General features: G+C 33.3%; 1 protein-coding gene across 5 annotated transcripts; it reads left to right on the top strand.

The window, feature by feature from the left end:
* The first annotated feature begins 27653 nt into the window (after positions 1–27653).
* LOC126856438 (cyclic nucleotide-gated cation channel alpha-3) lies at positions 27654–143175 on the top strand. Of its 5 annotated transcripts, none has more exons than XM_050604920.1 (14): positions 27654–28023; positions 70256–70530; positions 71848–72068; positions 72711–72925; positions 73771–74026; positions 75583–75837; positions 77321–77451; positions 121957–122097; positions 126522–126674; positions 128339–128488; positions 133668–133835; positions 139296–139601; positions 142361–142709; positions 143037–143175. In XM_050604920.1, exons 1-13 carry the CDS (start codon positions 27687–27689, stop codon positions 142627–142629), a joined length of 2877 nt encoding a protein of 958 aa, XP_050460877.1. In that variant the 5' UTR covers positions 27654–27686; the 3' UTR covers positions 142630–142709; positions 143037–143175. The 5 variants fall into 5 exon arrangements, with proteins under 5 accessions (XP_050460877.1, XP_050460875.1, XP_050460876.1 ...); XM_050604918.1 differs by having other exon boundaries at positions 71830–72068; positions 128339–128476; XM_050604919.1 differs by having other exon boundaries at positions 71830–72068; positions 133683–133835.
* The last annotated feature ends 1004 nt before the right edge of the window (positions 143176–144179 follow it).

Below are 144179 nucleotides of genomic sequence, written 5' to 3'. Positions count from 1 at the left end.
TTATTAAAACTGAAAATTATAATCCATGTTCATTTAAAACATTCTGCACAGTAAAAGCACAATGGTTGATTACACAAATGGTTGATCGAATAAAACTCGGTAACATCATGCACATTGCGTTCGCGTGAAACAGTGAGTTCTTGTACTTAATGTTCGAAACTGTCGTACCTGAATATTCGCGCGCTCTTGAATATAGGATGACGGTAAATTTGAGGTCGCCCAACTATAAAGCATAAATTCAGGCGTAACTTGCTTGTCAGACTCGCTCGTACGTACAAGAGACTAACGCGAAAAGTTCGATCGCATTGTATAAGGTCTTTTATTCGCATCAGAAATATAAAAGCGTATATTTTACTTCTTTCTTTTATTTCCTTGTCACCTGTTTCTGTTGACAGATAATCGATTCCCTTTCCGCCCTTATTTTTCTCGCCGGTCCTTTTTTCACCGCATCCGGAGTAATTATCGATCGTAATTAGCGGTTGGAAAGATCACTTATTATTAGTTAATTAATGAGAAATCAAACAATTCCTTGATTTGCGTCTTCGGTGCAAAATTATCAAGTGAATAGCTGCGTCAAATCCGCTTACAGCTATATAATGCCAGTGAAGTACGCGGAGAATGCTTTTGGGGTTAATTAAGTGTAACACTAATGAAGACGTGAAGCAGGATTTAAGCAGCTTTATATTTATGCGATTTATATGAACATTGAAATATTTGCCGTATCTTTCTTATTACGGTTTTATTAATAATTAATGATAAATAATAATTAATGGAAATTTTTTGAAGCTTGGAACTCATTTGTTGTTATGTGAATGTAATATTCTTGAATTCAATTATTTAAATATTAGCAAAATTAGTAATATTCTGAAATGCTCTTTTTCACAGAGCATAACTATATATATGTATGTACATATATATATATATATATATATATATATATATATATATATATAAAACTATCGCTATTACATATAAATGTGTGCGTGTGTGTGTGTGTATACTCTAAAAAAATAAAATATATAGTCATTGCGCGATACATTTGCACATAATAAATGTAATCACATTTTTTTCATTCTTTCTTTTTTTTGGGGGCTTTCGTGTTTCTTCTTGCTATTTAATTATAAGCCACGTGAGATCTGCAATGCCTCTAATTATATTCTTTTGATAACTAGTTGGTATATTTAATACTTCCCTGATTTAAGACGCAGTAGTTCCCGGCCTTTACCTGTCTTTTCTTTATTTCACTGGCCAGGTAAAGACAATTAACGTAAAACGGTCAAGTGGAAATGAAGCGGTAAAATATCGTGGCGTGTCACGCTAGAGGAGCGCGTTCCCACTTTAGCGAGTTTGTCGCTATAGACGGCAGCTAGGTGAAAACGTACCTAATGGCGCGTTTAATTAATCCGACCTTGGTTATTTTAATTATCGGCAGGCACTCCTTACGCGCGGCGACTTCATTCTCTCCGTTCTGACCGACGACGCAACGAGAGGCGAAACTTTTGAACGATCTCGGCCGAGAACAGCTATGCGATCGGCTTATAAACTTATCTAACCGTTGTTTTATCTTCTATTGCTAGGTGTTAAGTCCCATCCCCTCATTATGAGTGCCTTTAGTGTGCATCTTTGCCGCATATTTGAGCCCGAACAATATATCGTCGATCTTAAATCCCCGGGATAAAAATGATAAAATCTATTTTTAAGCCATTTTCTTCGATTTTTTTCCCAGCATTGTTATTAAATGGAAAAATAAAAAGCATTGCAAATAATTGTCGGTTACGCTTCGAGAAATTTCGGAATATTTCTAGTCGCATTTGAATTTAAGAATCGAAGCAAAAAAATGTGTGAGATTATAATAGAATTTTATTATAACTATTGAATATCTCATGCGTGCCTGTCTTTCGCTTAAAAAAATGATTTATGCAATTATACATGAGGAATATAGGATAACGAGAATAATTTAAGCCGCTTCAATCAATTGATGAAATATGATATTCATTGATGGGATTTAATTGAAGGGAACGTGATATTGAAAAGGCAAAGTTACTTTCAATTAAATATTTTATATCTCCCAAAGCACACACAAACGCAACATATCAAAGTTTCAGTCGCTTTCTGGTAAAGCAAATAAAGTTTGTAATATCACTGCGTGAACTATTGCAAGTTCTAGATATAAAAACCGCTCGACACGTTCCAAGCGACAAATGATTTTCTTTTTGCAGTTCTATTTGGAAGGATATCACTGGAGGGATAAAATAACTTTGCTAGTCGACTTATTGCAGAGTCCTAACAATTTGTGGAAAAATGATATTTAATTAAAAACAGCGGGCAACTTTCTTCTGTATTTCCACTTCGATATTTTCTGCCCATATCGAGAAACGGCAGATATTGGATATCATCAAGAATGGTATTTTTTCTTTATAAAGTATAAAAAGGATTATCGGAATATAAATTTTTCCGTGAAAGCCAAGGCAAAAGATTCATATAAGATTATAAAATTGCAGCTTAAAAATATATTTTAATATTTTTTTTTTATCTTCAGATAACATATTATATTAAATTAAGAGCAGTGAAAAAATGGGGATTAAAATATATAGAATTTAACTAAAGAAATTATACAAGAAGTAATCTTTAAAAGAGAAACAATATAAGAGACAATAATCATGTAGTATTCGGAAAGGAAAAGTCTTCATACAATGCTTAAAGATAAAATATATAATATTAAAGATAGAATATTTCTTCTAAGTTCTTATTAGTACAGCTCTTCCCATCAGATTTCATACAGCAGCAATTGCTTTTAAGACGACTTAATTTCATTGGTACAGTAATTTAAATGTCCCGTCAAACTTAACAGGCGAGTTAATTTGAACGAGCATTTCCCTGCGGTATTATAACTTATCGAGTCGTCTACTCTAAACTCTTTTCCATCGACGCTAATTTCAGTCGGAGAAATTATTTTGCTCGCCGGACCAAACTTTTCTCCTCTCTCGCCCGACAAAGTTTCTCATCCACGGTCGACGATGAACCCTGGAAAACGGTATCCGACGTGCCGAGTACTTGAAATCGTCTCTGTTACTTGATGCAGCCGTATTTACAAAAAGAAGAAATCCCGTATGTATCGTACGACGATGCTCATTAAGCATTTTTACATCATGTTTAATTCATTTAAACAGCTTCTAACTATTCGTGCTCTATTCGTGCTTACTTGTTACAATCGTGCGCATTATAAATTGAATTCCCCAATATAATCAAGAGATTGATTCAAATTATTACTTGATATATTTATCTGGGAATATATCCATAAATAGCTTTTATATAAACGAAGCGCCATCATTTTAAAAAGTATTTCCGATTTCTGTAAGACTATTAAGAAAAAATGTGGCATAAGAAGACCGTTCAACCTTGGAGTGGAAATTGGAAACGCCGCTTTTATCGATCAGTACTTATTGCTAGTGTGTCTTGTGTCGTGTTGGCAAGTTTTTATCTTTCGCAGCGCACTTTGACGGATAAAGCTCGTGTCAAAGGATAGGATCGCAAAACCACGCTGTTGTTTAATATTGAAGTTTTATCGTTTTGCAAACCGGCACTTGCATTGAATACTCCGTATCGAGTTAATATTAGTACAGTGCGGACCTACTAAATCATGTGTCGGGAACAAATGGAATTTAGCGGAATTGCATGGCCCATATGTATACACATGGGCGCGCGATATACGACGCGATACACCAAGTGATTTCATCTTTATCGTGGACAAATTCTAATTTATCTGCGTCAAAATTGCTATTTCGTCGAAAGAGAAATATAAATGTTTTACTGCAAGTATTTTTAATTATTTGCATATAATGTTAAATTATACTTCATTCAGAAATAATGACTCTTTTCTAAATAAAATTTTGAACAATTATCATTAATGAATATTTTATATAATTTTGATTTAAGAAAAACACTTTGCCAAATAAGTTAAGCCATTTTTTTTTCATAATTTCTATGTTACAGAAAAATTAAAGCAGTTAAACAAATATGTCGATATCAAAAGAGTGTGTATTGCTTAATCAGTAATAAGCAAATCAATAATGCACCGCAGAATGTAACAAACAATTATTTAATGAATTTAGTAAAAAAAAAAAACGCGAATCTCTCAAATAAAAGATGTGTAAACGACAGAGTGTTTTATCCTTCCTCATTATCTAAGGGAAACAGAATAAGCCGTTGCTCTGTTTTGCGGATAATACCGTTGTTTATTATCAGCTGAATAAAAAGTAACGAAGCAACCCCTATCTACGTTTTGCACGTGGTAGCGGGAAAACAATAAATGATGCTGTAAATTATAATTCCGCTAAATAGTAGCAATAGAAGTAAGTGTTTATCTTCTTGATATACCGAAATATTTCCAGTATATTTATAAAAGATTTAAAATGCACTTATTTAGTACAGCACTTGAAATGCTGACTAGTATAGCAAAACACGTAGCTAAAGTAAAATGATGTCAAAACATTATTGTATTTGTCAACATCTAGGATAGGTATGTTTATATATATATATATATATATATATATATATATATATATATATATATTTGTGTGTATGTGTGTGTGTGTGTGTGTGTACACAGTCACAGTTTTCAAATTAAAAACTCATTTCGCACCCACTGACTGATTATTTAATTCCCCGCTTACAGAGAACATGTAATTTTATTAATTTATTTGCTTTGTATAAAAGAGCAATCCGTATTTTATTTGTCTAAATATTATTAACGTCGCAATATTTTGCATAAAATGGGCCGTTTACCTAAACTTGTTAAATAAATCTGAACAAAAATATTAACTTTAAATTAATATATCATTTCTCTATCAAACTTTAAAAAATAATTAGAATAATATTTTTTTAGTTTTTACTATTATGTAGCACCGATTTTGACATTAAAATTTGTTTTAAAAGTATTGAACATGTTTCATATACTGTTCAATCAGTTCGTGATTCTATTAATTGTTATAAATTAATAAGGGTTTTTTTTTTGCCGAGTACTTGTAAACTAAACAATTTGTGTCAGCATAAATAACATATTAATTTTATATGGCATATCATTTTGTATCGATTATGATGCAAATAAATATGTAATTATGGAAAATCGATCGCGATACAACAGTTGATATTCTACAAATAATTGATAAAAGCAAAATATATTATACAAAAATGCATCACGTAATAATTTCTCTTTTCTCTCTCTTTTCTAACTGAAAATACATGAATGGAATTGACTTTGCTCAATCTGATTCTCATGTTTGATCAATAATCTGTTTTGATAATTTATAATGCGTCCATCTTTTTTTCTACTACTAACAATTCTTTTATTTTTTTTTTTTTACTAATTAAAGTAGTCATCAGTAAAAACTACTTGTTTGGGTATCCAATTAGAAACTGTGTGAACAAATTAAAATACAATTTTGTTACGAATATAATTTCTGCTATGCAAGACGATTTTGAAAAATCATGACTAAAAAGTTGTTTAGAGTAATGTTTAAAAATACGCAAATGCGGAAGCCTCGTCGTAATTTAAACAAATATCTTGCCAGTTTTTATAAAATCAATATTACGGATTCATTCCATCAATTTTTCATTTCTGTACTTTTTCATTAAACTTTAATATTTTTTTATGCAAATAAAATCAAAATAGAAAATTCAAATGTCACAGTCATTATTTTTATTACAAGGATTAAAAAGTATTCAGTATTAGATACAGAAGAAAATCTTGGAAAAAATAAAAATTAAATCTTATTTCTTTAATCTTTAATTATATTACTATTTAGATTTTGTAATATTAAATATTGTATAATTGTAATATTGTATAAAAAAACGAAATATACACAAGTATAATACTTAAAGCCAATTTTTGTGATTCTTTCATTTTAGTTTTACTTTTTTTTCTCAGAAAAGTCTCGAGGAAAACAATATACACAATACATTATCGATTTGTATGTTAGATAATGAAAAATTTATAATGTAATTTTGTTTGTGACGAGCTATTTAAAAGCTTTCATGTTAATTATATTTTGAAGACAAAACACAATCATGTGGACATATTTTAATTGAATATGTCGACATATTTTGATTGAAATATTTTATTATCTTTTTCATTATCTTTTTATAACGTATTTTTATTATTGAAATAAATTAGCCATTAAATGACCAATTGCAAACAAATATATTATTACAATTTAATAAAATTTAACAGACATTTTATTTTTTTACTAAAAATTGTTTTCAGATGCGCAGCCTTCAAAGATACGTTCGAATGCACTATATATAAATTGACACAATTATTTCCAAATTGATAGAAATATAAAATGCCTTTCGTGTATGCGAATATGAATTATATATATAACAGTTTAATAACGCAAAAAAGATATATTTTTGAAAAATGTCAAACTTTCTAATAATGTAACATTTCATGTAGAATTTCAGTGATAAATTTTTTTTCAAGTCAATTATATTTTAAATTTAATAGTTTGATAATCGCAAATTTTCAAAGTATATGAAATCTAAGAAAAATGTCTTTATTATAATTTATGAGTGTCAATTATTTTTAAAAATAACTTTATTTTTAAAATACGAATTAAATTAAAATCTGTTGTTATGCATATATTATCGAATAATTTTAATTAATTTATCATATATATTTTTATAGCGCAAGAAATTAATTTTTACGTTAATCATACGTCACATGGCTCGAATCTTTGCTCTATAGATTTTTAGATTGTCGAGATTGTATTCCAATATCCCGATTGGCTGGAATTTTAAGAACCGATTATCGATGGAAGACTCGCACAGTTTAACCTTTCAAGCACGACCTATGAAAAATCTGATATCTACCCACATGATGGAATTTAAATAGCCATCCTTTTAATAATTCCGCTTGTCGATTAATTGATGAAGAGTAATACGTTATATCACATACGCTTTTTGCAGTTAATATATACGTACAATGCGCGAATGTTAGTCTGAATGCGTAATTTTGTGTCAGATAAATTTCTAAGACAATTTCTACTAAATGAAAGCTATGAGCAAACACTATTTTTGGTAATAAAGATATATTTTTTTTATATCCTAAAAAAGTATAAATCAAATTTATACTTTTTTATCGCAAATGATACGAATACTGACGCACATGTGATACTCATACGCGAACGACATTTCTATAACTCATGTTAAGCAGCAATGACTTAAGTAACAACTATCGACGATTCAAGTATATAGGAATTTGTCGGAGCTGGCCGAAGAAGCAGTTCTTCGAACTGTCGTTTTCCTTTCCGCCGTCGATCGTACCAAATGTCTTCGCCATTCGAGCGCGAAGAGACACTTGCAAAGTGCAATTGCGATTGACGAGCACGCGAGGAGATCGACTCGAATACGCTCACCCTCGGAAAAATCATTTTAACCGCCGTTCTGGGAATCTCGCTGTTATGCAAATTCCGTGGTAATTCCGTGCATTTTTCATTCCCTCATCGCACTACGCGCACTACTACTCTTCTTCCCACCCTTTGCCCAGGCTTTAGCCTCTTCATTATGTGATTATATAAAACGCTCGATGCGACAAAGCCTACACCCTATAAAGGCTTGTTTTGAAAAAAACTAATTAATAAAACTGATTAATAAAATTAATAGTAATCAATCAAATTAATTTATATTATTAATAATATTAATATTTGTTATTAATATTATTATTAATTAACAAAGTTTATTGATTTTTATTTTTGCTCAAGAATATAAACTATTGCTTATATCATCCATCTATTTAGTAATATTATTTTTAGATTTTCAAATTTTCGGTATATGCGAATATTTTTATCGCAAAAATTAAAATTATAATATATATATATATATATATATATATATATATATATATATATATATATCGTATATCGTATATGCATATAATAATTAATATTACGTTCTTGTGGGAATAAAGAATGTTAAATTTCCGAAAAATTCAAATCACTGATATAAATTTTACATGCTCAATTTTTCTTCTTTTACATTAATTGAATAAATCCAGCTTCGCCGACATTATAACTATCCATTTTACGTATGTTCATAATGTAATATGATATGACAAAATGTAAATTCAATATAGTACATGGTAACAATATATATGCATGTATGTCGCTACAATATATATTGGAGCAATGTCAAAATAAGTCGAAATAGAAGAGTCTGAACGAGAATGGCGAGAGAGCAATGGCACGATGGACGGTTATAGTCAGAAGGAAAGTAAAAAAGATGCGTCTCCGCGAGACGCGCGCTTCAAGAGCTCCTCGAAATACATGAATATTTATCGGGACGAGAGAAAAATTCACTTCCTGCCGCCCGCAGCGTCTGTCCATTGAACTTTGAAGAATCGAAAAGAAGATCTAAAGTCTGTAGATGTCGGTGGATGTCCACTTATACGACGAAGGACGGGGTGACACGAGCAAATCGTACGTAACGACAGTTTCATACGAATGAAAGTTTATCCCTCCGAGCGCTATCCGAGGTTAAATCCATTTCGCACGATGCTTTTAAGACGAAGCTCTAATCATGCGATTTTCGCATATGTGAGGTTCGTCTATTATCGTCGTGTTGGACGAGAGAAGATTGCGTTTAATTATCTTTCGTAAAAAATTTGTAACTGTACTTTGAAACATCCATTACATTCGTTACAGTAAATGTTACTTCATGATGATACGTAGATACAGAATTTCGAGCATACAATGGTTACGTATTAAAGCAAAGTTAGGCCGCTGAGAGAGAGAGAGAGAGAGAGAGAGAGAGAGAGAGAGAGAGAGAGAGAGAAAGTGCTCGAACAAAGATGGGTATAATGAGAATTTGTAGCATACATGTTAGAGTTTCTCGCTAACTTTAATTGGTTTTCTGAGAAACGAGATCCTAGGTCCAAGTAAGAAGCAAGTAAGAAACATCCGGTAGTGTTTTATCGCTCTCGATGCAACAGAATGATGGCGTGATTCCTATGTACATCTTTATCTCGTCCATGTTTTACCATTGTACATTGTACACTTGTACATTGATACATCGCAGATCCGATAATATCTCATAGATCCGACAATCGACATTTATGCCTGACTTTAGGACATTTGTGTTTAGACTTCCATTGTTGATTCGACGCATGTGCATGACGCATGATATCGCGTGAGATGTGCTTAGGCACCAATAGCGAGAGCATTTCTGCGAATAATTCACTTTGATCGATATGATGGATTGTCTTTCGATTAGATACGGACACGTAGGAGATCCTCGCAAGATGAAACGCCCGCTCGAGCATATTCAACGCATATACATGAATACGAATAGCTTCTCGTGAGAGACAACTTCCGAGCTGAAAGAAACGTCATTTTCCTCACAGGAAAGAAGAATATTAAATGAAGAATAATAAATGCATCTCGTGATGTCGCGCTTTTTAGCATCCTTTATGTATGCGCAAACAATAAAAATCTCGTATATTTTATTAAACGTAATAACGAGAAACATACTTATGTTTTTCTATTTTACGCACGTATATTTTATTCAATAAATAAAAAAGTTGATGGTATATATTTTCATTTTTTCTTCAATTACACATTTTTCTGGAAGATGCACACGCGGAAGATACTCTGTGTGTAAATTTCAAAGTGATTTGTATGCAACCGTTAACAATGTATACCGAAAAAAGTACTTTGGCGAAAATTAATGTAAACGCGTAGAGTCAACCGTTTTAACATTATTTTGTGAGACGTGGTTTGCGCCGCGGTGCGCCGGTGGTCTCTATAATTTCACAAATTTGTTTTTCGCACATACTATAATATTTATTTCAAAGATATATACGCGTATCTATAAAATCATATAAAATATTGCATCGATATTTATCACACTCGTAACTCTTTAAAAGCCAGGTTTTACACGCAAGGGATTTTTGCGTTCGCGCGCAATCTTACGTCACAGAGTGATTGTAAAATAGGACGGGAATATCGATATTAGATTTGTTGCACGAAGGCCGCGCATCTGTGTGATATCGAGACAAAATCAAAGCTACATGCGTCGGGATAAACACGATTCACTGCGAAATAACGAATGCAAGTCGCGACTACGTCGCCGAGCCAGCGTGCGGAAATCGCAAAACGACATGATAGAGTTTGTCGCAATGCGTTGCGACAGCCTCCTCGCCTCCATATATCACGAATACTATATTCCACTCGCCATCGGTGCCTTACGAAGACCGAGATCGCGATATTACGGTGCCTCGTATTTTTGATTCAGCGACTTATCAGATGCGATCCGATCAAGAATATCTGACGACGAGTGGAATTATGTCGAATATGTCGTAACTGGGACAGTCGCCAGACTGATATCGCATTTCGGATTTCATATAAATAATTCGTTTTTTTATCCGTTCGTGATATTCTCTCTCTACTCAGGCGAGATACGAAAAAAGATGAGTGAGGTAATATTTTTTGAAAATCGTTAACAATAAAAGAGAGGATTGTAAAACTAACGGGCTGCGACAGCGTTATAAACGTCGATCGATTTTCTGCTAAAATGGATCTGAGGGATTGAGGAGAGATATTTCGGTGGAGAATAGCGATTTCGCGTCGCTCTGGTAACAATTTAAAATCACGACGACCTTATCAAGTTTGACAAAATGCAGAGCTATCTCTTTTTTTATGTCTACATTAATATCCCGTAAAGTTAAAAAAAAGTTATGAAATTTGGCTTACTGTGCCAATCATTATTCTCATTTGTAGCAATATCTTTTAAGCCAGCAAAACTTTATAGAAATTAACAAGCAATATAAAAACATCAAAAGCATTAAAAGTTTAATTAACGGAAAAAAAAAACTGTTCTTCTTGTCTCAAAATGATGGAATTTTAAAAACTTAAAGTTATTGGGAGGAAAATTATTGACCAAAATATTCGCGACGTTATTTAAGAGAAAATTAATGCGATCAATTATTCAGCATTTTAATCCTAAATCTCACAATATGTTCGTTGTAATTCGTGAAAATATATCGTGATATGTCATTTGATTTTCGTTTCTACTTAATTCAATGGACAGGAAACAAATGGCACATACACATCGTTATAAGCCGACTCGGGATCAACCCGCAACAACGTCGAACACATTGGCTTTTTCTATGTCATCTCAAGGGACACGACACGCACTAGTACAAGAAAGTAGAGACTTTAGCGCCAAGTCGCATCTTTTTGTTAGACATGGTTACATTCGCGGGAATATTCGTCGGGGTCATATTAGACCTGAAAACATCTTCAGACTCGTGTATCGTCCCAGCACAGTGTCACCGCAATAATGACATCCATGAGGATTCTAGATATAGCGGGATCAATACTCGTTTCCGCGCGAATAGTATCGAGCTAGCCATTCCACGACGTTTCCAATAACTTTTTTATTATTGTGAAAAAGCATAGGTATCTTATAATACTTGGTCACCGGCTTTGAAAAAACTGTCCTGTGATAAGAAGCAATACGTCGGAACAAAAGATCAGCTTATAACATATTTTATTCTTATTTGGATTTCCCTAGATATGCCAATCTCTTATAAAAAATATTCAAAAAATTGTTCTCAAGTTATTATTAACGTTTGATTTAATTTTTTGTAAAATAAATTTATTAATTTTGAATTTTATGTATTTTCTGTTCTATGTAAATAGAAATAATTATTTATATTAAAATTAAATTTTACCTTTAAAAATTCTCTTATATTTATTGAATATTTCTTCTATTCATAAGCTAGCGAATTCTCTTATATTCTCTCATTGAATCATTCTGCGAACATACATTTGCACAATAATAGTCTGATTTTCTATAACAACGTCATATGTGCATAATGATCAGGAATGTATTTTTATACAAAGCGTACGAATATATCCTGTACATGCCATAATATACATATAACAACGTCAATGGAATGGTCCACATTGCGTTTTACCAGAAATTGAATTCTCGTATTGATAGTGACGAAGAAAGCGCATTTTCCGCGGTATATTTTGCCAGCCCAATAATGATCGGTTCTCGATGGTTAAATGTGTCGGCGGCGACCTCTCCGACACTTCTCTCGAGCGTTTAATTTGTACGCAGTGTGTGCGTTTTCATTCATTTCCGCGTCCGTTGCAAAATGAACTTTCGGTTTACCCATCGCGCGCTGGTTTCCGCATGCGGATAAACTAATTATTCGCATACCGCACAACATATGCAATATGTAAAAAAACGAAATGCATATATATATAAAATATTGCACACATATCATGATTCGTGTATCCACTTTATCAAAGACAGACTATTGCCTAACAAAAAAAAAACGAGAAAAAAACATAAGCTCAAAACTAGTATATTTTAACGGCTTGATTTATCAGCATTGATGCAAAATGTGTTTTGATGTTTTTATATTGTAAAGAAAGATTTATAGCTAAAAGGGAGAGAGAGAGAGAGAGAGAGAGAGTATAATTCTAGTATATTCCGATGTATATTCTGATGTATTGGAATATTGAGTCTTCACAATCGATATGAAGATTTGCGAAGAGCAAACACCAATTATTATCAGGAAGTTATATTAGTTTCTGTACGTTATTGAATGTAACTATTATTAGAATCAATAATATTTGAGTAGATTATTAACTCTTGTTACACTAACAAAATTAGCTTATAAATATGCAAAATTTGATTAAAACGTTCAAGTATCGCGCAAAAATTGGTTAATCTTTGAAAAGAATAAGCAGAATAAGTGAATAAAATTGTAAAAAGAATCTAAATCATTAAATTTTCAATATTATATTATATATTTATAAAATTGAAATTGAAAGAAATATTACAAAAATAAATAAAATATTGATTTAATACAAAAAATGGATTTTAGATTTTATGTGTCTTTCTTCTTAAAAAAAACAATTACAAAATTCTATGAAAATTAGTCTGAACAAGTTAGTTTTACAATTAATTGGAAAAAGATTGCGAGCTTGCAATTTATTAACTGATTCATGAAATATCCTTTATTTTCTTGTCGTTGATATAAATCTCATCGATCAAAATCATACATTACTCACCACCTACATTCGCTTATTGAAAATAAATATCGAAAAAAATTCAGCGCACACACAAAACAACAAAGGCTATTTATAAAAACATCAAAAAGGAAATTAATTCATTTTCGTCTGGATTTGCAATCACGGCTACAGCGCTTTCGGCGAGGGCTTCAATCATAAAATGTTAAAAGCACGATTACGCTTGCATTTTAATTCGCAAAATTCGTGCGCTGGGAAATTTACGTGCTAATCGATCGCATTTCATGCGCGCACATAATACGTAGTATGATCAGGGAGATATCGTCGCGGATCCTCACTCTGATTAAATTTCGTGATTTATCGGCCGCGCGACAGTATTTCACGAGAAAGTGCTCGCATTTGCATAACACTGCGTTGCGCCGGTCGATACAGAAATACTGTCTTCTGGCTTCTGGCCTCGCTTTCGGAGAACAACATCGAACGTAAATGAGACGCCGACGAAAAATAATTTATCTTCGCGCGATAATATCGCATACACGGTGGAGCATCAAAATGCGTCAATAATTCCGAGCAAGTAGAAATGTTTTTTATTCAATCTGTCCCAGACAAATTGCTATTTATTTCAAAATTCTTCAATTTTATGCTGCATTATTGTTTTAAATCCTGTTTTTCTTTGCATCGAATTATATCGAATAACAAGAGATAAAGGAATAATATTTAAAATATTATAAAATACACATTTACAAGAAATTTGTTGAAACAATGTTTGTTGTTGACGAATAAAAAAAATACGTAGAAGGTATAAAAAGATAGTTTACAAAAAAATAAAATTTATAATAAACTTTAATATAATTGCATCTCGGTGCAAAAAGCAATATAATTAAAATTTTAATCGATATATATATGCAATATGTGAACTAGAAGTAAAAATCCTTTATTTAAATATATATATATATATATATATATATATATATATATATATATCTTTTTTTCTTTATTTATAAAAATCTCCTGCGTAGAAAAATAAATTCTGCCAAGCTCTTTCAACAAATGTAGATAAACAGTGACTTACATAAGTAAATATTTACGCTATGCATTTTAAAATATATTCTTTATACTCTTGATAATTTTACATATTTAGCGTAAACACAGTTAATACCCCTCTTGTGAAGATAATGTTTGACCGCAGCAAAACTTTTCTTTCTAATAGAAAAAAATTGCGTTACTATTGTAGTTATGTATGTATCAATGCATTAAGAGAAATGATATTATATAGAGCAGAATGGATTTCGTGTGCAACTCTCAATCTTTATAAATTTAAAATCTTAAACTGAGAACATTTAGAGAAATTATATAAATTACAGTAAAACTCTAGACTATTAAATAGTGTTGAAAACAAAACTCATAATTACTATTTAAATTAAATGCATTAAATAATGTAAAAGTAAATTACGCAAGTCTGATTTGCATTGTATCTATTTACACTGCAATGTAAAATGTGGAATTTTCGATTGCAAGTCAAAAACTTTAAATAAAATTCTTTATTTTCTGCATGATGGTTTGTTTTTGTTTATATGTGCACCTTATATGTGCATATTCACTTTTCTTGGAAAACTTGTCTCGCGTAACCTACTTTGAAATTCAATTTTCCCGAGATCTATATGTATACATATACTCTACATTTACTTGTTTTCGTATAGCAACGGATCATGATATTTTGTCGATTTTGTTTTATAGCATCTGTTTTGTAACATTAAAGTGGCAGATACTTTTGCCAATAATAAAAAAAAAAATAAATAAATAAATAAATAAAAAATTGCTCCTTTGTAAACACTTTGGCTGTTAAGTACTTGCTTTGAGCTTTAATTTGCTTTATCACCTGTCGACAATCTTTAACGAGAGTGTTATAACAATTTACTTTTTTTTTTGTGCAATCCTCGTGTTTTTTATCTCCTTCTGCATCGCTTGCATATTTAAGATACGCGTTGATTTTTACAAAAAAGGTAAATTTATTAAAAGGCGAAAAATATCTCAAATATATTTTTTATTTATTAATAGTAATTCTTCTTATACGCGTGTTAATGTTAAATTATTGTAGTGTATCTAACTCTTGATACGTATTCTATCAAAAATAAATAAGGAATTATATATTATAGATATTTATATTTTATATTAACGCACATTTACATAATGGCGACATAACTTGAAAGCTTTCGGAAATTGTGCGACGAAATTCTATTATGCAATATTCCTGACTTTCATCTTCTCGTCCTTTCAATTTCGCAAAGGCTCGACCGAATAATCCGGTGAATATTGTTTGGAATTTCGGCAACAATCGTTACTCTGTTTACGACATCTCTTGTCAGCATAGTAACTCCTGATTGCGAATCGAGTCCTGTTCACAGGAAAAGACCATGGAAATGGACCTCGCTCGCTACTAAATATCCTGAGCAACGAGGATTATTTTCTCGATCCATGCGCCGGGCGAATGGAGCTAGAGAGGAGCAAAAATACTGGGAATGCCATTTCAATTTCAATCTGGACGCGGAGGAACAAATTTAAACTAGCAAAATATAATCTTATTGCTAACTGCGGTTGCCTACGCGGTTCTCTGCTACCCAACTTTGTGTATTCACTCGTGAGTATAATTGAAACCCCGAGACAGTTTTGATAATCAATATAATTATATCATGTTTACATAGATTTGTTCACTTGCTCGTGAAAATCAAGTAATAATACGCGCGCGGATTCCACTCTCCTACTTATCGGAATTCACACTGATAATATATACGCAAATCTTTATGAGAAAAAACTACACGATTGCCAAGCTATTTAATATCGAGCATCAGCTGCTAACGGCCCCCCAATTCTTGTTAATTTCCTAAACTTTATATAGATTATAGATAATAGAGAGAGTAATGGAATCAACGGAACTTCATTCGCACAACACAGTTTCGAAGCGAGTTGCGAAGCATCTCTCGAACAATCCCAAGAGGTTGCTAAATACCCGAAACTCACTTACTACTATGTACAGCCATGGCGTTTTGCTATTTCTCAATACAACTCTCTAGAAATATATTATATTAAATTTATCTAAAACTTGCATAAGATTGATAAATATATTCAATTCATCATATCATCATATTTTGACAGTACAACACCGAAATGATCTCATTTATGTTATTATTATTATTTTATTAATACAGTTCTCTCTTCTATTTTTTATAAAGTTTTATTATTCAATTTGATAAAAATTAATTACGGGCCACACATATATTTTTACAAGGATTATTATCGTCTCACAACAACGATATTTTCTTCAGAGACGCCTCTTGTATTTCTCCCGTCATTTCCTTTTAGCATAAAGGGCTGATTTAAATGCGCAAAGTTACGTGAAACAGATATCCATAACTCATTCATCGTAACGTAGTTGCTGCATCGTCGACTTAACACGCTAAATAGGCAATATAACTTTAACATGACTATACATATGCCATCTTATATTTGCGAAATCTCTGTGAATTTGAGTTACAATTCGCAATTAATATAGATAACTTTAACATGACTATATATATGCCATCTTATATGTAAAATCTCTGTGAACTTGAGATACAATTTGTAATTAAATTTATATTTGATAATTGCGGTATAATTAGCACCATATGTACATCGGAGATATTACAATATCTCTGTATCTAATAGCCAAAAATTTAATGGTATTCAATTACTATCACACACGAGAATATTGATTATGAAAAAAGTTTTGAAAAATTTCAAAATTTGAAAATTATAAAAAAAGTTATAACTTGAATAAACAAGAGGATTTTTCTCTACTAAGCTTTTCTATTTTTTCAATAAATAACTTCATCAAAATTTCAAAAATATCAGAAAGTGAAATATAAACTTAAGCATTGAAATAATAAATCTATTATACGTCTATTTGTAAAATTAATTTAATATAGCAAAAGTGTATGCGATATGAAAATTTATAAATATGAAAACTTTTCAAGTTAATATATTAGAGAAATTGTAAATCTTAATTATTAATTAACAAGAAATAATATACATATGTATATTAATAACAATTTGTATACTGTTATGAAATATTACCCAAAATTTGTGTTTTACTCAAACTCATTGTCACTGTTGTATCTCTCAAACAAACATAAAACATAATATTTCAACTTTTCCATGTAACCGGTAGAGCTTCATTCTGCTTTATTCATCAAGCGTAAGTGAAAAAAAATGTGTAATTATACGTTGTTTTGTAATTAAATGTATCTCGCTATAAATCCTATGTGGCTTTCGTGCGTCGAAATGCATTTTCCCGTCGAAATGCAAAAGCACGCGAAACCGAGAGAGCATGGTTTCGTAGACGTTATCGTATTTCACTTACCGCAATTTGGATTTACTCGCGGACAAAAGTGCGCGAAATCTACTAGTAGCCTACACCGGCGATTATTGGGTCGCCTACGCGGCCAGGCTGTAAACTACTTCGTCGGCCATCCCTTTCCAATACGGTTTCTTGGCACCGGCAAGTACTTTATTTTCTCGTTCAGTGACCAAAAGTGCACGTCGTGAAATTAATGCACGTAAAAGTGCACGGCAGAACGACAATTTAAGGCACACACCAACCCCGGAAGCACCAGACGCGACTAGGACGATCCTACTTTCGTACTGGCCAACTCGTTTTGTCGCTTAAGCTCGTCGTATGTTTTGTTTCTCGTTTACTTGTACGTTATCTTTGCAAGTTGCAGTACATGGGATTATTTCGCGTGATGTGAAATGAGGGCTCGTCGTAAGTTTTCCACCACTAGCATGATGAGGATTTAATCATACAAACGTGCTTCTGTCGCGTGTTAAGCAGATTCCAACTTTTTTTAAATAAAATATACACACATAGTACAAAATATTATGTACTCTCTATCTTCCTTTTTCTCTGTGAGAGAAAGAATTTTCTGCGAAAATCTTTTTTTAATATAGCTCAATTTTTTTGTTGTAAAAAATTCTTGCAATTGCAACGGAAATATTTCAACGTTTTTTTTCGCTAAAATATAAGTTGATGGCATCGGACGGAAATAACTGTCGTAGAATAAATTGTCAATAATTTATTATTATTAGTATGTAATTAATATACATGTGTGACTATCATTAAGAAACTGTTTAAATTTAATAGAGTGACAACATTGCAAGAAGAGTTCAATTATATTGCTAATACGTTTTTAAACGTCATATTTATGCTTCATCTCAGCCGCGTAAACTACATGCTTCCGAAGCTTTACAGGTTAATCCGCTAAAGCTGGCCAATGGTTGACTACTTAGAACGCGATTCATATGACTAGTAATCTGCTCTGGGAAAGCCTTCACGCAAATTTGTGTATGCATATAAGACCCTGCATATATGCAATGGTATATATGATCCATATATAAAATGTTACTACTGCATTAAAATTTATCGTTATTATGCTTTTGTTGTCTCCAATTTAATTGCACTACTTTAACTTTCTTACTCGTTTCCCATAAAAAAAAGGGAAAAAATCATCAAGTTTTGCCAATTTATTTTGCCACAAATTAATTGCAATAACATTAGTAACCCAATTCATCATAATCTAATTTTCGAGAGAAAATTGTATGTACTTAAATTCTATAAAACTTGTCAAATTTATATTTTATTATCTTAAAATCGCTCAAATAATTTTAAATCATAGAAAAGTTATAAGTATATAAAAAGGCAGATACCAAAGGATAATAAAAAGTAGACAAAAACAGAAAATAAAGTTGAGAATTTAAAATACTGCATTTTACTTTACTCTTTGTCTTAATTTCAGACTTTGTATCTCTAGAGACCATTAGAGTTTACTTTTAAAAACATAAATGTAAGAGAAGAACAAAGTAGGGACACTAATTATCCTTTATAAGAAAAGCAATTTTTTCTCTTCAGGAAATTAACTTTGTCAGTGCAAAGTTACAAGCATGTTCGATGTGCAACGTGAAAAAAAAACTCAAGGGGCAATAAAATAAATTATAGGGAAACATCCTTAGCATTCTGCAGCGCAAAATGCGCTATTAATAATTATACTTCGTCGTTTGAAAATTGCGCTACGAAACATGCCTCGAAAACGAAAAATACACCAATATAATTTGGTAACTCTCTTCTTCTCTTCCTATATCGGACGATAAGTTCGTTTTAGTCGGTTTGTTGATGCCATATGGCACGTAAGCAACGATAATTCCTTTAGATTGTGTAAAGCCTCATGTACCACCTTGAACGATCCATCGGGCGTAAATCTTTTGAATAATGCAATGTGAGTTTAACACACACGCCTGTACAAGCATCCACCTGAATCTCGCTTCAAGCCTTCGCGCAATGAATTATCAATGTTTCGTTACTTAGTGTCGATCGAGAAGATTTATCAGACCCGACCCGTATCTATTTTTGAAGAGAACGACTAATCAGTTTGAATTTCGTGCCACATATCCCTGTGACAAGAGTAATTATACTTCGGTTCGATGTTCCGAGAACCTCGATTAGGATATTTCTTGTTTCGAAGGTTTGACATGAGAATCGCACGTTGAACTTTTAGCAGATCATAAATCTTGCGTGTCATTGAGGTTGACTTGCATTTTGTCTACTTCGCGGCATAGAAGCCTTTCGAAATTTTTAGCCTATCGATCGAAAAACATTAAAAGCAGCTTACGGTAAATAAGTTTAATAAACGAATAGATGTACTGTATATTAGGCTTTAAATTTATAATAAATAAAATGTACTTTTTTTCTTATTATTTTTCATATGGCAATAATATAATATAACAATATGTAAATTTTTTGTCGCCTTCTCTTATAATGGTTTTATTTATTTATTTTTACCGAAATTGCGAAAGTTGATAATTTTGCTGCATTTTTTCGTTTTGCAATAGCGCGGAAAAAGTCAGTGCGTTATTTCAAAGCCATTCTAGAGCACGCAAAAAGCTTTTTACCGAGCTTTTGCCCTTTTGCACGCAATAGCACAATAACCGACCAAGTATTTCGCATCACAACAAGACTGTTTCAAATTGAATTTTATAGATATAGTTTTATTAAATGAAAGATAGAGAAAGAAATAAAAATAACTGAAATAATTATAGATAAACTTTAACTCTTTAATCACTGCACATTAGATTACTTTCTTGAATTTATGTATCGTCGTCATTATACTAAAATCACAAATGTGCAATTTTGTAGTTCTGAGTTATTGCAATTTGAAAATTTAATTTGCTCCAATAAATTGTTTTTTTTTTGTTTTATAGATTATAACTCTTTCGGATTATTTAAACATCATGCATATTATATTACATTAATATTATATATAATTGATATTGAAGTAAATATTATGTACATTGATAATTATAGCATAAAATATTTACACATTTGCGATTTTGGCTTACGGTGATATAAGATAAAAATCTAATACAACATATTGTCTAAATTTCATATATTTTAATATAAAAAACATCATAAATTAATAACAAAAAGTTTTAATGTTCATTATACAGGATTGCATTGAATGAGTGAGATGAATTAGATAAAGTATGATACAAGATCATTGAAGATTAAATTTAATCCAAGTTTTAAAAAATCATGCAATAATTTATTCTTCTAATTCTTAAAATCAATTTTTTCGAAAACAAAAGCTTGTACAGAAAAACAAAATCTTGTACGGAAAATTTTCTTCATCTATTTGTAATTTGTTTTTATACAAAGAATCGTCTCTTTCCCGGTTCTATTATCATTTTTTCGTTACACGTATCCTATATATTAAAATTATATTTTTAATTACTAGGATATTTTTTATTTTAACGTAACGTGTATACATAGTATATGTTTGTATAAGTAAAGAGTTAAAGTTCTTGTTTCAACCAGCCGAGACTACGTTGAATGTATCGTATCAAAATAGTCGACATTCTTTTCACTTATGTTAGTCTATTGGCTGCTTCGATTTTTGCGGAATTCCATTCACGCGGTTTCTGTTTCTGCTTTTCCTCTCTCTCGCTCTTTTTTCAGATTTTTTTTTTCTTTTCGGTTGTTTTGTAATCCGTACCATACAACTTTTGATACGCGAGCTACTGTTGAATCCGATGCGTAAAAATGGACCTATGAGCAGCTTCGGCACTGTATGCCGAGTTTAATTTAACAAACTCGATCAATTCGACAAACGAAGTGTGCACGCAGAATGTGTCGTTAACGTTTGTAACCCGTATACGTGTTTCTGCATTTTTTCTTTTTTCTCTTTTTTCCTTTTTTTTTGTTTTAGAAAACCATCGGGCGACTCATCGAATTGTAAAACATTCGCGCCCATCATCGTTTATTTCAGGTTGGCTAACAGTTTTTTGCAGTTTTGAAATGTAATTTTCAAAGTAATTTGTCCCGAAAATATAATATTAGGATACGGCTTTTAATGAATATTTTTGACGCGCTCGGCAAATAAAAATAGGACAGTTTTTTTTTTTTTACGTGAGTTGGAATATTTTTAACATAATTTTCATCTCATTTTTATCTGCGTTTTTTAAAATACAATAATTTTCAAATTTTACGTGTTTGTCTCTTATCTGATTTTAATTTATTCTGTACACGTTCTTCTTTCGATCGTGAAAGCTATGTTTATGCATTCGAAAATACTATTTCGCGTCGAATTTCGAGATCAATTCGTGAATTATGCCCACTGCGGTGACACATTATTCAGTTTGAATGATTGAATGGATCATATCGATGATTCGACTTAATTGATATTTCCACAGCAAAATATCGCTTACACAATATCGCCGAAAAATGTAATACTTTTGTGTAATGCAAAAATTGCAAAACTGAAACTCTTCCTTTAACGATAAGCTCGATAGGTAAAAAATTCATTAAGTTTACACGTGCACGGGCAAATTCTCGCCATTTCCGTCTGCCTTGCACTCATCCATCGGAGATTTCCGTTTCAATTCATCGGTGTGCACGCGTGCAGATCACTAAGTTTAGCCAAACCGAGTCATTCGTCCTCTGTTGCAATGCTGCATCTCGTTGCAATCGGCCAACGCTGCGGCGCGCACGTAAACTCGCTAACATAGACCCATCGACCGTAAAGTGAAAGACTGCAGTATCTGCATTTATTGTCGCGACTTGTAGGACTCGACTATTTACAGCCACAGAGCGTATACGTGCCATCAATGTTGCAGAGCGCGACCCTTTCGCTCCGGTCGATGTACCTTCGAGATGCATGTTAAAATTTCCTCTATAAATCGTGATAATTCCGCGCAGCCATACAACAAAATTGTAGTAAAATTCACAGTACGAAATTTTGAGACTCAGAGAGTGTCCCTCTATAAAATGTATATGTATAAAATGCGTATGTTACTGCAGTTTATTTATTTAAAAGTTGAAAAATATTTTTCATTTATTTTTTATAATTTTAACTATGAAATACAAAATCCGCAAAAATTGGAATGGATTAAATGCGTGTATATGCATGTATGTAATTATCACAAACTCGTCATTACATAGTTTTCGTGCTTTTATCGAACGCTATGATGTAGAAAATCTCGCTGAACCGAATCTCGTTTCGATATTGATCAACTCACCGCGCTTCTGATCGCGCGAACACGATTGACAAAAAATATCAGTGAAATAGAGTCCCTCAGTATATGATGGCCGTTGCAAACGAATATTCCGTTTTCATTGTGAAATATTTTCAACGGAAATATGGAGCATACACGAGCTTTTTTATGTGAATTTCGACAAAAAATTTAAATAGATTTCAATCAGAAATTGTTGTATTGTATCGACTATACCTGATAAATATGAAATGATATAATAAGACAATAGAGTACCATTAAATTAATAATTTGAAAATTTGCCTTATTTTTCGTTAGAGGCGTTTATAAATGGTTATAAAACTATAAACAATAATATGGCGATTAAATAGAATATTTAATTTATGTTATATAATATTTTATTTATAGCTAATTAATAATTATTTTAATTAATAATTATTTTGATTAATTAATTTTATTTTATTTTAATTTTTGTTAACGATACACACCCACACACACGCACACTATGCAATTTAATTTGAGTTTTTTTAACATATCTTCTGAAATATTTTATAATTTAGAGTGTAGAAGAGTGTATAAATTGCATTGTTGAATCCATGACAGATGAGTCTCGTAAGCGTCGTTATGAAGCTATGAACACGAAAGCATTTCGGAGCGATACGCGAATATAACATTCTGATTAAGCTTATCCAGAACTGCGCATTAACTGAAACATTGTAGTAGTTTAAGATTAAGCGCTAATGAGATTGCCCCGTGAGTGCTACTGAGCATTTTAATTCATATACTCCAAATCAACTAAACAATGTAAAATATAAATACATATTTATTTCATTAATCTATATTAAGATACATTTTTTGCGTGCATCTGTTGCATATATCATAAATATCATATATCATAAATATAATTTCCACTTGAAATTCTATTCATTTTGGCAAACGGAAATGTCTGTTTCAATTTTCCAATTTCATGATTGAACTTGCATCCGTCTCGCATCAAACTAAACAATAAACTTAGCAAGCAAAGAAAAATATGATTCTTATATAATATTTAGCACGATCTGCTTAGATTATTTATCTGCGATTCTTGTCTTAATCTTTAAGAGATAAATTTTTCAAAGGACGAGAAATTTATATCACAGCGTGCTCGTACATCGTGACCTAGTAAATTTCTAAGCTTCCACACACAAGAGAACTGCCACTTGCCTGGAATAAGTACACTTGGAATCTCTATATCGGAATTTTTTAAGCTAAAACAAACGTACTGCCTGGTAACGTAGACCACCAATGGATATTTTTTTCCATATTATACTTTCAAGTTACAATTTCCATATGAGAGAGCCCGTCGAGTTTACGCCCGGATTGCAACGGCACGACGACCCCGCCGGCAATAAAACAAGACTCTCGTTGCCTACATAATTTATCCGATGCTGTGCAAGGGTTCCTAATATTCATCCCGTATGCGACAGCCATTGTTCTTCGTTATGCGAAATCAATTTGACGCGCTACTCGAAGATCGAGCATCGAGCGATGCTCCTGCTGGCTAATTATTTATCGATCGATTCCGCAAGAATGCGAAATAGTACAATGGATAATTCGAATTTGTTGTCCGTTGAGATGTATTTCAATATATATATACCGAATCTTTCTCTTATAATTTATAATAATCAAAGAACTGCAAATAAGAGAATATATCATACAATTCACATTACGATTATCCTAAAGCTCATACAGTTTACATGTATCTTCCTTCTTTATATTAATGCTTGAGAGAAAGTAAAAAAAAAAGAAAAAGAAAAAAAATTATCTCGATAAAATTTATGTGACGCACGATGAAAAAGTATGGCGTAAAAATCTTTTCCAAAAAATCGTCCCTTTACGTTGTTAATATGAAATATCGTGGGGACATTTTTTCGCATCGCGATGTCAAACGATCGAGCACACTGTATCAAAGTGTTCTTTTTGTGTGCAGCGCGAGAATAAAATGATAAAATAATACGTCAGCGGCGACTACGCACGACAGCTCAATATCCCTACATTCTGCTTGATTCATTCTCTCATTCGCAATCCTCTTTTCTCTTTTATCAACTGTGTTCCCCTGCTCATACATATATTTCCTATACAGTTGTGTGCTTGGTTATATAATGCGCGCATATGTAGCTAATACTATATGAGTCATCCATCACCTTGCCATTTGACAGCGTGTATGTATGTATCAACGAGCTAGTTAAACATTAATTAAAAAATTTTAACTTTGCTATTATATAGAATATCATATAAAAATCTCCGTTAATAGCTATAAAAAGTATAAATTTAATATTTGATAAACTTTTTCTACTTTTTCTACTTTTATGCTTCATCCAAAGTGAAGGCATTGTTTCATTTTAATAACTACTTGATGCTATTTAAGATATTTTTAAATTTTTTTTCAAAGTCCACGAAATGATCGATTAATTATTTGATATTTTGATTGCACTTTTGAGGCCTCCTCCCTTCCCATGTTATTAATATTTATAATCAACATATTGCTTCAATTATTAAAAATTGTGTGTATTATATTAATTATTATTTAAAATAATATAGAAACAATATAAGGAGAGATATTCTTCATATCTGGCCAAGGATAACTTAAATGTCGGCTTGAGATATGTCGAGTCATTACGGTCGATTAGCTATTCTAATTCCCTTGAGATTAATCCGAGTATAACGAACGTATGAAGTTCGGCCCAGCGCACTTGAGGTTCGACATAATCGATATTAGCAATTTCGACAGGGCCGCATCCTAATCTCCTGCTCATTACTTCTCCATCAACGCTGAATGTTTAAAGAGGTCTCTCACAAAGGGTTCGTGAAAATCCCATATGTCAGCTTCCACCAGGACTATAACTTCACACGCGCTCGTAAAACGCAACGATATATCTGTTTAAACGCTGATATATTGCCTGATACATTTTTCAATCGGCAACCGTCGTTGCGAATCACCGAATAACCGAGACTCTCTCTGTTCTTTCCAGGTACGTCACGCTGTACATCGTGTTTTGAGGACGAATCTATCGACGGATCGAAGGAAGAGGATCGCGTATATCGGCGAGAGTGGTTGAATCCGGAGTAAGGGTGAGAGAGCGAGGCGCAGCGGCGGCACGTGAGACCGGATGTCATCGCTCGAGACACTTGTTGCACGTCGGCACGTCCCTTAAAGAGGGTCTGTCCGCGTCAATATCGGACTATCGGGTGTTCTTCCGGGCTGCGAGAAAAAGAGTGTGCGTAGCAGTACGAGAAAGCCGAGCACGAGGCCCCCCTCCCATCCGTCGTCGTCGGTGCCTCGGCATTGCGGAAGGTGTAAAGGTGCGAAAGGCGAAATTGGATGGTCGTGAAATCGCGTGTAATCGACATCATTGGATCCAGCATGTCGCTCGACAGGAGGACGGTCGCGGACGATCGCGTGGCGAGCGACGTCTTTTCGCGGTGCCTCGTACGTCTGTCGATCACCGTTCGTAAAAAGTGCGCCGTCCGGATCGCCGCCGCCATCCTTGGTGATCGTTAGCGCGATCGAGCGTGCGATCGACCGGCGTCGAAAGCGACGCGCTCGACGAACGTTACGTGGCATGCCGCCGATCATCGCTCGACCTCCCACGGTGATCTGTCGACGGATCTGTCATCGGTGCGTGACAACGCTCAAGCGGCTCGATTGACAATCGCGAGGATAACGCGAAACATCGGAAGCGAGGCACCGGAAGGGGAGCATAATTGGCGTGTGAATCGCGCGCCGTATCGTACCGGGGATCAAGAGAGAGCGATCATGTGCTACGCTCGGTGACACCGGTCGCGATTGTGCGCGGCGTTACCGTTAACGGTAAACGTAGCCAGGAAAGAAAGAGAGAGCAGAGCTATCACTGCGCGGCGGCTATCACCACGTGGTAAGTACAATCAGTCGTGTATTTGTCAAACGCTAGTGTCTCCCCTATTATACTTCAGCCGCCACCCGGCTTATCCGGTTCTCGTTGTGTAGGGACAGGCTAGTGAGGCGCAAACCCTTAACCCTTTGGACTCTCGTAATCCTCTCTCAACTTTAAAAGTCATTATCGTACTATTTTGCTGTGTACGAATATCATGTACACGATATATCAAATCAGTGATTTGTTAATAGTATTTATTATATTATATTAAGTAAGTATTATATTTCGTCTCATATCTTGTTACTTTTTTGTGTCTACATCATTTATCTATTTATTTTTAACAATGTAACAATATTAGAACTTTTTTCAATATATTGTGCATGAAATATTTTATCGTTTAAAAGTGTTTTCTTTATCAAAGTATAAGCCCAAAAGTGAGAAAACAGTCTATCAGTATTATGAAAAGTTATCGTCCTTCTAAACATCGCATTTTACTTTTTCATAGTCAAGATCGATAAAGCAGACAAGTAGAGACTAAAGGAGATGTATGCATCAGCCTCTGCCTGATCATTTATCATAAATGTCTGCCGAAATTGAAAATAGCTAAACTCTTATGTCATACAAGCCAAATTGTTATATAGCCTCAGGCAAAATGGTATATTTCAATTTTATGAGTGATTTGTCAGAAGTGTTATTTATATCTTTGATGCGATAAGTAGATAAGTAGAAATTTCTTTATATAGTCAGCCAAGATTCAGTAATCGGAATTAATCACCATTTAAATCGCTTATCAACAAATCCCCGATTAGATTGCTGCATAAATTTTGTGTGTTCGAAAAAGATTATATATATTTGCACATTACTGACACATTATAAAATTTTATATTGGAGATGAATCTTGTGTAGAAAAAAATTCAGAGAAAAATCGTGAGAAACTATCAAAAAATAATGCTGATAATATTAGCATATGAATATAAATCATTATTGGAAGTTGCATTAATCTCTTATCTTTATTCCAACAGACGGAATCTGTGCAGCGATCTATAATATTATTACACGGCAAGTAAAAAAAAACGGACGCACGCGATCTTTCAGGTGGATATCCCCGGGCGTGTACTCGGGCGGTTTCGGCTAAGGGCAAGAGGAAACAAAGACCGGAAGGCTGGATCATCTCCGTGGAATGTCTTCGGGCGCCAAGCGGCTGGTGCAGTCGCTTAGGGGCCGAAGCGGGGGTGGCAGGGGCACCGGTGGCGATCGTGCCGACGCCGGTGCTGGGGACGACAGCTGCGTCGGCGTCAGCGGGGCCAGCACAAGCGCGACCAGGCTATGGCACTACGACAGCGGACACGAACTCGATGAGATCTCAGTGATCGGGGCTGCCAGGGGTAACGAGGGGCTGACGACGCCCACCACACCGTGTCATTGCAGAAGCATCAAGTACGGCAGCGGACAGACGCTTTGTAGCATCGCCGGATTGCCACCCGCCCCCGCTTTACCCGCGCACAGAGCACAATCCGGTGAGTACGACACAACGCTATCTCTTTAATCTTTATATGATATCGCCGCTTCTATCAAAGCAGTCGATATATTCATGCATACTATATAGATATGATCATCATTATTTTTGTTTCTGATAGAAATAGATGAAAAGAATTATTTGTAACGCGTCGTCAAAAAATATTTTTATATAATATATATTTTTGGTTAAGAGATTATATTAATTTTCTTACAAAATTTCTCGAAAATACGGGAGATTTATAAATCGGCTTCGTATTTTGCATTTTCGCATTTTATTCTTGAAGTCATATTTTTACCTGCTACTTGGATGGCTTTCGTTGCGAGAGAATAGTATTAGTTGTTGACTACAGGCTACAGCAATGCAGCAAGGAGGAATTATGTAACGATGCGCGCAGAATGAATGCAAACGGCAAAAAAATGTAGATAAACTGACCGGAGGAGCGCATTAATTTTTATTACTGCGCGTTGCTCTCACGTTTCTTCGTGCAATCGCGCTGTTGATTCGCACAAGCACGTAATCTGTAGGCTTGGACAACTGCAATATAATCCGCATCGTTGCAACGGACTATTTATCGGTATGACACACACATCTACATACGGTATTTTGTTAAACACATACCGTAAACTGGAATGCCGGACATTTCCATAAAAAGCGTAACGCATCCTCCCTCCCTCCCTCCCACGTTCGTACTTTTCAATCTTCGCGCGTAGCACTCCATAAACCATAAATTCTCGTTCGCGTCTCTAAGAAGCGAGGGTTTCCACTTAGAAAACGTACACCACCGCTTCATATCTATTCTCGCTTTACAGTTTTTTTTTAATTTTTGCGCTTTTACGAGACGCGACGGCACACCGGTCGGGCTTTTCTCGAGCTTTTTTCCGTTTCTTTTCGGCGCCTTTTATCGCGATTTTATGTCTATAAACCCGACACGAGAGAATGCCGTGCCAAGATTCTCACACAGATGCATAACGACGATTGTAAAAATATTTTTTGTTTGGTGACATTTATAGGAAGATTGCTTTTTGTACTTCCCAATCTAATTAACACGATTCCAATTTCTCGATCACGAGATATGCTAAAATATTAAATGACAAATGTATTTTCCGCTCTGTCTAGCTGTGACTATAAATTTTGCTCGAAGAGCAAAGAGATATATATAATTGTCATTTATTATCGCTGAACACATATCAGGATAAAATAATATAAAAGAGGATAAAACAATAAAAAAATTTACCTAAGAATAGGTAAAAACATACGCGCCAAGTATATAAACAAGTACACAAACTTGTGTAACAAATAAAAGTTTAAAAAAATAAAAAATTGAGATATATGTACTTATTTGATTAAATATACATAAAGATATATATATTTATTTAATACTTGGTTGTTTAGCATAAAATAAAAGTTTATCGACTCACCGATCGATGCGCAATAGCGGAACTAATACTTGAAACTCTATGTTGATCTGTAACATATATAGACCTAGATTATAGCAGCGTCCTGAAAATAATTTCAAGACATTAATATTGCACACAACAAAAATAAAATTCAATGTACAATGAACAAAGAGAGAGAGATATTTTATAGAATGATTATATATAATTTCTGTGAAAAAGATTATTCTCAAATATCGGTTTTTATTAAAAGGTAAAGTTTTTAATTTACGTTTAAATCATCTAAAGAAGCGAATTAAACAAACTGAAATAGACGCGTGGGATTAATAAAAGATGATATGTTATCTAATAAAATAATGCATGAATAAAAAATAATAAATTATTCATCCCAAAGTTGTTCCGCCAAAGTCGCATCATATCCCAGTTTCTTCTCTCAAATTATCACAGATTGTCATAATCTTTTTTCTTTTTAGGTTCGTTAAACTCGCGCACTGTACTTGAAAAAATTAACAGTTAATGACGAACGTGAAACTTTATGGCACTCTCGAATTAATTAAAACATGACAAAATATTTGCGACGTAATAAAAATGAACGCGCGACACTTTGCACATGGCACTCCCGAATTTTGCAATTACGAAAGGATATTTCATTTTGCGCGAGAATCGCACTTTTAATCAACGATTTAAGATAACAATGGTAACTTTGAAAATGCGATCATTGGCGACAATTAAAAATGCGCAGAGATATTAATAAAAGAAACTTTATAAGGCTTAAAACATGTTAATCGCGCGTTTGGATACTTGGCTTCCCCTTCAGATTCTAGGATAAATCCTCCAGGTACTGAACTTTCCCACCAACGTCAAGGTATGTACCTATTAGGAGAGTTTTATCGCCAGAAAAATGCTCCACAAAACGAGCATCAAGCAGCGGCCAATTTATTTTGTCTCTATAAAATACTTTCTTAATACTCTGTAAATACTTTCTAAATTGTAATACTATAGAAATGTAAAAAAAAAAATAGATAGGGCAAACAAAAAGAAAATAAGTTTATCCTGATACAAAAAAATAGATTACTACAAATAAAAATACTCGAGGTTTTGCAAAACGCAACATTTTAAAGTAACTTAAAACATTAATGAAAAACATTAATAAAGAAATTAAGAAAGAGAACAATGTATATAAGTGTATGTATATAACAATATGTATAATAATGTATATAATTATTTATTCTGTCTGTTGAGTAAGAGCAGAGAGATTTTTGTTATACTCTTAGAGTTTTGAAGCTTTATAATAAGGTCCCAGAACTTAATGGAGCGGAAAATCAACGTTTCAGAACTTTAATCTTACGACACAGCCAGAAGGGTTTCGAACAACTTTGACGCCATTAACGGGAATAACTGCTAGTATCTTTCGAGGGTTCAACGTGTACTTTGACTTATCTTTGAAAGCGCTCTTAAGAAGCTATAATTCGAAATTCGTTATCCATCATTTCAATTCTAACGTTAAGGTTTAAATTTCATAAAAATGGTTAAAAATATTAACGGTGATCTCCGGGAATGACGATATTGTGAGAGGCGATTCTCTCATATTTTTACAGGACATTATAGACGGGATCGACATAAAATTAAACGATCACGACGATATACGTAACTGTTGATGATGCGATCTGAGCGAACTTTGGCACAATATCTTCGATCGTAAACACAAGGACCTTTACCTTGCCTCGAGTCCTGTTACGCCAATGATAATACGACGAAGGAAGATAATACTAATCCGCTAATCGACAGTCGTCGGTCCTGGCATCAGTAGCAGTGCTGATGATATCACTAGAAATTTACGAGCAACGGATTTCGATAATGGCCGATCCGATTCGTAGACATCTCCATTCTCTTGACCTAATTACGGACACGCGAAAAATCGATAAGAGAATCTTTGTCGGGGAAAAATACTTTTCCGATCATTCTTTGTGTTAAGCACTGCGAACAGATCGTGAGAACTTAAAGCGCAAAAAATTGGGACATGGGTCAAGTGCTGACATCGACGGAAACGTATGCTTTAAATTATTGTGAAGAACATTCGAATTAAAACCCATCGAAGAGCTTAAATATCTCAATATCGTCGATATCGTAATATTTTAATTTATGAGAATAGGATTGCATAAAGAAGAATACGAGATTCCATTCATTAGCTTTTTCACTTTAATAAACGTCTTTATTACCATATTTGCTTGAAAAATTATTTTATATGAAAATTTTTATATTAATGATTTTTCAAACAATAATTTTACTTTATTACTTAAAAAAAAATTAAAATTTTTAATAATATATGTACTTACTTTATTTTATGGAAAAATATTTTATCAAAAGAAGAACACATATACTTATACCTGATACCTGGTTCTAAATATCAAAATCGAGAAAAAACTAATAGTTTGATTGTAACCTTTCCATTCTTTCCCTCTCCATAAAACTGTAAAATAGGATAGGAAGTTGCCAACACGCAAGCTTCATTAACCCAAAAGTTGCCGGCACTCATGATGGAGTTATACCTTTCATAGCTTTTTCCGTCGATTTTCCACGCTGTGTCATTCAAATCACGCGTAGCTCGTGTCTGAAAATCTCGTTGCTTGCAAAAAACGCGTAACCCCTTCGCGATCGCGAAAGTTCGCGTGGACGGATGTTACTGTCGCGGGTAAGCGAGTGCATGAAAAGAGCTCTTTCCATTCCTGCTCAAGCGAAAAATTCTCGAATGCATGTGCACACGACTATCACACGCACATACGCGCGGAAATGTAAGCGATAACAATTCTCCGACGAAGAGAACGGAGTTATGTGTTTGCGACGGGTGTCTACCGGCAACAAAGATGAAACGGACAAGTTCAGTTTTGTTCAGAGATGTAATTCGCGAGAATGAAAACACACGGACACGATATTGCATCAGTGACATTGAAAACTGGCCCACCTACAAAAAATATCACTGTTCACCTCGCCATTTGGCCGTTTCGTCTCTGGGATGGTTGCCGATATATGCCGAGGTGAACGGAATGTGATCGAATAATTTTGGTTAATAGAATTTGCAATTTTGGAAGATAGAAGATTTGAATCTTGTGGCTCGAAATGATTTCTACAATTATTGATATCCAACATTAATTATGACAATCTCAATTCCAGTTTCACAAAATTATAAAATTGTGTCATATTGATTCCGCGATATATGATATTAGAGAAAGAATTGATCTCGCACTATTACCAAAGACTTAATTATTTGGTTATAATTATATAATTATATTAATAATTAAAATAATTATATTCGTTGATTACAATTAACGAAGTTATTTGATTATATATAACAAACTGAAAACAACTGAAAAAAATGAAACTGTTTTGAACTGAATTACAATTGCATTTTCCTACGATTGATTCCGCACGTTCTTTTGCGGCGCAGGAAATTTTCATCGCACATATATTTGTGAAACCTGATAAAACTTGCGTGTAGGGCAGAGTATGCTCTCGCTTTATCATACTTTTATTATACACATACGTGTAGCAGCATGTGGCATTTTGTGAAAGTGGCGAGTTTAAGTTTGACCTTCCGCGCTATCGGAAAAAAGTACAGTTTATGTGCGGATGCACAGTCTGAATGTATATATGCATAACAGAATGCGTCTCGCGAGAGTCATCGTAACGATTCTGATAGGGGATATAGGAACACTTTTCTCTGCAATTTGCAATACGTTTATTATACGTTGCTACGAGAATTGCAAAACTCCCCCTCTCCCTATGCGACATTTTATTAATATCTTCCTATCACTAATAGCGTTATACATTTAGTTTGTTTCTATTTTCAATATTATTTAACTTAATAATATATAATTGTTAAATTTATCAGATTTTATAAAAAAATGTATAATTTGGAGCACAGCAATTGATAATTAAATATACAAAAATTAAAAATATGCAATATACATACTTTCAATAACGTCGCACATGATCGTAATTGCGTAGTATCATTATCATCACATAACAGGAGATTGCAGAGAAGCCGTGCAAATTGGTGGATTAAGGCGCGTACGCGCAACGCGAATAAAAGTGTCGAAGAAAGTTGCGATAACTTTCGTCCGGTTCTTCCGGCGGTTTCTACACAATGCAGTCAACATCGTTGTTTTTATTCGGCGGTGAAAAATTCAGTGAAAAGTTCGTGTGGCCAAGACGAAAGTTGCTCGAGGGAGAAAGGAAGAGAGAGAGCGCGGAGGCACGACAGTCTCTGCCTCCCTCGGTAGGAGAGTAAAATAGAAACGAGTGTACGATAGAAAACGTCCGACTTAGCGCTGAATGGAAAATCTCGAGAGATACAACTCGAGATACAACCGTCAGGAAAAAGTTTCGTTCACTACAATCTCCCGTCCCGTTTACACAAGCAATATATCTACGTCTTTTCATTATAGAGATTAATTTCCGTCGCTGCCGGCGCTTCCGGTGACGGTTACAAAGAGAGTCGCTTGAGGTGACTTTAAAAAACGCCCAGAGCTTCGTTACCTTTGGATTTGATCGCTATCGAAGATATATCCCGCACGACTTTTGCGATATTATTTCAGTGATATTAAGTAGAAATTCATTTCGCGCTCATTGAAAATCGAATCGAAAAAGTAGAGAAAAATTCTTTCTAACGAAAACATAATGTTTTCCTGTTTTCAATTCTCTAGCAGTTCTTAATCAGTATTATCTTCTCGAGTGTATAATTTTCCTAAAAATAATATTATTAAAAATTATAAAAATTCTTGACATCAATTAAAGTGTCATAAACAAATTGTCCATCTTCGAGTGATTCAGAGTTACAAATTAGTTACACCCTGTTTCCTCACAAAAATTCTTTTTTTATCTTCGATAAAAAAATCTCTTTTCTCTCAAATCCCCCAAATGTTTTAAAGGCGATTTAATGTCAGTAATTCCCCTGATTGAAGGACGCACTTAAACTTTGAGTCGCAAACTCCTAAACAAGTATTTAATGGCCGGTAAACTTTTGAAACGATTAAACGTGTCCGAAAACTAAAGCGATTAACTTGCGACGGATACTGCAGATTTAATCCATGATGCTGAGCACCGCTTTTAGCGGAAAACTTGATCTTGTAATTTTATGACTTTACGCCTTGGCGATTTGTGTGATGCGTTGGAAGCGCGAAAATCGCTGCCTCCCTTCGTACTGATAAGAAATGAGAAATAATGTAGGAAACTCGAGCGGAATCTTGTAATAAAAATATATATATATATATATATTTAAAAAAATAATAGTAATGCAAGATCTCTACTCCTTGATACATATGTGATTTTGACTTATCTCGACGCAAATAAGTCTCGATTGTCTTCCTTTTATCTTTTGCGGTCTCTCTCCTCTCTTTCCCTCTCTCCCTTTTCCTTTCTCGTATGTACTCCTTCACTTCAAAATAGCTTTCTCGCTAGGTGCTATTGATATCGCGTCAGCGTTATACAGATGGCGAGAGATCAATACTTCGGTACTGCCAATATCTCGGGAGGCTGAATGCAACCGTGAAAATTCCTTTGTAATAAATACGCGGGATCTTTGATGAACGAGGAGGGGGAGGAGGGGGAGGAGGGGGTCATCTGTTATCAAACTTTTTACTTCCTTTACTTCGTTTTCATTGCCGAGAGCGAATTTCCTGCGATGCGACAGCGTTTGCAATTACGAGGTAATTACAGTACAGGATGTTCTAAACGAACTCGGACTTACGACTTTCAAAACTCGACCATCTCCTTTAAAGCCTCGTTATTAATTCGTTCGTTAGATGGAACTTCGCCGGATCTCTTCCGTGTTGCGATAACAGAATCTGTGTTTGTTAATATTTAACAGTGGAACTTTTTCTCATCGACGTTCACGTATACTAATTTAAGAAATGTCCATAAGACACATATAGTGTATATATACACACACACACACAAACTTTTTTTACCCTAGTTTGAACGTGAAAGAAAAATGTCACGGCAATAGTATTATATATAATATTGAATTTTTTAATTATAAAACTTGTTTTACGCCAATCCATGTAAACGCCGTTAAATATATTAAATCAAGAAAAAATTGCGAAGATTGTTAAATATATTACATTTAATCTTGTAAAAGACTTCAACAGAATTTCCATTATTTTGTAATTAAATCTTCTCTTCGAGTGTGAAATGTGGAGTCTTGAAATATATGTATAACAAGCCTACATATATTTCTAATTGCGTTTGTGTTCTTGTTATCGCCAATGACATCAACAATGCTCGACTGCGTGTCAACAGAGGCGACGTACAACGAATCGACGTTAAATAGATGAAGACATATATCGTGTTCAGAAACAGGATAACGAATCCATGTGTATGCCACGAATTCTAGGTTTATGTTGGTCCAGAATGATGCGACGTTTGATAACGCAAACAGACACAATACGAGGTTCCGTACTCTGGCCCTGGGCCAAAACACTTCTGCGGCTCATGCACATTAGAGATTTAAGCTTCGTGCGCACGACACAGTGTTCATGAATCGCCACCAAGGCTCGTTGTTATGTTGACGCTATGCAAAGGCTGTCGGGTCAACACGAGCGAGTAAACAGATTCCCAATAACGTGAATAGCCTTTACGAGATTAAATGCAATAACAATTAACGCCCTTTAAAATTTTTTCTTGATTTAGAATTTTTAATAGCACATTTTTAATAAAATTTGTATAAATCCCAATGTAAAATTTCAAATCTTCATCGTAGTCGTTCTATATCTTGCTTAAAGAACAAAGGACTAAGTAAAAAAATAGCGTGCTACTTTAACTTTCGCTATAATTCGTGTTAATGATCAGCATTCAAAAATCAAAAGTAATAAAAATTATTGGAGGAACGCTTTTATACGAAGTTTTTTGTGCGTTTTTGATAACAAATGTTTTGATGTCATCAAATTTTGATTATTCGCGAGAGAGCGCATTGCGTCGATACAGACTGGATCGATATGATCAACTAACAATAAGTATATACTGGGTATTCCATCGTATTGAAATTTTCATCAATCCTGCCAATACCCTCGAAAGGAAACGTAGCTCGCGGCAATAAAATCGGAGAGAAGAGGAAGCGAACAATAACATAACTGTGTTGATAATAATTTGAGGTTGCTCTTCATATAATCTTGTGGCGGTCCCGTGACTTTTGTTGCGGAGTTATCGGCGAGGTGCACGTTAGTTTCCCAACTTCCATCACCCATACTACCTTTATCCAAACTACATTCTCACTTTTCAATACAATCGTGTTTCTGCGATTTAGCATATCTTTCGATAATTTACAATTTAGATAGATATGACGTTGCATAAACTTTGATGCTTGTTTTATAGAACTAAAATCAATATTTAACCGCGTTAATTGCACTGTATTGACGAGAGCAGCTTTCGAGATTAAACTAAGCTAGCACGTAACATTTTGGCAATAAAATAACAATATTATTTTCCGCAGTATTTTCAATGTTTTCATAATTTTTTACTTGTACAAGCTAAAATAATACTAGTTATTCTAGAGTATCAAAGTAAGGATAGATATCGATAATCTTAAGCCTTTATGCTTAATTTGATATTCACCCCCTTGTATCCAATATTTGATTTAAACATTTTAAAAATATCGCACTTTTATAAAAGAACTGCGCCGCAATAATTAAATATTAAATATAGCAGATAAGTTGTAACAAGAGTAAACAACGTAAACACGATATAGCCTTCATGTTCTATCCTTCATGGTCTATCCTTTGATGAAGTTTGTTCCCGTGTTATAATCAGCTGTATCGTTAGCGTGGTGCGAGTGATTGGAAAGATTTGCATAGAAAAGAGCCAAAATACCGTACTTGTTATTAGGGAAGAAAAGAGCGAGGGTGGCTTGAATAATTTGAATGTAATCAATTTGCATAATTCCGAAGATTATCTTTAGGCTTAAAATTAAGATTTAATATAACATCAACGTATTCACTCGCCCTTTTCGGTGCATACGAGAAAATTCCGCCATTTGTTCGTAAGATATATGATTTCTCGACATGACATTGTTAGAAATTCATCGCGCAAAACTCTGGCGCAATTTCATATTTAAGAAACTAAATTATCGTACATTTAATTCCCTCGCAATTCAACGATCTCGTCTAAAAATTATTAAAACGTGCTAGTCGTTGCGGCGATTAAATGTTCTTAATACACATGGATAATGATTTTCGTGAAAAACTACCGAGGTAAAATCCTTCAACATCGATTTTTTGCGCGGATTATAAAATGGCTAACAAACTTGCGGCTCGTGAACTTAAAACATCCCGGATGCGTAAGTCACACTCTGCGCATGATGCTTACGTAACGGGCAAGAGCATATAAGAATAAAAAGGAACACGAATGTGGGATAACTCTCTCTCTCTCTCTCTCTCTCTCTCTCTCTCTATGATGAGATAGTCTCCGGTCTGACTGAAATCCTCGAGAAAACGCGCACATGAAGATGAAGACAGGGTAGCTAGTTTTACGACGACGGGGTGGTATCGAGGTCAGCAAATGAACTTCACGGGTGTGTGTGTGTGTGTTATGACGTCTCGCATCGTTCTCTCCGACAAGAGAATCCACGTGGTCGCGATTTCCTCGGTCAGATAAATGTTCTAGAATGATTAACTTTTAACTTTTTTAGGTGAGTCAATGTTTTTTTCTAAGTTACAAATTTTCGCAAATATTTATAATTATATTCTAAATAAAATAAGACAAGTAAAATAATAATTAATTTTTTTTTTTAATAACAAAGAAAGAGAAAATTTTTGATAATATTTTCGACAAGGCGTGATGAATCGTCGAGAATATGCATCTATGCTTTTAAATTTGATATGCTTGAGGGTCGTGAGAATTGAATACTACATCAATTTTATTCATCGCTCATGTCGCACGTTTTATTAATCCGACGCGCGTTCAATCGAGCGATCAAAATAAAAAATCACTTTATCCATATTTTATACAAACGTCCCTTTATTCATATTTATGATATATCGCATAATTTAGCTGATATATTCATAAAGAAAAAATATTGCGTGATGTTCCATGACTCAATTAATCCAAATCAATTCGATAGCGACTGCGATAGTAATTCGGACGACCGGGATAATATCACTCGAGTTGTATTTGTCGAAGGATAAATCACACGCATCTAATGGAATTATTCTGTCGCTTCTCATAGTGTACCGGTTTCTAAGCTAAACGTCAGCTCTACACATCTTTTGCGCCAAGTATCGCTTTACTGGTCAAACCATTGCTGTAATACGAATCCGCGGCCAATATCCTGCGATTGTTTTTCGAACCAGGAAGTCGAGTGTCGCGTTCCATCGCGTTTACCCTTCCTGTATTACGCTCGATATGGCGGCAGCCGGTTGTTGTTTATCGGCGATATTTTCGAGTAATGCGCGAGATGGATGACTAGGTTGTCTATATCGAGAAGAACGATGTTACTTCTCAAGCGAAGGATTTCACTTGTATTCACGTGTATATACGGAAAATACATATTGAATTTAATCATGACTACACTCACTCGCGCGCGTGAACCGCTTCATTTTATAAAATAATATATACTCTTTTATCTTTCAAATAATCGTACTAGTTCTAAATAACAGTTATTAATAGATCTGCCATCGTATTTTTCAAACTCGCAATATTTTTCTTAGAGCGCGCGATTCGATTAACTCTCGAGTATACAAAAATATATATTTTTGAACATAGTTAAACTTACAATATTTATATTTTGTATCTACAAAAAATAAATGTACTCTCAGATATTAATTCTTGCAATTTTTCAATTCTTCACTTCTATCACATTCTATTTGCGCAGCTTGCTGAAATTTTCAGCGGTTCTGAAAAACAGAACGATATTTATCAACCCGTATATGCATTCTGACTCACACAGTTCTGATCGAAAGTGACACGCTGTGAAATGAACGCTTTTTAAATGTGTGTGCGTCCGTATCCGGCTGGTCCATCATCGATCGATTCCCCGGCGTATTTTATATCCGAGTGATTTGACGCTCGCATTCACGCTTTGACAATGTAAGACGGAGAGCGTTCGTTCCGTGAGCATCGCTAATGTATTACGTTCGCAGCACCACTTCATTTTAGCATCAAATCGAATTGACACGTAGCAGGTGTCTACTTGACGAAGCAATTTCCCCGAGTTCCCTAAATAGAGCCTACAAAGTTTTGGAGCCTAAAGTCTCGTAAAAATTCACGCTACGTGTTTCCCAAGACAAAGAGGAAATCTATAGAATAACGTATTCCTTTACTTTTATATTACGGCATAGATTTATCAAGATAAAATTAATATTTGTATAAAATAAATGTTATGTCGACAAAATTAAAAGAAAAATTATTTAAATTAATTAAAAAACAAATATAATTATTAAATTTAATTATTGAATTAAGATGGTTGCTCTCTTGACTTTTCCACTTTTTTTTTTTTTTTTTTGAAAAGTTTAACTATTTTTAATATGCGATAAAACGTGCAGCTAGCACATAAGTAGGAAGCACATTTATCATTCAGAATTTTTACGCCAATCGAGAATTTCTAGTAATATCAAAAGCTTAAACGAGATGGAGCGATCGAGTCAGCAGAACGAAGCGAAGTGCTTACGTGCTGTGCAAGTAGCTTCGTGATAGACGTAGCTTCAGAGATTGACTCACAAAAGCCGAAGAAAATTGGGTGTCAATCATCACAGTCTACAAAAGAGGCATTTTGTCACGCGTCAATCGTTCGAAGACGTCTATTTATACGATGGAAAAAAATTATGTGTATTATCGATCAAACACACTCCTCTCGTACATAGCTTATTTTCAAATCTGTGTTTTATATATAAAATTTTATTATCTCTGGCAATAAATTACATTTATATAAAGATTGTTTTTTACGTATTATTTCACATTTTCATAATTAGACACCTTCAGAAATGTATTCATGTTTTAATTAAGAAATTTAAAATAAAAGGATTTAATTATTAAAAGGATATTAGACATTTTAAGAATTAAACTTGTAATTGTAAAGTTGTAATTATAATTTTACATTAATATGCACATACATATGCTTTAGTAATAAATGTGCTTTCGTAATATTATTTTATTTTTCGATTATATTCAACTTTAGAGTACCGATATCTAATTTAAAAATAAATTAACAAGATACATCTTACATTTATTATATCTTACATTTATTATTAAAAATTTCAAATAAATATAATAAATAGATTTTTATTCAAATTTTCACAAAAGTTTCGATAATTGATGCTGATATTCTGCGAAATATTTTACACACAAATGTTATACACTGACAATATGACGATTTTACCATCGTTAAAATACACGATGTAAAAATTCCCTTCCTAACATAAATTCTCAAAGAGATATTCAATTTTTGGCTGATATTTATGAAGGATGTTTATATTGCGAACAGTGATACAAATTGCAATGCTCGTCACTAAAATGCTAGTTATAGCAAGCCTGTTGGATCAGATAGATCTCAAGCCTGAGTTGACTTTCTTCCAAGATATCGCACGAGATACAGCCGGATTATACAAGTTTTCAACTCCACTTTTTCGCTTTCTTTACGAGCGAGTACTCCGAGGAGTAGCATACTTCATTGCTACTATATGTATACAGGAATGGGAAGCTCTCAGTTTCTCTTTTTTATCCGCGATCTCAACATTATACGTACATCCGCCGATCGAGTGAGACAAAGAGATGCAAGTGTATCAATTTTATGTGATTATTTTTTTACAATGCATGCGAGAAAAGAACAACGCTATTATCGATCAAAAGTACAAGATGATAATACAAGTTTCTGTTTGTTCCAAAAGTAATTTATAAGAATAATGTCTTGATGACGATTTAACGCGCGTTCAGTGATAAATGAATACGATTGAATTCTTGCGCGCATCAACATTATTCCCGTAGAAGCTCGCCTCTCCGTTTGCTCTCAAGAATGCGTGCATCGCGAATGAACCGTAGCTTCATTCGGCCTTTGTATTTAAAAGAAACCGAGGTTTCTCTTACAGATAGATTGACGGTAAAAAATAGTTCACGTGCGATTAAGCATCGCCCGGTAAATACCGGCCGACGACGACCGATATCGCGTTTTGTATTCTGTATGATTAACGTGCAAGTATGCGGGTGCTTCTCTTATCCCGCGCTAACAAATGCCCATAATTCTCCGCAACGTCACCGCTCTTTGTGATTAATGCGGGCTATTAATTGCAGCCGCGCCTTGAAAATCGGACGGATTTATATTCCGCACAAGGCATGCCTCTACCTCTTTCCGTACATGAGGTATAGAACGTACATATAAGTCTTGAGTTTATGTACACAATCGCATAAATAGTCAGACTCATGCTTCATTAGAGATTAATAAATTAATACAGATCAAACTATTGCTCGCGTAAATCGGCATAAAATTTCCGAATAAATTATATACAGTACAGATTAATTTAAATATTATTACGTCATATATAATCCATGCGATTTGCGTCTAGCGAGAAGTAGTAAAAATATTATTTGGATAAAATTTATATGGAAAATAGCGTGTTTTGTATGATTGATTAATCAACTCGTTATCATTATTTACAATTTGCAATTAAAATATACATGTATAAAAATTCATTTATGCAGATATTATATATTCGTTATTATATAATCAATTCAAAAACAATAATAAAATTGGATCTCTTTAATATGTGTGTTTCGATATGCAATAATATCTGTTCAATATAAGATTCACATACGCGAATAAAAGTTTTCTGTGAATCAACAATCACTGCACAATACGATAGTCGTATTGAGTATCAGCACACAAATTATTCTCGCATACTTCTCTATGATATCAGATTTTTATCCGTAAAACTGAGCAAAGTTACAATGAAATTGTGCGAACATGTCGGAAACTAACCATGTAAATGTAGAAGAAGTTTTACGCGGCAACTTTTCAAAAAATCTCATTTGGTCAAAGTTTCGCACTTCAAACTTCCCTACATATAATATAATGAAAAATTTTGCGTCGACGAATATTGACGAACAAGCGATGTAATTAAAATTAATCTAACAACTTGAAAGGGTACATATGCATTTGTCCTATATTTAAATTAAAATTTTTTAATCGCGTTAACAACGCGATATCAAAGTAAGCTCGAGAAAAGTCTTAAACGAATTAATGAAATGCGGATAAAAATTTTATTATCTCTAAATGAGATAACGTTATTTTAATTAATCCAAGATTTATTGATAGATTACAAATAATTAACACAGCGAGATGATAGATGTCATAATCTGAAATAAACATGACGTACACATGTCTGTTAAGAATTATAATGGTAATTTACATGTTTAATTATTAATAAAAATAAAACATGCATTATATCAAATAACGCTGCAGCTCAATTGTTTTGACAGTATTCAATCGAAAATTAGACAAATGGTAAACTCGTTTATCTACATGTAATATGCATGTTGTGAGTGTGTGTGTGTGTGTGTGTGTGTGTGTGTGAATGTGAGAAATAATATATATCCACTGTTATACATATATATTATCTCATCCATCGAGTTACAACCGCAAAGCCTATTACCGTACTTTACGCATCGCTCGTCAAATGTGGCAGATTAACAATTGGGCCGGGCCATTTAGAGATAGTCGAAAACGGAGATGAGAACTAAGAGGGATCGAGGCCGCGATAGTTTGAGGAAGGGTAGATTGCGGTGTGCGGCACAAACAGGAATTAACCTCAACAATTATGCGGCCCTTTGCGGCTAGCAAGGTCAATATCACTCCCTTACTACCTCGTCTCCGCTCATCCATAAGCTGGCATTATCGTTTGGTTGATCCATCAAAGTACATGGACCGCGAGGTGTGTTAAGATGATCGATTTCGCATACAGCAGTAACGTAATCGCGTTTGTTCATATATATATATATATATATATATATATATATATATATATATATATATATTAGCATATTTCCAGATGCTGCAGATGGTTTCGACGATTCCGTTTAACAAAGAAAATAGACGATGATTTATGTGGTAACCGAATTATAACACACATAATAGAGATCGTTGCTATTTACTCCATCAACTATTATAGTTGAATATATATGTGCAAGATTACTTTTATCTCAATAAAAGTGATAATAATTCTCATAATAGAACAATTAAAAATCAAGATTAATTATATTTTTAATTACATTTACTATACTATATTTTTAATTACATTTATGTTAAATTAAATGATTGTCAAGAAATTACAGATTTTATTTTCAATGTTTTGTAAAATATTACACTGTGTGTAAAGCTGTATATAATTTCTCCGGAGGCAGAATTTATACGCTATTATAATACTCAATTAACGCAACCAAACTGCAGCGAATCCATGTTAATTTTACTACGTTTACTGACGTAACATGCAAAGTACCATTATATGCGAGCCAACTTACTCAACTATTGTAGACGCATTTGTATATGCGAACCAACGCGGAAATTTGACGCAACGGTGCGTCAAGACATTCTGCTTATTGTGCCGTATATATTTCTTCTCGACTCTCGGGTACCACAAATGTTTGTCTCCATCAGGCAAGCAAGGGATCGTTTATACAGCTGGGTACATGGTATGTTAGATAACGTCACGGAAATAAATGTCACTAGTGAATCTGTTGTGGTGTGAACATTTCAGGCTATACTCGCGACGGCGTTTCTCGCGTCTACGTGCTCATTCATCTTTTATTTCGTAGTATTAAAAGTAAACTCTCCGAGAATTGCGCATACAATGCGTAGTCTCCTGATTTTTATGGTCCTTTTTATTTCTTATTTTTATTTAAAGTTAATTTTTATTTTTATTTGAATCATCTGTTGTTATTTTTTTTTTCCTCATATTTTTTTAATGATTTTTTGACAAAATAATAAATATCTAATATTATAAGCAAGCTTTAATCTAGATGTAATCGAACATATAAAAATAATTATTGATTAACAAGAAACGTATCGCTTAATTTTTATTTAATTAAGAATATAGATTTTATTTGAAGCGTTAAAAAAGGTTCTAAGGGTGGATGGATCATCTTAAAATTTATGTATCGTAAGATTTTGCAATGTTCCTCATTAGAATTTTATGAATCGTTGTACAAGACGTTCCTTTAAATCTATCCTATGACAATATGGTTTGTATCAGTTTATCTGATATCAATTTTATCTCTTTAATCTTTCAACTTTCTTTCTTATATGGATATTACTTATAATGAAAATATTATTCATTCTAACAAATATTACGCATTCACCGATTTGTGTTTGTAGCATCCAGCTTAAATAAGAGATCGACCGTCAGTTTGACGGCTATGGCGGTTAGTGGTTAACAACGTGATTGTTAAACGGTTCACGCTGCACAAGATTAATTGCCACAATCCGACAGCGACGATTAATCGTCACAATTTGCCTGAAATTTTCGAGAGCGCAATACGGAGGCGATTTGTACGTGAACAGCAGCTCAGAATATTCAATATCGAATCGCTATTATCGTAATTTATTGGTGTGACTTTGCCCTTTTTTATATTTGATAAGTTTCTCGCGCCATGATAAACTAACTGTTTATTCACAATGGTTAAGTAACATTGGTATACACCTAAATTTACACAAACTATTCGTATTTTTGTTTCATGCAAAAATTTAAACTGATTTTTGACAGAAATTAACTTTGTTTTTCTTAATTAAAGCCATAATTAAATCAAATTAATTAATTTGACATATTAAAAAAATTTAATTTAACTTTTTATTTAATTCAACTTGTTATTTAATGATATTATTTAATTCAACTTATATTTTTTAAATTTAAAAAAATTTTTTTTTACCAATTATATAGTAACGATCCGCAATTTTCAATCATGAAATGTTTTGAGCTTTAATAACATTATCTTCAATGAGATATACATTGAAGGGTTAATTATTACCTAAACGCGGGATATTCCGTTCGATGAAAATAAGATAATTAAACTTGAACGGTATTACTGATTACCAAATTCGTGTATTGATATCCAATAATTATGTACCTCTTTACAATTATATAATTATATTTGATATGAGAAATTTCCTGTATATATCGTATGCACGCGTGTGTATGCACGTACTTCATTTTGTAGCGTATGTTGGATATTCTACAATATAAATGTATTTTTGTGTTTAAATTAGTGATATTTCTAGCTCGAAACTGGAATAGCATTATGAATTTACTGCAATATTTTCTTAGTCTACATAGTATAACATTGGAATAATGTTTGTTTATATCTTGTGTTATATCTCGACAAACATAACAAATGATTATTATTTTCCCGAGATTTGTTTACCCCACAATATTCTTCAATAAAATAATTCTATTTATATCTGGATATCTTTAACATCTAATTGCTGAAAGTGCGTAAATTTGACACTTGCAAGTGTTGCGAATATCATTCTTAATTATGCAAATATAATGAAAAAAAAAAAACTAATTCTATACAAATTTTTTTTTTAAATTTTATAATAAAAAATTTTGCGACTGAACATATTTCTTAAAACAAATTGTTATCTCAGTCAGTATTTTAAAGCAATCAATATTGTTTCATAATTTGATAATAAGAAAGAGAAAAAATATTAAGCGTTCGTTTGGAGATACAAATTATTTGCTCTATCTTGTTTAAAATCACAAAAAGATCGACTCTATTATTATTCTAAGATATCAATGAAATTTTTTTTAATAAAGTATATATATTTATACGTGCGATATATGTCTCGAGAATTGAATTATAACGAGAATAAAACGATTAAAACAGTATCAAGAATCGATGTTTGGCAAGAGCAAGTTGCGATGGATAAGACACGACGATATTTTACTACTTTAATATTCTCTCATATTCTGATTCTGCGACGGACGTATATTTTACCCCAGGCCGGTACGAATTGCATTTCGCCTTTCAATGTTGAGCATATCCATCTTACGATAACATATTCCGGCGATATGGAGATTCTCATGCAAAACATCCCCTCGAACGTTCGTTACACGTTCCCACGCATTTGTCATTTGGGAGTAGCGTCATGAGGAGGGATGCGCACTCAAATAAAGATTGGCACGCAAATGAGATGAGCTATTGCAGGAAATAGTGCTATTAATAATATACGCGTTTCGAAAGACATTTCTGTTCACCGTCCTCGTATTCACTAGCGGCGTGAGAAATATGTCAATTTAAATCCATTACGAAGTCGAAATTAGACTAGATTAGAAAAATACTTTGTAAAATTCGAAAGGAAATATGGAAGATAATGTTATATAATATTATGTACTATATATCGTATCAAAAACACTAATATTATTATATGGTTTTGAATTAAAATGTTTTAACATACGAGATTGTAACGCTTGAGATTGTAACACTTTTACAATCATGAAATATATCTACTATCGATTATTATAATTTTGACATATTTTTGTGATATGTAATATATACATGACTATAATTATTTAATATTAATTATTTAGATATATGTGTATGTATAAATGTACATATTAATTTATTATTTGAAATTTTAAATTAATATTGATTTCGCAACATTGAATAATTATATCGCATCCCTTTTTCTCTTATAATTATTTAATAACAATATTTACCAAATACTGTGCATTGAAAAATGGTTACAAAATAATCTAAAATATATTCTAAAATATATAATATACTTATAATTTTTAATATATTAATAATTTATATATTTTAATAATTTTTATATTTATATATTTTATTTAATTTTTATATTTGTATATTTTAATAATTTTCAAACATTTCTTTTTATATTAAGTTTAAAAAATTAAATATATATTAGATGAGCTAAATTATATTTTTTTTCAAAAAAATTACAAAATTATAAATTCTCGAAGACATCAACTTTTTTTCAAGAAAAAAGCGTAATCGGTTATTCAAATCTTTTCGTCAGATTTTTTATGTGAGACTTCATAATGCACTCAAATCTTGGAAACCTCATCTCGTATGTGTTACATTCGCAATGCTGCGTTTGTACATATTCAAAGTGTTGTTCGGGATGCAGGTCAGTAGTAAAAGCACTTATACGCCGACAATATTGCAGCAACTCTAACATATGATGTTCTTTGCCATTCAACGACGATACAGTACATCTCATACAAAAGGGTATTCTAAGTCTTATTTTCCATTATCCGCGAAAATAGTTTGTGAATTACAAAATGAAGAACATTAGTTTTTTGGAAGTAAAATATGGAATAAAAATTTATAGATGTTGCAATAAGATGTGCCATTCAATTAATTTTTCATTACAAAAAAATTGATTTCAAATTAACCAACATTTTCATAAATGAAAGCTAACGATGTTATTCAAGAAGAAACACATTTTCCAAAATGAAAAACTTGATTTCCCGCGTAATCTAGTTACAATGGAAATGTAAAGCAACGGATAAAACGGAGAGATATTGAACATCGTTGTTTTCCGCGCGCGCAAAAATGCATAAAATGCATCTATTAATAGGAGCCGGTTTCACGGGTTGAACGAGTCACGCGGCTCTGCATCGTTGTTGCATAGCTGGGATATGATGCGCAGGATGGCGAGGGTTGAATACAGCGGGAAGGTGTAGTTTATTGCATGGGCGGAGGAATTCAAAACTACATCATTGTTCGCGAGGGTTCTCAACTTGGCCGTGCTACGCTTATAACTGCGATGGTATATACTGTGTGTGTGTGTGTGTGTGTGTGTGTGTGTGTGTGTGTGTGTGTGTGTGTGTGTGTGTGTGTGTGTGTGTGTGTGTGTATGTATGTATGTGTTTTTTATTAGAACTGTGTCATAATATATGTCACGCGCATCAAACGCGCATAGATCGATTTTTATCAAATTGCATTAAGTCAAATATTATTATTGCGCCAACAGAAATATAAAGTACATACTTCTCACATACAGCAAATTCTACATTTTATTATAATAAATGTAAAATATTTTATAATTTAAAATTTACATAAAAGCAATTATAATTATATCACATTTATATAAAATTTATATTATTTTATTAAATTTTATTTAAAAAAGCCGATAATTTTTTTTTCATTATCATTAAAAAACTTTTGGAATGTACTTTATCGCAATATGGATAAAATGTAATAAAATATTTGTTTTTTTATTTTAAATTGCATGTTGGATTTATTTTTTGTATCTTGAATGTTTGACACTGTTTATACATATAAGACCTGTATTGTGAAATATTGTTGAAGAGTAATTAATAATATTGAGTAATTTTTTGCGCGCTATATGTCTGCGCGTAGAATGATATATCGTTACAAGTTTTATATATTTTTTAGTGCATACCTTTTTATTTAAAAAAATTACTATACATGTATATTGATTCCTTTAATGACAGAAAAAAACAAGATAAATATATTTATAACTTATTTTGGAATATTTCAGTTTATACAATTTGCATCATTATAATTTAAGAAATTAGTAACGTTATATGTTATATCACTTACATTTATAATACTTTCCTCATTAAATTTTTTAAAAGCAATTGATTGATTGATTGATTGATTGCTTCATCATTAATCAATAAAATTGATACAGTATGTATTAGTAGTAAAAGATTAATTTGTAAAAAAAATTATTTTTAGCAATATTATCGTGCGGCATTATGACAATCAATAACATTTACATGATCATGAAGACTGTGATTTTTTTGTGATAACATCATAGAAGAGAATTTTTCATCTCTCCAATATCAAATTATTTTGAAATTTTTCGTAATTCTACTGTACTTAATTAATGCTTCATTACTGATTTTTTGTGCATTGTGTACACTCGTCTTTGTCTCTATCAAATTCCTTCCAATCTAATTCTGCTTTAGCTTTTTGGAATTGCGCCATTGTTTCCAGTGATTTTCTCAGCTCGCACTTTATCAATCTGCTGCTAATTTTATCAATTATTATCTCTTTGTGTCTTATTTTTATTTTTAATTTTATTTTCGTACATATATTTGTATATTACGATTAAAATATTCTATTGTTTAGCGCGAGCACATTCACATTTATATTTGTATTGTTTTTATTTTATATTTATCTTTTTATCATATTCAAAATTAAAAGTTAACGCTATTCAAATTATTAAGCAAAAAAAAAAAAATTTTATTTTATTAATTTTGCACCGATATTAATTGACGATTATTTATTATAAATTATGATTAGATTTATCGCACCTTTTCGGAAAGCACTCATACAGACACATGGCTATAAACACGTGAACGCGAACACGTGTGTGAATGGGGACCTGTGAAGGACATCTTGCCCGGAAATGGTCTCGGGCACAGCTTAAAGCCATTATCGCGGTATACCTCGTTCGTTCACGGTGACCATAACCGTCAACGGCAAACTCGGCGTATAACGGATGCGTGTCTGACGAGTGTGCATATATCTGCACATATTTGCAACTATCCGGAGCGATGTTACGCGAATTTCATTACGCGAACGTACGAATTACTCAGGCAGGCAGGTGTCAGATTGAAATGCACTGGTTGACCGAGTCGACCGACGGGCGCATCGCGACGACGATGATTGCTTTAATTGATTACGGTCCTGTTATCACAAGATGAGTTTCATCGATAAATCGCGAACGCTTCTACAAAGTTAATATTCCATTTTTAGAACTTTGATATTATTGATTTTGATATTATTGAGATCTTAATTCTTTCCCAACAAATTATAGAAATCTCGATATGTTTTAAGAGGAAATCTATTGATGAGACTTTAAGAAAATGTCAGATTCGTGAAAAAACTTTTAATTTGGAAAAAAAAAGAAAAAGATATCCAAGAACTGAAAAAAATTGCTCTAATTCTTAAGAAAAGAATTAAAACTTTATTAAATTGCATCAAAATTCTTAAGATAAACTGTTGCCTTTATAAAAGTTATGCTTCCATTTAAGGTTGCAAAACTCAAATATTAGACACAGATAAAATCTTTTTAAGTAATTAAAAAATATAGAATACTTTTTATATATACTATTTTTTATTAACATATTAACAAAGCTAGTTTTAGAAAATGATATTTCTTGTTATTTACAAGATTCAGCTATTTATGATAAGGTATATTGCATGTATGATAAGATATTTATAGATATGTCTTTTGAATCATTCCGGCATTAATTAGGCAAGCGTGAAAAATACATTGTCGAATGAATTATATATATATATATATATATATATATATATATATATATATATAATTAACGGCATAACTTTTAATCTTTATGAAATTTGCATCTCATTGTCAACGAAAATCGCCGAGAATTTCGTCCATGCAATGTTCCATGTTCTTCGATTTGTTGCGGTAAAGGATTTATTCTAGTGAGTCCTCATGGGACTTTGAATTCCCGAAATCTTTGGAAGGCAGACAACGGAATCTCACGAATTTTCTCAGGTTTTCTCAGGAGAAGGTAGCCGAAAAACGTACGGCACCATTATGAGCTTGTGCGCGCAACCCTCGTGCATTTTTTTCCTATCTCGTTTTTGTTCCTTTCGCCGACGAGGGTGAAGACGTTATTATGAATCTCCAAGGTCAAAATACCATTCATAGATATTCAAATAAAAATCAAAGCTATATACTATACAAATTCATATAATTTCATTAAAAATTACTATTACTAGAGGTTCATAAAGAAATACTATCTTGTATCATTCCCAAACATTTTGGAAAATAATATATCTTAAATTATTTTTTGCGTGACTTTTGGTTTTTTAAACAAAACTGTTATATAGAAAAAAGATTTAGAGAATATTTAAATTTTATATAAAATCTCCGATTAAAGATGGTGCTAAAAGCGAAACTCATTTACGATAATCCAAAATTACGCAATCCAAAAATATTATTTTTGTTTTTAGAAAAGAGTCTTGTTAGTAAAAATAATTATAATTAAATAAATAACTATATTTTTATAACGTAAAATAAAAATATGATGAAAGTTTACAATCATCGAGCATTCACAAGCATTGGCACATATATCCATAATGCTAGGAAGCATGGAGCAGAAATAGGCCAGGCGTAACGCGGTTTAACGCGAGATATGCGCTTGCCTGAAAAATCAATTCGCTGCGCTTTAAACGAAAACTCAAGCACTTTTCTATTGCGACACTCGGCGAGAAATTTCAACGAGTCTCAATGGGCATGATGGTAAAGCGCCGTGAATAATCCGGCGTAAACGCGCGAACTGTTTTTTCCTCCTATATACAGGACACGGTTTAGAATTTATTTAATAGTGAAGTTACAGGAAATGCCGCGGCAGAATATCTGTATAAAAACTAACAAAACTTAAGATTCAAGTCTCATCTGTTGATAAGTTGCCACAAATTATTTTTTTAGAAAAGAGAAAGAGAAAGAGAGTAAAAAATTTCTTATTTTTTAAATTACACGCAAGAAGAAGCTTGCTTATTTCCTTTTTAAAGTGTACTATAAAATAATTGGCTTCAAAAACTTGGCAAAATTATCCTAAATATTATATTATAGAGAAGATAAGATAAGATCGCAAAAAATGATGCGGTAAGAAGAAATCTCGTAATGAGACAAGTTATTTCGTTTGTATTTTACGAAAGTAAGCGCGAATCCGGATATATCGCCGGTAGCTATTGCATAATTCACACATTGGCTTCGCTCCAATAAGCGGATTGCGTTTTCAAGTCTCGAGAGTCGGTCATAGTAATAAAAAAAAAGAATGTATTAAAAAGCTAAGTAGAAATAAGAAATCTATTATTTAAGCTTGAGTCTCAAGAGAGAATTCTTTTTAAAGACTAAATATACTAAAACTTTGGACAGATTTAGTATGTCGCATTTATACATTACATTTTGCAATTTATATTAGTTTTCCTATATATATATATATATATATATATATATATATATATATATATATATATATATACTATTAACTGAGATAATGAAATCAACACAAAACAGCATTTTCAATTGGATCATAAATAAAAAAACAATTAAACGATGGTATTACTTATAAGAGTTTTTATATTTATTCAGTATGTATATGTGAAAGGAATGTGTGAAAACGCGGGATAGTTATATACTTGAGATAAAAGTATAACGCAAAGATTACTCTCTGGGATAATTTTATTATCTTATTTGGAGAAAAGAGGATTAATAAGAAGGATTAAAAGATATTATTGCGTAACATTTTTCTTGAATAGCTAATTTGAAAAAAATCTAAGAAATTGCATTTTTTAAGGCAGCTGAGGATAAGGATTTGTCTTTTCAATTTTCCATCAGACATTTAACGAGTTATTGATATGGGTTTATGAGCAATAAAGGTCATAAGAATAAAAAGGAAGATTTATTCTTTTTAATTTTCTACGCAATATTTTTCGTGCATGTCTGTAATAAAAGCAGTGTATTCAAGATATTAGTGATATTAAACTGTTCAAATTCACGTAATTCATAATTTTTAGAATAATATTCTGCTGCTATTGTAATCTCTGATTTAATTAGTTGGGCGAAAATTAAGTAATATCTACTCAAGAAATTACGACTCCTTTTTAAAATTTTGTTGTTTGTAAAAGTTTTATTACTCCTTTATAGAAGCTTCTTATTATTCTTTTGTATATCTAAGTACCTTTGCTATCATTCCTTGGCAGAGTTTAATATTCTTATCGTGTTTGTTTTCTATTTAAAATTGTATCATCTAACTAATCATTTTAATTTTAACTTAATTTTCTCCTATTTTGTAACTTCGACTATGTCCAACTTCTCCGATCGATTTCCTGGAGATAAAGAATTCAATCAAAATCTAATCTAGCTTACAGCGCGCCATAGGTTAATGCACTCGCTAATTCGATAAAAGCTGTGACAATTAACAAGGAACTGTGGCAGGTGGAAATCAAGTCTACACTGTGGCAATCTATCTAACGGGCTATCATTGCTGTGATATCGATCATGCTGATGGATAATGCTGTTGATATGCAATAGCTCAAACCTCAAGCGGGTTGTATACGATAGACAAAAAGCCCGAAAAATTCTTTCATTATATTATTTTATGTTATATTGAAATGATAAGTTAGTTAAAATGTAATTTTAAATAAAAAACAAACCTGCGATAAAAATATTAAATTGCCAAGGAATAATAACAAAGGTACTTGTTAGATATATATATAAATAATAAAGCTTTTATAAACAAAACTTTAAAAATAAAGACAATCCATAAAATCTCGTTTACGAGTTGATCCATGGCTATTATTATTGATATGTATTTTCCCCATCAAAATTATTCTTATTTATATTGATCACTAAAACTACAATAATCGCATCATAAAGTTTCTCTTTAAGAAACTTGAGAAAATCATGACATAATTCAAAAAAGAAAAACGAGGAAGAGAGGGGGGGGGGATTAAACTTTTACCTATTTTCAAACTTTTATATAATGGATAACTTTTACTCAAAACTTTTTCTGAAAACGCATTTAAATCTTATAGCGTCTCGGCAAATACTTGAAAAAGTTTTAGGATGAAAGCGAAGTTCATGAAAAGATATCAATGCCATGTGATATTTTGCCATTTTTCTGCACATAATTTTCTTTCACCTCAAAAAATGCATAGACAAGAAAGATAAGTTGGAAAGCAGAAAAATTAAAGAAAATTATATTGTTTCAACTGCTATAGTTTTTTTTTCTATACTTTGCAAATATTTTCTTTTTAAAGATAAAATTCTTTGTAAAAAGAATACATAATAAATAAAGATCAGTGCCATACATTAAATGTACATACAATTGGAATTATTTATTATCGTTATTCGCAAAAGTATAAATCGTAAAATCGATTCAAACGATTAACTGCGAATGTAATACGGATCAAAAGGATTGTATGTTATGGAGATTTCCATAGAAGCATCTCTGAACAGATATTGCCGCAATACGAGGCGAACAAATATTTGTTTGCACTCACGGGTGCTGCAAAGCTGGAATTTTCAGGGCGCGGGTACATTTGCGGGGGCAACTTGGTTACGTATCTATCGGTCACGCGTGCGCGCATTCGTGTCATGTATGTGTCAGCGGCTTACAGACTTTCAACGTGCTCTGTTGACAGGATCAACTGGCAGTGAAACCGATACACTCGTCTCTCTACTATTACAACTATTTCCAACCAGCAAAAAGTATTTTTTATCCGTCAAATTTGATCAGTTTTGCTGTGGTTGGTGTATGCATAAATTATAGTATATATAACGTTTGAGTATATTCAACATGTTGACAGATATTTGTCGAATAACTTTCATGCAAATATAAATGATTTGTTTCAATATAAAGTCGATAGGAGGGAATATATTTTACTTTATATTAGATTATATTGTCATCAATAATCTCATTAAACATTAATTTTTAAATCTCTTTCATATCTTATAAATGCAACTTAAAAATATTTGCTACATTGAGAATTTGGAATGGAATATTTCATTTTGATATAATTGCATTATTTCTCCTGAATTATAAATATTCACGATTCTAGAGAGTGCAAGATTATTTGAATATCAGAAAATAAACGAATTTTTTATATAAACTGGTAACTGGGAATTGCTAACTTGATACTATTCATTCATAAAAATTAATGAATAATTAATTGAACCGTATATCAAATTGATTAAAAGTAAAATTTTTGAGTGAATACAAATTAATTTTACATTATACAGAAGACTATTTATAGACTATTTATAGACTCGAAGCATATAATCGGGTATATGTAAAATCATCAATTTGTATTTTTATTATGATTAAACTGATTATTAAATTAATAATTATAATTAATAAAGCACTTCAATATTTTTTAGAGAAAAATTCATTAATTTTTAGCAATTTTCTGTTTTTTATTTAATAATATTTTATTGATATTATACTAAATATATTTAATGATACTAAAATTTTTTTTGCAGATCGTTTTAATATAAATTACGAGTTGGGAAACAAGAGAATTGAATGGAAAATATTTAAAAATGGTAATTTTTGTTGTTGTTATTGTTGACCGACACAGATGTATTTATAAAGAAGTAATATACTTTCTAGGTATATGATCGAAGAAATAAAGTTTTGTAAAGTTTTAGCAGTCTCAAAAACGCCATGCGGCAACATATGATATAACAGCTGGAAGTTTCTTCAGAAATTTGGAAGCTTCCATTGCAAAATGTCTTGCATTCATTGTAAAGAATTTAGGAGTACTTACGGATACATCTCAACTTAAAAGCAATTTTTAGTAAATATATTCTTTCGACACAAAAAGATTTTATAAATTAGATTTTTTTTTTTAAATATAATAACAAATTATTTTTACAAGTATTTACACAATATATATGATTAAACAATCCGTTGCAAAAAGATTATCAGATTATCACTATATAATTAAAAATTCTAAAAGTAAAAAAGAAATTTTTTACTTGATATTTGTTTGATTTAAAAAGAACATAATATAATTTAATTTTAGATCTTGAAACTTTCAAAAAGGAAAAGAATTAAGGACTAAATATCTTTGATATTGAACAGAATAATTATACATTAAAAAGTATGCCACGTAAATTTCAAATTGCATAATGCAAATCCGTTCAATGATCGACAAACGACTGAAATGTTACTTTTTTCTTATTTTTATGTAAATTTGAATTTTGTAGATATTATGATAACGAATTTACACAATGAATGTCGTGATCTGAAACTTGTCTCTCGAATAAATAAATTAAATTGAAGATCTTTTTGTATTATTTAAGCAAGCAGATTTTCCATAATTGCGTGCATTTTTAAAGAGAGAGAATAATATATAAATTGCAAAGCTGTATTTATTCACAATACGGTAATATTTATCGATCATTTTGCATGGGATCTTATCCTTCTGCATGGGACAAGCTTGCTTTACAAGACGATCGCGTAAGGTGCTGAAAAGATTTGCAAAAGCAGATACTCCCAACACTCACCGCTTGCATAGCAAAATTCCGTTCAACTCTTTTACGAAGAATGCATTTACGATTCTTCGAAAAGGAATTTCGAAAGATTACAATCTTTTTTTTAAATTCCACTCGCGTACTTTCGAAATAAACTCAATCATGATTAATAGTATAACCTATATTTTTCATTGTTTATTTAAACGCGATGAAAAATTTATTTATCTAAAAAACTTTATATTAAATATATTACATATTTAAATGTTCTATATATATATATATATATATATATATATATGTGAGTGTGTGAGTGTGTGTGAGTGTGTGCGTGCGTGTGTGTGTGTAACATTGTTTGATTGATTACCTTTTTATTGATTAATTTTAATAGTAGACTTTTCTCTAGTGCAAAATTCTGATGTTCGACTGCTGCAAACAGGCATCAAATGCCAACGATGCCAATCGAGATGCACTTACAAGGAGGACCGCGGAATTTCGAATAAACTGTTCACAAAAATATAATTGAGCGAGTTATCCAACCAAACGCGATACAATTCTATTGTAATTCCATGTCTCTTGTGTGCCGCCCAACTTTATAAAGAATTTTTATACATATATAGAAAATATATCGTCGCTTTTATTTTTCATATTCTTCTACTGCTAGAAAATTTTTTTTCGATTAACAATGTGACTGCGTGTTTTTATTTTATTTTATAGTTTTTTAGGTAATATCGTTGGAACAATTGAGAGAATTTTTATACCTTTTCTCTATATACATCATATATGAATATATAAATAAATTTTCTCACATTCTGGAACATTGTCACATGAATTTAACAATGTTTTATACATAGGTATAACTTTATTTGTGTCTTTTCTTAAATTCAGTCAAAAGTTCAGAAATTTTAACATTGTAACACATTTATAAAAGAAAAAAGAAAAGTCCAAAGAGAAAGATCCAAAGTTTGTTTCACTTTTGGATTCGGTACGCGTAATGTATGGTTTCGATTATTTGAATCAGGCGCGCACGAAGGATCGATCCCATCTTTCGTTTACGAGGGTTACAAAGTATCGTTGTCACTGCTGTGTGTCGTGTTTCACGGGTATCAGGAAGTATAAACCCGAGTATTAGCCCGGTAATTGCATAATTAGTTCCGAGTAGTTTACATCAATTACCGATAATACTGTCATCATTCAATATAATGGTATGCACTTGTTGTATATTTTCTTTTCTCTTTTTCTTTTTTGCAGATACGATATCTTGAAAAAAAAAAGATAAGAATTTATTTGCAGCCTTATTTATAAAACATTGTTAAATTCATGTGACGTTTGTGAGAATATCAAATTTACTCATATTTTATCTATAGAATATGTAGCTTCAAAAGAAATACAAATGTTTTTCATAGAGATAAAATGCTAATATATTATTAAAAATAAATTTCTTTTTTACTTTCTGAAAATCAATTAATACATCCGCGTTAAATCTATTTTTAGCAAACAAATGAATAATTCAAATTTTACTATCCAAATTAATTTTTTTTTTTATATGGCAAAATAATATTTTCTCTAATATTTTTGGAACAATATATGATAAAAATATTTGCATAATATATAACTAATTTATATATATGCACATTCATATAAATTTCAGTAGGAGATCAATCAATAAGAAAAACTAATATTTTTTTATATAAAATAAAAGCTTTTATACTTTACTAAACTTTTGTTCCATGAATTTAGTACTTTCGAAAAAATTCAGCATTTATTTATAAGAAAAGAATTAATTGATACTGTTTCTTTTAAGTCGAGAAGACGTAGAACTTCTTTTCCGCAAATTCAATTGCAATCAAAACAAAAAGAATAAAACTTAAAAAAAACTTCAAAAATGTTTGATTTCACTGTTCTGACGGAAGGATGCTATTAAAACCAATGGCAGTCTTCGTAGAATACTTCCGAGTGTATGTCTTGAAAAATCGTAACAAGAATATAAAAAAATAAATCTGGTTTTGCGTCAATGCAAATCCAAAATAAGAAACGCGATCGATATTATGACTATTGTGACTGCATAAATATTCCGAGAACCATGCAAAGAATCGACTTTAGAATTTTCCCTGTCAGATTCATCCGAAAATACCGTAAAATGCATCGGGCGATCAATAGCAAATATATTTTGCGATTATTGTAGTGCGCAATCTAATTCATAGAGTAACAATAGAAACGTATATCTGCAAACGTACATTAATAAAATATTCTAATGCTAATCTTTCAAATTGAATTTGTCTTAAAAAATATTTTTAAGAAACATTTTTTTAAATTATAAATAATTAAAAATTAATTAGTTTTGTAAATTAAACTTTTTTTATTAATTAAATTTTTAGAAAATTCAGCATAAAATTTTATTCTTTACTATAATTTTATGACTTTTCTCAAGTGAAATTTAACATTATAAATATTAATATTAAAAATATATTTAATATTTAATATTTAATAAAAATAAATTTATAGAAAACAAGATTTTTTCTCTATAAAATAAAAAAAAATAAAATAAAGAAGATGGAAAAATAAAAAATTTTATATTATTAAAATTTATATTAGTATTTTTATCTATTCTATATATATATATATATATATATATATATATATATATATATATATATATTTATATATCTATTTTTTTCTAAATATTTCAGTATTACATTTTTACTTGAGGTAAATTACAAAATTATAATTACAATATGGAGTTATGAAGCATGAAATTAATATAAATTAATATATAAAATATTAATATATAGAATTTTTAAAATAATATTTTAAAATATTCTATATATTAATATTTTTATATATTAATTTATATTAATTTCATGCTTCATAACTCCATATTGTAATTATAATTTTGTAATTTACCTCAAGTAAAAAATGTAATATTGACTACTGAAATATTTAGATCATTAAAAAGGAAAATTAAAAAAAAAAAATTTATGGAAAATAAATTTTATAGAAATTCTCTATAAAATAAAAGAAACAAAATAAAAAAATAAAGTACAGAAAATAATTCTAATTTCAAAAGAAAAATAAGTTTTAAATTTAACCAAAAAAATTTCAATAATATGTGCGAATTTATGGTCACCCTATATATACTATATATGAATCCCAAAGCAAAAATTTTCGAATAAAAATTCCCGGACATACGAGTCCAAGATGAGAAGTCGCTCGGAAGCACGAAACATATTTTGCGATTGCGAATATTGAACCAGAGTTAGATTTATCTCCAGAGATGCATGTGAGCGAGATATACTTCACTAGGCATCTTCATTCGTCTTCAATAACGACAACGACGACAAGATGTGAGATGCATGTTAAGACGCAACAATAACCCCCGAATTGTCACAAACGAAATAAGCACACGATTATACTTGCGCGAGCATTTATACATATAATAAATAACATTACTTACGGTCGATGCGTCGTGCCGTTTCTCTTTCGTTTGCTCCAAGTACAATGTGCTCGAATCATTCGCATGCGTGCAGATCCATCGAAGACACAGGGTCGATCCCGCGGACTAATTAACATAACACGATATCACATCGTCATTTATTACGGCACTCCCGACATGTATTATACTTGCGACGACACTCATCATGATTAAATAACGCGAAACGCGACGATCGCTTGTTCGTCGATTTATACAGGATCCGCCATATGCTTTAAGAGCGTGACTACTTTGAATAATTTGAACGCGTCGCTGCAACTTCACGCCAGTCGCGAAGAAGTGACGCGGCGGTGACGCTACGAGCGGCGAGAGTACGCAGTGCGAAGGAACAGGTAATCTATTATCAGATATGTACCTTGATCGATTCTAAAGTTTATTTCCGATGCTCAATCAACCCATCGAATCGCTCACTCAAGTCTCTCGAAAGGACTTTTTTCGCGCGTGCGATTTATTCTTAATGTGGTAGAAGACGCGAGAGATACGTACGTCGCGTTTGACATTCCAGAGTAGTGTGATGCCGCCGCGCCGGCACCGCGCCAGTCAAAACAAAGAGTGAGTTCACACTACGAACTTTGCTGTTTACAATATATATAGCCTTTATTAACGCACATTGAAATGTAATATTCTAGCAAAAACAAAATGTTTATAATGTTGATTATTTTAGCAGTATTTAGGATATCTCTGAATATCATGATAGAATTGTTGATAAACATAGAAAGAGATAGTCAACTTAAAAAAGTATTATATGATATAAAATAATATATTATAATATGTACTTTCTTATTACGTAGGAGCATTATATTTCGATAATGGAAATATTTACGACGGTAATCTTTTCGAAATATGCTCTTTCCATGACTCTCTAAAGCTGAACGTTATACATGTAACGTAAATTCAATCTTTCGAATATATGGACGATCCACTTGACGTTACAAATACTTCAAATGCCTTCTTTATCCTGATTGGTTAATCGGACACTTGCAGAACGAGGCAGCGAAATGTACTGCTATTTCACATCGATGCGCGACAACGAGTGGACGCGAACACGAGACCGTGAAGGATTATCAGGTAATTGCTATCGGAAAGTTCACCACCAAAGTTCGATTAATCGTTGCTCGATTCAACGGAATTTCGTTTATAGCAGCGTTCTTGATAAGACAAAAGATACAAATAATGTATATATGTCGCGCTTGAAACTTTACAGTAGTGTGAACGCGCGGTAAAAAAAGCCGCGCACGCATCGCCGTGATACATATATACTTGTGTGTGCTCGCGTATTAAAAATTCCGTACATCGAAATTCAATATTTTATTAAAGACTAAAGAAATATTTATATAATGTTGCAGATCTCTTAACGGTATTTTAAATATCTGAATAAATTGTGAGATGAAATTATTCGCGAAGAGACGAAGCAATCAACTTGATGTATTATGTATCGCATCTTATTATGACTGCACATTGCGTTTCGATAATTGAAATACGTATAATGACGGAATAACGAACGTTGTGTATCTACATATATCGGTGAGTATTCGGATTTGTGTAACTCTATAATATTTAATTCTAAAATACTGTTTCCCTGTCTGCTAAATCAATCATACATCCTTGTATGATAAATTTGATTTATACCAACAATGTTTATTTGATTATTTATTAATATATTCTTAGCTATTCGAAAAATGTATTTATTTATATTGCAAATTGTATATCTTTTGTCAGATATCGTGATTCAATGCAGTTTTTGAATTTCGCGTCGACTATATAATATATATCGCGCTTGAAATCTAACCAAACTTAACTCTACTCTGACCGGAATTTAATCTCATAAAAGGGGATTTGCGGGAAATGGATCGAGGTGAGGCAAGTTATGAAATCTATGGGATATAACATTGATTATTTCTGTGCGAATCGAATGCGCCGTCGGAAGCATTGCCGCTATCGGTCATATTCAATCCGCCGTCGTTTGTGACACGTATTTAATTAGAAAATTTTAATAGGAAACGTCGTTTTGAAAGGAAGAAAAATACCGCCAAAGTACCACCTGTCATCGCATAGATTATATCGATTGCATTTTAATTTTTGCGAATAAACGGACGGGGACGACGCGTCTTGACGAGAGTAGCGAATTCACGACCCTAGGGAAATGTTTTTCACTCCTCTTGCGAAAGGAAAGATGTTTGTTTGAAGAGAGTCCACTGTTCGAAGTTAATTTACATTAGCTTATTCAAGTTTAAATTCGCGACTAAAACGCATTCTCCTCTTCTCCCATCGCCTCACTGATTGAGTGAGTGAGAAATGAAGAATAAACAAAGAGAAATAGAACAGAATTGAGGGCTCCTGCACTTGTGAAGTACGCGCGTAGAACACCTATGTCCTTTGTAATTTAACTTTGCGCTACGATCAATTAATTGTTATCATTGGGAGGAGTTACAATAATACGTTAGCTGATACTGATGGAGGTAAGGAATATTGTCGCTCGGTAAATTTAGATACAGATTCTTGCATCTTACCAAAATTGCTAGCTAAAAATTTCAAAGAGATGTATTTTATTTTGACAAACAGCGCAATGGCAGTATTTGTCATTTGAGTGAAATTTATTTTGCGACATTGATTAAATTGCATCGACGATAATAAATTCTCTAACGAAAATGTTTTATTTTAGGTTAGAATAAATACGAACATGGGATTGCGAGTTAACGAATATTAACAAAATATAATAATATAATATTATATCGCAATTATATATTATCTTTATATATCATATCGAGATCGAATCACTTGCTCACGAATAATATCATTAATATCAATTTAATGAACATTTATGATATTCACTGAAAATATAGCTACAATAAAATTTGCAATTTTCCATCTCTTAATGATTATCATTAAAACTGATAGAAAATCACAAATTTTATTATAACTATATTTTCGTTGAATATAAATACCCATTAAATCGATATAGATGTTCCATTCAATTAACAAGCCGTTGTTCCTCGATTAATTTAGTTGACCAAATAAAGTTCCGCATCTAGATAAAATCTTGAAAAATATGGCATTTATAAATAATCTTGTATTTCGTTTAATACATCTTTTTTGTTGGCATTTTTGGCACCGTGCGAAACGCGATAAATGGGAGTTTTATAGAGCAATAAACGTAAATTATAGATGCGTTACAAACTTGGATGTGTCAATTTCGGGAAAATCTAAAGCTTTTTGGCATAAATACGTCCAATGCGAAAATAAATCTATCAGATATTATTTAAATATGTCCATTCAACACACACATACACAAACTGCTGATAATCGCAATCATATTTATAATCCTTATTTGCTGATATGTCGCGCGTGCTAATATTGATTGCAATTTCTGCGCAAGATACAAATAGCTGTTTCCTTACCTATGTACATATCGATTCATGAATGTATATACAATGCCAAAAGGATCGAAGGTATGTAAATAAGAATATAACAAGATTTGTTTGATAAATGATAAACAATTTCACAAATTTTTTTTCACAATTGCGAAGAAAGATAATTACAAACAATGCAACGCGCTGCAGCTATTCTATCTAAATGCTAAAAAAGTCATTACAATGACCGCACTCGTTGCAACTCAATTATAAGCAATTATGGTGAAATAGCATTTAGTAATTTCGTATAATATGGGATTAATTTGTTTTCGATCGACTTGAGCAATTTAAGTTACGAATGTATAACGTAGCATTTCTATTTGAATTTCTAATGTGAAATAACAAGCATCTTAAAAAGCATCTGGCTACTAACTATAATAACGTGTAATTTTCATGAATTTCCATGTTTGCGTATTAAACTAATTAAACAACATAAGCGAGATCTTGTGCAACACAAGTCCGTTGTTATCAAAATTTGCGTAGAGAGTCCGATAACATTAATAATAAAAGCTCAAATCACCAGATATCTTATTTTCATGCCTAAGTTAAATGAGATAAGAGAAATTTTAAATCATATTTGTATAAAGAATGAATGTATGAAAATTTTTTAATTACAATATAATTATTAAAAAATTAGAAAATGTCAAAATATTATTTAAAAAAAAAAAAAACGCAAAAGATGTTTTAATTAATTGTTAAAAAAATTCTTATTATATCTTGTCAAAGCAAAGTATTTTCAATAATAAATGCTTTTGATTTTTATTTCATTTTATGATCTTTATGCGATATAAAATTTTGCTAGACAGAACTTTTTTTTTTTAGAGAAAATTTGATATATATAAAGCATTTAAGTACCAATTACGTTTACATACAACTCTTTATTAGATAATAATTCAAACTTTTTGAAATTATAAAGTTTTCATGGATTTTTGCCGTTCAATATAACTTTATTTTTAATTATTTGCTATCAAATTACTTGCTTATGAAATAAAAGGTCTTGCAGGTTAATATTCTTAAAATAACTCTTTTTAAAATGCAAAATATTTATTGCAATATATTTAAATCTTATCTCAATAATCAATTTGATCGAAATATTTGATGTGAAAATTTTGAAAGAAATAGAAATTTTGTGAATTTAGACATTTTTTTTTTGTAACGCATTGCTCCAAATATCTTTTTGTAATCTTTTTGTAAAATTTTCATGTATATTACGCTGCATACAATTATCATGGAACTTTCTGTATTTATGTGATATTTATCATTTATTGTACTACTTAATTACATCTGGTTATACGCTGGTGTCTACTACTATCTCAGTGTACAAACTTCATTAGAAAGAATTAGTAGAATAACTCTTTTACTAATTCAAATTTGGAAAGAGAAAATCAATATAAATTTTAATCAATAAATTTTAATGGGACTTTCTAAATGTTTAGAATATGTTTCGATAATTAAATGCCTGATAATAACGCTACTTTAACAAACTTCACAATAGTGATGTAAGAAAAATATATTATAATTTACCTTCAATTAATTAAATTTTAAGACGAAAGGATTAGAATTAATAATAAGAAGACAAAAAATTAATATGTACAGATTTTCTTTTTTTATCTAAAAGAGACAAAAGAAATCCAATACTTTTACATCATGATTGCTTTGCGCGTTACAATTTTATTTAGCAGATGAAAAGTGTTCACTCGGAAATGATTCGCTATTTTGCCCATTTTTTTTCGCGTGCGCGTGCATTCACCTCGCGTTTTGCACGCTCGATAACGCGTAAAACTGATGCGTTCAGCACTCTTGCCGCTAAAGGGTACGCGATCCGACGGATATGTACTCTATATATACTGCTAACGATAGGTAGGTACTCTAAATAGAAACGATGCAAAAACGTGCCGCTCTCTCTCCAATTGATTCGTTGCGCACGAATTCATCTTCGCATATCCATATATCGAATATTAAAGTACTACGCGCGGCTTCAGCATTTCTTCCCCTCTAAATATTTCCGCACATTAAATCGCATGAGTTTCGAGTAGTCGACTTTTTTCAGAAAGCAACTTTAAAAGCTTACCAAATTTTTTATAATTGATAATCTAAACGCGCATCGCAACACGATATTGTTGTTGTTGTCGTCCCACCTGCCGCGCTCCTTTTTTCGAGTTTCATTTGTACTTGTCACGCAATGTCAAAAACATGTAGAGATGAAATTTCTGCCACGTTCTTTATTCCATTGCAAACAGACATCTGTTTTAATTTTATTTTGGTTTTCTCTTCCTTTTTTATTTATTTCCTCAATTTTGATCGTTCTTTCTCGAACGAGTATAGAAGTGCAAAAATTGTTTGCCGAGTTCTATGTCGACGTACGTGATTTTTAGAAAAAGCGATAAATAATGCAAAAATTAAAAAGATAGAATGCGTATTTATATTTTCCAAAATTATTTTTGATTTAGGACAATAGTTTTTCAAATATTGTAATAGTACTTATGCAGTTTTTATCAGTAATATAAACGGTAAATTGTCGATGATTCTCTAACAAAATGGTTTGTCATTATCGGCCGTTATAAGCGCATTATTCAGAAATACGCATCTTTCGATTTGCTACACGTATCTTGCGTGCTACGATATGTAATTTCGTGACAATTTCTCGTTTTCCTCTAGAATGAGCATCTTGATCGATACATCTATGATGATACGCTCCAATGGTCACACTGTATTCGAAATTATCTCAACGACAATATACAGTATTAGGCTTTATCCGCTTGACGGATTGGTATTTCCTTCCAGGTCACCGATTTGATCCGTGCTTAATGATAATATTTTCAGAGACATTTTCGAGGAGCCAATCATATCATAACAAATCTCTTAATATGACTCTAAATATGACTATACAATACGTCAAAAGAAAAAAATTATCGAATAATGACAATGAAAATTATTTATTTATTTTTTTTAATATTCCATAGTCAACAATATATCGTTATATGTATAATTATATTTAAAATATAAAATATTTATAAAAAATGGAAAAATATTATATCGTTTTACACGTGATATTGTTGTGCAATTTGCACTTATATACTAGAACTCCATTTCATTTATATCATTGCTATTTTTGTCGGACAGATACGATAAAAGACAATTAATTTTGTTGCTTCATTCATTCCTCGTTGCTCTTTCTCAATTTTCTCATTGCAAACATTTCCATTTAATCGTTTGGTGCGCGGCGTCATCATTAAACTTACTTTTCTTCTGCGAACGGCATAGCCGATGAGGAACTGCCGGTGGGAGACGGATATTGAAATCGGCATGTTTTCGTTTGAAAAAGTTCGAATGCGAATATATATCTTTTGCGAGGAGAAAAGTCATCCGTCCATAAGGCAGCGAGTTCCAGAAATAATATGGCGCGGCATAAAAACTTTGAATTTTTGGATCGCTGTCAGTAATATCCCGTGAAAGACTTTGCGCGTATTAAAACTTATTCGCATCTATAATATACTATCGTGTATATGTATATACGTGAATATTCATACATATATTATAACAGTTGTAGTACAACAATGTTTTTATATATCCCATATATAAAACGTGTTTGCCTTTTTCTTTTACCTGAGATACGCCAATAACGCACATAGGCCATAAAACATTTTTACTGCACCAATGAAATCCGTACTCAAAGTAAAAATTTTCGCTTTGTTTTGTGTCGCGCAATTTCGATCTCGCGATAAATCACGATTACGTATAACGCCCTTCGATACGAGATTTCTTCCGTTTTCTAGAATATCAAATGACACAGTCGCGAAATCGTCGAGAGATTCATAAAAGATTTTTTTTATTTTGAAAGTCGGAAAAAAGAGCTGAAAGGACTCGCGCACATAACGGTAATAAATTACGGTTTATGAGTTATATCCCCCGGCATTTCCCTTTTGTTTTTGATTAACGTTTTAAAATGCGCAACGCGCGCATCGCTTCGCAAATTGCCGTCCGAAAGGATCAACCGGGAAGTACGCCAAGCAGGCCAAGTCGATAAAATTGGACATAAAGAACGTGCCCAGCGCGAAGAATGTAAATTCGATTTGGAGGGATCGTACTCCCATTGTCGACACGGCCGTATCGCACTGCCATGTCTGTATGCCATGTGGTACGTTTACCCGAACACAATATTTACTTGTCGCTGGTCTTTGAGAGAACAGTACAATGGTCCAAAGGATTGACCGCACGACGTGCCCGCAACGCGAATAAACCCACTCGCGCCTCCAACTAGAATTAATTTGTCCTTTGCCATAATGTTCGCTAGACGTGCCGCGCATAATTCAGGACCTTTTGGTTCGGTTGATCTAAAATCATATTAGCCACTTATCTTGAATATATATATATATATATATATATATATATATATATATATATATGTATTAATTTAAATTAAATAATATATTAATTAAATTAAAATTTGATAAAATTTGACAACAAATTTTTCAGATTTCATTTAAATTATATTATTATTAAAAAACTTTAATAATATAAATTTGATAGATTTCCTAATAAAATTGAAATTGGCTTCTTCTTCGTGACTATGTCAAAGATGATCAATATTTAGCATAACTTTCCAGTGTTTTATATAACATGTCTTTACATTAAGTACTTAAAAAGAAACTTGTTTTACTTTTTTTTTACTTAAAAACTTATCTTATTAATTCTCTTGGGCGTTAGAAAGCAATTACTTTTATGTCCAGTTTTTCTAGGACGCGAGAGCTTAACGAGACACTCTTAACTTTAATTGGAATCGTCTGTGACTCATATTTACTCCCATTGTTATAATATATATATATATATATATATATATATATATATATATATATATATATAGTTGGGAAAATATTGTTTTAATACAAAAATAATAATAATATAAAGAACAACAGCGCAAAATAATATATTGTTATTCGTGATTCACAATGATGATTCACGATTTGAGTTTGACTATCAAATAAAAGTAAATAAATTAATTATAATCTACAGCAATATTTAATTCGTGTAAATAGTAATAATTACATTTTAATTAGAGTTGAGCAAATGCACTTTTTCCGGGCACTCAAAATAAAAGGCGTTATTGAATATAAATTTGTGAGTTTGGTCGTTGGTTCGACAAAATCTCTTGCTGCTTGTTTTGCACAGTGGCATTTTACATTGCATTAACGGGAAAATAACAGAGGAGAGAAATGAAGAGAACGCCGGCGCAGATTTTCTTGCGATCATTTTTCTTCGCCGCGCCTTAATGGAGGACGTCAGGCGCGCGCGCAAGATTATTTGCGAAATAGACTCGAAGAGCAGGAATCTTGTGGCATTTCTGGAGTAACACTTCGTTGTTTGTGTATAATCAGTCACGTATTTTTATTCGTTTCTATTTAATTATTATTTAATTATTTTTCTCCTTTTTCTTATTATTCTCCGCTTGAAACGGAGCCTCTTTATCATCGCTTATTTATAAGCCTCCATTGTGCTATTCGATTTGTAATAATATTATTTAAAACTAAAGCTTTGAGAAAGAAGAAGAATCTTATGTGTCTCGCGTTTATTCAGAAAATTAATCTCATCGTATTCATAGCGCGTAGATATCGCTAATATTATTTGTTCAACTTTAACATTCTCTATGTGGTAATAGATATGTGATAATAGATTGTGTAATTATAGAAACGTAATCACGATAAAAACGATGATTCGAGAAATCGTGTTGATTAAAAAACAAATCGCGGTTTAGAGTTTGTGTAGAAAGAAAATTGTCTGCAGATGCGCAATAATTTTTCTCGCCAGGACTTATTCTCAGTTAAATAGATTCGCAAGATGACAGGAGTGAGCTTGCTCTGCTCGGATTTTGCGCCTCTTATCATGTCACGCTTCGTTACTATCTAGCAAAAGTGGATGAGCCGTAATCTCACGAGAAGCAAGAAAGCGAGACTCGTCCCGTTGTAGTCCTTTTGACATTGCAGTGTCATAGCGCACGAAGATAATGACAAGGTGGCCTCATCTTCTCGCGAAACTTGCTTATTCCCTCTCGCATTTTCCGACATTTGCAGTATTGACCTTGAATTCATGTACCGAATCGGCATTATTTTCTTACACAATATTTTTATATTATCTTACGCATTTGATAAAGAATAATAATATGAAGACGATTAGAGAAGAAAAAAGAATACGTTACAAGACTTAAGAAAGAATAAAGGTTTAAAAGTTTTTCTTTTTTTTTATAAAAACTAAAACTTCTTTTCTTCCCCTTCCCATAGAGTTCTATTGTAATATTCTTACTGAAATCGAATCTAAAAAACCGAGTCTTTGAAAAGAAGTTTTTTATTTCTTATATTTCGCACACCATATTTCTCTTTTTGCATCTCATGAATATCGTACGTTATCCGCGCCTCATTAGACAGGAAATTCTACCCGACTGCAGCGGAATCTTTCTTGTACTGTAAACGTCATCACATCCACAGGTGGTAACCGACACATGAATGTTCATTACTATTTTTCCGAGCACAAATATCATTTTACTGTAAATACTCGTAATATTATTGCAGATACAAGAGTATTATATATCTAATATGCATATCTAATTACTTATAGAATAATTATACAGTTCATTATTAGTGTACGCAATAATAAGTAACGGTATACGTATTTTTATATCATGAATTTTTAAAGGCTTCTGAAAAAGTAAACGCGATATATTCGCACGATGTATACGAAAGAAATTAGTCTCATAAATCATTGCGAAACATTTAAAAATCTCTGTTTTCATGTATTTGATTTTAAATCTAGATGGATGGATGCAAATCGCAAATATTGCGTGAAATCGCAAAGTGACATATTTGGAAAAAAAAATAAAGAGTGTCAAATCTTTATAAATTGGATTAAAAAAGAATTGTCACAATTGTACACAATTTCTTTCGTTGATCTTACAGGCGTCATCAGTGGCGGTGTGAGACATCGTCTGAGCGGTGGCTCTGCGTCCGCCTTGAGCTGCGGGGGCGAAAAGTACCGGGACATTAAAGGTGGAAGGACCGGTGACGGTCGAGCCGGAGGCGGTGGCAGGGAAAAAGAGGATGACACCAAGAGCGCGGAGAACGTGTCCAGGGGAGTTTTACCCTCAAGGCAGAGCCTCTTGGATCTCGTCAGCGGTAAATTCATGGGCCGACACACACCCACCCACCACTACTATCACCAGCAACAGCAGCAGGTTGGTTAGCTGCGATTTTACATGGGTAAAATATTCTTTTTGCTACGACACTCGTTGGTAGAAAATATTCTCGATGAGGACATTTCGCGCGCGCGCGCGCACATTGAACGCTCGATGTTGGTCCACGAATATCTTTCCCTGCAGATACAAATTTGATTTTTGGCGAATAATTTTGCAATTCTATCTACGTTAAGAAAATTGGAGGATTTGACTGAAAAAGACCACGGAAAGAACAAAACATGCATTTCTTTCACTATGCTATTTCTTGCTTGTTACATTTCAACTTTTTTTGTTGCAAAAAATACAGAGTTTAAAATTTTCTAACAAGTTTTTAAATAGCCATTACATGTATTATCTTTCTTAAGTACATTGTTTAATTCTAAAATTTTAAGAGAGAAAACATTAAAAAGTTGTCAAAAAATTTAGTTTTAAAACCTAAATAAATAAATTCTATATTATACACGTAGATATACATATATTAAAGATTGCATCTTTTAAAAAGAATCAAAACGCGAAAAAATAGAGGACAGTGGAAGAATGAGAAAATAGAAGAAAAATTTTTTTTAACTTGGGCTTTATCAGCTTAATATTTTAGCCGAGATTATAATAGCAAAGTAACCGTATTGCATTTGTTTTCGCGAAAAGAGTCATACATGTATCCGGGTTTACCGCGACAGGCAGGCTTAATTCGACGAACTATTCGACGTGAAAAAAAATTTGCAAGAACAATCTCGCAAGCGGATAACAACGTTCGCAGTATTCGCTCCGTCCAGTATGCATGACAACCGCATGGCAGCCATACCTCGATGGCTCGGATGTTGCATGAATAAACTGGTGCGGAAAATATGTGTGCTACGAGAATTTCCGCGATATATGAAAAACAACTAGAACGGTTATATGCGCTCGTACGTACAGTCAATGGTTAAATAAAGTACAATGGATATATATATATATATATATATATATATATATATATATATATATATATATATATTAAGCAATCGGCACTGTTGAGTATTTTTGGTCCTGCAAAAAATAGCAAAAAATATTTGAAATTAAAATAATTATGAAAAGATAATTGTATTTGTAGTTAATATTTATCGATTAAAAAAAAGATTTTTTACATTTTTATAATATATTTACGCTACATATTTATACAGTGTATTTATACCGTATATCTCCGTATATATATATAAAAGATGGAAAGAAAAATGTACGTAGATCGCAGTATTTTTATGCGCGCACCATCTGTATCTATGAGATAACGTCGTGATGCTTGGTGCATCCTAATTGGTGCAGGTATATTCTGTGTCGCAGCGATACTTCAGTTCGTCACGTGACTCGCTTCAAGGAGGATACGTGAACCGGGGTGCAAGCGAGCTCGATCTAAGTCGCAAGCCGAGAAGAAGGGACCACCTGAGGGGCAGATTCAAGCTGCCGTATACAGTTGCGCTCACGCCTTCGCGTGACCAATCGCACCTGCACACACCGGCGTCGGTCAATCATCTCAGCAATGCCAGTTGCAACGGCACCGAAACGTGAGTATTTTATTGGCAAACATTCACGAACGATCGATAGAGAATATTTTAATTATTATAGTAGAATCAATTTTTATTGTACATCCTCAATATAGCCATTCTTTTTCATCTCGATAACGAAGAAAACAGATATTCGCGGAAAAATTCAATTTGATGCTAATTCTCCTCTTTATGGGAAACCATTTTCACAATGAAAATTCAAGAAAATGAATATAACAAAGAAATCTGTGTAGAGTAAAGGATCGTAAATATTCAAGTGACTTCTTGAAGTTGATACTCTTAGGTTGATGTTTTCTGCGTTTTATTAAAGAGCGCTTAATTGTAGCGTTAGGGCTTTTAATTAGAAATATCTACGGGGGACAAGGAATCATTGAGAACAATGCAAAATTGCGAAATAGTTTTTGTGTAGACAAAACTTTTTTTTTTAATTGAGCGAAATCAAAACCGCGGTATATACAAAATTGTACTGACTTTTTTCCGGCTGCCACGAGCATTCAATAACTTTCATTATAATTATTCACATTGATACGCGAATTTTGCGCACAGTAAAAATAATAACGAAAAATGGATAGACACGCAGAATTGCGTTCAGTGGCAAGAGCAATTAATCAGTGCACGTCCGTTGAATTATTATTATCTCAGAAGGTACACGGCGCAGCAACAGCAACAGCAACGCGGAAGTAGAGGTTTCCCTGGGCAACCTGGATCGAGAGGTTTTCGCACGGGCGCACCAAATTGGTCCTTTATCTTCGATCCTGCGGGACGCCTCTGTTACTATTGGTCAATGGTGGTTTCCCTTGCCTTTCTTTACAACTTCTGGGTGATCATCTATAGATTTGCCTTCCAGGAGATCAATGGTTAGTCCATGCGCTCATGATTTAAATTTCAATTTTCACGTTCGTAGGAACATTTTATATTTTATCAGGATATGTTCTATAAGATCCGAAAAAATGAAAAATTTAAACTTCAAAAGGCACATTAGTATATTTTCTTGAAAAATTAATTAAACCGTGAAAGCGAAGCATATATTTTAGAGATTTAATTTTTATATCGATTAATACATATTAAAAGTTTCTGAATTCCAATATATTTTAATAAAGAATAGAAAATGAAATGCTTCAAGTACGAAATTATTAAATTACATTGTAATAATTCGTCCTTTGATTTATTCATATAAAAGCATTTGTTAATGAATAGCTTTTAATAATACTTTACATATCCGAGAGTTTTTTTGGAGAATTTTTATTAAATTAATTAGATTTTTGTTAAAACCTTCACAAGTTTAATGTCTTCTTTAATTGAATCTTCAAAGCAAGCGCTAGCGTAATTTATAAAACAATGCATAAAATGCGCAAATTAAACAAAAAATAAAAGCAATGCTGCATTATTTTACACATGCAGAATGTTACAGGGGGAATACGCCTTTTTCCAATCATAAATATAAAAAGCCACACTAAAAATAACAGCAATCAATACGGAGGCACCGTCAATAGCTTTCAACTAATAATTTAATTACAAGTGATTGAAATTGGAGAGATTTTATCTTTCGGAAATATAAATATGCAATTTTTACAAGAGAGAAAAACATTTCAAAATAGACAATTTTTAATTTTTAAGAAAATATTATCAAGCTATTTGTAATTAAAAGTTAATACGTATGTTGTTCGTATTAAAATGGGTATTCTATTGTTTGCAAATACAGGAGAGACTCGTTGGGTGTGGTTCTGCCTGGACTACTTCTCGGATTTTTTATACGTGCTCGACATAATATTTCACATTCGAACGGGATACTTGGAAGATGGGGTGCTGCAAACCGACGCCACAAAATTGAGAAACCATTACACGAACAGCACCACGTTTTACATAGACATCCTGTGCCTGCTGCCCCTCGACTTTTTATACTTATCTATAGGATTTAACAGTATGCTGCGAAGTTTTAGACTCGTAAAAATTTATCGGTAACTATCATTCGATCCTCTATCTTTTATAATTACGTTAGCTTATTAATTAAATAAAATGATAAACTTAAATGACAAGTTATCGTAACACTTTGTCCAATATATATTATTTATTGCATTTATTTTGATATGTATCATATTCTTTTTTGTCATGAGAATTATAAATTTGATGCATGATGCATGATATTTGAAAAAGAAATTATCTTTCGATGCAAAATTAAGTGGAGTGCAACGAATTGGACATTGTTTTAAAGCTGTATCTTTTATATCACGAGAAATTTTCGCGCGAAAAATTTGCTTCCAACAATTAAGATATATCGATCGGTGGGAATCGAGTAAAGAGTCATTATTGCGATTTTCTTTCTTCGTCCCGACCATTGTAATTGGTTTTTATTTATAAGTACGAAAGTTTAAATCTTTCGATAACTTTCTCGACAAACACCAGAACTTGTTTAAACTAAGCCGAGATTGAAAAAGATTGCGAAAGTTTGTGTGTAAGATCACAATGACGCGCTGCTGATCTTTCGCACGTAAATGTTTACGTATTCTGGAACAAACATCGATGATCTAGAAATATCGCAAAAATGCGTGATGAATAAATGTTGTGTCTCATGTTATCGCTTCTCAATAGCAATACGGCGCGCGAGAGAGTATAACACAGCTTTTCCTGTATATCCGATCTGAGAATTACGCATCGATGAATCATCGACAAATTCCATCAAATCTGATTCCGTCGAAAACAATAAACCAACAGTCGGAACACGTCCGTGTTCTCATTTATTCCTAAATGTGCGTGTCATTCTCATCTAACGTCGACATTGGACGCGATATGTGTATTAAGCAAACGGAACTCGGAATCAGATGTCCATATTTAGTGATAAATGGGAGTGATGAAAACATGGACCGCGTAGTATGAACGTAGTATTTACGAAGAGTAATGATACAAAGGATCAAAAAAAAAAAGAAAGAGAGAAAACGATGATAAATATTATTGAAGATTTAATAACATAATTATTTCTTTAATAATACGATTTTTCTTTTGATAATTTCGCAAAACTTTAGCTTTATCTTATATTGAGAGAACATTCGATAGATTAAAAGAAAGAAAGAGAGAGAGAGAGAGAGAGAGAGAGAGAGAGAGAGAGAGAAAGATCATCAAGTATTCAGATAAAATTAAATCTAATAAAACTTATGCACTTTACGCTTCAGTGTTTCTCTGTTTCAGTCTTCTTCTATACTTCATACTATAAATCATTGATCGCAATCGTTTCAATCGCTACATCGCGCTATAAATCATGAAATTGCGCGACTCGCGCGTCAATACGACGGAAACTCATCGCACTCGAAAATAATAAATGAAAGGACAGAGGTACATATTTTAACCTGTTGATGACTGGATTCTTTGCCATATGCGCGAAGATTAAAAATTTGAACGAATGTTCATTGCACTCCACGTGATTTTCACCTCGCAAAATGTTCTAAAAGGAATTTATGACGTTCCAACCGTCGGAATTTTCACCAATTTTCTCCACCCGCTTTCTCCGTCTCTGACGCAGGTTCTGGGCGTTCATGGACAGGACCGAGCGACACACAAATTATCCGAATTTGTTTCGCTCCACCTCCTTGATACATTATTTACTGGTGATCTTTCACTGGAATGGGTGCCTCTATCACATTATTTATAAGAACAACGGCTTCGGTAGTAAGAACTGGGTGTTTAGCGATTCTGAGACGGCAGACGTTGTAAAACAATATCTGCAGAGCTACTACTGGTGTACTCTTGCCCTAACGACCATCGGTGACCTGCCCAGGTATTTATTCATTTATTTATGACCCCATGTTATATGCATATATACAGGATGTACAAGCTTGAAAAATAATTTATTATATGTTGTTACAATCAAATCAATCTTTCTCATTACATGAAAATGATATTTGCATATGCACAATTTTATTTATTTAAGTAAGTTTATTTTATTTATACTGTTCTACTTTTATACAACAAAATTTATTACATTGCGTATAAAATATGAAATATGTAATGTATGATGTATGTTAAATTCATTTTGTATTGGACCTGGAAACAAGGAAATTTTTTCGTGTTAACATCACACATATACATCAATTTGATATTATAATCCCTTACCGTTTTTATATAAATTCTAATTCCTTTTTTTCGAAATACGTTGCTGAAACCCACGAGAGTAACTTTTACACTATTATAATATGCATTATTCTCAAATCGATATGCATATGAATTACAGTAAAAACAATATGAAGCACATGCGCAGCCACGAGGTTTGAACAATTTTTTTTTTTCATACCATGTTTACGTTTCTAGTGTGATGTTCCCACAAGGCTCTGGGATCATTAACTAAGTATAACATTTCGCCCGTATTTTCACAGTCACGTAATGACGTTCTGAATTCAGTTTTTAATAAAAGATAAATCGTCGCTGTTATGTTTTAATGCTGCAACCTATACCGTGTAAACCTGGGGTGGCTGTTTTTATAAAAATCGATGACAATGTGTGTCCGAAATATGTACAATCTAAACAATCAAAAATAAAAAAAAAAAAAAAATATTGAATCACCAAAGAAACAAACGAACAAACGGTAATAAAATTGATGAATTTTTGGCAATATTTAGTTTTTGCAATACAGCATCGAAAATACATCATGATATCACGATTCTCTTTAATAACATTCATTTTAATCTTGCGTATATATATACATAAATGCCGTTTCTGAATTTGTCATATTTTATGTTTGAAATCAGTGATATATATTTTAATTGCCTGTATATTTATTAGTGTAGCATGAAAATTCAAAATTATTATTTCTCACATTAGTTGATTAGAATCAAATAAGACTCGCGAGAAATAAATGAGAAACCAAAAAAGCATCGGCAGACAAAATGCAAGTAAATAAATCGATATTTTGGTTAGCGCACTTAAAGTAAAGAAATTTGGATGAAAGGGAAAGAAAACATTGACCACATTTCAATGTATTCATGGGACAAAAAAATTTTCATTTGTAAGCAATTTTCATTCTTCACTTGGTTTGAAATACATATATAACGCTTACGGTGAATAAATAATGAAAGTATAAAATGCCATTTTATTGCATTGTTAAAGAAATGTATTTTTATTCTATGTGCTCAGTATATATTTAAAAATATTTGCGTGAAATGGTAATTTTAGCTATAAGTAGTTTGTGTGAAAATTGTGTAAGCAGAAAACGCACATATTAGTTGAAAATGTTATATAAATATTTCTTCTGTTTTCATTTTTAGACCGAGAAGTAAAGGCGAATATCTTTTTGTGATTGGTCAGCTGTTTTTTGGCCTGCTATTATTCGCAACGGTGCTGGGTCACGTCGCAAACATCGTCACTTCCGTCAGCGCGGCACGGAAAGAGTTTCAGGGTGAGTCAGATTCAAATTCCTCGCATGCACCTCTTTTACATTAGCTTAATAGGCGTACTTTAACTTTGCGAGCAAAATTTATTTGAAAGCAAAATAAGATTGGCCATCGTTTTTTCACAAGCAGCATCCATTTTATAATAACGCATTCGAATCCCTATTCTATAAAATTCTATTCTGACCCTGTCAGATCGAAGAAGCAAAAAAAGAACTCACGAAGATATTCATCTCCTGGCTCGTGACTGTAAATAATTCGGCACACGTGATACGCTTTACGGCGCGCGAAACGAGATTTATGATTTTCATTCGACACGTAAAACAAATCATACGATAGTTTGCTAAGATTATATGCTACGTTTATACGACGATGGCAATTATTCATTCAAAGTTCTTGAATAAGATGAATCAGAGCGCAAAGTATAATTGGAATTAGCGCGCGTGTTAATCCAGTTTCTATTTTCAAAGTTTACGAGCTAACTTGGCTAACAACAGATACGACTAGAAGGAATTGCATGAATATGAGAAAACAATACCTCTATCATTATATGAAATATAAATACAATGAAAAGATGAAATGTCCAAAATTTGCGTGGAAATAATTCATTTAATACATTTTTTTCAAATATTCGTCTTTTGGCACAACAAATGTAAAACAATAATGTAAATAATTTAAATATTAATATAAATTAATAATTCATGCAACTAAAGCAATTTTTACAATACGTTTCTTTTTTTATATTTCTTGAAATATACAGCAAAATATGACTTTATATATTCTTTCGCCGCGCGTCGCAAGTCGTTCGAATTATTCTGACTTGACCAATTTCCATCGAAGGATCTCATCTTTTCGATCCTCCCGTGCCGTTCCATCGCGCAAAGAACCATGATAAATAACTGCATTTTCAATTAACATGGGAGCGGGAAATGGACACTTCGTTCCGCGCCCGAGATCCGTTTTAATTGCGTCGCTCGCAGTTTCGCCGCGTTCGCATTTCCGCCCTTACACCTTCGTTATTTCACGACTCACCGGGCCGCATTCTGCGCGCTGCTTTCCGCAAAATGCGCGATTCGGTGGTGCATTTTTGACACAAAAGCAAGTACGCATTCGGCGTAATGACGAGCCGAGAGTATTCGCGTTTTTTCATTTGTATCTTTTAATCTGTTGACATATTTTCACTCCTCTTCTCTATCTCATATAAATTTTTTCGTTATCATTTTTTCTTAAATAGTGTGCATCACTAGATCGCGTAAACACATCTATTTTTGTTTAGACATGTTTACGATTGTAATAATTAATTTATTTAAAATAATTAATGCAATAGGACTATATATATATATATATATATATATATATATATATATATATGTGTGTGTGTGTGTGTGAATACTGCAATACTATTTTTGTCCGTTTTATTGCAGTAATTATTTTATTATACAAATTAAAACACAAAAAATTACGAGACATTGCCTAGATTGATGCTTGATATGCTTGATGAATCAATCAAACATATACATATTATTCGCAAAATAATAATGAAAAATTTCAATTGATTATTTATTGCAAATTTACAATCTTATTGTTAGTTGAACGTATGCAGATAGAATATAAGTGGCGTTTGCAGAATTAACATTAATCGAATTTAAGCGAGTGCTCCTGGATTAACGCGATTTTCCACTAAGCGCGACGCATCCTATTACAACGATAACCGTCGATACTGTTAATTTCCTTTGGCATTGTATCGGCACGCCAGAAATGTGAAAGATATAACAGAAAGTTGCTTTTATTGTATAAACACAAGTAAGCTTCTTACAATACTGTTCGATTACCGTGAAGGATATTTTGCAATATTATATTGCAATATTATTTTATGATTTTATTTCTTCTATTTGATTATGAAAAAATAAGCCTCTGGATTTTTTATTCTTGAAATAAGACATTTAATAAAATTGAATTTGATACAATAATCAATATTTATTTTACTTATTATTTACTAAAGCGCACGAATTTCATTTGTACTTCGTAGTTATTTTTTTCTAATAAATTCGACGCAAAATAACATTTTGTTTCTTAGAGAATAAACATCACTTCTTTTACACAAGCGCTTTTTAAAAACGTCTATCTTACTTTTTTGAAAACACACATATATATTATATATCTCGATAGCGAAAGATAAAAATCATGAATAGCATTTGTTGCAATTACGATTTCTACTTCACCGATTAAGATCTTCTTTAAAGGATTTATCCCTTGATCCTTGTAAAGCAAGAAGAACTGACAGGATCGTTAAATGTCGGGATATTTTTAATAACAGTCTTCGGGGTTTGTTGGGGAAGCAGAGCACAGATTTACATTATCTCCATATTTATGAAAAATTTACTTGACATAATGATGTAAGAATTTAGTGAAAATTTACAATTGATTAGCTCTAATACTCATTTCTCTTTAATATCGGTAAAAAATTATACTTATAGAATGGACTCGATATATAAAATCTCATTCGTATAAATCGTCGTATAAATATATCGCGATTCCTTATCTCTTCCTTATCTATATTACAAAATTTAATGGAGATGTTAATCACACGACGTTTTATAAAGAAAAATTAAATTTGTCTATACGAGAGAAGAACTACATTGTATTTTCATTGTTTTTTGAATCTTTATAGCGACAAAGTGGCAAAATGCCACGAAACAATAACAATTTGTAAAGGAGTTTCATATTCGATAATTACCAGTCTATTAATAAATATTATTACTTATTGCATATTGTTTATTACTGCATCAATAATGCAGAGTTGCATTAAAAACAAGTAAAAGCAAGCAAAAAGAAAATATATAATTTTCTGTTACTAAACACATAAAGAACGTATTTTATTATTGACTAAGAGTATTTAATGAAAACTGGGTTTTATAGACATAAATACACACGTCTGATATCTTTAAAAAAGATATTAATTAACATAGTATAAATTTAATTTAAATTGTTGCAATATCTGATTTGCATATATGACTTGACCTATTTACTTTGCCGATAAGGTGTCAATATTGATTAACTTGTGTATAATTTGTGAAAGTGAAGTACATTAATTCAACAATTTCGCGAGAGATTCATATGTCATGTGTGATTTTTGGCTGACAAGTAATTATTATCTTATTTCTCTAATCTCTGTATGTTCGAATTTATTTGATATAAAATTTTTAACATTTCTGTCAAACAGATCATTTTTCAGTTGCTTATAGAATAATTTTATTCTCTTTAATGTTATTTCATATAAAATAAGCCAGAAACTTAAATTTAAAAATAAAGTAAGATGATAAAAAAATGTTGAAGAAAAAAACGAAATATATATATAAATTTAATATATTTAGGAATTTAAGTTTATACCAAGTCAAATCGATCAACATAATTGACAGTGGTAATGGAATTGAATTTATTGAAATAATCTACATAATCTAACAATTTTTCTCATATGGATTCACACTTGTGAAGGAAAAGTTATCGATACTTGGGAAAAAAATCATAAAAGTTTTCTGCAACATTGGAAACATTGTACAGATATAATGAAATAATGGAAATGTTATGATAAAAGTTTAAGAAATCACTTTTATGAGTTCGATTGATGCATTAAAACGTGAAGAAGGAAACTGCAATCAAGTTTAAAAGAGGAGAATGTGATTTGATATAAATTTTATTGATTGATCATTGTAAAAGCAAATAAAGCGATATTACCATTATCAAATCTTCTAACGCACATATCCTCTTCTGTAAATTAATTTAGACTTGATGCACTCTAGAGGGGATTTTTATTTGCAATGTAAAACAAAATTGCGAAATGAGAATTAATATTATAAATTACATTTATAGTATTCTCTACAGGATTCACGGAAATATAAAATACAGGATGATGGGATGGTAATAACCCCTGACACTCTTTACTTTTATAATTTTCCTCGCGGAATTAAACTGCTTCCGGCGGGAACGTCGGTGATTAAATATGAAATGCAATAGAGTTTCTTCTAATTTTGCAATCGCGTTTACCTTCAGTTACGGGATATCTCGTTACGTGCAGCATGAAATTGTTATTGCCCTGGTGGACAACAAACGTATAGATTTATCGGATTACTTATAGAATAGAAAACAATTATTTCGTTCATAAAAAAATAAAAAATACATGAATAATGTAAAATAACAATGTATACCACATATTTTTATATATTATATCTACTGACAACATGGTTATGTCTCATATGGTAACATGTCAAGCGTATATACATGTAAGTGTAAGAATGCAAGTATATGTATATTAATCCAACCTGGCTTCGTCTGTCATCATCGTAGCTATTAGCAGTTTAGGTTTAATATATAGAAGCCTGTGTGTAATATATTTATATTGTGAAACATTTCATTTTATTTATATTATTGTGAAAATCTCATCAAAATGGCCTGCTAATAAATAGTTCAAAAAATTAAATTAATTAAACTAATTAAACTATATTCTCGCTATATGGCAATTACGTAGTATAGTATTCTTGACGAAAAAGAAGTGTAATGTGCTTTGTGAATAAGAAGCTTGCGAAAATAATTCGTGAAGCTCTATTTAGCGCGCCGCCGGTGTAAATAATGCTGTCAACAATTTATCTCTAAAAGTAGCTACGGTTATTCGAAAAGTTTTCTAATTTGCCAGAACTGCGAATGTGTTCTCCTTACGATTGGCCATCATTAAACGGTTATAGGTGCGTCGGTGAGTTCGTAGGAGTTTATACGTTGGATACTTGTGACGATTTAGATACTGCCCGCACGAATATTGTTCGTCCCCGTGGACTATCGGCAAAACTCTCGTGATTTTAGCCGACTATGTAGTTGACCGTGTTCGCGGAGTTCACTTTTAATTGCCCGCCGTTAAATAGTTCATCAACGTGTTACGCGCTGACGGTTAATTGAAAATAACGATGCATGGCGAGTTCTCGTTAACGCGAGCATGGATGGTGGTCATTTGAAAGGGATGTGTTCAAAACTTATGAAATATGTATTTATATTAATTTTTTCCTCGCAACTTCCCTATCGCGAAATACTTGCAAGGACATGGGAAAGAGATCAAATCTACACAAGAAAAAGACAATAAAAGTTATTTACAAGTTTAACGGCAACTATCGACTTTGAGTAGAGTTAACGTTAACAAGATATAAACAAAACTCTCTAACAATAAGGATTATCATATATAAATTAAATACAGTACATTTTTATCGCTTTTCCACGTGATTCTATATCGTTGGGACTATTATACAATAGATATAAAGTACAAATTCAATTTGAGCTTTTGTTCCTAAATTTATATTTTTTTTTAAAGCAACTACTTAAAAGTACCATTTTCCATTTTGGATATTATGCATATTATCCACTTACATATGCTGTTGCATTTACGACGCATTACCTGAGAGAAATCGAGACTATCTATAGAACTATCTACATACATTACATCAGCACATACATGTATCTACTTAGTTCTCTTTGTAGATGTTGATCATCGAATAATTACTTTGTTCGCAATAAGAGCTACACACATACATTACAGAATTCTCGTTACGAACAGCAACAATTGATTGTACGAAATTATTACAATTTATTATGAAATATAAAATATGTACTAAGAAATATAAAATATATATATATATATATATATATATATATATATATTATGCTTTTATAAAATATTAACAAAATATAATTTCAGATAATTTTAACGAATTTTTTACAAAATTTAATTAATTAAAACTTTTATTGAAAGTTTTGATAAAACTTTATCGTGAATATGTATTTGTATATGTATATGTGTATGATTCATGTGTTTTTAAAGTCCTCAAAAATATATTTATGAATTTACGGATTGATTATATTCATTTAAAAAATACACATCTCTCTCTTTCTCTTATCTTAACTTCTTTTACAATACACTCATAAAATTTATTTCTATGAAAAAAAAAAAAGAAAGAGGAGAAAAGAGATAGATACGGATTACGAGCGTTTTCTCGTTAATGTAAAAGAGAATTTAACATAAATCATTGCGTGCAATATCGTCGCAATAGGAACAAAAAGTATCACTGTAAATTACTTAAAGCCGCTACCGGCCTTTCCCCGAGATTAGTTAAGATAATTGGGTGGCAAACCGGCAGGCTTGAGCGGCGTAAAGCGCGCGGAACCACGCGGAAAACGAGGGGCAGGCTTACGTTGATTTTATGAAATTAGCTGGACGAGGTTAATTGAGAAATAATAAATCTACTTAACGAAATTTGACGAGTATGAGTACGTTGACCCATTGCGTTTAACCGTGATACAATCAATATTATAATTTTGCTGATTATACTATTCTATTACATATAGTATAAATACCGATGTATCGAGGAAGCCACAACACACACCTTGCGTTTTAATTAATTGAAACGCGATCGTTAAAATGCTGTTAGATATATGCTATCGGTTTCGCGTATGAGGATTAATTTCTTTTATATGGGCATGAGATGGGAATACATAGCTGAGAAACTCTCTGCGTGCATTACGTGATTATTAAAAGCCAGTCACATACAACGGGGGAAGCTCAAAGTTCATCCGGCATACGCGGCGTCATAATTTAGCCAATGTATTTTATCAGCTACCAAAGGCGGAGCAACATTAATTCCCTTAATTACACGTGTTTTGATACATTAAGCCAGTAATTTTGATGTAATTTTGGCCGTTACTCAGTTCCATTCGTTCCTAAGAACGAGCGCGCAGCGTTACATCAAAGTATAAGCTTCGAAACTAAATTTCGTGTAGTTTGCAGAAGGCTCGCGTACATACTCGCGGCTTTCTAAATCAAAAGAAAGTTTTCTGCTTGAACGATATTTTGAATGCCGCAACTTTGAAATCATAATTTGATTTTCTTAATTGCAGCGGATTTAACATTAATAGAAGAGAAATGTGTATGTGTTTTTACTCTGTTACTTTCTATTTCTATTTTATGGTTTAAATATTATTTATTATTATTCAAAAATAGAGTAATAATGATTTGCCATATAATTATTTATTTTGCTATTTACATGATTTAGATTGTAAAAAATAAAAATAACTTTTAAATTTAAGGTAATTTGAGATAATAAAAAATTTTAAGTTTAAGATATATGTCCACACATATGCGAACTCGTTATTTCGATAAAAGATTCAAACTAGAAAAGCTGATACGTCGGTTTTACAAATATCTTTATGCATAGCTCTGTTGACAATATTTTTAAAGTTGTTTTGAAACACATGCGCACGAAAAAGTCTTTCTATTAAAATAAACCATCGATAATCATGTACGTAGTACGTTATATTAAGATCCGCTTTATGAAGCGGTTACAACATCTTATACGTATATGAATGTGTACACACACGCGCGCGCGCACGCACGCACGCACACGCGATATAAGCGATAACATGGCTATATATACACATTTACCAGAATCTATGGGAGAAAAGTTGCAGTACACTTGTGTAGAATCGTATACTTTACAAAAGATTTTGTAAAGTTTTCAAAGAAAATGTACCCGACAATTGAGAATATATTTTTAACGCATAAACAAGCGGAAAAGCTTTCCTTTATCAGCGGCTCGTATTCGTGTCGCAAATGGCAGCGTTGGTCGACGGTTCGTAACAAGTGTGACACGATCGATTTATGCGAATTACCTATGTCGAACAAGCGTCGCGAGTTGGAAATATGATGGTTACAGTTGCCGTAACAAGGCGAGCGTCAAACGCGAGCCGCACAATTATGGTTGCGGTTATTCGATAGGTTGGCATATAGTACTTCCCCGCCATGAATACAGCTTTAGTTTAAACTATAAGCTTTGAAACGTTACGCCGAACATGTGCGCGTTTGAGGCAAACCGCGGAAGAAAACTCCGTGTCGAATATTCTGAATTTGATTTCAAAGCTTTATAGTGTCACACAATTGCCACAATTCGCGAAATTGCCTCGTCCATTGTATTCGTCGATTCTAAACAATTTGCGTTTCTTCGTGCAACATTGCATAACGCAATTTATCATATATTTTCAAATACGGAAACGATAAAAATATAAGCGAAGCTGGCGTTAGATAAAAATTGTATTATTAAAAGAATGCAAGCTAGTTAATTACATTATGATGTGAAATATGAGATGATTGTCTTTGACGTTAATCGCCGCTTTACTTTGCGCTACTATTTTATTTTTCCGTGTGAAAAACTTCTTTTGGCTCAATAAAGATGAGGCTAAATGATATTGGCGGACATGTGATACAACATACATGTTAAAATTTTTGCATGAATTGCGCTGTCAAACGTCTTGCATCGATACGTGAAGAAGTGTAATTAACTTTGACGTTAAGTATGCGTTAATCGAAGAAAGTAATTAATGATGTTATAGATCTAACCCTTTTAGGCCAGAGTGCGGAAGCTGCGGAAGCTCGGTAATTGTGCCGTCGGTTCATCCTGCTGTCAGTAATTAATATATATCGGAGATTTAATTTAGATCATCGTCGTTTATTACCATTAAGAGTTTGCGTAAAAGTCCAAGCTATAACGCAAAAGCATAAAATTTTGGTGTGAAGTGCGAGAGTCTTGAAAGCTGTCATTTATAGCGCGGAGATACTCGAATGACGCGAATGCTCGCAAAAAAGGAATTGAAGTAAAGATTAAATTGGTTTTGAAGAGGGAAGGAAGAATTTTTTTTCCGACATTTTATGCCGTTCAAGAAGCAATTTCGATTTTATTTAATCCAACGAATTTTAATCTGACTAGAAATCTTTTTTTCTTTTATTCGAAAAAATAATCCATAAATGAATTATTCAAAGTTTGTAGAATTCTTTTTTTAGCAAACAAACTGAAATACGCTTTTATGATCGTGTTTCGCAACGGTATACGAACTTAATCTTTTTTGGCTTTCTAAAATGAATGAGTGACGCGTGCAAAGTGAATGTTTCAAATTACATTGTACCCGTTAACCGACTGACTCTATTTGGTCAGCTCGCAGTCCTTTTTCGCAGAAAAAGCGGAAAACAGTTTTCAGAAGATATTATGCGCTTGTAAAAGTTTTATCCAAAAGTATATTTTCATCTTCTGCCGATAACTAGATTTCCGCCGGCTTTTCTCAGTTTAAACGAACAAATTATGTAAAAAAAAAAAAATCACTATCGTTACTATGATAGAAAAAACGATAGAGAAAATAATTCGTTTGATCAACCTTCCTTCCCTCCCTCCTTTCCCCTCGTAATTGTATTGCGTTTCGCGACGTTGCGTCTACATGAAACGATATATGTCGCAAAAGTTGACGAGCTACATGACGAGGATGAGCGGTGGAAAGATACCTTCGACTACATTTCGCTCGGAATAAATTACATGTACGGTGTAAGCGTCGGCTAAGTCAAAGGAGATGATCCCAATCGTTGGCTCTGACATCGTGAAAAAAGTTGGTACGAGCTGGCGCAGGAGACGGTTTTACGAGAGCGTAACGATCGTGCTACATGGCGCGCAAACTGGTCCATGCATCTAAATAATATATGGCGACCACAGCGTGCACACCCCCTTCCCTTCCGCCACAACCTTGCTACGACAACCCTCTGCAATGTCGCAGTGTCATTACACCGGCTTAAGAATACGTAGCCGATACTTCGTAATCGTTAAGCCACTGACTGTCTACGTACAGTAGCGCGGCTTTACTGGATTCGCGCCGGCAAAGCTGTCGCGCAAAGTTGCAATTGCTAAGCGCGTAGCATTTGTAAAGTATTTAGCTAACATTTTGGCTGCGCGATCGAGATATCTCTCCTACGAAGAAATACAATACAATCGTGAGGATTGTGTGAAAAGGAAATTGATTGAAAAATCAACGATTATAATATGAAACTATCGAAATTTTTATTTATAGTCTCGCGAGCATTTGCTGAAATTTATAACTAATTTTTCTTCACTTTTAAAGGGAAGTAGTCTAATTAATGAAAACCCGTTTTACAGTGTGGGACGAGGACAATATTTTCAAAATGTTTGACAATCATTCACCGCGACATATCGATAAACTTGGGAATTTGCGGGCATTTCGATATAGCTGAATTCGAAACAACTGGACATAAACGACGTACGCATAGTGTCTCGTGTGCTTTCACATTCGTCGCCATAAGGGCATAGTTAAGGGGAGCAACGCGGCAGAGGATATTATTCCGGAGTTACTCGCTACACATTAATAGGGCCTGAGATGCGACAGAGCACGAGATATTGTGTTGCGAGCAATATCTCCGCATTTGCGGCACGTTCCCAAACCGTACTGTCGGGCTCGGGCATTTGCGAGCCGAGAGATTCTCGGCACCGTGTCGCCTGATATAATTCAACATTTATTGCTTCACCATGATACAATGTCCTGCTTATGAATATTCCTTTGTATGACCCCACTGACTCTTTATTCTCATTAATTTCTTCGATATGTATAAATACGTGTCATCAACATATCATCGACATTTTGATGGGCTAAGCGTTTCTGTTTATTAGTTACGCTCATCGTTCCTATCTTATTACAATAATATAAACGCGTGATTAAAATCACATAAAATTAGTTTGGATAAAATGTCTAAACTATCGGTTTACATTAACATAGATTAACTTTTACACAATATTTTAGATACAATATCGGATACAATGACACATTATTTGCAAAGTATCGTTTATCAACAATTTGTCAGCGATATCGAAGGAAACGCTTTAAAACAAATATTCTGCACTTGAGCATTCTCATTCAAGGCGAAGAGGAAAGATGTATCTCTCTTATGTAAAAGCATTGAAACACTCGAAATACTGCCGGCAAGTGACAAGTACCGCTTAATTGAAGAGCAGCTCGTTCATCGCGCGCAATCCGACATAGCGACATAGCGCGCGTTAATTTCATTAGACTCGTGCAATTGTCGTCGTTGTTCTGTCGAGGGTGTTTCGAGGATGTACTTAAGAATAATGCATTGCTTCAAATTGCGCAGTATGTTAATCGCGTACGTTGGCCGCGTTGACGCGGGAGGTCGGCCGGCCGGCCGGCCGGAAAACGACGTTAAAACTCATCGCGCGCGTTAATTGTATCGGATTTTAGCACGCTCGCTTCGGCGCGTTCCGTTTCACGGCGGCTGCACTTTGCACAAATTATAAACACGACGACGTTTCTCGTCAGTTACCGAAAGCGCCATCCGTTAACCGTGAAATATCGATTGACGTGACCGATATTGTTCTCGTTAAACACCATGCACGGAAATAGACATGTGCAAAATTGAATTAGCAATGAAGTTGGCAGATGCGTATATATATATATATATATATATATATATTTTTTTTCATAAGATTTTTTTTTTTTTCTTATTTAATGTAGAAAGGCACTAGTAAATTGCAAATGTTTAAATTGTATAATATGCATTGGGTTAACAATGGCTCTAGAGTGTAATTGCTATTTTATTTTTGTTTTATAATACTAACGAATAAAGTTAACGAGGCCATGGAATATCGACGTTCACAAAGCTTTCAACTAAATGAATGGATGAATGTTAGCCTTTTCTTTGATGTAAAACAAGATTCTACTAACGGCAAATGAAAAAAATAATGCATTTTATATAAAGCAGGATCGGAACATTTTTATTGTAAAACTTCCGTGAAATATATTTATAAATGAGAGTTTGGGGGCACTAATTACTCTACCTGATTAAAATAAAAGCTGGATATTGTGCAGTATGCAATTTCATCAACGGCAACGCGAATATTCTATTCGTGATCTCTTCTTGCGAGAACGATTATATGAGAGCTGCTATTATTATCTCTGAAACAAGATATAATTTCTCTGCGTGTGCAATTTACTAATTGTAATGAACCAAGTAATAATTAATATTTCATTAAATGCGTAAAATTAGTGCATTATTGTACAGGCAAGTGTGATCTATGATCGTCTTTGAACGTAAATTTAATTATAATACAATTAGAGTGTTATAAAAGTAATTAAATTACATTATTTTTACATTTATTCCGCCTTATTATTTTTGTAATAATCTTGTCCTATTGAAGATGTGTTGTTAATCAACAAAAGTAATCATATGATATTATAATAAAAATATTCTTCTTAGCGAATCAATGTATGCTCGAATCGAGTGAAATGTTATATTTGACTAACAATATATCGGATCGTTACAAGCGCAAAGCCGTAACAGTTATCTCACGCATTATTCCGTCCGGATGGTCAAAATGGTAATAGTTAATTAATTAACGATTAATCGGTCGCGGTGGTGCAACGGGTGCGCACGTGTTTTACAACCGACGATAATTTCGATCATTCAATCATTCGATCATTGGAATATACCAACGTGTCCCGATTCATTATACCTGTTACATGCACAAAGTTGCGACTCGTTAACTTTGAACATTCGCAAACGCAAACGCAAATCAAATTACATCAATTAACGAATAAAACGAAATTACTCTAGGCAACTCTACTTTTTATTAGATATATGATAGAAGGTAATTTGTAACTCGTTCATTATACGGATTGCAGCAATGTTATGCTTTCGATGAAATCTCCACAGAGACTAACCGTATGAGCTATCCGCACAATTAATATTAAATGTCATAATCTAATTTCTATCTCATGTTTAAACCGAATGTGATATTCATAGATTAATAAATCTTGAAATTTGAGAATTATAGTCGGCAGTGAGAGAGGGGGAAAAAGTCATTATATGAAATATCAAATGAAATATCTGAAATTGGTCATAATTTAAACAAAAACAAAAATGACCGATCAAAAGAACAGCGTCCGGATCGTGTTCTCACGATTCGTTGACATTTCGTTTCGGCTTCTCGAAATTTTTTCAATTTCTTTGGTATAAATATTTAAATTATTGACGTTGAAAGATGTGATTATATATAATATATTTATTGAATAGAATTTACAATCAAGCACACAATTTAATTAAGTAAGTATGATTTTTACTTAAATTCGTAAAAATCTAAGAGAAAATACCGCATCACACAATTATCCTTAAAATTATCTACACTATTAATACACGAGCTCATAAAATAATAAATAATAAGCATTATATGTTTGCGCAAAGCTTTTTTCAAAGATATTTTTTCAAACACGTTTTTATAACGCGCACAAAATGTAAAATGCCCGAATCCATTTGAAAATTTTCCATCTTCCCGCAAATGAAATAGCCGGGTTTCAAGGGACTGGGATCATTTTCGTAGGATAAAAATCGCGCGTTTGGAATGACGGAACGGAAAGAGGCGATCCGTGAAACGACCAGAGGACCTTCACCTGAGCCGGAAACCGTTTCGTCCAAAGTACACGTTAAGGGCGTACTCGAGAGTTTTGCTTGCCATCCTGACTGTCGCAATTCCGACTTGATTGAAGATCCGACATTAATCGTGCGTAATGATCGTAAAATCTCTCGTCTGTGATCTGTCTCTCTTGTACTTGGACACGAAGAAAAACGCGCAACTTTTCCTCGCGTTTGATCAAAGTCTTTTGAACCCGTTTAAGATCTATGTCAACAATAGGATTTTTTATTTTTGTATTCGACTAAAAAATCGCAATTATGTTTCTTAAAATTTCTAAATTTTTCTTTAATTCATAGTTATTTCGTAAATTGTATTATCTCTAAATCATATTATCTCTAAAAAATCTACCAATATTAATTTTTTTTTTAAATATCACATTTATAACACATACAAACACGTATACTATTATGATATTGCTTAATATTAATTTTAAATGTTAAGTTAGAACGAAATACATAGTTTTAAATACAATCGATTTTATTGTTAACACAGAATAGAAATCTGTTATTTCTTGTTTTTGTAAGCAAAATTAAATTTGACGTACACAGCTTAATTTTAACATATTTATATCGAAAGAATATAATAACAGATATTTTATTGTATTTATTTTTATTCATGTGAAGTCAATCAAAAAGCTTCCAAAAAGTTGCGATTATCGCAAGAATTGTAAGAACATTGAAGAATCAACGACTTCAAAAAAAATCACAAATAACAAAAACAAGCAGGTTTAATAATTTAACATTTTATTAATCATAATAATGACAAATATAAAGATTTAATCGACGTAAAATTTCTCTAGGTGGAAACTTTACACACACTTCAAGACAATAAATAACTATCATTTTGTGCTTTTCATCATGTAAGTTTATACTTATCATGTAAGAAAAATTTTTTATATTTTTTTGAAGAAGTTATATGTTTTATTAATAAAACATTATAATAGAAGAATATTAGCACTTTATAAAAATTAATAGTCTTAGATATATTTTTCTCTCAATATTTTCTTATTAATACATAGATATCTTATTCCTATTCAGAAGTACGTTTCTAAAAGTAATCGAATAAACGATGCCTATTATTGGATGCACCAAAGAAAACAATTGTAAAAGAGATGCGTTTTTAAAAGCGAGACAACTTGAAGCCGAACGCACCGGAGGTTTGCTTCATTTTGATTCAGTTTCGCGACATATCAGGTCAAACCTGATTTGTCGATGCGAAAACGTTATTTTATACGATCCCAAGTCAAAATCTGTGATTATTATTTTATCACGGGGCTAGGAAATCCACATAAACAAGAGGAGAGTACCGATTTGAAAAAGATTGGAGAAACGGCAGTTTTATCAGGCGTCGACGTGACCCGGGATTTGCCCAGAAATCCCGGCAACGTAACGCGTTCCGCGTCCGGAAATAAACATCCGGACGAGCGAGCGACAGTTCCCAAGGAACCGATCTCAGTTGCGCAGGAGAATCGCATTGAAATCCCGCAAGCGGCGGAGACAGTTCCCGAGACGCTTGTCCAGATCCAACAAGCTGATGTTCCAGAATTGTCCGGTTGACGGTCAGGAAACGAAAGTCGAGAATCAACGCGCGCGCGCCTCGGGAAATTCCAGATACGGATAATTTCGCGATAGCGAAGACGAAGTTTGAAGCTCCGCAACAAAAAGCCGAAGCGAAAAATTAACACTTAATGCTAATTTAGCGTTCCATTCGCTTCGACAGCCCGAGGCGGCCAAGTAAGGTTCTTTGACGTAACAAACGATGAAAGCTTTTCCAATCTTGTAATTTTATTTAATTAATTTGTTTAATCCCTTTCTGACGATTCATTTAACTTTGTATTTGCTATTGCTATCGCGACATAGTATTCTCATGTTTTTGGAAAAATACGAAATATTTCATGAGATAATCTCGTAATATATTTAACTTACAACAATTTTTTTCAAATATATTTTCAAATAAATACAACATTATTATAGCGTCACCAGATATAGAATACTTAAATATTTTTTTTTGTACAGATTTATGAAGAAGCAAAAATAGATGTGTAAAACAAATGACCTCGGAATATGAACTTGATAAATATAATTTTTTATTTGCCTTTAAAACTATTTTTTTCTTATTTTATCAAATTTATTATAATATATTTTTTAAATATATAATATATTAAGTATGTTCTTATATATATATATATATATATATATATATATATATATATTTAAGTATGTTCTTATATATATATATATATATATATATATATATATATATATATATATATATTGAGATCATCTGAAATCGGCTTCATGTGCATCGAATCGGATTTGAACGAGGATATAATTAGGGTCACGGAAGAAATAAAACGATCCCTGAGAACTATCAAGAGAACTGATGCAAAGTGAAGAAAAGGCTTTCGCGAGCTATGAAGAAAATAAACATTTGAATTGTTATTTTTTTATTTACTATGAATAAAATGTCACTTAAATGGAAACAGAATATTTAAATACTTCCCTTGAGAGAACTTATAAAAATATGAAAAATATATTTTTATACTTTTAGAAATAATTAAATTATGATATTATATATTTTTCATATTTTTATAAGACATATTTTTATAGTCTCTCTAGAGATATATTTAAATATTCTGTTTCCATTTAAGTGACATATTATTCATAGTAAATAAAAAAAATAATAATTCAGAGAGGCTTCATACTTTATATACATTAATTAAAACATAAACTTAAATAACTTTTTTCGTTGTTTACTTTTCTCATAGCTCGCAAAAGCCTCTTCTTCACTTCGCATCAGTTTTTTTCATAGTGCTTTTATTTCTTTTGGCCCTAATTACATCTTCGTTCGAGTCCGATTCGATGCACGTGAAGCCGATTTCAGACGGTCTCGAGTTTTCGCAAAAAACAAGTAGATACGAAAGAAATACCTTCTCGATTTAACGATGGATTAAAGGGGAGAAAGGCGAGTAGCAAGGGTAAATTTGCCAACTACTAGAGTAATTAAGGGCGTCCCAATTGGGGATTTTTTGCATCGCTCCCCCTAAAGAATAGAGAGGGAAAAGAAAGAACGAAGAAGAAAGAAAGGAACGTGTAAACTCACCAAAGTCGTCTTGAACAAACTTTCCCCAGTTTTCTACGCCATTATATCGCGATGAGAGGATCAAGATGAAGATCCAATTAAGTTGACAACGCGATCAATGCACGAAAAAATTCGCGTAGATGATCCTGATCGTCCCGCTCTGATTGATCTCCATCACCAGCACGACAGACGACGAAGGTTAATCCAAGGAAGGGATTATAGAACTGAAATTTATGCGGCTCAATTACTGCGTTGACTTTGGACGCTGGTCGCTCATGTAATCGATCGTAGTTTCGAGGAATACGAGAAATAGCTGAGAAGCAAAGCTGGGTAAAGCTTTGAGTTATTTATTAGATATCTTCCTTGATTAAGATGCGGAATGTCTTAGCTCAACCAACAGATATTTTTATTAACGATGTAATTTGAACATTATAAGAAAAATTAATGCTCATACGATATAATGTTAATTTACATCACGAAAAAATGATTGATCTCAAGTAAGGATCTCATTATGTGTGATCTAGATATGAGCTTTATTAAATATTTTGATAGCAATTTGTTGTTAGCAATAGATCAATAGATTACTTTTGATTGCGACCGATAGATTTATGGTAATGCTAGAATTGGAAAAATATCAAAGAAGCGACTCGCTCTTGAAATGTCTCATATGTTTCTGCAGACTCGATCAAATATTAAAACATCGATTTTATGATGATAAAATCAGAAATGTCAGATGACGTGGAAAACGACTCGTTACAAACTGCAACGACTGAAAGAACACAAGAAGAGAACCGTTCAACTATCGATGAAGAATCAGAATTTGACGAGGAGAAAAACGAAAGTAAGATTGTAAACATCAATTTTTTGGTATATGTTTTATCGTAATCAAATATATTTCGCAATTCAGCTATATTATTACAAATCACATTATTTGTCGAAAGAAACAAACAAAAATTTTGCAAACAAAATTTATGACATAACAATTTTTATATGAGAAACTGATATTGACAAATGTTTCTCGATTTTTATTTTGTATTTCATCGAATTATGTTGCGAAGAATTAATGTATAAATGGTTTCGTATTTTTTGAAGATTTTTAGAAGATACACATTGAATTGGATGCATGTATACTTTTTTGTAATTATATAGATTTGCTAAATATGGAAACTGTTTGATGCAAGATTCCCTTTACCAAAGTATTTTCTCTTCGTTTGCAGGATATCAAACAGCCGTATTTACATTGGCTACATTTGCTGCAGTTTTCGTACTCTACGTTTACATAGTATATAGCCTGAGTAGGCCACCCTCTCTATTCCGATGCTAACACCTGTTTAATTAACTAATTCAAAAATGATGCTAGTATTGTGTATCTTATGAGTTATCCTATTAACAAAAAATTATTTAAACATTGCGAAATAAAATAATGAATTAATAAGCATTTTAATTGACGCATACTTGCTGTATCAATAATCCATTTTTTCATTCTTTCAATATTAGTATAGATCGATTAATTATTATTGATCAATAATTATGTAATTAAGCCACAGAAAGTATCGCAAGCACACAATATTACTAGCCACGAAAAATATCACAATCATATTTAGACTTTGAATTATTACATTTATTAATACAAACTATTAGAAATTATTACTACGTTACTAAATATAATATATATATATATATATATATATATATATATATATATATATAATACTATATATAATACTATATATAATAATTACTAAATTATCACTACTATTAGAAATTATTACTAGAAATTATTAAATGCCGTTGTGTCAGTCGATTTCTTGGCATTTCTCTGTAAATTTTCTAGATAAAAATGATTTATTTGGATTGTCGAACGACGTGGCGTACTCTTCTCAAGAAGTAATTAAATTTCTGAACGTCCTTTGACAGTGAGCAACGGTACCTTAGCTCAACGTGATATATACGTATATTCTTATCTCTCCTCCTTCCTTCTCTCTCTCTCTCTCTTTTTTTTTTTTTTTTTTTCTCGGGGGCATAGAAAGATATCGTGTCACATAAATCTTACTCTTACACATCTAAATTCGGAATCATGTTCGAAAATATATTTTGATTCTTTGTAGCGGACTCAATGATCGCAATTGCGAGGACGCTGTCACATTTCCTTACTATAAAAGTTTAAGGAGACGCTACTATGATGAGATATTAGCATAATATTTAAATATATAGCTCGCAAGTATTGCGCGATATAAATGACATTCAGTGTAACGACTTTTTATTTCACGACAAGTATTAATACGACTTTACAATCTCTCGTGAAAAGCCGTAAAACCCGTACAAAAACATTAAAAAAAGAAAGAAATCGACTTTTTTAACATTCGAGACCGTTCTTTTGCGGATAAAGGATTACTTTATCCGTGTGATGTGGGCTAAAGCAATGCTAGAAGACGTCGGTAGCTCTTTGATTAAAAAGAGCATTGGCTTTGTGACGTCTTCCATTCGCCTTCCATTTTCATTTCTTCCAAGACTGCAAGGCAAATACGAGAAAATAACATTCGCCTTATTCTGATGCAGCACTGTTTATTTTTTTATTTTATCACGCATATAATATTATAGAAGAGATACAATATCGAGCATTTGATGTAAGTACGTATTTAGGGATCTTTTGAACTTGCATTGATCTAATTTTTTCTTTTTAAACTAACGGAAGTATGAAAGTCAAATGTCAAAATTTATTTGGCAAAAAAATCTGCCGTTTACAATCAACGAGACGCCAGAGATTGAGAAACTATCGCGGAAGCAGAACACATTCTATTTTGGTCTCGCGACGCGCTTACGACGGGCGAAATAGACGGCACATTTGGATTTGAAATTACCACTTAGACTCTCGCGGATTGGGTTAAATTGCAATTTCTGCCGTGGTGGTACCTAGCGGCCTGAATTATTAGATTACAGCGTCTGCGACAACACTTCCGTGTAAATGCACGATTTCTCAATACTTGATTGAAGTTTGCCGACGCGTGAAATATGACATACTTATTTTTATACTGCCTTTTCTTTGGCATATTGGTAGGGTGATATATATTATATTGGTGATGCAAATGAAAAGATAGTAATATATTGCGAAAAAAATTAATCGAAAATGTATATCACAAATGTCACTTTAAATCATTGCAAAATACTCAAAAATTTTACGTTTTGATTATAATCAATAATCGACATGTTATTATTGTGTTATATTACATTTTTGAGCAATTTTATTTTCTTCTATTTTTTCTTTTATATTATTGAATATTATTTTTTATGCTGTAAATTTTTTAATATGTAGAAAAAATTCACATTACTATGATGAAGAAAAAAAAAAAAAACATATTTTACTAAAATGTTTGAATACTTCTTAATCATAATTAATCTCTTTCTCTTCTTCTGTCCTTAAATTGTGTAAGATCATTGCAAGTAAAATGTTTATTAGCTTGCGGAATATATTAAATATTTACTTCACGTAACGATGCGCACACGTTGAACGATGGAAATTACAGATAAAATTTTAACGGGGAAATTTTTTATGAGCAGATAAATGTTTTACGTTTTGCTATAAGCAGAATTCATTGCAAAATGTGCACGTTGAGCTCGTTGGTATTTTATTAGGCTGCGTCGATCATTCACAATCTTGATAGTTCCATTTTACACATCATGCAAGTTGTTTCAAATAAAATTGAGATTTTAAAGATATCTCTTATTATCATCATCAAGCGCTTTCTGCATATGGTTTATGCCACATTTATTATGCTACATTTATAATGTAGCAGCTAAATGACGCAATTGTGAGAATAAAGTTTATAATTGTACACTGTATGATATTTATGCGAGAGTTCTTTACTTTTTTTTATTAAATTTGAATTATTAACTTTTTGATATTTTAATCGAGAAAAATTGAGAATCTATCATATATTGAACTTAAGATCAAAATATTTTATATATAAAAGTTATATCTTATCTTTTTATACTTACGAAAAGAAATTATATAATTACTATATTAAATTTAATGCATATTGCTATTCAAGCTTTATCATAAGCTCAAGTAATTTTGATAGTCGAGACATTGATAGCCAAATGGAAAGTGCAGTAATAAGAGCGTAATACTATTTTATTTGAATATTCGAGCGCTATAAAAGCGGGAATTAAATTAAATGCATATGGGAACTTACAAAACATACGGAGAATCATGTCTATAAGAGTTATGTATTAAAATGCATTTAATTTAATTCCATAAATTGCGGGACGATTTAAAATAAACTTGCGAGAGCTATATAAAATGATCAGGAGCCCTTTCAAAGAATTATGGCGATAAAATGGTCATAGCTGAAACAACTGTCCTCTGTTCGTGTACGTTTCTATTTGTGTGTGTGTGTGTGTGTGTGTGTGCGTGTTGTTGCTATTTGAATGATGAATCAGTGAAATAGCATCCCCGACAATAGAGATTTAGTGGCGGACTCAGACCGATTGTTTCTACTGCAGAAAGTGGCGATTCCCGTGCACTGGTCAGACATCAGTATGCATCGGCAGTAGTAACGGACAGTGTATTTGCTTTCAGGGCTGCGTCGTAACTCCTGAATTCAGCTTGCCATCGGCACACATGGGGCTCTTTAAATGGCCGGTCAAGTCAAACGACTTCGTGACTCACATCAATGAATTTTTTAGAAAACCGCCTATAATACTCTTTACAATTCTACAATCCAATCTGACAAAAAGTAAATATATTTGTAAATATGTTGGTGACTGAAATGAAAACTTTGATACAGTAAAATGACGCATCGATCACAACGAGAAACCGAGTTATTTCGGATTTATTTCGACATATCGTTTGTTTACGAAAATACAATTTAAATATGATCGAAAGGTAGCTTTGTACGCGCATTGATTGAAAATAATGAAATTTGCTTTGAGAGAGAAATTTTACAAGAATGAACAAATGTCTCTTGTTTTTGTATGGACGACGGCAGCAAACTCGGTAATGTCGTTTCTTTTCGGTAGCTCTCACTCAAAAATTTCCATCGAAACGATCAAAACGCGTTGCTTCATTCGAGAAACGCATTTAAAAAATGAACACAGTTGATGCTACGCGCAAATATAAAATTCGCCACAGCGCGATTTCTTCGTTCTATGCGCAATACGGTCAGCAGATTTCTCGAATAAATACAATATAAATGATAAAAATATATTTCTCCGTGCAATTTAATATGATCAATCTAGTTTTTCTGAATATCTAAAAAGATGCAAAATAGAATTGAGTATTTTGATATGCTTTTATTTATAGATGTGAATTCTTTATCTATTTTTATATTAAAGCTCTAATACTTAAAAAATATGCTTTTAAGTTTTGTTAACTATATACGAGAAAATATTTAATATAAAATATCAATATGTATATATATATATATATATATATATATATATATATATATATATATATTTATATACACATTCATATATAATATCAAATGCTTCATGTTAAAACTTTTTAATGTGCAAATAAATTTATAAAATATATTTATCTCAATGTGTACTTCTCCTATGTTCAATAATTACAAAATAAATGTCTATTTTTAAATTTAACTTTAGCTCTCTCATCAGATAATTAAATATTTATTAGATATTGGTCAAAATTTCATATCAGAAAATCTTATATTGATTATTATCGAGTTATGGACAATTAACTTTATAATATTATCATTATCATTTATATATTAATTTAAATTAAATTATTAAAGAAAAGAATATAAAAAAAATTTTCGATCAATAAAAGCACTATTTAACAATAATAATAAGATACGATTATAATGTTAGTACACTTTGTAGTACAGTTATTTTACTAATTCTTATTCATGAATTAATGAACCATATTATCATGTATGTATACATTATATGCATCGCATACATTTATTTTCGATTGCCACATGGTAAAAAGTTATAGCTACGCTAAATGGACAAATTTCCATTAAAAACATAACGTCGACAAAATGCGGATTCCACCAAACTCAATCGATAAGCGAATATTTCGAGATTTATCTCTCTCCAGGGATCAGAAATCAGCCACGATAATATCGTGGTATGAATTGCCTTGTCGGGATTTCCGGCAAACTCTGCCCCTCATATCCTTTCATTTTCTATCACTCCAAAATCGACGCATTCGCATCAAATATATCATATCTGATATATACAAAAATTGCGAAACCTTATTTTCAAAGTGCGCAGAAACTTTTACATGTATGTATAGATATATATGTACAATAATTATTTTTTATTTTATATATATATATATATATATATATATATATATATATATATATTGCTCCACCCGTAATGTACAGATAGAGCGGATTAAATCAGAAAAGCAGAAAAGTTCTGTACTATTTTTTTATATAATGTTTAATAAAAGAATTATTATTGAGTAAAGTCTGGTCAATCATCGCTGATGATATATATATATATATATATATATATATATATATATATATATATAGTATAATCTCTCTCATAGAATGTATTACATTGAAAACATGCCATATCAGAGAACGTTTATATGTACATGGAGATATGAAATGAAATTTCGGTTTAAATCAATTGAAAATCGCAATTGTCACAATCGTGTCATACGGTTGTAGCACTATTATAATTATATGCGATATGGCAATAACCGATGACATATGTTGTTTTTATTGCCAGAGTAATGAGTGGGATTACAGATAATCTACGATTTTTATCCACGAGACGAACATGGACAAATCCTCTCGAATTATAATTATTTTGCGCCCGCGTGTCACAGCGGTTTATAGAAAAGCGTTTCCCAACTGTGTATTTCTCAAAATAACGGAACAAACATGAATCTGTAAAAAAGTGTGATTGAATAAACTTTTATCTTGAAATTTATATGAATTTGTTTTACAAAAAATATTTATATTATATTTTTTTTCTAATAAATAGATATTTTCAACGTAAAAAAATGATATTAAAGTATATAAAGAGATTTTAATATTTTTCTACGACCTAGAAAGATTCTCAATGTTAAAATTTGAGAACAGCTATATCTATGGGAATACCGAGCTTGATGTTCGTTTGTCACAATAGTGACATGGAAATGTTTTATTTCTTTATCCCATTATATCAGTATGCATATTTGTACTTGTCACCATATATATAATATGTGGAAAAAGTTTTAGGAATGACACAATTGCAATAAAAAAGTCACGAATGCATAAAAGTTTGTGACAAAGCTTTAAAATATTGTGAGCCTTTCTCGAGCAGAGAAAAAATATTGGAATTCTACCGGGAGATATTAATTTATTAATATACATATTAATTTAATTTTTCTGCATTGACCTTATTAATAAAGCAATTGAGTGAATCACAAAAATATATAAATTTTCACGGCAGTAGAGTAATGAGATTTCTTTAAGCATTTTTGAGCGGCAACTCAATGATATTACAGACGATATTATAGACAATATATATATATATATTAAATAATCGTCATTTATTTGCTATCTTCAAATTTATATATTTTTTGAAAGAATATTGTGATTTACTCAACTTTATTACTAATAATATCAATGTGCTAACTTTGGTTTAGTTCTTTATTTATTATTTATTACTAATATCAGTGTTAGCATATTGGTATTAATAATAAAGCAATTGAATAAATCACAATATTCTTTTAAAAAATATATAAATTTGAAGATAGTAAATCAATAACATCAGCTGATCTAGATGAAATGCACATTGTTATTTCCTCAACAGAGAATAAAAAGCCGAGATTTAATCCTAGGATCTTTCTCTTTCTCTCATTGTCAATTGGCAGCACTCTGCTACTAAACCCTCTCATTGCCGCATACTACCGTATTCTATTTACTTACACATTATTCTTCGATGCTTGACAACATATTATATATTTTTCCGGAAAATATATTTTATTACAGTAACACTTCGAGTGATACATTTTTTGATGATACAATGTTTTTGTCAGAAACAAAATTGCCTCATATTGTTTTAGATAATTGTCTTGTTTTAAATTTTAAGAAAAAAAAATTCTTTAGTTCAATAACTCTCGCGTTTGATTAAAATTTCTTTGATTAATTTTTATTTCTAAAATTAATTATTTACTTCCAGCGTCAATAACAGCGCATTTTTATAATTTAAAAAATTTTATGTTTTTCCGCTAAAACCTACACAAGTTGATTTCCTAAAAGATAATAGTATTGCGTATGCCTCTCTGTTTTGGCGATTAAACTTGTTGTCTATACTCTGGTCTCCGAGATTGTCTTCAATTTGAGGTGTATTGTCGAAATGTCTTGATTACAGCTTGATTCTTTTATTGTTTATGTGTATATTTCTTAAATACGAGGTGTGCGCGCCTTTGAGTTATACATATATCGATCTGCGCGCGCGAGCGCGACAATATATGTACATATATTGTTTAGATTATGTGTATGTATGTAAGATGTGTATAGATAGATCAAGATATCCTGCAATCAAAAATTCTTTCTATGAAACAATTTGAAGGATATCCATTTAGGGAGGAGATGATATTTTATCCGGCATATTTTAGAAAGAACCTTCAACATTCCAGTGTCCAAAAATTTTTTTCGCAGCGCCGCGTCTTGCCGTCGCGAAAAATCAAAAATCGGGCTTTGACTTTTGTCCGTCGAGATTCTGGATATCTCTAATGGCGAGCGAGAGTGTGCCGAGATATATCTCCCAGTGGACCAGCCGTGAACTCTCGTCGATGTAGTCATCGGCAGGTAAAGAATCCGCGAATTGCGCGTTTCCTTTTTCTTCGCATTTTCTGAAAAGAATTACGAAAATAGGATTATTCTTCTACTTTCTTCTTTTAAACGCATTTATCTCTTGCACGTTTATTCTCACATTATCCCACGGTTTGTGTATTTTGTATTCTGCTTTTATGTGTCATTTTATTTACGTCTTAAAATCATCCTGAAATACTTAAATAAGTTGTCAATTTTATTTAAAGTTCTTCTCTTTTATTTTGTATACATGCATATGTATACAAAATAATTATTTAGCATATCTGAATTGTGAAAACAACTAACGCGAACAAAAGATATTTCTTAACGCTTTATAATTTATTATAAATGTTATAATTATCAAAAAAGCTTGTAAATTTATAATTCAATATAATAAATTATCAACTTTTTGTGTATCCAAATCTGATATAACAAAATATAATACTGGAAGGTTACGATTTGATCTTCGATTTTCATGCAAAGATTGTTAGACTAAAATATCACGTAGTGTGCTATTCGATCAGGTTTCTTTTCGCGGTATTTTCTTTCAAAGAAATGGCTTTTGCATTATCTCCTTTTTGTGACCATATGGAAAAATTGCAATATGGCTACTTTGGTAGCCGACAAACTCGCAACAAAAGACGCATCGGTGAAATACTTTCCGATTTCATACGATCGCATTTATTTTTATTCTTTTTCTTTTGCTTTCGCACCCTATATTTTCGTGCGTAAAAGCGGCAAGAAAAATCCGTAAATTTAGTTTAGCAATCGAGTCGCGCGCATCTCGATCTATGAATTTCTACCTTGCCATCACGATATTGCATTTCCAATCGACTGTGTGGGAAATTCAATGTGATCCTGTGGGGATTGGGCGCTTAAATGCATAGGTAACACGGAAACAGGAATCGCGCGCCGTTTAATCACTCTCGTCTTTCTCTTTCTCCCTCTCTGCCTCTCTCTCTCTCTCTCTCTCTCTCTCTCTCTCTCCTTTTCTCTCATTCCTTTTTTGATGCTCGATTAAGATTCCTGTACTCTTGCGAATAATGAGCAGGAAATTGTCGACAGTGATGTTCCTCGCTTATTCCTAAGTCGCGGTTAACACTGCATTACCGGAAAGAGGCCAAAGACACGTTTCTACTAGTGATTTAATTTGCAATTATATTGATTCTCGATTTTCTCTTGGCTTACACTCATGAGCCACAAAGTCATATCTTTGCCAAAACAAACAAGAAAGCAGTAATGTTAGAAATTATTATTATTATTATTATATATTATTTTACACACACACACACACATATATATATATATATATTTTTTTTTTTCTGCGCCTTATTAGTGTGATAATTTATCATGGACGATCGAAATGTTTCACTTAATATATCGCTAGAATAAAAACTAAGAAGCGTATTAAAAAGAACAAATAACAATGCACAATTTAAGATATTTGCGGAAAACTGACGTTACTGAATAATACGATATATTTCATTACGACCACGTTGCGTTACTCACTATCGTAACACACAGCGTCGAGTTAATATCCACCCGCTGTGGCAAATTGGATGGACCGAATCCCCTCCAAACATCCCTATCGCTTCATTGCGACGCGCAGTGCGGCGTTGCAGCCGCAACATTATCACTATCGGGTGCAATGTCCTTACCGATGAAAATTGTTCCACTTTACGACCGCGCCGTCGAAGGACTCGCCGCTGCCAGAATAAATGGTTGAGGGACAACGCATCTTTCATTTTTTTTTGTTGAAACGATACTTTGCCCTTCATTTCCCGCGAACCGCGAATACCGATCCGCCGCACGATCGATGCTTGCGCGCTGTCATAGCGGTTGTCCGCATCCGTGCTTCTTTTATTACTACACGGACGCGAAATACGGATGAGTGATTTATCGAGAAGTATCGTGTGAGAGGAACGACTATCGTTTCCCATTCATATTTCGAGGTCCTTGTCCAAAATCCGAAGATTTTAACATATAAATCTATTCGATGGAAAAAGTACCTCTCACTAAAAAAATCAGTATCCTACATGTGTATATATATGCAGTTTTTCGTTATCTTTAGAGGAAAATGCAAACGATATTCCGTATCTATAAGATTAAGCAATCGTCTCAACGCGATCATAAATTTTTTATCCAAGGTTACAATTATACACGGTTGAAGACGCGATAATTTCGATTTGTCATGTCAGGATTTAATTCGTTAGTTCCGTCCGCCTATATTTCTCGACATTGCTCTTTTAGAAAAGAAAGAGAAGGTCATTTGCTTTTCTAAATTATTGCTCGCAATCTCTTCGTTACCTTCATGAATGCGCGCCGATTCTCCTTCTCTCCAGCCTGCCTCCCTCTTCTCTTCCTACCGTATTGAATCGCAAACAATGATTTTCCTCACGTAGCTGCATCTCCGGGCATACAATGCGAGGAATTGCAGTGATTGCCAGCTTTGTACTTTGAACGCTTTTCCGCCCACCTAACGAGGAGACCGCCGAGAAGAAGAGAGATTTCCGCGGACACACGCGACGCGTTCGTATTAAAGTGCTGGTACGCGACCGGAAAGACGTATTCGATCTATCTTTAAGAAACGCTCGCCATTTTACTCGATGGAGCACATAGCACATGATTAAAACGCGCGGCTACAGATATTGATTTAATCCGTATAGAAGTTTATGTGCCTTCGGAAATTCATAACAAACATATCTTACTTACATGACAAATGTTTGCTGTAACAAATTGCATAGCAGAAATATTAGATATTTTACAACTAAATATTTTTTTACATGCAAGGTATTCGGAGTCAATCATATCACTCTACATCGCATGTAGAACAAGTAAAACTGCAGAGAAAAGAATCGTGTCAATGAGTTGTTCTTTCTCGTCGCGCGCTAATACTTGGCCAATCTTTTTTAAACAATTATTGCAAAAAATCACAAAATGATAAAGGATTTTCTTTTCTCCTTGGTTTCATCATCTGCTCTACCTGCACGACAGGTGTTGCAATTGACTCCGGACACTCTGTATATAATGTCCATTAATGTATACAATAATGGACATGTAATCTCTTTTTTCCATTAAAAGAGACAAATACATACGCTGAAAAATCGGTTTGCCACACAGTATATGTTATATAAAAACAATATTGGCACGTCGATATTTGTTCATTTTGGAGAAATTGACAATCCACACATAGAATCGCTAATCCACTTTTTTGATAAATGCATTATTTACCATTTAATGTTCAATGAATAGTGGTTCATGGAATGATGAAAAATCTGATAACACATACAAAAAAAAAAACACGAACAAAAAACTAAATTTATTGGTATCAATATTAACCCACAATTACTAAATAAATTTAATACTCTACTAAAATCTATAACTATAAACATTGTGAATATAGTATAGATAAAAATGGCATCTTTGATTTAAAACAAAATAATTTATTTAAGTTTTAAAAGGCTTTCTGTTTTACAGTTAACTGTACAGTTAACAATTAACAGGCGGATTTTCTTGTTCTTGTATTTATATTTTTAATTAAAGAAATAATGGACGTATCGTTAATTATATCGGTTAAAAGTTTCTCTTGTACAAATTAAAAATCTAGACAAAGAAGAGAATTACAATTGCCTTTAATAATTAATTAATTTATCAGAATATCTCTTAACAAACAACCTTGATATTTCTCTATTCTCTCGAAAAGAGACGCAGCGAAAGAGATGTAGATAAATTTATCATCTCCGAGCACTTTCGAGGAGAATCAAAATTATTTGAATGTCGAAAGATGAGAGATAGGTTCGGGATTATGACACCATCACACCGCCTTACTCAAGTCCTTTTCCGAATTATGGCAGCTGGTTCATGGGTGTCTGCCATCAATAGAGGCGCATACATACACATACACGCAATCTGTAAGTCCATCAACCAGAAGCGGTTGACCGCCGAAAGCAAATCATTTCGGAATCGGTCGGTGATTCCAACTCCGGGAGATCCGCGATGTGACACGGGTTTCGATCGAACATCAACATCGTTCAATTTTCCGTAATGGGTTCTGGCGTCAAACGCTCCCATGCAGCTCCTGCTGCAGTTGCCGGATTACGAACCATCCCGGAACTACTCTACGATTTGGCCTCCCTTTCCCTCTCCTCTCTTTCCCCATCCCTAATGCTATTTGATGACCAGCAATTTTGTTCCTTTCGTTTGCAATCAACGTGGTTATTATCTAATTGAGCATTAGTACGATCGATCACATTTAAGCATGCAAAATTTCAACATAATTAAGCCTCCACCCGTAAACACGATATTTTTCATCGATGTAGGGTAACATTATTAGTCTAATGAATCGTTACATTATTTTTTTTTTCTTTAATTATCTCTTGTAGAGAAAAACAGTACAAAATGTGAATTTTATTTCTAAATTTTTATAAAGCACGTTAAGTGTAACTAATACAATATTAAAGAAAAGAAAGATATTTTTTGAAATAAGAGAAAGTTATTTAATAAAGCATTCTACAAAATCTCGAGAATAGTAATATTTATAATAAATCGTATATTTCAAATTAATCAATGTGAAATCAGAGAGAATCAGAGAGAAAGATGTTGGCTAAGAAAGGAATCATATTCCTTAAAGTCAAAAGAGCTAGATATAAACATTTTCCTTCTTACGTTCCATTTTTATGAATATCTTTTGTGAACAAATTTTTAATATCTCTACATTTCCTTTAGGCTATGCTACTAATTAATATATTCATCTTGGGCAATAAAAAGCTCTATTACTCCAGTTTTAGTTCAATGTCTAATAGTGGCGTTTTTCGTCTATATTCTAAATTACCTGTCTCCTTAAGGTGTAATGAACGACTGCGATTAAAGCGCGGAATGCGATTGTGTGGTAGGCTACCGCTGGTAGCTATGTTTGTGGACGTGGATTGTAAGAACGGCGATCGCGTTTCTTTCATGTAAGTTTGTCCAGACAAATGACGATATTCTTCTCTTTCGCGATTTCGCCTACAAGTGTATACATTGCCGTAAAACCCCTTTATTATAGCAAGAACCAGTTTATGCTCGGTTTTTAGGATGGTGCATTGTCCTGCGTCCTTTTTACTTCTTCAAAATGCCATTAATCTAACCCATGCATTTTTCTTTCACATATATTATTATAATTATAAAGAATATCACATGGACGGATTAAGCAAGTTATGTTCGTCACTGTATGTATACTGTTTTAATAACAGTTTTAATATTTTCTTATTAAAGAAAGAAAATTTTCTTATTAAAGATCATAAATTTTATAATTCTTAAATTTTATAATTTTACGATATTTTTTTGTGTTACGTTGATGTTTTGTCAAACGTACAAAACATGGAATAAAAAAAATTACCATCTAAAAGTTTAATAATATAAGTAATTTCCATTTTACATTGCAAAAGCAATCACTCGAGATTGTACGCGGAATTGTCGGTCCATTGCTGGATAGAAACCCTATAAAGCAATCCACGTTATCTCTCTTACGGCCGGGAATGCAGGATAGACGAGCCATTTCTGCGTCTACTGAAACGTACCAGAACAAACAGCATAGAACTTCTCTCGATTATCGCGGAATTTCAATAGCCAGTTTCCGTTGTCGGCGACCGACACCTATTCCAACACCGGAGACGATCCTAATGCATTTGATCGGCAAACAATCCCGGCGGAACACGGCGTCGCTCCACGGCACGATTTATAGGATTTGGAATCACCGGCGACGTCGTTCGCACACGGCGCGTCCCGATACGTCAAACTTCTCCCTCGCGATTTCTTCCCTCGCGAATTTTCCAAGAGAGAAAGAGAGAGAGAGAGATAGAGAGAGAGAGAGAGAGAGAGAGAGAGAGAGAGAGAGAGAGAGGAGTGCGCGAAAGTGTCGCGCGTATATCCATTTCGTGCGATGTCGCCGTTGAGGATGACAAATGTGTCGGGTATGCGATGACTCATCAGCATCGATCATGAAATTTATCTTGTGATTTCCCGCGGGGCACTTTGGGAAATTATTGGAATTTTGTTCCCCCGCCGCCTAAAGTTTCCGAAAATAATTCGTCGAATTGAAACAGTCGCGAACGATCGACTGAGAACTCGTTTCTGCTCGGTGGTTTGACAATCTCCCAACGGATCCGTAGAAGTTTGCGTTGTTGTATCGAGCAAACGGATACGAGATTGTTGTCAGTCGCTACTCTGATTTTCACCGACGATTTCACGTCTTGGTGCAATTGGCATGCACATGGACGAAGCTGGACGTGTCATCGACGACATTTCGCGTTAATCGGAAAAAAATCAATCTTTTTTTTTTATATTTATTAAAGAAGATGCTTCAAACCACAGAAGTAAAATTTTATTTGATGCAAAACAAGCACATTTATTTTTACCTATTAGTGGGCAATCTTTTATATAGAAGATTCTATAAAATCAAATAGTGGTGTCGTTAAAAATTAAGAAGCATAAAATAATAAATGATAGAAAGCCAGTAAAGTGCAAAGCATTGTCGAACGAGATTAGCAACAAAATGATTGCCGTGATCCTTCTAGCATTATTTTATAGTTTAAACGCGAAGACTATAAAATATTAAAGTGTTGAAACTATAAAATATATTGAGCAACTTTAAAAAAAAGTATCTAATGCAAGAGTTCACATCTTTGCTTAAAAATGAAAAAAATAACTGTTTGTTATTCCAGCGTTTTTTATAAAGAATCTTTTGAAACGTTGCATTTTTCTCCGGGCTACAGATTTGCTTAACTCCGATTGCTTTTTTTTCGCATCTAATTTTATATGTTTTATCCATATATATCATGTTACTCATTTTATGTACAATTTCACCAGTCAATGACCCAAACTGCAATACAGTATCAATATCAATATCAATAACTCGTACCAGAGCGCGTCGCTAATCGCGGCCGGTCTATTTATAGGTATTCACCCTCCCGATAAATCGATCGACCCGCGAGTAACCACACACCTGCACACCGCTGCTAGCTTTCCCTCTCTCTCCCCTCTCTTCTCTCTCTCTCTCTTCCTTAACATTTATGCGTTCGCTTTGCGCTTGGAGGAACCAAATTTCTCTAAATCTAATGGTCCACATCGAGCTTAAGTGTCGACCAAGTCCACGCAGACGTTCTTATCGTCACCTCAGCATCTTCCTTCCGATTCCGATTCTCCGCCACGACCACTCTCTCTATTCTTTGGGTCAGCAGGATGAATGAGCCGAGCAAAGTGCACGCCGGGGATGTCACCAGCTTTCCCTCCACCGTTTCTCTACCCCGTTGCAGCCCCGCGGCGCAGACTACTCGCGTCGCCCCTCCCAGGGCCAAAAATAGCCAGATCCACTGACGTCATTGATCTGTCGTCCTCGTCGCCGAGGACGAAACTATCCCCGGAACCAGCCGGGGTCGATGAGCGACCGACGGCATCGCCGACCGGGCAAGTATTGTCGGCTATCGCGGTTGAGAATATTACCATTACATTTAATATCGTAACACGTGGTACGGTACGCAATTTCCGCGATCGCCCTCAATTTTAATGCATCGCGTTAAAATAGATGAAAATCGCAACTTTGTGCAAACAGCATAAAATCGTTTTGCTTTGGCAACAATTGCAAGCGTGGCAAAAATTTCAAGCTAATCTTCTGAAAGATCTCAGAATACTATAAAATATCTTTATCGTAACTTTAACCAAATTCTACTATTAAATATTTTTCTGAGTTTGAAGACCGAGAAACGAATCTGAAATTTATTTAGGGGTTAACCGCGCGCATCTCTTTCTGATGAAAATCATTCTTTACGGCCAACGTCGACCTCAACGGCGGCGTCCGGGTCGGCGTTTCCGACGTCGCACGTCCCGCGGAAGAGCGAGATTGCGCCCTTTTGTTTTATGAATGACGACGATTCATCGCGCCGCCAAAGCCGATGCCAGTTGTCGGGTTATTCTTCTGTACGATCTTTCGCTTCCGTCACGAAGGGCATTAACCGTATATCGCTCCCTTCTTCCTTCCTCTGCCCCCTTACACCTTGCGCGCATGATTAAGTCGCACGTTTATATTTCTCTATATAAGCAAAACACAATCTTTTACCATCAGCGACTCGATTTATCATCCGCATATTTCCCGATCTCTTTGCCAATCCTAGTTTCTCTTGCCATTTTATCGTCGGTTTATCATTCTTGTTACCTCTCGCCTCTGTTATACATTAACTAGCTAATTATTACCCGCTTCTACATTAAAAGATCTTATTAATTTCTCGTGCTTAATTTCTAGAAACTTACTAGTATAGTAAATTGATAAAAAAATTTGAGCTTTTATATAATTAGCTACCTTGGATCTGAATGCCTGATTTAAATAAAGAAATTTTACATAAATTGCACATTTAATAATCCTGTACAGTTCTTACGTTGACAATTAATTAGGGTATCTAGAATCTTGATAACTAAATGTAAATGTATGTGTATGTATATATTGTTTCGAGAATTATCGCCAAACTCTGAAGTCTAATTCTTTTTTTTTCACACGCGACAACAAAACGTGTTGTACGGATGCGGCTCCATTGACCGCGAAACTTGCCGGCTGCGGGATGCCGGTGCCGGTGCAGAAGTTAGTAAAATGGAAACTCGCTGACCAAAGTTCCGGCGCGATTAAAGGCTGCCGTAAACGTACCCGTCTGCGTCCACTGCGGTCTGCGGATTGCACGGTTTGTTGAACGCGGACACGTATGGCCGATGCCCGACCGTTTATTCGTGAACAGCAGATGGATATCTGGCGTCTGGTAATTTTGTCTTTGTCAGATCGAAGCGATCCAGCGAGATTAAACTGATCGCGACAGTAATATAACTATAGGCCTAACAATTCCCCGATTGTTACATACATATTACATACATACCTGGAAATGTTACGTGTATAATCGTTGACGACGCGCACTCGCGCACTCCCATTGTTGAGAGTTCGAGATTCGGTGTAAACATCATGCATGTATAGACTAGTTAATTTTGTTACCTATTACGCCGCAATATACTCAATATACTCAAAAGAGAGAAAAAGAGGCAAATAGATACAGGTAGGGACATAAAAGGGACCACTTCTTTCTTGAATGCTTGTGCAATTAAATAGCAATTTTGAATATCAGAATTTTTTCTTCTGCGTCTTTTATGAATATTTATAAATTTGTATAAATAAACAATTTAACTAAAGAAGCTTTTAAGAAGAACCTTTGTTTTTGTATTATGAAAATGATATTACGCAGCCAAAAATTATAATATGCAAGCACTCATATAAAACACAAAGCATTGTGCATTTGAGCGAATTTTGTATGTTTCTTCTCACAAAAGTCAGAGCAACTTTGGAAATTCGGTCAATTTGTAACAGGAGAAATCTGTTTGGAAGTTCTACTTTTTAAACCTATATTTTCACAATACTATCACCTCAACATTTCGTCTTACATGGTTTACGCCGCCCTATCATCATTCAAAAGTGTAATGCTGAATTATTCACATTATTTTCTTTCGTCTGGTTATCATAATAATCATAGTAAACGATGCTGACAAATAATATATCTTATGCAAGGTATAATTTTGTCAAAAATCATATAAGTAAATATTAAATTTTATTTAAAGAGAATTTATTTATTTTATATCTTATTTATTTATTTCACATCTTATTTACAATATCAGTATATATTTGCTAAGAGTTTCTAAAGAAGTAACTTATTTCCGTTTGCGCACTTTGTAAAAGAAAAGAACATTTTTTTTTAAATTTTTCTAACCTATTAAACTTGAAATCAGTTTTTGTAGTCGTTTAAGAAAAAATAAACTGCGCAATTTTGGAGTTGTTGAAAAAAATTTCGAAAACAGAGAAGAGAAAGCCTCAAAGGAGATCTGAATAAAAATTAAAAAAAAACTTTGACGCGCGCAGAAAAACAAAACGATGCCTGGAAAAACATCGAAGGTTATAATGATTACTAGGTCTACAGCGAAACGAATTTTTTTGCTCGCAATTAAATAAACTATTACATCTCGGGCCGACGTTCACGGCGTGCACATGTCAGCGTAAGGGATGCATGCCTTGGTCCCCTTTTTGCTACCCAATAATCAAAGGCTTTCCGCCCCCGCAGTTCGATGGACAAAGCAAGCACGTACTTTACAGGGGTGCAATGGGCATGCCCGAGAGATCCTTTTACGGTTCTTTCACAGCAGCAAGAGAAGAGTTAGCTTTAAAAGAGAAGAGAAAAACTGCGCAGCTTGAGAAAAATCCCAAACAAGTTATCGGTTGGCTTAATATAAACGAGTATTAAAAAAAACTAGTTATATATTCTAGTTAATACATATTCTATTTAATATTGATAAATTCGATGTTTACTTAAAAAATATAATGTGTAAATTATTATTATATATTTGTATTGATTGTAATGCTGATTATAATTGCGTGAAAAATCGTCTGTACAAACGTGATTCGAAATTAAAAAGGAAAAATTTTCAAATATGCAAAAAGAGAGGATACTTCCAAAGGAAGAAAACGCTGGTGAAATTCACTTTGCGCAAGTCTCGATAAGAATCTGAATTGAAAATTCAGTTTCATTCTAGTCGTGCTGAAAGAAGCGGATTAAGCTACAACGCGACTTGATCGTATATACGACCGATTAGATTATTTTATGGAAGCACGTAACTCTGTCTCTCTCTCTCTCTCTCTCTCTCTCTCTCTCTCTCTCTCTCTCTCTCTCTCTTTGCTGGAAAAGGATGTAGCACGTGAATTCTTGTTCGTCCTGCAAAAAATTCTTACGAAAAGTGATTTATACAGCTCTTCCTATAACATGCCAGGCACGGTAGTTAAGGCGAGCTCGCGAAATGTCTATTAAGGTTATAGGATTCAACGAACAGGATCGAGATGTAATAATACGCGATACAATGATTTGGTAAATTGCGAGGTATCATTTTTCATCCTCGTCTGCATTTCGATGAATTATCAAAAGAAATATTAGTCTTGACACTTTGTAATACAGAAAAACATCTCAAAAAACTATGAATCTCAAATTTGTTTTTATATTCGAATACATTTATTTACAACTACGAGATAAATTTATTTAAATATAAGCGCAAATAAAATTATCGGAATAAATTAAATAAATATCTCTTGATGTTGCTACTTTGGTGCAGTCTCTTTTTGACATTTAAAAATGTACAGATAATTGGCAGACGATTAACATGTTACGCCAGAATGGTGGCGTAAAGGAACAGTAATTAAGGGTTTCTGGAGCAATTACATCTAGTCCGTTGGCAATCGCTATCGGCAATTGCCGCAGCAAGCAAAGAGACCAATCTTTGCTGATCCCAATGCGGCTCGATACACCTTGATACCAATTGCTTTTAATACTTAATTACGTATGCGTGTGCCATCGGTCCAGCAGGATTAGATTTCCTTTAGGCAAATCGCGCTATTCCGCTCTAGTCTCTGTCGGCGTTGATCCTCCAAATTATACGTTACAATCCTTATCTTGTGTACTTGCATCCACTATCGACAATGCAAAAAATTCAGGGCGATCAATTTAATACGGATTATTCCGTGAAACGTAGCCGTGCTCTAACGCTGCGTCTGACTATATTCAATTCTGAACTACTGAGACAAAGTTTTTGTGTAATATTCAGTGTGTGCGGGGTGAAGATGCAAGCAAATAGATAAATATTGATTTCTATAAAAGGAAAATATTTTCTCAACTTTTTAAAGAGGAAATTTAAACTGGACGGGTCAACTATATGTCAAAAAAGTTAATAAATCTCTATACTTCGAGATTTATAAATTTGATTGCGCATACTTACACAGTTTTTTTTTAACTTTTTAAAATATAAAATTAATAATTAATTTGTGAATTAAAATAAAGATTTGAGTCTGTAGAATTAAAATTTTTAATGTTCATAAATTTTTGTATACAGTCACTATAAAATTTTCGTGATACAATTACTATAAAAAAAATCAGTTCCATATAAGATATTACGATTTTGGAATTAAATTATACTAATAGGGAAATAGAGTGAAATTATATATTTTTGTAAATGAAAAATTAGTTTTAAATTGATTAAGAGAAATTTACAAATTCAGAGCCAATATGGAGCCTTTGTTATATGAAACGCGAAGCCTGCGAGAGGAAATTGATATTTGTTTCATTAAACATGATATGATGTGGAATTAAAAGCAACCTGACACTATATAATATAGTTGGCTCGCCGCAAGGCAAATGAATTACATGATCGGTTTATTAGTTTGGTGATGATTAATCGATAGTTGCGTAAATTGTCAATTAGATAACCGAACGACTAAATAATGATTGTCTTAATTATTTGCTTATTCGAAATTCCCTTATTACTTTATGTGCGAATAATCACATGAACAGAGAGAAAAAATTTTAAAAAAGAGGTAAAAAATTTTTAAAAATTGTTATTACAAATTAACTTGTTGGAGTCAAGTTTGAGCTTTTAGCTCAAACGTCCTCTGACATATGCATAACTAAACACACATGCAATTGATAAAATATATGTTATACATGTTTTTCGATATACTGTGATGATATTATAAATTAATGATCATTGACAGAGGAACTTGTAAAATTGAAATTATTTATCGCAATCGGTGTCGCGCTCGGTGAATAAAATTTCTTAGGCTTTTCCGTCGATCAGGCTCGCACGATGATAAAAAAATTTAAAGAAAAAATTTAAAGTTATTTTTCACGTAACCAATATGGAGACGTTTTTCGCGCACGTGTACGCGGAGGAACAGGTGATGGCAAACGACACGCGACGCGCAATTTGTAGCGCAAACCATATCTTACTGATGCAATTTCGAGTTCTCTCTCGCTGTGTGTTATATCTTTTTCTCTCATTTTCGTCCATATTTACCTTGACTCGTGGCTTGGAACGAGAATATTTCCCGAGAACCGCGCGCAAAGATCGAGAAGCCGCGGCAAGTGAATAGAGTACCGCTGGATCCAATATCTTCCTTTTACCTCCGCGTCTCGTTTTCTTTTAGCTTTTCCTCTGCGCACCATTTCCACGCATAGTAAAATGTTGCTGTTGTGTACAGAATGTCGAGAGCGCGTGTAGATAAAGTGAGTCTGGTGCGAGTCGAGCGTTTCGCGCGGTGCTGCTAAATCACCCCTCGTCAACCCCTCAATTCGTCCGCATTCATAAATAAAGCTGTCGCGTATCACGCTATTCGCGCTGGATATACCCGACTGTGGCGAAGGAGGGAAGGTGGAATCAAAAGCCGTTTCTAGACAAAATGCCGGAGTTACGACATTGGGGCGGCTGTATCAATTCCATTTGCGACACGGAAACGCGGAGAGATTCAGTTCCCGTCCAATTTGTCGCGTTAAAATTCACTTTCGGCCTGCTATTGCTGTTGCTGCTGCTGCTGCTGCTGCTGCTGCTGCTGCTGCTACTGCTGCTGAGAGAAGAATGAGCTTTGTTACGATTGCCTGACACATCCGTGTGACAAAACAAATTATTAGTGAAACTAATGGTCTTTAAATATTTACAAGAGTTTTGTAACGGAAATGGATAAAAGCACGATTCGAAAAGACAGCTCGCAGCAAAGCTCGCGCTAGAGATACTGCAGTCCTCTCTATGGAATTGTCAAAAAGCACGCAGAAATCTTTCTCGGTAGATTGTTCAACAACACTATTTTGTGATGAACGCGTATGTCGCCGTCTTCTTGACACGAATAATGGCGATGCAAATGAGAAGGGTAGAATGTTCTCGCGACAATAGGGGGCGAAAGGAGCGCGACGTTCTAACGCAGCACAGTAATTTAAATACTAATTTCCATGATAGAACACACGTTTCAATGTTACCGGATTAATAAAGGAGGTTCTACCCCTCACTGCTCAAATTACTGAAAGTTCCGACAAAACTTGAAATTGCGCAACCCGGGAGATCCGAATAAATAGAAGTTGCCGGTTTGGATTAAGCGTCATATAATGCAGCGATGCCAAGAACGACGACGGGGGTATTACCTGCGTATGCATACATGACCAGGCGGGAAAGGAAAGGAATTAAGTTTGCAAAAGGAGTAAAGTTTGCTTAATCCCGCTCAATGGATCCGAGAGATTATTCCTTAACGAAGAAATGCCGTACATTTCTCTCGCCGCGGAAAAATATGCGCCAACATTCCGCGCTCTCTTTTCGACGAAAATCATTCATAAATCAGAGACTCGTGAAACGTGTTTTTTATTCAAGAAATACGTGCGTTATTTTTCGAGAGAATTCGTGGCGATTGTTTCGAAATTGAGTTTACTGAGTGAGGAAAATATATAAAACTTGTGGGATGTTTTGCGAGATAACAGCGAGAAATTTGCGCCGCGAAAGAATTATCTGAAGCGCATATAAATCTATCAAGCTGCAAAATATCGCATTTCTTACGCTAACAACAGAGGAGAGAAAGTCTAGCTAATAGGGCAACTCGGGTGTTCGCACGACGCGCGCTCGTTCAGAATTCCGGATAATTAACGAGGCCGCGTTTCGCCATTAATTGGCCCGGGAGACTTTCACGAAAATTAATCTGCCCCGGGGCGCGATATGCCCATCAGCGTACGACGGAATTTCAAAAGCAAAAGCGTTTCGCAAGCAAGTTTCACTGCAAACTCTCTTCGACGCACAACATAATTGCTCTCGTCTTAAAAATATACGCCTTATTAAGCCGCAAATGTATCCGCAATCTGTTATCCGAATGTACTTTTTTTTTCTTTTATTTTTATTTCGATCGTATGAGTTTTGATGAAATCCACATAACGGTCATATTTTTAGACAAACAGGGATTAGCATGGTGTTCGACGGCGACACGATAGTCAAATCAGAAGCGATGTGAGAAATTCAGAAATAATATTGTGACAAAATACGCGGGCTAAGTGGAATTTACGTTTTACAAAAGCAACTAAATTCATTTTGTAGAAGTAGGAATAACCGTAATAGTCGTATTTCTTCATTGTTCGCGATGATTTATAGAGAATAGTCGCGAACAGTCTGCGCGGTGTCTTTTCTACTTTTATTACGTGCAAACCATTTACAGACGCCGTTCATTAGAGGGAGTGCCTTGATCGAGTGGACTGAAAGGAAAGTAATGACGTTCCGGTAGAGGCTATCGGTAACATGGAACAAGGTCGTTAAGACTGCGTCTCGAGGATCCATCGATCTTCCGGAGCCTCATCTCGGACTGTCAGTTTCAGGTTGCGCGTTTGGACAGACAATGTCGGCATGCCGTTTAGGGATCAGAGTCAGAACTGACGAGAGGAAAAGGATAAAAAAGATCAATTTCTTTCTAAAGAAAATTTGTGACGGAAAAAAAAGAGACTCACTCACGAATCACATGCAATTAATAATTACATTCTTTTCATATATTTTTAGAAGGATCCCACGTGCGTAGACGCCACTTTATCACTTAATATTTCTATATCTTTATATCTTGACGATTGATATCTGATTTTTCTATTTTTCTAAAATTTGATCATTTGATTGCGATATGATGGAGCGCTACGCGAAACCTTTGTAATATCTACAAAAATTAATATAGAATCCATTTAAATTTCTCTTGGAAAGATACGATTATTTTCAAGCTACGATGACTATTTGTCGTGTAATAGAAATCGAGTCTTTCTTTGGAGCGAAATAAACGTGACTTAGCTTCTGTTCTTTCAATAGAGCTGGAAACGAGCCAGAAATTATCACAATGCTCTCGTAACAACGTGCGAACACTCTCCATTATCCTTTAAGGCTGGAAAATATTTGAAAGTTCTATCATTAAATATGCAGTGAAAGACTTTTAAATGTTCGCTTCCACGTTGACGCACGATTTCAATACGTCTCACATGCAACATTGTTCTTACATTTCTTTAAAATAGCAAAGAAAAAGAGGAAACATAAATTAAAATAAAACTATAGATTTAAAATAAAACGTTGAATATTTCTCTTTATATATAATGTTTGTTGTCAATAACTCTCTGGAAATGAACACTGTAGAATAGGATAATTATTATAATAATAAGGGTATATAATTAATGATATATTAATAGTAAGTAATTAATAATCGACATGTATGTTATTTACACACCCAATATATAATAAATTTATATTAATAATTTGAAACGTATTTTCGCGCACAAATCTTCAGAATAATACATACATACAAATACATAGAACAGAATGTATATGTAATGAAAAATATGTAAAACCAATAGTAATTACTTGAGAAAAATCGATGACTTTAATTCTGCAGAATTTCAGTATGTTGCATAAAATCAATATAATTTATCAGCGACTATAGAGAGAAAAAAGAGAGAGAGAGAGAGAGAGAGAGAGGGGGGAAGGGGAAGAAGGATAATTGATGCAAGAGACAATACATTTCTCCATACTTGTAATAACAGGAAATAAACTCACGTTATGTGAATATAAAATCTCGATATCGAAGACACTGTCTCTTGATGCGATTACTTCGCTTGCGCGAAAGCGTTCCAAAGGGGTCACTGGCTGTAACTTTACATCCCCACCGAGAGGCACTATCCTCGCAAATCTCGATGCCCAGACACGGTTCGACGAACTCGTTGAAAAATAATCGAAGGGAGAATATCGGCTGGATTGCAGCCAAGGGGGTCTTCTCGCTTCTTTGATCGCTCCATCGGTCGAATCGGGCCGCTGTATATATTATCAATATCGGTCTGTGCCTCGTCCTCGTTCCGGATTGTGCCACCTCGGATCGAATCCCGGCGGCGAGACGCGAATCGCACGAGAGAAGCGGGAATAAGTTAAATTGCACCATCCCGAGAAGCGTTCGAAGCGGGCACGGGCCGTCGGTCATGGGCTAGAAACCCATTTCCGATAGAAACCATCCCTCTTCCTTGTCAGTCAAGCAAGGTGAAGCCAGCCAGCCAGGCGTCCCCGTTATATCCATTTTCGGCCAATTCCGGATTGCGCCCGTCCGTATCCATACGCGGGGATACCACCTGAATCACAGCCCAGCCCAGGAAGATACCTAGGATTGATTACCTCGCAGGTATATCGGAGATAGATCGGAACGGCAACTTCCCCAAACGACGACTATCCCGTTATACAAAAAAAAAAAAGTTAAATCGCTACAGTGAACTCCGCACTGCGGATCCTTGGACCGCGTCGTGCATTAATATTTGAGCAGCTGAAACGAAAGAGCGGCCAAATTCGGAAACTTGATACATTCTCTCAGGAGGAGGTAGAAAGAATATACTTTATAAAATTTAAGTTGCGCTTGATTAAACTCCGATGGAAAGTTGTGTAGAAATTATTCATATATAATCTACTATACATATGGAGAGAGTCTATTATAATGGAGTTTATCTGTGTTATTTAAAATTTAAAGAGTACTATACAGTATTAAAATAACATTAATTAAAGATCTTTGATCAATAAATTTTTTATACGATATATAATATCTTTATTTTAACGTAAACCACAAAATATGATTTATACGAAAAAAACAAACGCAAATATATTCATGAATGCAATCGCTAAATGTAATCTGACAAAGAAACGCATTCCTCCTTATTGGTTCTATTGCTCTTTGCTTGTTTGATTGAATATTTAACGTGGATAGAAATTGATATTTGGAGACAGTTTAATGTTTCATTTCTTGATATACATTCTTCGTTCTCCTCATAATCCATATTTATAGATTCTCGAAACGTAGTGGGCTGATACGAAGGACGTAAAATTTAGTAATAATATCTTTACTTTATACTTAGAGAACCATTATATCATTCAACTTTGTTGAAATAATTTACATAATCCGAACATAATTAATATTCTGCATAAGTTTGTTCTGCTTTTGTTTTATAATTTCTATATTACAATTAAAACACTGAATCTTTAGACGCAAAAACAATTTCCATCCATTCAATTTGTATAATAAAGTTGCTGAAATATATATTCTCAATTGCTGCTTGTCATCAAAAAGTTTAGATGAAACTGTCTACAATCCGCAGTTTTTCCAAGTGGAAATACATCATATCTTGCAAAATTACATTTCATCACCCATTTAGTATAACGGGCACGTCTCAGCCATCTCTTTCAAAATCCTTTATAAATTTTTATATTTTACATACATTTGTGTCAGCACGTGCAAAAAAAAAAGACAATAATTACAATGTCATCTGTATCCAAAAGTGACTTGTAAGTAAAATTATGATAAGATCCTTATGTCTTGTATTTTGCACATTTTATAGAATTAAATGTTAATTAATTTATTATTTGTTAATTAACAATTTATAAATTTAAAATTATTTGTTATCTGTTTTCATCTTTTTAAAATTTTAAACAATATTATCTTTCGCCATTATTTATTACATTTAGCAATATTAATTCCAACAATTCTTGCGTCCAATTTTTTTGCAGCTATTGAATGACTTATTCACATGAGTCGGACCGATATATGTCCTCATAAAATTGTAACGGTATCTTAGTTTTCCGTTTCACTGCGTCACTATTGATCTGCGAGCCATGCAGCGATTGCATGGCGGATACGCCACAACATCGCTATATTAAAAAATCGCATCAATGGTCTTCTCATTGAACAAATGGAATGGAAGAATAGGAATCGTGCAAAAGAGTTCCCCTCCATCTTAGTTTTTTTTTAATTAACTGATGGCAATGTGCTTTTTGCTGCGATAAAAAATTGCTCATATAAGTGCTCTAATCGGCATAATTAATTCGACAAAATAAAAAAAGTGAGAAGTGTTTTTAAACGACGCAAAAGGTATATTTATAATAATAAGTAATAATGAAAAAAATATTGTTGTTGAATTAAATAATTTAACTGTGGAAAACTTAATTATTATTTTGTTTATCACAAAGACTTTCTTTGCATAATATATTTATTCGTTGTTATGTACAGCTTGCAAAGCCATATAATCGTCAATATTTGATTGTATCAACTTTAATTAGCAAAAATGACCGCAAATATTAATACTCGTCTTTCAGCGATATAATGGCATACTATCACGTTCACGAATTGGAAAATGGGATGGTTTCATGCAAAGCTTCCGATGTTCAAATGATAATTGATGAAATGATTGATTATAATCGGAAATCGTTTATATACGATATCATGTATGCGTGATTAGAGAATTAAGCTTTAATGCTAACGGTCGTGTGTCAGATATTACGCAATTTATGGAAGCATTTTTTAAACATTAAAAAACACGATTAAAACTCTCACAGATATACATAATCGAGTTGTCACTTGAGATGATAAATTGTAACAAAAACAATTGCATCTTGGTTGCAGCGAAGCTGGACGGCGTGAAGACATACATGAGGATGAGGAGGGTTCCGAATCATTTACAGGTGAAAGTTATCAAATGGTTCGATTATCTGTGGCTGACGCAGAAGTGCTCCGACGAGGAGAAAGCAGTGAGTTGTCTTCCAGGTAAGTTTTAATCATTATTTAATATATATTAATATTTTTAAATAATTAATAAAAGATAAAGCGTTTAATTTTCTAAAGAAAAACAAATAGAAAAATAAAAAATACAAATTAAGAAAACTAAAAAAATATAGCTAGAGCAAATAATTTTATTATCTGGCGCATTTCGCAGAAAATGTGCACATATAAATTTTTAGTATAAGGAATTTACACAAGACAAATAATGTAGTTTGCGCGAAAAATGTAATTCTTTATTTTTATATGAATCATTTATCTTGTCTTTAACTTTTAATTATCTTTATTAATGTGCAATATAGAGCACATATGTTGGCGCATATTTATTTTCATAAATGTGAGATATATAAAAGTCTGGCTTGCGACGCGAGATTATATAACTTTATTATATAAATCTACAGATATATAAGTCTAGAGTTTATATCATATAAAATCTATGAACACACACACACACACACACACACACACACACACACACACACACACACACACACAAGTGGAAGCTTTGCGCTATTTTAAGGATATAACTCAACAAACGTATAATTAATGTAACCTCTTTTGCATTGCAAATTCTCCGGAAAACTTTGCATTTTTAACTGTAATTTATTAGTTAAATAACGGGGATTCTAAGTTACGCGAGGCGAATGTTTACCGGCAGCAGTGAAATGATATTGCCGCCTTTCGACGGTGTTGGCATATATAATTTCATGGGAAACATTTGATCTCGCAACTGCTAGCACAGAATCTGCAAACTAAAATGCGAACAAACCGACGTGTAAGCATGTTATCATATACGGTTGCCAACATTGGTCGCCCTTTAATGCAACCGCGCGAGAGAGCAAACGGCAAATTTTCGCCAAGTTGTTTTGCTGCAACCAGACGCAAATAAATATGTACGCACTGAAAGTTTGTAGCTTATTGTAAAAGTGATATTAATTCTTCACCTTGCATTAAATTTCCCTCTTGGCAATTTAATGAAAAATTTGCGTGACTCTAATTTGCATAATAAATACGTAAATTCATTACCTTGTGTTGAATACGTTGTAACATTATAACTGGGACGCTTACTGTTACTACGGCATATACGATTATTAAAAATACATGTGAGTGTTTATTGTTATAACAGATAAATTTATTTACCGCTAGATCGCAATCGTATTTTTACTCATGTAGACTAATGTGCGTATGCTCGTATTTACGGTTGCACATACAATGCACGTAAATGAACGTTTATTCTTCCGTAAACTTTATGAACTGTTTTTTATTGCCTGCGTAAAAGTCAGATATATTTCCAAGTCGACTGTTATAACTTGCCGATTATTGGAGAGAAACGATATTACTGCCAGACATTTACTACTAAAATGCTAATAAAGCGTAATAATTTTGTTGCTCGCAATGCACTATAAGACAGACTGTATACAACATAAACTATGCGCGGTGTGTACAGAAGCGAATAAACTGGAAGGAATGCGGGAAGGACTTACGGATTGCACATATATAAGAGGACTTGTGCTGAAATTTATTACACCAGATATCCAGATGTGCTTAATGCAAAGTCAAATTCCCATTAAGAGGAAAATTGACATTTTTTTTCTAAGCTTTTCTCTCTCTCTCTCTCTCTCTCTCTCTCTCTCTCTCTCTCTCTCTCTTTCTTTTGTGAACTCTTGAAAATAATTAATTTTTGAGGAAATAACGACTTATTTCTTCTATGCTCGTAATAAACATTTTCTGTCGTATTGGAATAAGCAATAAAATTTTCAATTTTCTTTTTCATTATAAGTATTCTGTTTACAATGGAAAAACATCACCATAATGAAGTAAACAAGAATAGGTACTAAGTACTTTCATAAATCCTTTTATTTTAGCAAATAAAAACATGTTATTGTTTCATCCAACGGTTTATCGCAATCATGTACAAGAAATGTCCGCTTTTTAACTCACATTCATCATTACTAATTATGATTACGTAAGCACAATGAATTAATAAGTAACGGAGCACATGACATTTTTTATCTGTGTAATTTTGTAATTTAATAACGAAGAATCGACATTCGGAGACATAATTAACATAACATAGTTTGGAGCGCAGAATAATGTTAAAAGAGGAATGAATTGTTGAAAAGAAACGTTATTACACCGCGATGCGCTTTTCAACGCGTTTCCACGGCGAGTGCAAGAAACGAGCGCCAGAATAACATTCTGGAATCCATTTCGTTTCGTCGAACGACGTATTTCGCGACGAAATAAACCTGCTATAAGGCACGAGTTGTAAAGTAAGTGTAATGCACGCCATAACGGAGAGTTGAAAATTGAATATTAGTGTGAAATGAAAAATTGTAGGCTATTATGGCGCAAAGATTCTCGCACGTATACGTTGTTTGAGATGCGGCTGAAAACACTAACGCGATAACGACTCAAAAATAGCTAATTGGAAACTAATAAATTGGATAATAATAAATTGGAAACTAATAAAACATTTTCGCATAACATCATTCTTTAGCGAGCAACTAATGTGAAATTTTTATACTTTTTTGTATTAAATTGCTAATTTCAAATTACATTTTTTAATAAAGTTTTCAAATTCTCCCAAATTCTCTCCAAATGTAAAGTAAGTGAAGAATAATAAATTTCTATTTCTAACAATAAGTGTCTTGCTGTAATTATCGAAGCATCTATAGCACACATGACAAAACAGGCAATACGTACATTTTTATGCCATGATAATAATCGGATTACATTGATGCAGAGACGAACAATTAGGCTGCATTATGCGTTAATAATACAGAGCATTATCAATTGCCCTAATACGACAAAATTACACAGGCAAAATAAAATGCCATGTGCATCTATACTTACAATTAATTGTGCTTGCGGAAATCACAATTAGCGCTGATTACGTATTACAACAAAAAGCACTAAAAATAGCATATTGTGCACTTATACAATCGATCGTGCTTCTAGATTAACTGCCAATTTTTAGGGTACATGTTACTAATTATAATAACAACAACATAGTAACGATACTAAAGTTTACTTGTGTTAATCAAAGATTCATACAGTAAATAACGCTTTATAATTTCAAAGTCAATATAAGTCTTATTTTATGTCGTTAGCCGAGAGAGTGTATAATGATTAATAACTCGATACTTACTACAATAGGAAGTTAATCAGGCAATATATATTTATTAATTGCATTTTCAGTTGAGAATATATTTGTATTGTAATACAAGATTGTAATGACAAGGTTGTCGAATTGGTTTTGTCGACATTGATATTATTTAAAATAATCAAGTTGCAAAACGAGAAGTAATTTACTGTCACATAATTTACAGTAATAAATACTTTTTGCAAAATATACATATATCTTGAAAAAGACATTAAAATGATGGAGAAGTTTTGGTTTTATAAAGAAAATTAATCTAGTCTCTAAAAATCATTATAAATATTTCATCTAATTGGAAATAGTAATTATATGTATAATTTTATAATTAAAATGTATGTATGTATGTATATATACATATATACATCATGATCTAAATATCAATTCACACAGTCAATGTTTATAACAGAACTTTCTTTAATTGATATTATTTTCGATAATTTTGACCTGCTGATAAGTATTGTTTACATAAATCCATGACATATATCCCATAAAAAATTAATTTTAGCGGTATTATTGATGTGTATGTTAAGTCGATGTATTTTCCTAATGTATTTGCCGAGATAAAACCTTGGTGAATGTATATTTTCATCGTCTTATCAGCTCTATAAACAATTTACGCGACTTTTATTATCTATTATACTCGCTGAAAAACATTTCCTCTTTCTGTAACAAGTGTACGAGATTGTAAAATGTGTACCTTCTAATTGTAACAAGTTTTTTTTGGATTCTCGCATCTTGTAGATAATAAGTTCAACAAAGTGTCTCCGGCTAATGAGGCACTACTTTTAAAAAAAGCACATGCCACCTTTGTTCGTAGAACAGTTTTATGCTCCTCTGAAAAACTTTAGGTTAAAGTTATTGTGCAACATAGCACAACAAAAACAATCTTTTAACGCTTGCAACTTCCGCTGATGTTGCGCAACTCTGCAAATCATTCCGTATAAAATTTTTATTATCGCGAAAAAAAAGTTTTAATATCAAATTAAGAAAATAAAGGAATGAAAGAAAACGAAATATAATAAACTGTAATGTCGTGTAATTTTTAAATCTATCAACTAACTATTAAATTAATTAGAAATAAATACTTTTTTTTATATAATATTCTGTATATTGTATTAGCACATTTGGCATTAAAAAGCCAAAATTGCTCCCTTTCATTCTTCAGTTTCATTTCTTACTCATAGATTTAAGTTTTTAATATTTTTCTCTTGTACCGCGTAATGATTCTCATTTTCTTCGTGCATTGCAGATAAATTGAAGGCAGAAATCGCGATCAACGTACACTTGGATACACTGAGGAGGGTGGAAATCTTCCAGAACACGGAGGCTGGTTTCCTGTGCGAGCTGGTGCTGCGACTACGGCCCGTTCTCTTCTCACCCGGCGACTACATCTGCCGCAAAGGTAAGATCTCGGGTCATAGTTCTTTCAAGAGACTCTACTTTCTCTCGAAAGAGAAGAGTACTTGGGTGGTGGGGTCGAATGTTTTATGCAAACTCTCCTTATACTCCACTTTAGCGAGGAAGAGAATTAACACCATAAATTAGAATTTAGATAAAAAAATGCGGCTCGGTTAAAGCAACGCCTTCGCCCATTCCCATTCACAGTCTCTCGAGGGTACGAACCCTAGATACTCTGGTCCTCTTCCTCTTCGCGCGTTCAATCTCCTCCTTGTGAATTCAATGTGTTCTGCTTATGGAACATAGTGTTGGAAACACGCCGAACGATGTACTGGATATGAAAAATGATTGTTCCTTCCCTCTCACTCTTTCTCCCTGTATCTGTTCTATGCCATTCTCATTACTAGTGTTAGCCCGCCAAGGGTAGGTGAATATTTTTACTCTATATGGCCGAACAAGTGACTGCTACCGCTCGGTTTCAATATACGCAGGAAAAAAACACGGGTCTGCGTATCTACTTTAGTATAGTAAATGTCACATAGAGAATCAGTTCGTAAATCTTGACGATCAACACTATCATGTTTAATATTTTCTTTCAACCAAAATTCTATTCTTTTTAACAACAATAGGATTAAATATACTGTTACAAAATCGCGTGCTTTTATCAATTTATGTTTCTATTTAGTTGTAAAAATGATTTTTCTTTACTTAATTTAAATCTTTTAACGTTGTGAAAAAAAATTTTCTTTTGACTTATATCTGTTTTGTGAAACAATTCACAATTATTTAAACAATATCTATGTATTCAGGAAGCACAATTATTTTTTTGATATCACAAACAGTCGTTTGAATAATTTGTTTATCTTTCATCCTTCATTCTTCGTTTTCTCGCAACAGAAACTCTTTTGTCGCTAGCGAATGATCGCTGCATGTATCCGCAAATACAACGGCTATTCTTTCCAATGGTAATATCTTCTCTTTGATGGGTAACTTCATTCCTTGTGCATTTTCGCCGTATCGCCGTAGCGCGAATATCATTAGAATTATGATAGTATCGTTATTATTATTTGTCTGACCAACCAATTCCTTTCTCTCTTTCTCTCTGTCTCTCTGTCGCGAGCGTCGATACTTTTTCTTGAAGTCGATTTCTCTTCCTAATGGTTGTTAATTTTTACATTTTATTATTTTTTTCTCTTAATCTTGAAAAGCAACAAAAAAAAAAAAAAACAATGACTGGATTATGCGCGCATGATAAAATTTTAATATGATCTTATACTATTATTTCATCTTTATTTTTTTTGTTCCTACACTGAGAGACGTCACGGTCACAGGTAAACAGTAGTCGCATTGGTGGAATAACACTATTATTATATAATAGCACTATTATTATATAACATAATAGACACACGAGTTCTCGTCGTAAACCTCAAAATACAACGACGGTTGCACTCGAGCAATAAAGCACTGAGGGATGATTATTTTTATAGATGGTATAAAAAAATATTAGGTGAATAAAAAGTTGGATATTTCATGTCATAAGAGCAAAACTTTACAAAACTTTTTCTTTTTTCAAATAAAGAAAATATGATAAATTGGACAAGAAAGAATAAAAAGTGGTCGAAAGAATAATTAATGTTTTGATCGGATATGATTTTTGCGTGATTGCAGGTGAGGTGGGAAAGGAGATGTACATAGTGAATAGGGGCCGACTGCAGGTGGTGGCCGACAACGGGAAGACGGTGCTCGCCACCCTTAAGGCGGGTTCCTACTTCGGGGAGATCAGCATTCTCAATATGGGGACCGCAGGTAAAGAGTGCGGTAAATATTCCAAACGGACCAGGGGCCCGTGAGCTGTCCCCCTTCGTTTTTCACGATCACGTTTTCACGTTTCACGTTTTTACCACTCTGTGAGAGGGCAAGCCGTCGAGCCGGTATGAGCCGATCTAAAAACGATCTCTCTAGCAATTTTTCACTATCTCTCTTTTTCTCGCAGTCTCGTCCCACTTGTCGATCTTCACCTTCTAATCGCGAATGACGTTCATGCAACGACAGCCGCACGGTATAAATCTCGGAGTAAAAAGAATATACATATATACATATATATATATATATATATATATATATATATATATATATATATCAGCAGTTAATTAAAGGAAAATGATTGAAGAAATACTTGAAATATGTTTCTTTAATAAGCTATATGCCGATATATCTTGCGCATGTACCTCATCATTGTTTGTTTATAATAGAGAACAATGTTTTCTTGTTATCTACAGGAATCTCGATATAGCACGATTACCTCTAGTTTCTGTCATAATTATTAATTAATTTTTGACAGAAAATGCGCGGAATAAATGTCGTATTATTAAGAATTTATTCCGAAATATTTTCGAAATCAAACGTGTAATCTCTGAAACTTAAATTTAGATTTACATATAGATAAATCGTCAGAAAATTAACTGAGTTTTATCTTCTCTATTTGTATGAGCATAATAATATCTTTTCATACAGAGATAGGAGGCTTTAATTTAATTGTGATTGACGTTACATTACCTATCTACCGCGAACGATTTTGCTGCTCGTATGCGCTACTTTCCCATTATCGCTGGATCTGTCGCAGAATAAATAGGGTTCTAAATTTACCGTAAATTTACTATAAAATCTAGTTATTTGAGTCGGGTTTTACATCTTTCACATGCATTATTTAAGTGAAAAATGGGAATTAAATAATCGCTTTTTAAATATGAAAAAAAGAAAATGGAATTGTTTATTTTTCTAATAGAAATATAGTAAATAAATTCAAAAAAGACAAACGAATTTTAGTCCGTTTTCGATATTGATATGCACAGTAGCTTTATATCGAAGGACCGAATCAGGATCGAATTCAAGCTCAAATAGTTATTATTCGCATTCGCTGCGCGCACACAAACAAGAGAGAATCAATGGAGAAAAATAATCTTATTCTTCTTTATATTCCGTTTATATTCCCTAGCATAATTTAATGGACGTGATAAAAAAGCCGGCTCTCAAAGCACCATTCCAATCACTTGTGCATCTTCCGAGACTTTGTTCCTGACGAGAATGAAAAGAGGATTGGCAATGCAAAATATCGCCCCAATTTCTCTGCATCGACAATCTTATTGCCTCCGTCTATCAGGATGAAGCTGTCGGCACGTGCGCGACATCGGGATCGATAACAGTCACATTATTGTTTTCGAGGACCGGCTCTCTCTTTCTCTTTCTCTCCCTTTGCCTCGTTCTCGAATGACTCTCGAAATAAAAAAAAAAATAAGCATCCAGTGGTCATCAACCTGTATAAAGAGTCGCTTCGGAAGCGGCACGAACTTTATATTCTTCTATCAGAATTCCTTCTAGAAAACTCTTTTTTCGAGCGAACGTTGCTTTCGTTGTGAAGAAACTTTGGATTAATAAGAATCATACTTTAGCCCCATCTGAATGATCTTAATCCACTTTAAATTGAATTCTCTTTTCATATATTTTCAGAGCGCGCGATGTTATTGAAGGAGAAAAAAAAATAATTTTTTGTAATACTCCGTTTTTTAAATAGTTAAGTTGATAAAGAATTTCCCCGATTTATGCAAGCGGCTGCCCTAGCTTATTTTCTCGGCAAACACAAGCTTGATTACTTGGTTATATTGTATCTCTGCAAAAAACGAGGCAATATTAGCGGAAGCATAAAAAGTTTGTCATACATTGTTACTTGTAGATAACAAGGTATTTATCGTTCCGAGATATTTCCTTGAATTCCGTAAGCGTTTCAGTCACGCTAACATATCAGTCGTACTTGAATTTTCCTCATGCTTGCGTCAAGTTAAAGTTTTTATAACTTTCTGCTTATCCAGTAAACAGTAACGTTAATTGAATTACGCAAACACAGTAACAGCGGAGTAGGTCGTTGCGAGATCGTCGGCGCATCTCGAATAAGGCCCGTGACACGTATTGCCCTTTAGTCTCCACCCTTTCAATCTTTTTCTCACGGCTACTCTACTTCATTTTATTTTTTTTACGAGATCGACCGGAACGACTAACCGAATTGTTACGCATGTTGCAAAATATCAAATTGCGTTTTTTTACGATAATACGCGATCATCGCGAGTTTTTGGCAACACCCGCATCGACATAAAAAAAAATAAGAGACTAGAAAAGTAAAAGATTGTTCAATCGTTCGATAACGCATCGGAATTATTTGTTAACACTCTTCTTTCTTTATTAAAAAATACGTATAAATGCGTTGATTGAACGAAACGGACAGACGGGAAGTTTGCTTCTTGCGAGACGTACCGGTCGATAAAATTTTGATGAAAAATATATATTTTTAATCATTCGTATGCACGCGCGCGCGCTCAAACACACACACACACACACACACACGCACACACACACATACACGTACGCACGCACGCACGCACGCACGCACGCACGCACGCATACACAACAAACAAACAACAAACAAACACATACACACACACACACACACACACACATAATTTTTCCACTTCGCTTTCGTAGTTCTATTATTAGAAGAAATGGCTTAAAACTCTCTGGATCAATTCAGATTTTAGTCGCGCCCTTTTCAGCATCATGTCTCTTTGATACTCACAATTGATGCTACCACGTCACGCTGAGATTGTCACATGTTTTATTATACCATTTGCATATTTATTAATTGTTACATATCTATAATAATTGAAGAATGGCATTTGTAAGAAAAAGCTCAGGCTCGCATTTGCTTATAAATCAATAGCGCCAAAATATTTCACATTATTCATGGCTAATATTATTGATTATTCGTAGCTTTAATGTAAATGGATTTTAATCCATGAAAATTATTTGTGCGCGCCCATCCATCGTTTACAAATGCTTTCTACGAGCATTTTTGTTTTCATGCGATATTATCATATTACTATTCATTGCACTGTCCACGTATCTTTCTCACAGTTTGTCACCATCATTCTACCTGACTTAGGCTATTACTGATTATTGTAATTTACTGCTGTGATGCGTGCTGTGACTTCGTACGGATATATCAACTTGCATTCAAATCCGCTAATTATATTATCACATATATTTATATATATATATCTATATACACATATGCATACACATACAATTTGATTGTGGTAGTTTCTGGCATCCTTTATCTTAACTTTTGAAATACCAGATATATAACTTTTACCTTGATCTTTATCCATGAAGGAAAATAGCCCATTTTGTTATCTTAGCTTCATTATTTAAATATATATATATATATATATAAAAATAATATATGAGAATGGAGACTATCAATAAAAAAGACAAAATAGACCATTTTCCTTCAACAATATATATTTTACTATCAAGCATCGATATATACGTTATATTGTCTATTGCAATCTATTATGTATAACAAATGTAATTTGCAGTGCATCTTGCGATGCAAACTGATAAGAAGAGATCATTGCCGAAAAAAAAAAAAAAAAACTACAGCAATCAAGCATCTCGATATGCATTTATTATTAAAATGTATGATGCGTCGCGATAAATGAGACAAAATTTTCATCCGCTTACATGTATTTTTGTGAAAATATATCATCAAAATTTATTTTTCCGACTTTTTGTAAAAAACGTAAAAATTCAATTAATCTCAACATGAAATCAACAATCAAATAAAAATTGCAAAATTAACGTTATTATCTTGTTAAAATATTAATCAAACACCATTTGATTTTTATTAATAGATATACGATGTTATAAACAACAAAAACATTTTGACTGATACACGTTTCAAAATTTTGGGAAAATGAAATTGTAAAGTAAAGCACTATATATATTTTGAGATCCAAAAATATATAACGGACTCGCGGAAAAAAGTTGTACCTCAATTAAGTAATTCAAATACTTCAGTAATATAAAAACAAAATTTGTATTCTCTCAGTAAGCGCGTTACGATAAATTTGACCGAAAGCGGATGAAGCGAGCTTTGTTGCATTCGAGATATGAAAACTTTCTGAATAATATATAACTCAAGTTGTGGAAGCTATTTATAATTCTCTTCGTGATAGAGAGAAACGCATGCTGCATACTACGATAATTACGGTAAAGATACACGCACACAAAAGTATAATTTTCAATCAACATTAGAGTTCTCTGTCGCCTTAGCTGAATTATTACAATTTGTATTACGACTCAGGTGCATTCGTAGCGTACTAATGAAGCGAGACTTCTAAACGTAACATTTATCTAACGATTAAATCTTCCTTGGAAATATATATATATATATATATATATATATATATATATATAAACTTTATCTGATTTGAGTTATCGCCGCGGATTTCTGTCTGAAGCAGTTATCTCGCTCTTTGTTATCGTGTTAATTACGCGTCTTTTTATATTACGCTCGTATATAAAATATCGTTTATACACCAATTAACATTGCAAATAACGGTTCAGTTGCATCATTATCACATTGGATAAACTAGTTTATTAACGTATTTTTTAAACGCGTTTAATTTTTCTCGTCCAGAGAAAAGCGATCAAAAATAATTAAATAAAAAACTGCATTCAATTCCGCAAAAAAAAAACACCCGGTAAATATAGCAAGCCGTGCAACAATTAATTTGTACCTGCCTTTACAATCATAAATTTATCAGCGTACAAACACCGGACGATTAAACGCCTCTGTTAGAAAGGCGGAAATACGAGCCAACAATCTATCCCGATTAACATAGATTTATCGAATCGAACGACGCAGCTTTTACAAATGTAGGACAATATAAAAAAGATTTTTGAATGAGAGAAAGTTGACGCGCGTAAATGTATCGATGTGCAATCGAAATCACGTGTATCTCCGGATTGATCGAACGACCGATGACACAGCGAGCAATCTGTTATAGAGTCTGCGGCGAACGATCGACACAGATCGATCACGTGCGCGGTTACATAAGAAAGCTTGATGCATCCCGATAACCAATAAATGGCTACATCGACGCAGGTAACCGGCGAACAGCCAGCGTGCGCTCGGTCGGCTACTCAGACCTCTTCGTCCTCAGCAAGAAGGATATGTGGGACGTGCTCAAGGAGTATCCGGCTGCCAGGGTACGCCTAGAAGCCATCGCTGTCAAAAGGTTGGAGAAGTATAAGAGAGCCCCTCTGGAGAAAGGTGAGTCGAACCTCCTCCTGTCTCGTCTTTGCTCGCGCGCATCAAGTATATACAAACAGTTGTCATATTTCTCTTAAACAGCGACAGAGAAGATGAAGCATTTTTTGCAATGCCCGATTGAAACTTTCGAAATTTTTGCAAAAAGAAATTGAAAAATCTTTCAAAACTATCCTCAATAAAATTCAATTTTTTACTGATAAGAGCAATAATGGAAAAAAGAAAGAAAAGAAAAAAAAATTGTTAGGGCATTATTTCAATTCTCGAAATCTGTGTCGTTTGCGAGAAATATTCGAGGGATAGAAACACGCTCTAATATTCTTTTATAATTCTGCCTATTGCTGTTATACCTTAAATATGTTCACGGAGAATCAAAGATTGCTTGTATGAATGAAGTCTGCATTTGGAAAACATATCGCGTAGGAAATACGCTGAAAACTCCTTTTCAATTCGCTTGTCTTCAAAATCGCACGAAACAGGTTTGAATTCGATAGCGAACGTGTCGCGCCTTGCGAGCTGCTTGGCGCGCGACCGAAACACCGCGGATGCCTCAAACTTTCCTCGTTATCGTCGTTAAAATAGCTAGACGTGCGGAAGTTTACGTGCTCTCGGTACAAGGCAAGTTCTTCAGGGCGCGGATGCCATTCGGAGAACTTTGAACCGGGACCGAGAGTGGAGGGATTCCATCAAGATACGCTCTCGTCACTGGCACAGCGCATTAACGAATGAACCGACGTGGAACACTCGATTGTAGTTTCGGGCGTGTATAATGATAGTAGTTAAAGATGTTTTGAAGCGGATACGTTGTATCCTTGCGTGACATTTCAAGATAGCTGAAACTGCAGATTTGATATGTAGATTTATTTCATAGTCGCTAATTCATATTACTTCGCTTCAACTGATGACAGCTTGATATAACGAACCAAGCCACTTCCTTCCGATAACAAGCATCTTATTTGTAGTCAAATGTTATTCCAACTGAATTTTTAGTCTTCAGGAGAAAATCAATTCTTAAAAAATATTTTTTAATCTTTCGATAAAAATGGAATCATAGTGTATAATAACTTTCACGAGCCTTTTACCTTTTGATTAACTTTTGCTTGAGTTTTATTGATAAGAGATTGAATTAACTCTTTATTAACTTATCCGGTCAAGATTAATTTTTTCTCATCTTTCCTTCATAAACTGTAATTTTTATATAATGAAATATATATGACAGTAAGAACTAATGAAAGGATAGTCTTTTTTATTTTCTTTCCTCATCTTTTTCGGGTTACGTGACGCGACTGTTGTAAAATACATGCATACCCCTAAAAGGGATCGTGTACATTGTGAGTGGACTGCCTCGAGCGCTATATGCTATCAACGCTTACGTTTCTCTCTCATCGCTCGCCTTTTATTTTCAAAAAAAACTGTTGTTCAAAACATTCTTTTCGACCTCTATTTTTGCTGAAAAATTGCTCGCGATACTCTTTCTTGTCTCCCCTCTCGTTTCTTTTGCAAACGCAGCGATCATATAATGCAAGTGGAATGTCACATATGAAATGTCGCTTTTTGAAGATTTCTTTTCTGCAAACTATTTAAAGAAAAATAAGTGATTTGGACAAGAGAAGTATATCAACAGTAAAAACATAAAATGTCGTCATGTGATATCGCGCATAGAAATATGTCAATACAAACAATTTTTAACTTTCCGTTTTTGAACTTATCGTCTCTATATTATTCACGTGAAAGAGGGTGTTACAACAATCTATCATGCTACTATCGTTTGCATCTCCTACAAAGGAAAATAATTTCTGTTTCTTCTTAACCTTGCTGCTAGGTTAAAAACTCGGCTTCACTTAACTATAAAGAGAATAATTTAATTTTTTTCTTTGAAAACTGCGAGGGGATAAGCGACTGTATTATACTTTACCGCAGTTCGCCGTAACGCTGCCGTGCTCGAAAGTTTGATGCGTAACACGGCGAACTTTGCCTTCTAACCCGCAGGGTGAGCAAAGGGTGCTTTTGCGCGCGCGCCGTAGTTCCGGATTAATTAATTAAAGTCGTCGGCTGTCTCTCTCTTCGTCTGCCTATTACCAACACGCGCTCGCGAAAATCTTTTGAACGAGGCGCAACCGCATCTTCACCTCTCGCTGGGCTCTTTTAACGCCCCATCGCGCTACATGATCATCGATATTCTCACGTTAATGTCTTTGAAGATTTTCGGTCATTGAACTTCAGTCAAGCGTTTGAAAGATATACTCCAAAGCGTGAAACTTTTAATGGACAATTTAACACTGTATTCCTCAATATGAGTGAGCGAGCGTTCTTTTTGATCTTAAGATTGAGCTTTAAAATGAAAAGCTCTGTCTGCCATTAGTTTCCAAGTACCATTTACTTTTGAAAATGTTCTCTAGAGGCAATAATATATGTATATGAAAAGAAGATACTGATACAAAGCGCCGCGTGTTATTACTACTAAATTTTTCTTCTCCAGAATTATAAGGAATTATAATATTTATATATGTCGCATAATCTTATTTTAAATATTACTTATATTACTTATACAAATTTCAAATGATTTTTTTTATCTAGAGAAATCGCGCTACCTTAATTACACGTATGTACATACTGCAAATCCGCTAACATTGTTTTACTTGTTTTCTCCACACATTTCATTTGTCTCAGAGAGTACGGTAGATAAACGCGAGATTAGACGGTCATGTTTAACGCATAAATGTCACTTTGCACAAATATTTTTATCTCAATATCTCTATTTCGAGATTTACTCGTTTGCATGTGAAATGTTTTCGTGACCTAATTCTTCACACATGTAAAAGTACGATGAATGAACAGGGTTGGAGGATATTCAGTTGATGCCGCGCTGATGGAAATAAATAGCTGCAGGAGTTCCAGCAATTCTTGTCTTCCGGATATGTCGTTGATCCGGAAACGACGGTCAAAATACATATCGCCATACGACGGAACAAGTTCGGCATACGGCTTAGTGTAACTATGCGGGGTTAAAAGGTTTCTTCCTATTTTCCGGTAAAAAATATGCGGATGTACACGTGCGTACAAGTGCGTCCCGGAATCGCTATATATGTCATTCACCCATAAATACCAGAAAATAAACCAAAAAAATAGAAATGAGAAAAATATCCAATATCATCGCGCATCCTCAAATTAAAATAAGATTATCTTTTTTTTTTCAATGCGAAAACACAAAAGAAAAGCATTCAATTAAAAAAATTATTGAAATATTAAAGAATTAAAAGATCTAAGAAAATCTAACATTAAAAATCAAATTAATTTCAACTCACATTATTTTTTCCATACATATCTAAAAAAAATTTTTTATTTGTCTTTCGTCTTTTTCTGTTTTTTTTTTTTTTTATAAAAATAACAATAAAAAATAAAATAAATTTAATATAATTTTGAAGCGCCGTATTTTAAAAGCTATAAAGGCGTAAGTGAATAAAATGCGATATATTTCAAGTATCTCCTTGAGAGGGATATCGTTTCGTTTCTTTGGAAAGCGAGAGCGATCGCCAGTCCATCGTTACATTTTCCGATAATCCGCTTACAGAGTGCGTTGTGCAGAAACTTATTTCGTTTGTAAACTCTTCAAGCGCCATTCATCACTATCAAAAACGATGGACTTTCATTCGGTGCTCATCCCGCAACGCATCGCGCAGCCGATGTACTTTTACATCGGTCGGGATGACGTACGAGAAATTAGGTCGCTGTAATAAGTGTAATGCGTAGCGTGAGTTACGTCGGCGAGTTATAGGAGGGGAGGTAAAAGTTGCACGCGTATGCGATGCCAAGGGGAGATACGACGATTTATTGATTCGCCGTTCGTATCGGGTTGTAATGTACTTTAATTAAGTTAAAAATTAAACGCGACGCCATGTTATAAGTTTTTAAAAATGTACATGATATTTTGCCCATTTTGTAGATCGAACTATACATTTTTCTCTAAGCAAAAACTGCTAATTTTGCGAAAAGTTACAAGTAAATGCATAATTTATATATTTAGATTTTTAATTTAAATAATTACACAAAGAGAGAATCTCGCACATCTCGTGCGTCATCGAGAAATAACAATTTTTTTTTGCAAATCTGCTATAGCGTCTACTATTAGCGTCTTGATCCGCGATTTATTTTACATTATGTAGTGATATTTAAAGGTCATTTTAATTACAAGGATTTTTATTTTAACTGATCCAAGCCCACACAAGCCTACATAATAATCAGTCGTTGACTACTCTCATCAGCAGCCAATGTTATGCATTTATCATGTTGCATATATATATATATATATATATATATATATATATATATATATATATATATAACCTCGACTTAGCAAATAATAAATAAATATTTTTTTCTTTCGCTACTTTCGTCATTTATTATTCTGAACCTGATCATGTTCATCAAAATATAATTAAATATCAGTAGTATCATAAAGCTGAAATGCAATAATCCGCAATTCCTTGACGTTTTGCAGCAATTCGTGTAAAACTCGTAACTAGCCGAAGGAGTGCATTTCGCTTGATGATCGAAAGATTCATGTCAAAGCGAAAAAACGTACCACTGAATACTGTCGGTGCGTCAGTTAAATGTCAACACGCCCTAAAAGCAGAAATTCGAGAGCATGTATAGATCGTATCGGGCGAGACACGCGTAAACACGACGCCACGATGCATGAATAACTCGCAATGCAATGAGTGATATCCCAAATAAATGGCCAGTCTCTCGTTGTTTCTCCGTATCTCGAAAATTTCGATGACCCCGACGCGGTTGAGCTTTTTACGTGGTGGTTTCAGTTCCAATAAGATGAAATAAAAAAAAAATGATAGTGATAATAATATCGAAGCGCCAAAGCTCCCTTTTTGCGTGAGACCATCGCGGTTTTTTAAATATAAAACCTCGTGTGCGTAAAAATGGATTTTATTGAAGACAAAACTAGGTGCCTAAGTAAAACGCGGATATAAATTGTTATCTATATTAATTATAATATTTGCGAATATATTAATTATCTTATGTTAATTCTGTTCTTCTTACGCAAAAGTGAGTCACCAGAGAAGCAGAAATTTTTTTCTTTTCTTTTTACTATCTTCCTCGGATTTAAATATTCTTTTTAATTAAACTTCATTTCCGTTCTCTCTCCTTATCCTGCATTCAACTTATCCTATAACTATGAATGACATTTCGTAAGTCGTTCAGCCCTTTTAATCATTTTTGCAGAAGATATCTAACTATTAAAATTTTTTTTAATCAATTTGAATTTTTCATCCTTATTCCAAATCATATTTAATGTAGCAGTAAGATACGTTCAAAAAATCACATCGAGTTAGAAAAATAAACAAATAATCTAATATTATTAGAAACACTAAAATGTCCCACTAAATAGATAAAAAAAAAGAATCAAGCGCTGTAAACTAAAATGAGATATATGGTGTGAATTTGCAGCTGCCATAGGCAGATGCCAGAGCACGCCCGGTTTGGTGGAATCGCGGGGCCGCGTTTCGCTGGAGGACATGTGGGTATCGCCCCTTGACTACAAAACCCACGCGTATTCGACAGCCGCCTCGTTGTTTTCGCCGAGTCCGAGTCCGACATCGAGACGCGCCGTGCCGGATCTGGGGACCATGGGCGACGCGAACGTTTCCCGAGGCGCCGAAAGCCCGATGAGCGCGGCCAGCAGCGGTCCCAGCAGCGAGGATCAGACGGCCAGGGCGCCGCAATCAGCCGCCACGCAACCCTCCACCCACTCCGGTGAGTTTCTTCCCTTCGTCCGGTCCTCGCGGTGTATGTGTGACCTTATTTCCAAATACGTGGCTCTTTTCCAAAAAGTATCCGAGTTTTCTTTTTCAAAAAGACCTCTGGCGATTCTGGCTGAGCGTGGATTTTTCTCATTTACTGTATCTCTTTACGCGAACATTCTATGATATATCCGATATACGTGTATTTGTGTACCGTAAACCGTAACTTAATCCTCTTACGGTCTTGCCAGCGACGGACGTAACTACTGCGCTCTTACTCGCAAAAATTGTTAGTTAAAAATAATTAATTTAAATTTTGATTATTTAAAACGAAAAATATAGCAATGTTACTTTATAATTATTAAATTACACAATGAATAATAGAAAATATTTATATCTGTATAAAATTTAAAAAACGCTGAAAAATAATGAAAAGTTTATAAAAATTAAAAAAAAAATAAGTACATGTTTTGAAACCATAAATATTGAAGCGGATTTGACAAAATGATGTAGATAAAAATGCTGTAGATAACTCTGTAGTCACTCGAAACGGCAAATAATTATGTAAATTGTTTTTTCCGATCGTTGATAAAATTCAACAGGACCTGCGAAAAATTTATTCTATTACATTTAATATTTCATTAATTTATTTTATCTGCGTATAAAGCGTATGTGTATCTATTTTACCCATTTTGATTTATTTTAGAAGCAGTTTTGATCGCTATCTCTGGTGATTCTCTCGCGATAGTAACATATGAGATGTATAAATCATTGCTGATAACGGCTGACACTATGTTCGCGCAAACTGCTGACGCACAACCATAGTTTCCTATAGACTATATAAGATTTGGCGCGATCAAGTGAGGCGCGAACATAGTGTAAGAATAGGAAAGAATAGGAAGACCTTCATAACCTCTCGACCTTTCTAGTCATCAATATTTTTTAGAAAGGTCGTGTAACGTCTGTACCATACATAAACTATCGATGTCGTTATGTTCGATTGAACGTTTCGTAATAAGTTCTATCTTGAACATAGATATATCTAGGACCGAATGTTAAGGAGTGGAGGTAGAAAGGTGCACGTAGAAAAGGATAAACTCTGTTTCGTGTCCCTTGCATTCTCTCTCACTCGCGCGTAGCATAGCAAAAGAGAGCGTTATGCTGGTTGGCTGCTCGGTCTAGATATACACTGTGTCTATGATCTTGAAACTATTTCCAGGACAAAAACACTTTGAAGCATTGAGGAAGGAGAGAGTCTAAGTAAGGTTTTTTTTCCCGAAACATCGTAGAAATTATCGTATATATTTATGGCATTCTTAGAAATGCGTTGTCACCTACACATTTGCTATCTCAATTCATCTATATCTCAATAGATTTATTCGTCCAATATTTGAGTAATTTTTTAGTAATTTATCATTGTTTATAAATGAACTATATTATCATTGGGATCGTGTGTATCTCCGGAAGAGACTTTATTGCATATTAGTAAACGAGCGATTCGGGGTTGCGTCCTGTACTATAGCCGCCGATCGGCTTACCTAACCCACGGAAAGTGATCTCGTTGCAAATCAAATCTAACCGGACGTAAATAACGCGGGCGGAATGTATGAATCAATGCTTTATCGGCGATGTATAAATGCTATAATAAAACGGCAAAAAAAATGGTTAATTCAAAAATATCGCCCGAAGTATAATGAATGACGAGCGACGCTGAGCGCCACTCGTGAAATAGCGCCCGACCATTAACCCCGATAGATACGATAGGCAGTAACGATTTAACGTATTTCTCTCGTCGACGTTTATATGTCGTTTGGGAAATAAAATCCCGCCTCTTGGCCTACTGGAAATTCCATCGTAATCGAGCGTTTGCCTTTTACAGCGCATTTCGGTATAATTTTGCGAAACCGCGCGATTAAAGCGACAGATTTCGCTGTCGGCGATAACAAGCCGGATACGAATAATCGAAATCAAATATCGAATATAATCGATAGCGATTTAATCGACGAAATATCGCCGCTCTTGTCCTGAATATGTGTAAAATGTGGATAATCATCCTGCGATTTTGGAGTGTTAAGCGACATGATCGAAACGAATCCCCATAGGCGATGTCGTTTTCTCCCTCTTTCCTCCCCTTCCCTCAAAATGGTAATTTTGTAAATTAATCAGCAATTTGCTAATCCATATAGTGTATCAGCTCTCGCTATACGATCGGTCATTTTATATGCGAATCCTATTATCGTGCGAGTTACGAGAAAGAGATACTAATCGCACGCATTAATCAACATCAGCGAATTATAAAGATCCAAATGATTCGCCTTTTTCGAGAACTCATGTCGCATTTATACACGCCGGCGTTGAACTCGCGTTTGTTACTTTTTACATATCTCATTCTAACTTTCAACAATTGATAATTGCACCGTATTTGTACCATAGTAAGAATAGACTATAGAGAAGCCAAGAGTATATTCAAACGTACAAAATGTTAAATGTCTCGCATTGAAACACGATCTTCATATTAGAATAAATCAACTACCAGCTGCCTCAATCTCGTAAATTCGCTTCATTATCTTTGCTAAATATTTATCCGCCCATTTATATTCGCTTTTGTAAAATTTATTAAAAATTATAATTAGCTATTACGTTAAATGATAAAACTAATATATGCATTTGTATTGATTTATATTACATGTAAGAATCGAAAATTAACATATATAATTTTGGAATAAACGTGAAGAAAATTTCCATAACGATGATACGTCTTTTTTCTTACAGGCATGACTTGCAACAGTATGACTCAGCTGGTGAGCGAGGGCACGGTACCTATGTTCGGCACGCATGAGTCTCTGCTGGCGGAGATTCAGCGTCTTCGCGAGCGTTTGAAATGTTTGGAGACAGAAAAGGCAGCGATGAGCGCGAAGTTGAATCAGCAACAGTGGGAGGTTGAGCACCGATTGGCCGAAATCGAGATGCAAATTTGCGGGACGAGCTCGACCTCGAGCGTCGAGGACAACAATGAGAGAAACCGAGAGAGCATTATTTAACGAGAAACAATGCCGCGAGAGCGCGGCAAGACCAAAGTCGAGCGGATACGTCACTATCTTACTGAAGCGACCGATATTAGGTAATTTGACGAAATCATTTTTTTTTTTTTATCATTAATCGCAGTTATATTAATTTATAATCTGTTTTCATGTTTTAATGTAATGTTAATGTAATTATTATATAATATATAATATACCTTGTATTTAATAAATTTTTATGATTAAAATATTATATTACATATTATATGCGAGGTAAACTGATATATCTTGAAAACGATGAAAAACTGATTTTTCATAGCCAATATAAGCTGTATTAACTTTTGTTAGTTTTGCCCGCTACGAGCGTACATAACATTGAATGTGATGCGATGTTAAGCGTTGCGATGAATCGATCCGACCTTTGATAGGTACGATGTCGACGATCAAGAGGAGCCGGACGACGCGAGAATCCTTAGCGACACAAAGTCGATCGGTAGCCTGAGTCAGCATTTATTTGAGAGCGATGAGGACGAGCATTACTACGGTACTTGCAACGGCTACGTCTCGCAACCCGGTAGCAAGTCGAATCTGCTACTCTGCAGCGAGTGCGAGCAGAAGACGCGTACCTGCACCTATCGACCACAAACACCTGGCTCATATGCTGGTAGATATGTGGAGGAGCGTATGGACGATCGGCATCAGGAACCAGGAACCTCTCGTGCCTACAGAAGCCCGGTGAAGCTGACTTCCCCACGCTCCTCCCATCATCCATCAGATCAAGATCGCGGAGTTCAGGTATCGTCGCCCCGATCGCATCACTCGGAACAATCGGTGCCGATAACGTCACCTCGATCCTATCGAATGCTGCAGGAGCAGCAACGACGCGGATGGACCGCAAGGGACACGGATGATCGAGGTGACGTCGACAGAGGCGAGTACCTCGATCAGTTCTGGTCCGAGGATTGAACAAGTTCGTTCGCTTTGCTTCATTAATTTCAATGGCTTTGATGTTTTTGATAATTCGCCGACTTTTCACTAACCGATACACTTAACGTCCTCGATTCCTCGCACTCGCATATTTTTTGCCATTTTAAAGCTTGTATTCTTTTTTCTGTTAACAAAAGTTTGATTAAATTTTTTTTAAAGTTGATTTAAAATGTTTATAATTCTTTTATCATAAGTTAATTCTTTTATCATAATAACTCTTTCCTCATTGATATCTTCGAATAATCTTTTAAAAAAATTGATATTATTATTTAATATAATTATTATATTTATTAGCAATATAACTTTATGTCTACTCTTCTATTATATATGTACGTCTAATATCTCTAAAAGAAACCTCAGATAAAACTTTTCTATTTCTTTTTTGCACACGCTCGATATATTACTCAATTTTTCTACTGTCTCTATAATCGCATTTTTCTCGCACCAATAATTTCTTTGCTGCTTGCACTCGCATCTTTCGTTGACGTTTCATGCGCTCTCCGAGGCGACATCCGCTGTTGGAGGTAGCCTCTCAAAGGGTTGATCTTAGTCCACGCGAGGCAACTATTAATATGTCTAATCCA

Source organism: Cataglyphis hispanica, chromosome 18 (assembly GCF_021464435.1).
Source record: "Cataglyphis hispanica isolate Lineage 1 chromosome 18, ULB_Chis1_1.0, whole genome shotgun sequence".
NCBI lineage: Eukaryota > Metazoa > Arthropoda > Insecta > Hymenoptera > Formicidae > Cataglyphis > Cataglyphis hispanica.
Note: the sequence above shows the minus strand (reverse complement) of the source record. Positions and strands in the feature narration are given on the sequence as shown.

Coding starts and splice junctions, on each gene's coding strand:
- LOC126856438 (XM_050604917.1), top strand. CDS start 27,687: ATGTCTTCGGGCGCCAAGCGGCTGGTGCAGTCGCTTAGGGGCCGAAGC. Junction 133,836..139,295: donor GAGAGCCCCTCTGGAGAAAG/GTGAGTCGAACC, acceptor GTGAATTTGCAG/CTGCCATAGGCAGATGCCAG. Junction 139,602..142,360: donor GCAACCCTCCACCCACTCCG/GTGAGTTTCTTC, acceptor TTTTTCTTACAG/GCATGACTTGCAACAGTATG.